The sequence below is a fragment of the Notothenia rossii genome (genome assembly GCF_949606895.1).
Source record: "Notothenia rossii genome assembly, contig: scaffold_115, whole genome shotgun sequence".
Taxonomy (NCBI): Eukaryota; Metazoa; Chordata; class Actinopteri; order Perciformes; family Nototheniidae; genus Notothenia; species Notothenia rossii.
In genome coordinates, this window is record NW_027639938.1 from 1 (window position 1) to 144,179 (window position 144,179).

Sequence of the window (144,179 nt, forward strand, 5' to 3'; positions counted from 1 at the left end):
TTAAAGAGCCTGTGACACGATTTTACCCCATCATCCAAACCCATCAATTTGAGTAAATATTGTCCCCTTGAAAACCGTTACTGAACTGATTTTGGATATTTGTACTTTGATAACCACTAATCTGCCCTTCAATGTTGACCATTTCCTGGATCTTCTCGGGGATTCTTCAAGTCCCGCCAATTATGGGTGACGTCAATGCGGGCACAGCGCTCCAGCTGCACCGTTCAGGATCCCAGCATCTGCATGTAAACGCACGATGGCGCACACAGCAGCAAGTTCAGACAGCGATGACAGTTTAATTTTGAACGTGTCTGAGAGCTCATATGAGGCTGAAGGATCGGTTTATTTTGTATCTGTTAGAAGTTTAGGAATTAGGTGCGTCAATATGGGCGATCATACGGTCATGTAGCCAGTGGTGGACTGGGACTAAAAATCAGCCCGGGACTCTCGACCGGCCCACTTCGGTACAACTAGTAAATTGTCAACGGGGGGAGTGGGGGATGTGCTAGTGACTTATCCGACCGGCCCACTTCGGTACCGGCCCATCGGGATTCGTCCCGATGGCCAGTCCGCCACTGCACCCAGCCCAGCCCACGTAAACTGTCAACGGGGGGAGCCTCGCAGCGGGGAAACGGTGGACCTAATGTCCCGATCGGAGTGGGAATAATAATAATAATAATAATAATAATAATAATCCGTGCATTTTATCCATTAATTTCCCCAACATTGTGGTAAAAAAAAAACACACGTTTAATCCATGTTGGTGTACACCAGTGGTGTAGTGGGGATGTTTTTACTGGGTGGACGGGGTGGTGGGTGACGGGAGACACTATGGACGCGCTCGTGAACTGTCAACGGGGGGGGGGGGGGCTTGGGGACCTCTGTGTCGCCTGTCAGCGCAATTTACATGATGCCGTTTAGACGATATAATAATAAAGGGCGGTGCCAGCTGTCAGCGAACCGATCCGGCCTTTCTGCGCGACTATCACTCAAATGCGGGACATAATCTCAATGTGTGGGACGCGGGACAAATAATAAAAATGCTGTGTGTGCAGTCCCGCACAGTGCGGGACACCTGGTCACCCTACACACACAGTTCTGCCCCTCACACATCCATCCATCCATCTTCTCCCGCTTATCCGTGGTCTGGTCGCGGAGGTAACAGTTCCAGCAGAGAGCCCAAACTTTCTTTTCCCTGGCCACATCAACCAGCTCTGACTGGGGGATCCCAAGGCGCTCCCAGGCCAGCGAACAGATATAATCCCTCCATCTGGTTCTAGGTCTACCCCTTGGTCTCTTCCCAGCTGGACGTGCCTGGAACACCTCCCTAGGGAGGCGCCCAGGTGGCATCCTAACTAGGTGCCCGAACCACCTCAACTGGCTCCTTTCGACGCGAAGGAGGAGCGGTTCAACTCCGAGTCCCTCCCGGATGACCGAACTTCTCACCTTATCCCTAAGGGAGACACCAGCCACCCTGCGGAGAAAACCCATCTCGGCCGCTTGTACCCGCAATGATTTTAGATGTTAGACTATTAAAAAAAGAAATCATGCTTCAAATAAGTGGGGGTACGGCGTACCCCCGCGTCCAACGCCCACTACACCACTGACTGCAACTACAAAAAGCTAAGGTTTGTTTTATCCTCAGGAAATGCAGACCGGCTCAAACAAAATATTTTTAAATCATCATCCTCACGATCATTTAATGTATCATATGTTCGCCGAATTGACATGAAAGCACTAATAAATGTAGTTTCATCCACTTGAGTTTACAAAAATAATCGATTTGTTTTTATATCACATCCGACGGGAGGAAATTCAGCAGCTCTCACTACCGATTTTTAATCCTAATTTAATCATCATCTTCACCACGATCATTTATGTTTATGTTCGCCGAATTGACATGAAAGCACTGACAAATATGAATATACTATAGTCAACTTCATTAAAACGTTATTAACGTGCCTAAACTCAGTAATTCACAATTTCTACGCATGACAACACACTTTGTCCGTGTTTGGCTCTCTCGCCGCACAGTGAAGCGTTCCCGCATTGACGTCACTTCCGGCTTCCCCCAAAACCTTAAAATGAGTCGAAGGAATTTTCCCGCGATGTTCGAAATTATTGATATTTATCGGAACGGTATCGCTTTTTCTTTTTTAAACTGACGGTTCGAGATTACTAGTAGCCCTCTATTTCATTGCACAACAGTTGTTGGGTTCGTTTCACAGGCTCTTTAAGACAAAACCCCACAGGGTTTTTGTGAACCATAACACATAATAACATAACGAACAAAGAACACATCACTACAGTCTGGACAAAGCATCTGCAAACACATTCTCTGAACCCTTTTTGTGTCGGATTTGCAGGTTGTAGTCTTGGACGATCAGAGCCCACCGCATTTGACGCTGGTTGTGATTGTACATGCGGGACAAAAAGACAATGGGGTTATGATCGGTAAACACTGCAACTGGCAAAGAACTGGATCCGACATAAACTTCAAAGTGCTGGAGAGCTAACAACAAAGCAAGGGTCTCCTTTTCAATGGTAGAGTACCGGACCTGATGTTTGTTGAGCTTACGGGAGAAATAGCAGACAGGATGATCAACTCCATCCGCATCCTCCTGCAGTAAAACGGCACTGGCCCCCACTGCAATGGCATCCACCTCAAGTGTAAAGGGCTTAACAAGATCGGGAGCAGCGAGCACAGGAGCGTGACTTAAGAGTGTTTTTACACACTCAAATGCATATTGGCACTCAGGGGTCCAAACGTAGTCCACCTTAGGACTTATCAAATTAGTTAGGGGTTGGGCTACAGTGGAAAAGTTGCGGCAGAAACTACGGCAGTAGCCTGCCATACCGAGGAAACGGCGGAGGTCACTCCTGGTGTCGGGCACAGCACATTCAGCCACCGCAGCAACCTTAGCTTCCACTGGTCGGACTTGGCCTTGCCCAACCTGCTTCCCTAAATAGGTGACAGTAGCTTTCCCAAACTCACATTTGGCCAAATTCAAGGTAAGAGACGCCTGTGCGAGGCGGGTGAATACCTGCCCCAGGATCTTCATATGCATCTCCCAAGTGGGCGTGTACACGATGAGATCATCCAAATAGGCGTTACAATTACTTATGCCTGATAGGACGGTATTCACCAACCTCTGGAAAGTAGCCGGACCATTACACATGCCGAAAGCCATGACTGTGTACTGCAGAAAACAGTCAGGCGTAGCGAAGGCGGAGATTTTTGACGCACGATCCGTTAAAGGTACCTGCCAGTAACCTTTAAGCAGATCCAACTTACTGACGTACTTTGCGGAACCTAAGTTTTATCACCGACTATAGTTGTCAATGCAATCCTCCATTCGTGGCAAAGGATAACAATCGGACTCCGTAACGGCATTCACTTTGGTTCACTTTGCGATAGTCGGTGATAAAACGGGAAGAACCGTCAGATTTAGCCTCTACAAGGCACGGGGAGCACCATGGGCTAGAGCTCTGTGTAGCTAAGCCATTAGATACCAGATAATCAGCCTCCTGTTTCATAAGCGCACACTTGGTCGGATTGGCACGGTACGGGTGTTGCTTAATCGGCCTCACGCCTTTTACATTGATGTCATGCGTTATCACATTAGTTTGTGTCGGGACATCATGAAAAAGGCACGGGAAACGAGCCACTAACTGGGTTATGTCATGCTGCTGCTCCTCCTGCAGATGACTTAACGTAGTGGGCAGCGTCTCTATCATCTCCGAGTTACATAACGTGGCACCCGGCTGATGATGTGAATGCATCACCAAACCATCGTCAGATGGGCCGGAACTATCTGTAACAATCAAGGTGGAACCAGCTACTCTTTGATTAGCCAAGCCGGCCGGCTGGCTATCAGAGGCGGTGCGTGAGTGGTAACGCTTCAACATGTTAATATGACGGACGCGCGTTTTACGTCGTCTCTCGGGAGTACCAATAACATAATCGGTGTCACTAAGACAATCACGGATTTCGTATGGACCGAGGAATTTGGCGGAGAGCGCAGCTCCGGGAATAGGCAATAGTGCGAGGACCTTGTCACCTTTCTCAAAGTGCCTAGGAACAGCGGCTCGGTCATAATTACGCTTCATAACAGCTTGTGAAGCGGAGAGCGACTCTCTAGCGAGAGAATTTGCCTGGTGCAGACGCTCACGAAACTGACTAACGTAATCCAATACGTTCTTATCTGGAGGAGTATCAGCCGAGAGAAACTCATCATGTAAGATTTTAAGGGGACCGCGGGGCGTATGGCCGAAAACAAACTCCGCGGGGCTGAATCCTAACGATTCCTGAACAGCTTCACGGGCTGCAAACAAAACGAAGGGAATTCCCTCATCCCAGTTCTTTTCCGTTTCCATGCAATATTTACGCAGCATGCTTTTTAGGGTCTGATGCCACCGTTCTAACGCACCCTGCGACTCTGGGTGATACGCACTGGAAATAACATGTTTCACCTGCAGTGTTTGGAGGACCTGTTTGAACAACTTGGATTTAAAATGTGTCCCTTGGTCCCTCTGAATTACACGCGGTATTCCAAATGTGGAAAAGAACTTTGTCAATGCCTTAACTAGAGCAGCGGAAGTAATGCTACGCAGCGGAATAGCTTCCGAGAAACGAGTGGACGTACACATAATTGTGAATAAATACTGTTGACCCGTTTTTGTACGTGGTAAAGGGCCAACACAATCTATCAACACCCTGTCAAAGGGCTCACCTATAGCCGGTATGGAATGTAACGGAGCTTGCAGAATTTTCTGATTAGGCTTACCGACAACCTGGCACACATGACAGCAGCGGCAAAAGCTAGAGACATCCTTCTTTAAACCTGGCCAAAAGAAATGTTTGAGAACGATCTGATAAGTTTTAGTCACGACCAAGTGTCCTGACCATTGACTCTCATGCGCTACAGATAGTACATGTTGACGGTATGGCGCCGTTACAACTACCTGATGCACTACACTCCAGTCAGCTTCAGCAGTAGCAGTGAGGGACCATTGGCGCACTAATATCTCCTTATCCAGCACATAAGCTACCTTCTCACCCCTTGCTTTGCTATTACTCACAACCTGCTCGAAACACTTCGCAAGCGTCGGATCCGCCCTCTGCGTAGCGAGTAAACGCTCTCGGGTTACCGGGAGTGTCGAACCGTCAACAGCTGGGCTGGCAGGTTGCGGTGACGCAGCGGCCACGGCAGGGAAAGCGGAAACCACCACGTCTGGCTTTTCCTCCGGCATCTTGTCCTCTAAAGCAATGTCCCAAACATAGTATCATTTAATGACACCTCCGAGTCACTCTTACGCACCTGCGCGCGAGTGACAGCACAAATGGGGAAAATGTTGGCATGTGTTATTTCAGACAATACAGGCTGAGGAGAATCCAATATTTCAAGTGCAGGAGTTACCTTACCTCCTGCAATGTCATTTCCCATTAGGAAAACTATACCCCGTATGGGTAATGCTGGGCACACAGCAACAGGGAAAAATCCTGTGATTAACTTGGATTGTATGTGTACCTTGTGCATGGGCCGGGGCACATAACCCATTTCAATGCCACATAATATTGATCCATACCCACACGCTGATTGGTCGGAGAATGGCAGGGCAGAGGCCACAATCACTGACTGTGAACCTCCAGTGTCTCGTAGGATGCGTATGGGTCTCTGATCATCCGACTCACCTGTTAATGATATCAACCCTCGAACACAAAAGGCTTAAAGCAGGGATCTATTTCTTCATCATAGTCAGAGGAAGAAATATTGGGTGACTCCGCATTAAATAAACCAATGCCTTTCGGCCGGGTCATGCTTGGTGGCTGCTCCTTACGTTTGAAGATCGTGCAGTTAGCAATAACATGTCCAGACTGATGACAATAGTAGCACTCTCTCTCCTCTTTATTTACAGTGAAAGCTTTCGCTGGCTGACCAACAGGTGCACCGGGCATACGGCGAGGTCTCTCGGCAACAACCGGCGAGAACACCGATTTATGCGTTAGCACATATTCATCAGCCAGTACAGCAGCTGCGGAGAGAGACTGTACTTTCTGTTCGTTTATATATCCCACAATGCGGTGAGGCAACCCCCTCTTAAATTCTTCCATGACAATTAATTCTTTTAAAGCAGCATACTCTGCGGCATTACACAAATCAATCCACTTTGTCAACAACATCCCCTTCTCCCTGGCAAACTCAACATGTGTTTGATTAGAACCCTTTCTATGGTTCCTAAACTTCTGCCGGTAAGCTTCAGGAAGTAGCTCGCACACCCTAAGTATGGCATGCTTCACCAGGTCGTAACTTAGGCTGTCCTCCAGCGAAAGAGCAGCAACCACCTCCTGAGCTCTCCCGTGAAGTTTACACTGCACTAACAGAGCCCAGGCTTCAGTCGGCCACTGTAGTGCCGCTGCAATGCGTTCAAACGCACCAAAATATGCATCCACCTCAGTTTCACGGAAAACCGGCACTAATGAAATATTCTTACCTACATTGAAGGCAGGTGGATGAGAATGAAGTGGAGAGCTTTCTCTAGGATTGCCAACAACATCGGATGCGCGCAGTTCGGAGTCTAGCTCCATCTGCTGTATCCGAATCCGGACTTCCTTATCTGCCTCGATTTTCCTTATTTCTAACTGAAACTGCCGGTCTTGCTCCCTGTCTTTAGCTTCCAACTGAAGCCGGACGAGGCGGACTTTAAGTTTATTCCCTTCCCGGGAATCTGTACTGCCAACAGGAGAGGGTGGAAATGTACGAGGTGGCATGAGCAGTGCTTCACACGGCTCGCCCCCCTCGCTGCCATCACTCTTTTCTTGGCTAAATGTAAACTCCGCCACCTGCCTCTGACTTAACGGATCTTCAGTTAAAACGTTAGACACTGGGAGCTCAGCGGGTACAGCCAGTACTAGTAATTCCCTTCTCACCATCTCATCCACTACCAATGCCTTCAACTCTTTTTTTAACATTTGCCGATTTACCACCAAACTGAAGTGCCGCGCTATCTCTGTCAACTCGTCCTTATTACACCGGTCCAGCTGCTCATAGCACGGCCAGACTAAGAACGCCTCTATATCAAAAGCTGCCATCTCTGGGTGAACTGCCCACACGTGTTATAAAAATGTTTATAGGTATAACAAAACCAACTATAACCCCAGGAATTAATTTAAATATCTCGGACGAGCCCCCACGTGTTACGTTCCCTATTGGGCTAGGGCAGGGGTCGGCAACCTTTTTGATATGAAGTGCCATTTAAAAAAAAAAAATGATCAGCGTGCCGACGATCGAGAATTATCAACGGGGGGAAGCAGTGTGTGGACCTGTCAACGAAACTTACACATTTACCACATTTAAATAATTGGTTTAAACGGCATAATAATAAGGACAATCGTCCGTTCTGTGATTTTCCAGAACACACATGTTATGATATTAGGGTCATGCAGAGTGAGATGAGATCGCTGTCCCTTTAAGAGAGAGAGTGTGTGTGTGCATGTGTGTGTGTGGTTGGCAGAGCGACAGTGAGGGAACGTGTGTATGTTTCTGGAAGTGAAACGAGGCAGCAGAAAAACAGAGGTCTGTGATGTATTTTGTGAAACAGAAGAACAGCTAAATAAATGCAACGGCCTCCCAAGAAGAGCTCGCCTCTCTCCAGTCATTTAAGCTAAAGTGGGTTATTGAACCTGAAGCTTGTTGCTTCTGCCCTCCTCGACTACGGTCTAGGAGCTGACAGGAAAGTTCAACACACAGATGGCCAGTCCGCCTCTTTGTAGCATATTATTTCGATGAGCAGATCGCCACTGGGCTTTCAACTAAAGACACAGCCACACAAAAACTGCGGCATTTGTACAGCTCCTTATGGGTACTGCAATTAGTGAAGTGCTTTCCTCTGTGGTGAAACGATCAGCACTGCACCACGGAGGAAAGCGGCAGAAAGTCACCTGGAGTTAAAGAGAGCGGGGCTGCGTTGCGTGCATGGCTTCCTTCTGCACCTAGACGCGCTCTGGCGGCGGTCTCGTTCAGGGTCCGAAAATACAATTTAAATATTATTGCACACTTATTCCACTTATTCCTAGTGTGCCACTGGTTACGGTGCCGCGTGCCAATGCTGGCACGCGTGCCAGGGGTTGCCGACCCCTGGGCTAGGGGAACCAAAGGGAAATAAAACGACCACCAGAGTGGAATTGGTAACAATTATAATTGGCTTTATTATACCAGGTGATACAAAAGGCAGGCAAGCAGCCTGAAACGACAAAAAGGCCAACGGCTGATATAACCAGCAACACAAGGAGAACTTCAAAAGTTATAAAGAAAGAAAACCTCACGTTACACGTGGTACAAAATGGAAATGAGGAAAGCTGCACACACAAAGCTGCAGCTGGTCAACAGGTGCTAATCACCTGGGTCTAAGCTAACACGTTACAAAAAGATCAACAGCTGATCAACAGGTGCTAATCACCTGGATCTAAGCTAACAATCCTAAACACAAGTTACCCAAATATCAACAGCTGATCAACAGTTGCTAATCACCTGGGTCTAAGCCAGCGTTTCTCAAAGTGTGGGGCGCGCCCCACTGGTGGGCCGCAGAGATGTGATATGTGGGTCGTGAAATACAAAATAATGTATGTAATGTAATTTTTTTTTTTTTTTTTTCACACTTGTGGAATATCAAAACAACGGCCCGCCTGGGGTGCAAAACGCATCAATGAAAGCGACCCTCTACCACACAAAACAACACCTATAAATAACCCAATTTGTGTTCTTTGAAATTAAAAAGGATATTGCATTGTGTTTGTTACTTTCGTTGCAGTGTATGTCTTAAGTGTAATTTGGTGTGCTTTTATTTTGAAGGCGAGTTTACGCTGTTGACAGTTGTTGTTGCTATGGAAACAAGAAACGTTTCACAGCGGGCGGAACTTGTCATAAAGTCCGCGATAATAAAGCCCACCCATTTAGAGGGAAGATATGATTGGTCAATTGTACTGTCATTTGACATTACTCTCTCGTTCAGTTACTATGGAGTGGCGAAGTCACGCCCACTTACTTCCGCATCATGGGACCTTATTCCGAAAAAACAATACATTGAAGTCAATGGAGAGAGAGAACTTATCTTTTGATCCCGTTTGAATTGTGCCATGAATTACACATATGTTGTTTGTCAATCTTAAAAAATAATTTCCATGTCAAAAAATTCAAAGTTTGTCTTAAAACTGTTGAAATATAAGACTATGAAAAATACGCAACTAGAAAGACTACAAATCCCAGAGTCGCGTAAGTGCTGTCATAACTGATGTATTCCCTCCAGATAGCTAAAAATACATTTACTTACTGTACTTACTTACTTTAACAAGATGCCTGTGTGCTTTGTACCAGGTTGTTATCATACCAGTAATAGTACCTCTTGCTCGTTCTCGAAGAGCAACTAAAACAAAACACGAGAGTGTACCTTGTTAGCTAATGCTAGCTAGCTGACATTAACATTACACATTACACTCGTGTTACTCACCGAAACCTTGTAAAGCCGGTCCCGCATGCTGGCTCTTACGGAACCGACTAACTCCCCTTTTTCGTATGTACAGCTCTCAACATGCCCAGACTTGTAGTGATTTTCACCTCTTTTAATACTTTTCGCCTCATTCTGAAAGAAAGAGGTGAAATGTACCAACGTAACGGCCATCTTGGTGTTGGTGACGTCTGCAAGACCAGAGTTGTAGTTCACTGAGCGCTTCACACAAAGAAATGTGTAGCTTCACAGTTTTACGACACATTTTAATTTTTTTGACAAAATGATCTTTTAAATTGACAAACATCATATGTGTAATTCGTGGCACAATTCAAACGGGATCGAAAGATAATCTTTCTCTCCCCATTGATTTCAATACATTATTTTTCCGATATAAGGTCCCATGGAGGTCCACCGGAAGGGGAGGGACTTCGCCACTCTATAGCTGGGCCCTCTGTGAATTCATAGCTGGACGTCCAACAGCTCCTGTCTTCATCTCGCAGAGACGAGCTTCTTTCATTTAACCCTTCACATTCAAACAGAAACTGAATAGGCAGATTCAAAGGATTTATTTCTTTGGAAATGTTATTTTAAATACAATTTAATCAAGTTATTTTTGGTCAAACTAATGACAAATATTACTAAAAACATATTTAAAAAATATATATAAAGAAAAATATAATTTGTTTTAATGTTTTTAAATATTATTTTGTAGAATATCTTAGGCCCTCAGAGAGAGGCTCGCCACTGGTAAAAATCTCTCATGCACACATGTGAAACGCTCTCACAGACACACACAACAGCATTGCAGTCAGGAAGAAAAGCAATGTCGAGCGAGAGAGAGAGCGAGAGAGCAAGAGAGAGAGCAAACCTTTATCTATTTAATAAAGTTGTAAAAAATAAAGTAAGAAATCATTCCAATGTGTACTATAGTACAGTAAAAAGTTTAAAAGGGGAGGGATTAGTATGCATAAATAAATAAAAAAGAATGCTAACTAGGTAACATAAGATAAGAATAAACAAGTTTAAATGATTTGTTGTGATCATATTCTAAAGATGTTTGGATTATTAAAAAGTATACAGCTCCCCTTCATCTGAGTATTGAGAGCTGTATCCATAAATTCATGTTGTGCTCAAAGTAGGGCTGCTCGATTATGGCAAAAATCATAATCTCGATTATTTGGGTCAATAATTGATATCACGATTATTAAAAACGATTAACCATTTACTTTGAAAACATAATAAAAAAATAATAATTTGAAAAGTATGTTTTTAACAGTTGATTACCCTGAACTTTAAGTATAATTCAACTGAAAAACGTATTTAAAAAAATAAAATCGTTTTATTTCGATTATGTTGTTTTCATAACCGTTGCAAGCCAAAATCGTAATTGCGATTAAAATACGATTAATTGAGCAGCCCTAGCTCAAAGTGCACCAGATTGATGCATTTAACTTCAACATTTAAAAAAAATCTTCCTGGGGGTGCATGCCCCCGGACCCCCCTAGAGGATGTGACGTCTACCACCAAATAAAGCAGGTTAAAATAATTAAATTGCATACATTTTATTTTAGTAAACACTGAAAACGGTCTCACAGACCCAAACAGCACACAAAGGTTAAAGGTAGCATATAATAATGTTAAAATGTGCTAAATATATACACTGCAAAAAAACAAAAAAGAGGAGTAAAAGTGGCTCAAGACTTGTTTTATTTTTTTAAAGTAGCTCTCATCCTAAAAAAGGTTGGAGAACCCTGTTATAGAACGATACATTTGACAATGTTAAGCTTGGCCTACCTGCCAACAGGTGGGGCTTGAAAAGGCCCACCTGTTCAAAGTGGGGAATGACAGAAAAAGTTTGAGAACCACTGATCTAAGCTAACAATCCTACACACAACACAATACGAGGCACGACACACTACTTAGCACTCTGCTAAGCAGTCTACTAGTTACAGGGGAGCTAATAGCAAAAACACACAAGTAAGGTATCACGAGGCTAGAGGCGTCTGTCTCCCATCACAGAGCCTCCCGAATGATCTCCGTTCCCAGCCTTTGTACTCCTCCCCCGGAAGACCCATACACCCAGACCCTCTGGCAGAGGAGGTGGCACTGGTCTCCTGCTCTCTCCCAAATGGAGCTTTTCCCTCTTCAAGCTACCTAATTTCACTCCTTCCACCTTTGAATTCCATGCCGTCACAGTAACCCATCCTATACAATTAACCATTGTTGTTCTCTACCGTCCACCAGGCGCCTTGGGGGACTTCTTGGAGGAGTTAGATAATCTCCTCTCACACATCCCTGAAACTGGCCCTCCCGCTGTACTTCTCGGAGATTTCAACCTCCAGACAGGGAAGATATCTGAACTAACATCTCTGTTAACCACCTTTGCTTTCTCACTGTCTCCATCCCCACCAACTCATAAAGCTGGCAATGTCCTTGATCTCATATTCTCAAGGAACTGCTCTACTTCTAACCTCTCTGTAAACCCGCTCCACACATCCGATCACTTCTTCATTTCATTCTCTCTACCCCTTTCCAAACATAACAACCTAATCTCTTCTAACTCTGCTCCTGTCCGCCGTAACCTCCGTTCCCTCTCCCCCTCTACCTTTGCCTCATCGGTGCTCTCAGCCCTCCCTTCCTCTGACTCATTCCAACTCCTGCCTCCAAACACTGCTGCAAAAACTCTCCTCTCTACTCTCTCATCCTCTCTGGACTCTCTCTGTCCTCTCACATCGCGGCCGGCTCGTCAGTCCCCTCCTGCTCCCTGGCTAAATGACGCACTGCGTGCTAATAGAACCATCCTTCGGGCAGCAGAGCGGAAATGGTGGAAATCCAAACACCATGACGACCTCCTAACCTATCAGGCTCTCCTCTCCTCTTTCTCTGCTTCCATCTCTCAGGCAAAAAGCACTTTCTTTCAAGATAAGATCCAATCTTCCTATTCCAATCCCAAAAAACTATTTTCTATCTTCTCCACCCTCTTGGACCCTCCCAAAGCACCTCCCCCCTCCTCCCTTCTGTCAAGCGACTTTGTTAACCACTTTGAAAAAAAGGTTGATGATATTCGCTCTTCCTTTTCTGACTCACCTTTACTCACCGCTGGGTCACCAGACCCTCCCTTCACCCACACACTGACCTCCTTCTCCCCTCTCTCTCCAAGTGAGGTTCTTACCCTCGTTACCTCTGCCCGTCCTACCACCTGTTCTCTGGACCCTATCCCCTCAAACCTCCTTCAGACTATCGCTCCTGATATTCTACCATTTCTCACCCATTTCATCAACACTTCTCTAACTTCTGGTCACTTTCCAAACAGTCTCAAGGAGGCAAGAGTAAACCCTCTCCTTAAGAAACCCACTCTCAATCCGTCTGATGTTATTAACTACAGGCCCGTCTCTCTCCTCCCGTTCCTGTCTAAAACACTTGAACGCGCTGTCTTTAAACAACTCTCCTGTTATCTCCATCAGAACAACCTTCTGGATCCGCACCAGTCTGGTTTCAAGGCAGGTCACTCAACAGAAACTGCTCTCCTTGCTGTCTCTGATGAACTGCACACTGCTAAAGCAGCCTCCCTCTCCTCTGTCATCATCCTTCTGGACCTGTCTGCTGCATTCGACACAGTGAACCATCGGATCCTCCTTCGCACTCTCCAAGAACTTGGAGTTTCAGGCACTGCACTTTCCCTCCTCACCTCATACCTCAACGACCGCACCTACAGGGTTACTTGGAGAGGGTCCGAGTCCGACCCTTGTCAATTAACTACAGGGGTCCCTCAGGGCTCGGTTCTTGGTCCCCTCCTCTTCTCCCTGTACACAAACTCGCTCGGGTCTGTCATTAGCCCGCATGGTTTTTCATACCACTGCTACGCTGACGACACCCAACTAATTCTGTCCTTTCCCCGCTCAGAGACCCAGGTCGTCGCACGCATCTCTGCTTGCCTAGCAGACATCTCTCGGTGGATGTCTGCTCATCACCTCAAGCTCAACCTTGACAAGACTGAACTGCTCTTCCTTCCGGGAAAAGATTGTCCCACTCTTGACCTAACAATCAACATCGGCACCTCTGTTGTTTCCCCGACTCAGACTGCAAGGAATCTGGGTGTGGTCCTAGATAACAAATTGTCCTTCACTGCAAACATCGCTGCTACAACCCGCTGCTGCAGATACACGCTTTACAACATCAGGAGGATACGTCCCCAGCTGACCCAGACATCAGCGCAGATTCTGGTCCAGGCTCTCGTCATCTCACGCCTAGACTACTGCAACTCCCTCCTGGCTGGTCTACCTGCATGTGCCATCCGACCTCTGCAGCTCATCCAGAATGCAGCGGCTCGTCTGGTCTTCAACCTTCCCAAATTCTCCCACACCACACCGCTCCTCCGCTCCCTTCACTGGCTTCCAGTAACTGCTAGAATCCACTTCAAGACACTGGTACTTGCGTACCATGCTGTGAATGGATCTGGCCCTTCCTACATCCAGGACATGGTTAAACCGTACACCCCAGCACGTGCACTCCGCTCTGCGTCAGCCAAACAGCTCGCTGCACCCGCACTGCGAGGGGGACCCAAGTTCCCGTCAGCAAAAACACGTGGGTTTGCTATCCTGGCTCCAAAATGGTGGAATGAGCTCCCCATTGAAATCAGGACAGCAGATAGCTTACACATCTTCCGACGCAAACTGAAAACTCATCTCTTTAGACTCCACTTCGAGCGATAGAATTACTAACAAAGCACTTATATACTAATAAAGGGCTGGCTTTCTAAATGCCAGTTGAGTAGCACTTGAAATGTTTGGCTCTATGAAACCTGATGTACTTATATGATTCTGTTTTCTTAAAGGTTGTATCTTCCTGGTCGAATGCACTTATTGTAAGTCGCTTTGGATAAAAGCGTCAGCTAAATGCAATGTAATGTAATGTAAAAGACGTGCCGGAAGAGGGCGGGGATTGGATAACGTCTATCCAATCACCGGTTTGGATGTTGCGAGGGCGGGACGACCAGTGGCATCGGAGGAACTGCGCAGCTCATGTACACACACACACACACACACACACACACGCACACGCACACGCACACGCACACGCACACACACAGAATTAACAGCCCCAGGAAGGCAGCGGCTGTAACAGTCTCAGTGGACTTCACAGTTTGTACAGAATATCAGTATGACAATATGACACCCTCTGTCCTTAGACCCTCACATCGTACAAGGAAAAACTTCCAAAGAAGGAAAAACTCCACAGTTTAAAGGGGAACATGAGAGAAACCTCAGGGAGAGCAACAAAGGAGGGATCCCTCTCTCAGGACGGACAGACGTGCAGTAGATGCCGTTTGTAAGTCGAAAAGATAATACATTTGCAACATAGGTAGACCAAATGTTTGGAAATGTTTGGAAATGCATGTGTCTATCATATGAAGATGAATCCACGAGGATGTCAACAATCCTGTGGGATCCATCAGGGAAGTAGTATGATGAGAGTCAGGCAGGACCACAGTGACAGGTTCAGCCACGACGTAGAGTCTTTGGGCCGAGTACAATAACTTCAGTTTTGGCCGTGTTTAACATAAAAAGACTTAAGTTCATCCACGTTTTTAAGTCCTTGAGGCATTCTTGAATTTTATTTTAATGATTGGTTTCATCAGGCTTGATGGTTAAATATAGTTGAGTATCACCCGCATAACAATGAAAATGTACAGAGTGATTCCTTATAGTATTGCCTAACGCAGGGGTCGGCTATGGATAAATCAAAGAAAACTACCGGAGGAACACAGGATGCTGGCCGGCGCCAGAACAAATCTAAAGGGAGGGCATATGATTTTCATGGGAGGGCACACAAAACCGTCATGTGCTGCGGGCCTGCGGCCCTCTGAGAGGGAGTTGGTTGACAGCTAAAAAAGCTGTTCTTTGAGCGGTTGCTGGCCCAATAGTACTTGTTGATGTGCTGCAAGGCAGCGTCTGTAGTGGAGGCACCGGCGAGGAGGAGGAGGAGGATGAGGATGAGGAGGAGGATGCTGGCGGGGGTGGTACAGGGTGTGGCAACGCAGGTGGTGATGGTAGGGGCACAATGAGCTGTGCCTCGGAGGACAGCGTTGGTGGCGGCTGCCTTGATGAGTCAAGGATTGGGCTCGCTAACTCAGCCCCGGGGTTTGCCGAGGTCAAGCTTGTGACATTAAGGCGTGCTGCTGCAACGGCAGGTGCAGGGCCGCAGCAGCACCATCGGCTGCAGTTCTTTCATCGCTATTTCGTTTTAATAAATCCTCAGACCTTTTAAGCCAATTTCTGATGTCCATTTTGTAATTCAAACAGAAATGGGAGTCTACAGAATGCACAATAAACAAATCCAGAATAGAGAGACGAAGTCACACCCATCTACTTCCGGTCCATGGGACCTTATTTCGGAAAAATAATGTATTGAAGTCAATGGAGAGAAAAAACTTATCTTTCGTCCCGTTCAAAAATAATTTCCATGTCAAAAAAGTCACAGTTTGTCGTAAAACTGTTGAAATATAAGACTATGAACTATACGCAACTAGAAAGACTACAAATCCCAGAGTCGCGTAAGTGATATCACAATTGTTTTCCTCCACTAAGAGATAGCTAAAATCAGCGCCATATAGATATAATCTAATAATTTATGGCGCTGGCTAAGATAAAATAACATGCCTGTGTGCTTAGTACCAGGTTGTTATCATACCAGCAATGGGTCTTGCTCGTTCTTTCGCTTCCCGTCTGATGAAAGGACCAGGAGTGGCTAGATCAAGTTAGCTACCTAGCCAGTAGCTAGCACGTTAGTTAGCATTACAGCCTTGTCATTTTTATTAGCCTTAATATGAAGTAACATTAAGTAACCCAAAATGTTAAACAGTAAGAGTAGTAGTCATATTTCGTGAACCCTTTGAAGAGTACTGTCACCGGTGTGATCATTCTATAATACACAATTTAAGCCCGGGGGAGAAATTCTAACGCTAGCATCGGCGATCGCCGATCTTTTCTACTTCATGCCATCTGCACAAATGGTTGACATTAAACATTAAAAAGACCAGGCAGTTCAGAGAGAATCAAAGGAAGGCAGGCAGCTTTGCATGACATTCTTCTGGACGTGTTTCATTGTGGTGATAGTGAGGGTAGTCAATCGTTTTGTTGACAAGACTGTAGTGACGGCCATCTTGGTGACGTGTGTTGTTCTGCGAGACCAGAGATGTAGTTCATTGGGCGTTTCACACAAACAAATGTGTTACTTCAAAGTTTTACGACACATTTCTTTTTTTGTTGACTTGCAAAATGATCTTTTAAATTGACCAACATCAGATGTGTAATTTGTGGCACAATTCAAACGGGATCGAAAGATAATCTTTCTCTCTCCATTGACTTCAATACATAATTTGTTCGAAATAAGGTCCCATGGAGCTCCCCCGGAAGGGGAGGGACTTTGCCACTCTTTAGGCGGAGTGTGACGCTGTGATTGGTCTAAATGTGGACGAATCACAACAGACACATGAATTTATTTGACGTAGCCTGCGATTTTTTATTTGAGTTACTATCTGACATCACATACATCGTAGCATAAAAGTTCACACTTTATTTATAATAAAAAAATATATATTTTTTTCTAATTTTTATAAATAATAAAAATCGTGTTTATTGGGGGAGGGCAGGAATGTCAAATGGGAGGGCCAGAGTAGTCGGCGGGACCTCCAACGGGACAGGACACAGGGTGGGCAGGACCCCCGGCAGGAGAGTAGTCGGCGGGACCCCCAACGGGACAGGACATGGAGCTGGCAGGACCCCCAGCGGAACCTCCATCGGCACAGGACACAGGGTTGGCAGGACCCCCGGCAGAGGAATCGTCGGCGGGGCCTCCAACGGCACGGGACATAGGGTTGGCAGGACCCCCGGCAGATGAGTAGACGGCGTTGCCTCCAACGGCACAGGACACAAGGTAGGGACTTGAGAGGGAACTCGAGAGGAGCCTCGAGAGGGAACTCGAGAGGGAACTCGAGAGGAGACTCGAGAGATGACTTGAGAGGTGACTCGAGAGGGTCCTCGAGAGGTGACTCGAGAGGTGACTCGAGAGATGACTCGAGAGGGGACTGGAGAAGAGACTTGAGAGGGGACTCGAGAGGGAACTCGCGAGGTGACTTGAGAGGGAACTCGAGAGGGTACTTGAGAAGTGTCTTGAAAGGGGACTCGAGAGGTAACTCGAGAGGAGACTTGAGAGATGACTTGAAAGGGGACTCGAGAGGAGACTTGAGAGGGAACTGGAGAGGAGACTTGAGAGGTGACTTGAGAGGTGACTCGAGAGGTGACTCCAGAGGTGTCTTGAAAGGGGACTCGAGAGGGGACTCGAGAGGTAACTCAAGAGGAGACTTGAGAGATGACTTGAAAGGGGACTCGAGAGGGGACTTGAGAGGTGTCTTGAAAGGGGACTCGAGAAGAGACTCGAGAGGGGACTCGAGAGGTGACTCGAGAGGAGACTCGAGAGGTGACTCGAGAGGTGACTTGAGAGATGACTCGAGAGGGGACTCGAGAAGAGACTTGAGAGGGGACCTCGAGAGGGAACTCGTGAGGTGACTTGAGAAGGAACTCGAGAGGGGACTTGAGAGGAGACTTGAGAGATGACTTGAAAGGGGACTCGAGAGGGGACTCGAGAGGGGACTTGAGAGGGAACTGGAGAGGAGACTTGAGAGGTGACTTGAGAGGTGACTTGAGAGGTGACTCCAGAGGTGTCTTGAAAGGGGACTCGAGAGGGGACTCGAGAGGTAACTCAAGAGGAGACTTGAGAGATGACTTGAAAGGGGACTCGAGAGGGGACTTGAGAGGTGTCTTGAAAGGGGACTCGAGAGGAGACTTGAGAGATGACTCGAGAGGGGACTCGAGAGGTGACTTGAAAGGAGACTCGAGAGGGAGCTGGAGATGTGGCTTGAGAGGGGACTTTAGAAAGAACTTGAGAGGAGACTTGAGACGGTCGGTTCGCCAACAGTACACGGGGGGCTGGAGTCGGCCGGAATGTCGACAGGACACGTGGAGCTGGCGTCAGCCGATACGTCGGCCGGTACATCGGCCTGTACGCCGACAGGACACGGGGAGCTGGCGTCGGCCGGAGACGAGGGGCTGGAGTCTAAACCATGGCTACTGGTGCCAGGACTGAGGTTGGAACCATGGCTGCTGGGGCCAGAACTGGGGCTGGAACCATGGCTGCTGGGGCCAGAACTGGGGCCGGAACCATGGCTCCTGGGGCCAGAACTGGGGCTGGAACCATGGCTGCTGGGGCCTGTACTGGAGCCGGAACCATGGCTGCTGGGGCCAGAACTGGAGCTGGAACCATGGCTGCTGGGGCCTGTACTGGAGCCCAAAGCATGGCTTCTGGGGCTAGGGCTGCTAGCTTGGACCTGCGACTCCTTATCTTAGGAGCCTTTTGGAGGCTCTGTGGACCTCCAAAAGCCAGACGAGTTCCAGAGAATGGCTCCTGGACAGGAGCAGGAACTGGGGAAGAAGCAGAGGCCGACCCCAGACGGAACACACCGAGGCGTACGGCAGGGAGCTAGCATGTCTGGGGCTAGCAGGTCGGGAATCACACACCGAGAGGAAGTCCAAAATCCAGCCAGGTAAGAATTTCACTAAACCTGGTTTCTCCATAGCCATCTGGTGCGCCTCAGCCACAGCAGCATCTCGCTGTTGAACTCCAGACGCTCCCCTCCACTTATCAGAGCAGCCAGCCAAAGAAAAGGAAAAACTGAGTAATTTTCCAACTCAAAAGGATCTGCTGGGCCCATCCTTGGTGAGTTCCTTCTGTCAGGGTTGAGTGAGGCAAGCAGGACCCAAATGCAGATAAACAGAAAACACCTTTATTTCAAGACTACAGATACAGAGCTGAACACTCTTCCCCGTGAACACAGTCAAACTACAACAAGGAACTCACAAAGACTAACAGAAAACACAGAACCTAAATGCACACAGGACTAATCAAAATCAACAAGAGACAGGTGAGGAGGGAGGAGAAAACACAGGGGCACCAGGTGAACACAATCGGGTAATCAGGGAGGGAAAACAGACAGAAAGCAACAGGCAACACAGGGGGTGAACACTTTTCAAAATACAACAGGAAACCAAAGGCAGAAAAAGACAAGACAAAACACAACACAGACAGATCGTGACAGGTTTAGAGCAGGTGTGTCAAACTCAAGGCCTGGGGCCAAATCAGGCCCGCAACTTCATATTATGTGGCCCCACAAGAACTTGCAAAGAATATAATATGTTTATTATAGTTTCATGCTACTTTACAGAAGCACGTTGCCCATGAACGACATGTCCCACAATGCATCTCAAATTTGACTTTTTCTCAGAATTTGACTTTTTTTGTCCAAATATGCTTTTTTTCTTAGAATTAGCCTTTTTCTCATAAATAGATTTTTTTTTCAAAATGTCACTTCTCTTTTTCAAAATGTCACAATCAATGTTTTTCCAGAATATGGCTTTTCTTTTAAAATCATATTGTGACATTCTTACTGAAAAAACTTCTGCTTTGTGACGTATTTAATTATGAAGTTATTACCCTATCCAATAATAATCCAATGCAGAGGCAATAATTACTTACTGTGGGGTTTTCTCTGGAAGTTTTTCCTTGTACGATGTGAGGGTCTAAGGACAGAGGGTGTCGTATTGTCATACTGATATTCTGTACAAACTGTGAAGTCCACTGAGACAAATGTAACATTTGTGATATTGGGCTATATAAATAAACATTGATTGATTGATTGATTGATTGATAATGTAATATAATACATTATTTTATATATATTCAATATTTATGTCTTTTTATATAGTCTTAAAGTTACAACCGGCCCTTTGAGTGCAACCATAATATTGATGTGGCCCGTGAAGAAATTGAGTTTGACAACCCTGGTTTACTTCAGAGGAAAGAATCATTGAATTCAATTGTTCAAGGTTTATGGTTGAAAAGCATTCTAATTTACTATCTAGTGTAATATTAGAACTTACATTTCCGGGAGCTGTTGATAACAGCCTGATGCCTGGTCAAAGGCAAGAGGTCACTAATTTTGTTTCTAAGAGTAACAATTGTATCATTAAAAAAGCACATAAAATCATTACTACTGAGTGCTATGGGAATAGAAGGCTCAATAGAGCTGTGGCTCTCTGTCAGCCTGGAAGTGCTGAAAATGTGCTTCAGTGCTGAAAATAAATCTTGCATTATTCGTATTCTCATCTATTAATGAAGAGTAGTAGGCTGCTCTCGCTTTACGCACTGCTTTCTTATATTCATTGAGAGTAATATGCCAAATTAAACGCGATTCTTGAAGTTTAGTGGAATGCCATTTTGTCTCGACTTTTGCTTTATTTTGCGGGTTTCGGCATTATGCCATCGAGCTAGTCTATGTTGTTTTATTTTCTTCTTTTTCAAAGGAGCAATAGAGTCTAAATTTGTTCGCAGTGCATTCTGTAACACTATCAACAACAAGATCAATTTGGGGTGGTGTACATTTTGTATAAGTTTCCTCCCTTACATTCAGATATGCTATCGAGTTATCGTATTTTTTCTTCCTTAAATTTGGCTCTAGCACTAACAGGTTTCTGCTGCAGGAACTTTTGACAAATGGTTTGTAAACTATTAACAGTACTTCAAAAGTTACAAAAAAATGGTCGGATAAAGCAGGATTATGCGGTTCGACTAATAGTTGCCCAATTTCAATACCTTATGTCAGAACAAGGTCTAGAGTGTGATTATAACAGTGTGTTGGTTTACACTCTGACGGAAACCAATATAATCTAATATAGAGTTAAATGCAACAGTAAGGCTATTTTTATCGTCATCAACATGAATATTAAAGTCACCTACGATAATTACTTTATCTTAAGTACCAAAGTTGATTAAAATTCAGAGCATTCTGATAAGAATTCTGAATAAGGACCTGGTGCACGGTACACTGTAACAAATAACATTGGCTGCAATGTTTTCCAGGTCGGATGCGTAAGACTAAAAACAAGGCTTTCAAAGGAGGTATAATTTTATTTTGGTTTAGCATTGATAAGCAGTGGTATAGTGGGCGTTGGACGCGGGGGTACGCCGTACCCCCACTTATTTGGAGCATGATCTTTTTTTTAGTAGTCTAATAAATATAAAATCATTGCTAGTGTTATCAGTTGCAAGTGTGTATTGTAATAATGACAAAAACATAATACATTTCACGTGTGTGTGTGTGTGTGTGTGTGTGTGTGTGTGTGTGTGTGTGTGTGTGTGTGTGTGTGTGTGTGTGTGTGTGTGTGTGTGTGTGTGTGTGTGTGTGTGTGTGTGTGTGTGTGTGTGTGTGTGTGTGTGTGTGTGTGTGTGTGTGTGTGTGTGTGTGTGTGTGTGTGTGTGTGTGTGTGTAAAGGCCCTGTATGGTGGCCCTGATGTGCAAGACACCACAGCATTTCACAAAACGCCACAGTATTTCAGAAAACACAACAGCATTTCAGAAAACACAACAGCATTTCAGAAAACGCCACAGCATTTCAGAAAACGCAACAGCATTTCAGGAAACACCACAGCATTTCACATTGGACGGAAAGGGTATTCCTTTAGGGAGAACACTTCTTGTTTGTGATTGGACAGAGCCAGCCAGAGAAGCACTGCTGTGATTGGTTGTTTTTGCTGCCAGTCAAGAAATGACGCTTCGTGATTGGTCAACGCCCGACAGCGCAATATGTCCCAACCGTGGTCCCAACACATTAGCCGTTAGCACAAAGTCAGAGCTCACAGCTCCTCATATCTGTTCAGAAACTGGACAAAAGTTAAACATGTACAAACAAACCACAGACTGTATATGTCATGGTGAATACAGTCGCTGCTTTATTTATGTCTGTATGACGTTCTTGTGAGTGTGTACGGAGCAGCTACAGGTTAGTTTAGCCTAATGGATCCGATTCCATTCAGAAAACACGCATTTGAAAAGCTTTTCGCCTGCCGTCTTGTCTGCAGACTTGTCAAAGCGTTAATTCATGGTTTTTACTAACCGTTATCAGTATGTAGTTACTTCGGCATCACTTTGAAACGTGTATTACAATTACATCACGGTCAAATATGTTCATTTGGTTGTAGTTGGTATCTCCCATAGGATTTACATGGAGATACGCCCCGCCCCCTCTCCAGCGCGTCTTGTTTGAATGACAGGAGCAAACACAGCTGACAGCCGCGGTGTAACTCGAGCGATTAGAGCGATGCGAATATTGGGTAGTCTACCATAGTATTTAAATCGAGATAAGCCCCTTAAAAACCATGAATTAATAAAGCATTAATTCTGTGTTTACTCCTGTCATTCAAACAAGACGCTGGAGAGGGGGCGTGGCGTATCTCCTGTATCGGAATCGGATCCATCACGCTAAACTAACCTGTAGCTGCTCCGTCCACACTCACAACAACGTCATACAGACATAAATGAGGCAGCGACTGTATTCGCCATGACATAGACAGTCTGTGTTTTGTATATGTTTAAGTTTTGTCCAGTTTCTGAACAGATATGAGGAGCTGTGAGCTCTGAGTGTGTGCTCACAGCTAACAGCTGATGTGTTGGGCCAAGCGTCATTTCTTGACTGGCAGCAAAAACAACCAATCACAGCAGTGCTTTTCTGGCTGGCTCTGTCCAATCACAAACAAGAAGTGTTCTCCCTAAGGAATACCCTTTTCCGTCCAATGTGAAATGCTGCGGCGTTTTGTGAAATGCTGCGGCGTTTTGTGAAATGCTGTGGCGTTTTCTGAAATGCTGCGGCGTTTTCTGAAACGCTGTAGCTTTTTCTGAAATGCTGTGGCTTTTTGTGAAATGCTGTTGTGTTTACTGAAATGCTGTTGTGTTTTGTGAAATGCTGTGGTTTCTTGCACTTCAGGGCCACTGTAGCCCTGACACACCAGGCCGAAATCGGCCGTTTTCGTTAGTCGGACGACGAAGTGTTCCCTGTCGCCCAAACTCAATTTGGTGTGTCCCGCACCGCTGGCCGTGACACGCCTTATTTGGCCTTTCATGGCCGTGCGTCGGCCAGAGGCAGTCGGACGAAGAAATCACTCTGATTGCCTGTTCAGCAAGCGAATCAGTGCATGAGAAGCGAAACGGAAGTGAGGGACGTAAACAAACGCTTTAAGAAGGCACGAAGAATGTCTTCCGCAAGCAACACTCCAATGGCTGATAGGTCCAGTAACGCACGAGACATGTTTTCGATGGACGAGAGTGAAAATGGAACGTACACGCTATTTGTTGTTTGTTTATATGAGTCTGTTCTTCTTCTCTGTCTTCCGGTTGTTGCCCTCTTTTGAATGACGAATACACACTACCGCCTCCTGCTGGTAAGGAGAGTTATTGCCACTCACGCATGCGCAGTTCGTACGTGCTACTTGGCAGTTGGCTAAAGTCTTTGTGGTGTTTTCCAGTGCGACTGTTGGCCAAGAAGCAGGAGACGTGAGGCGACACAACAGTCGTGTTCCGTCGGGACGTGTTCTTTGGTGTCAGTTTGGTGTGTCAGGGCCTTAAGAGACCACATTTAATCTTCCTGTTTTGTTGCAATGTACTGTAGTAGTTGTTACATTTACGTTTATTAGATTATTACGTATGACACCTCTATTAGGTTTTACTTTAAATTGTCCTTGGGCAGACACACACACCGTTAATATTGGGTATTTTATTGCGTTCGGGATTCCTATATATGACTGCCAAGGAGACAGACGCGCAGAGAAGCGTGTAAAACTGCGACTCCGCCTCCTGGTCTCAACTCCAGTTTGTCATGGATTACAGTTTTTCTCGATTGCTAACACACATTTTTCGTTTAATTACTCAGTTTCTCAGAACACTAAACACAATTCACAAAACCACACAGCCAAAGTGCAAAACACCTAATTTCTCCTGTTAAATGAAGAACTGCACTCAAAACTACATAAACACTTACCAAATGCAAACTTTTGCACCAAATATAACACACTTAATTCATAATACTAGATTGTTTGACCACCCAACTACACACTTCTGAGCATAATCTAAAGTACTTTCATCTTTTATGGGCTATGCTCTGTGCATAGAGGTTTCTGCAGAGAAAGATTGCTTGAGTATACAGAAATACAGTAAATGAAGAAATACAAATGAGTTGTTGAAAGAAATCACATTTTATTCAAAAATAACATTGTGCAACATGCATCTCAGCACATAGTTACTATGCTTCGGATATCTCTAAGTGTGATGGCATTGTTTGCCAAAACCCAGTTTGTAACTGCTGCTTCCTGTGCCTCATTAAAAATCCTTAGCCTCCCACCTGCACCTCTTTTGTGGTTGGTCAGTGTCTGTTTTGCATAAAAGTAAATTTACCACAGTAAATTGTGCAGGATTTGTGTACAGTTATAGTATGCAACATGCAACATGCCTACAATTCAATTACAGTAATGAAGTAAATACGTTTCACACAACAGATATAAGCAGTGATATATCATGAATTATGCAGGGCTAAAAACTGGTAACTAACCTGTTTTCAAGTCTAATCGTCCAGGTTACAGAGGCAACAGTAAATCGGCTTAGATTAGGCTGAACCCTCTGTCCAGCCTCTCTCATCGTCAAACCATGGTTGGTAACATTTCATTTCATTAGAGACTCTTCCTCCTCATCTCACTCTCAGCCCAGCTCTTCCTCTTCCTCTTGCTTCCATGTTGGCTTCCATTGTTGCTGTAAGAAAGTACTCACCTGTGGTCTTTTTATAGTGCTAACATCCTGATTGATGAGCCAACAATTATGCATTCAGGTGTTTGGTCAGGTGGAACGTGTTTCTTGATCATTGGTCCATGTGTGAGGCATTTTGAATATCAGTGTTTTAAACCTGCTAACACGTGACTTTATGTCAGATTCCTGTGTCTTACGTGGAGAAACGTGTGCAGTGGTTTGCAAAAAGTGCCATGTTGATTTGCAAATTGTGTGAAAAACTGAAAACGTGTTTAGAGTTTTGGAGATTTGAGCCAATGTTTTGCTCTTTGAGTGTCAGTTAAAATAATTGTGCTTTATGTATAATTTTAGTGTGTTAGCAATCGAGAAAAAATGTAAGTCCACAAAGCCCTGAAATGTTTGCTCAAATTAGATTTGCATCTTCCAAAGTAGGATGAATGCCGTCTCTCTTAATCAGACCAGGTTTTCCCCAGAAGGCTGTCCAATTATTTACGAAGCCCACATCGTTTGCTGCGCACCACCTAGACAACCAGCGCTGAAATTATGACATGCGGATATACATGTCGTCATTGATCAGATTGGGGAGGGGACCAGAGAAAATGACGGTGTCTGACATTGTTTTTGCATATCTGCACACCAACGCCACATTAACTTTGGTGCATTCTGATTGGCGTAAACGAACATCATTACCACCGATGTGAATAACAAAAATGTATTTACGTTTATCCTTAGCCAGCAGATTGAGATGCGCCTCAACGTCGCCCGCTCTGGCCCCCGGAATGCATGTGACTGTGGAGGCTTTGGTCTCTAAATTCACGCATCTCATAATGGAGCTACCAATAACCAGAGTTGGCTTTTCAGCGGGTGCCTCGTTGAGTGGGGAATATCTGTTAGACGGGTTGGTGGGGACCTGTGGGTTTCGCGTTATGTCCCTTCTGAACAGTCACCCAGTCTCCCGGCTGCTCGGGAGTTGTCGGGGGATGGCTAATAGGAGCTACTTCTTGCCGGTCCGCACCGACTAACATGGGCTTTACTGTAGCTAAGTTACTTTCTAAAATGCGGAGCCGGGCTTCTATGCCTATGATTCCGGCCTTCAACCTAGCAACTATACTACATTTAATACATGTATCGGTACCAGTAAAGGAGGTAGGGAAGTAACCAAACATGAGACAGGTAGAGCAGGAAATAGCACCCGAGGGTGGGGAAAGAGCCATGGCTAGCTATCAAGCTAAAGTAGCTACCGTTTAGCAAACCCGAAAGGATTGTAAGCTACTGTGGAGTTACATTCGGTAAGAGAATGAGAGTTGTGAGTGCTTAAGCTGTAGTAACGTGTGATTACAACGTCAGGTAGCTACCGTGATCAAGAATTTTAAAACGATCGATTTAAGATAATATAAGCTATCAGCAGCAGAACAGGCACACAGGATACCCGGAGATGACAACAACAACCGGAAGTGACAACGCCTAACTTCAGGGAAAACTCGGGGTTTCCGGTCCTACGAAGCTGGTTCTCTTTTTAGCAGGCTAGATCTCCATGGTAACTTATGCTGTGCAGCTAACCAGGGGGGTATACTACGAATCTAGTTCAACCTATCCTGGATATGTTTTGAGTTATCCGGTTGACTTAATCCAAAACAAAGCTGCTCTCGCTAAACTGTCCTACAACGCTGGCTATCAACTCGTTTGCTCAAGCCAGCCGTGTCCTATCTAGTTAGGTGTACGTTCACATAAAAGGGGTGGTATCTGGAGCATTCGACCAATCACAAACATGGAGAAGAGTACTGACAGCGCAGCGTCATACTTCCTGAATGAAAAGTATAATATTAGTCAAATATGAAGAAGTTAAACTTTAAACATCCATGACTTAAACACTTTATCCAGGATAAAAGCCACATAGCTGCACCTGCAAGGTGAATACAGCTGGTAAAAGAAAAAGTGTTTGAATGCGTACATTAACAGGTTTATGATATCACTGCCCCGTCTAAGACACGAGTGGATCTGACTTTAATTACATTTGACTCAAGTGTTTCGTCAACTTAATGTGTTGCTTAAAATAATACTTATGCATACAGTAGGCCTATGTGACACTGTGAGTGTTGCACAGCCAGATACGGCTCAGCTGATTCATATAAGGAAATAAATGATACATTATGATGTGATATGAATGATAATGGGACACATCGACGTCTGCACTCACAGTGCCGCTGACTGTAGGCAACGTAATGTTACTTTGATCCGGTTACTTATGTTGAGGCAGATATTTAATTAAGCTTTCTTAACATAATAGTATAATAGTTATAATAGTCGGATTGCTCTGAAGATGGGAGGTGATGTTCTATTCATTTTCACGTTCACACAGTCGGTGATTTTGGCCGGCCGTCTTTCCTGCAACGGCAGTTTAAACTGTATTTCCTCTGCACACTGAGCTCTGATGTGTCAGCAGGCGTGGTGCTTTCGCTGAGTTGATCTCTTATCCTGGAACATATCCTGCATCGGAGCACAGACTAGGTTCCAGGATAAGTCACCATGGAGATCTAGCCCGCTAAAAAGTGAACCAGCTTCGTAGTACCGGAAATCCCAGAAGTTATCTTGCTAAACGAAAATCCTGCTTCGTAGTATACCCCCCTGGTCGGGACCAGAGGCCTGTACTACGAAGCTGGTTCAACCTAACCTGGATATGTTTGAGTTAGCCGGTTGGCCTAATCCAAAACATACGCGCTCTCGCTAAACGGTACTACGACGCGGGTTATCAAGTGGATCGCTCAAACCAGCCGTACCCTATCTAGTTAGGTGGCTCTGGGTGCGCGTTCACATGAAAGGGGTGGTATTTGGAGCTTTCGACCAATCACAAACATGGACAAGCGTACTGACAGCGCAGCGTCATACTTCCTGAATGAAAAGTCAACTATAATATTAGACATATGAAGAAGTTAAACTTTAAACATCCATGACTTAAACACTGTATCCGGGATAAAAGCCACATAGCTGCACCTGCAAGGTGAATACAGCTGGTAAAAGAAAAAGTGTTTGAATGCGTACATTAACAGGTTTATGATATCACTGCCCCGTCTAAGACACGAGTGGATCCGACTTTAATTACATTTGTCTCCAGTGTTTCAACTTAATGTGTTGCTTAAAATAATACTTGTGACACTGTACATTAAGTGTTGCACGGCCAGATACGGCTCAGCTGACTCAGATAAGGAAATATATGATACATTATGATGTGATATGCCGCGGACTGTACTTGATGTTACTTTGATCCGGTTACTTATGTTTTTGACGGATATTTAAGTAAGCTTTCTTAACGCTAATGTTATAATAGTCAAATTACTCTGAAGATGGGAGGTGATATTCTATTAATGTTCACGTTCACATAGTCGGTGATTTTTGCTGGCCATCTTTCCTGCAACGGCAGCTTTTCTGTATTTCCTTTCTCCTGTAATGTGACTTGATCGCTTTAAACTCCACACACTGAGCTCTGATTGGTCAGCAGGCAGTGCTTTCACTGAGTTGAGCTCTTGGCCTGCAACCTAACCTGCTCCGGGGCAGGTTAGCCGCACAGCATAAGTTACCATGGAGATCTAGCCTGCTAAAAAGAGAACCAGCTTCGTAGGACCGGAAACCCCGAGTTTTCCCTGAAGTTAGCCGGCTAAGCGAAAATCCTGCTTCGTAGTATACCCCCCTGGCCATGCAACACTCACAGTGTCACATACTGTATGCAGAAGTAAGTTAACGAAAACTCGAGACAAATCCACTCGTGTCTTAGACGGGGCAGTGATATCATAAACCTGTTAATGTACGCATTCAAACACTTTTTCTTTTACCAGCTGTATTCACCTTGCAGGTGTAGCTATGTGGTTTTTATCCTGGATAAAGTGTTTAAGTCATGGATGTTTAAAGTTTAACGTCTTCATATTTGTCTAATAATTATTATATAGTTGACTTTTCATTCAGGAAGTATGACGCTGCGCTGTCAGTACGCTTGTCCATGTTTGTGATTGGTCGAAAGCTCCAAATACCACCCCTTTCATGTGAACGCGCACCTAACTATATAGGACACGGCTGGCTTGAGCAATCCACTTGATAACCCGCGTAGTTGTACCGTTTAGCGAGAGCGCGTATGTTTTGGATTAGGACAACCGGCTAACTCAAACATATCCAGGTTAGCTTGAACCAGCTTCGTAGTACAGGCCTCTGCTCTCATTGAACACACTCTCAGTAAACTCTACACCTACAAGCAGGGGCGCCGCCAGGGATTTTGGGCCCCATGAAATATATCACATTGGGCCCCACCACCAGGCACAGGCCACTTTGTTTATAAATTACCTCGAGGGCCGTACCAAATGGTCTAGCGGTCCGTATACGGCCCGGGGGCCGGAGGTTCCCCACCCTGCTTTAATATAACAACATTACTATTAATATCATAACCAAAATGTCGGTGATTAACAATTTGTTTACCTAATACAGACTCTCTCAACGCTTCAAACTGTCCATCATCCAAATAGACTAAAAGCAGTTTTTTGTTTTATATAGATCATTGGCTATGTGGGAAAATACTGTGTTTGAAATGTATAATTAAAATTAGATGTTAGCTTTTTGTTATATATATATATATATATATTTTGTATTACAGTCTCCCTTCAAATATGTTAAGTGGCATGTCATTCAACACAATGCTGCTCACCTCCTTCACTTGGGAGAAAAGCTGGTTCTGCCATTATGGGGGGACAAGGCTGCTGAGCTTAGAGATGGATCTGTTGGTCCTGGCACCAGGGGGAGGGACAACTGATTTAGTATGAAAAGGCGCTAAAACTGTGCCTGCATTTATTAAAGGTAGGGAGGTAAGAATGGAGAAACCAACTCGAGTGTGCTAGAATCTGAAAGTACACAACTGAAAAAAAATCTGCCCCTTCCTTCAGACTTCCTCACAGAGCCCCTCCTCCAACACACACAAACGCGCACATGACCAATGAGGGCATGAGATAAATTTGTGCACAGATGGAAGGCTGACAGGCAGGTAGGCCATCCAGTTATTTTAGCCGGGCCGGCTCAGATGATTGGTCGTGCTTTTTACAGCGCCACGGCTTCCACAGATGAAATGTTAGTATGTATTTATTGTCAAAGCAAAGGAAAGTGTTTCTGAAGTGAATTACCTACCCTACCTTTAAATGTCAGCTAAAAGAGCAGTGAAATGAAAAACCTCTGCATTTTCTGTAAAGATATTAACAGTACTTAATGTCAGCTTAGTAAAAACAAAACATTAGCTAACAGAATAATTTCCACCACTCATGGACCACACCTTTTCTTGTGAAAAACTGGGTGACATACTGTCGCCCTTTAGTCTCTTTCTCTTGTCTTTCTCTCCTTTCTCTTCTTTTCTTAGAGCCTGACTTTTTGAGTCGTTGAGACATGGTACAACACACGTACGTAGGCTAAGTACTCGCATCCCTCCTCACATGCTTTCACTCTCTGCAAGTGCCGGTGTCGGTAACAGATGTGTTCGGGGTACCATATGTGTTCGGGGTCCGTCTCTTACCAGTGACGTCACGACGTACGACATCACGACGTAATGACGTCAATGACGTCACGCATTGTGATTGGCTGTACGGTAATTTACCCTCGCTGTCTAGACGTATAGAGGGGTTTTTTGATCATTACATTACATTGCATTTAGCTGACGCTTAAGTGCATTCGACCAACAAGATAAAAACTTGAAGAAATACAATACAAACTTGAAGAAAAACAAAGACGAATGAGGAGAAGAATAAGAGAAATCGAAGGTAAGAAGTATATAACGTAATATGGTAGGTAATATGTCATATGTTCAGTGCCGTTGGTACGTTAGTTCAAACAGTAACAACGGACTATTTTTCTTAGCGAATGCATGTCAATTTAAATCAACACATACAACTATTTCACATGTACAATATTTTCTTAGCCCTAATACTTAATACTACTTATTTCGTTTTGATTGTTATATTTGATTATATTATATATTATCAAGAAATGATATATTATATATCAATATGATATACTTTTCTATATAATAGATTATCAAAACAAGTATTTATTAAGTAAGGGATAATGTGCAGCAATCACAATCAAGTCCACAATCGAATCCATAAAGACAAAGTAAATCTGTTTACAGTTGTTTCATATGGATGCTGAGAGGTATCCATATACCTCTTCATTTTGCTCTCAAAGTGCACCAGATTGATGCATTTGACTTCAATATTTTAAAAAAAATCACTCCAAAGGGAGTGCCTGTTCTTCCTTCTCTCTGTCTGTATCTGTGTATTCTCATGTTCCGATTAACCCAGCCAAATGTTTCTTCTTTTGTGTCTATATCGACGCCGGGATCTTGAGTCGAGGCTGATCCTCTTGCTGTGGTCCCGCATCCTGGATCCTCTATCCTGAGTTCTGGATTAAGTCGTGGACTTCGGGTCGTGGCTGAATCTGTCTCTGCGGTCCTGCCTGGGTCTCGTCGTGCTGCCTTCCTGAAGGCTCCCACAGGATGGTTGACATCTTCGTGGATTCATCCTATTATTATAGACGCATGCATTTCCTAACATTCGGTCTACCTACGTTGTAAAATGTATTATCTCTTCGATTTACACACGGCATCTATTGCACGTCTGTCCGTCCTGGGAGAGGGATCCCTCCTCTGTTTCTCTCTCTGAGGTTTCTCCCATTTTTCCCTTTAAACTGTGGGTTTTCTCTGGAAGTTTTTCCTTGTACGATGTGAGGTTCTAAGGACAGAGGGTGTCGATTTCTTCTCATACTGATATTCTGAACAAACTGCTGTTGTATTAGCTGTAAAATTTCTTTACTGTAGGGTATTTTTATTATTTGTACAGCACTTTGGCTCGACCAAAAATCGTTTATAAATGTGCTATATAAATAAAACTTGATTTGATTGATTTGATTTGAAAGGGTGTGCGCCAAGGTTCCATGTTAGGACCAATAATTTCACCATATATGTAAATAATCTCTAATAATTTTTCAAATGCTGCTTTCCATTTTTATGCAGATGATACTGTTATTTATTGTTCATCTTCTTCTATAGAGCAAATTCTTGATTTCCTCCAGTCTGCCTTTGATGTTATTCCATCCCATTTATCTCAACTCAAGTTATTAAATGCAGACTCCAAACTCATGATATTCTCAAATGGCAAAAAGTTAACTTATTTTCTCCCCGACATTTGTACTGTTCAAGGGACTGACATTGACATTGAAAGGGTCACTACATACACATATCTAGGTTTTATTATTGATCAGAACTTATCTTTCAAGTCACAGACTGAAAATGTTGTTTTAAAATTAGGTTTCTCCTTTCAGACAAGGAAACATTTGATCTCTGCAAAGTTTTTACCAGTATTGGATTCTGGTGATCTGCTTTTCATGAATGCTTCTGACCAGTGCCTAAAGAGTTTGGATACTGTGTACCATTGTGCATTATGTTTTATTATATATATATATATTGTGAGTTTGGAATAAATATGCACTTTATGAAATGTATTAGTTGGTTACTGTTAGTAAAAAACAGTAAGGTTAATACTGGATGTTTGTTACACTTGGATATGTTTTCTGTAACACTTGTAACATAATTATTCTCCAGTTTATGCATTTGAGTGACTTGCAGTTCATGCTCGACATTCAATTCAAAACCTTTATTTATCCAGGTAAAATCCCATTGAGATCAATGATCTATTTTTCAAGGGAGACCTGCAGCAGTAGGTTCCACATGAAGACATAAAAACATAAACAACTGAACAACAAAAGGACATCATACAGCAAAAATGACAGGGATTACAATTTACATATCTATCTACATGTACAGGTACCAACAGCATCTGATTGTGGAGCATCAAACCAAGCTTTAAAAACATGTAGTGGTACCAGCTTGGTAATTTTACATTCTTTTTGCAGACTGTTCCATGTTAGTGCAGCTGCACATCTAAAATCTTTCTTCCCTAAGACAGTCCTAGCACTTGGCACATTTAATAAAACCACAGCATGAGATCTCAGGCAATAAGTACTTTCAATTTGCCGAGAGATCAGGGAGCAGATATAAGATGGTACTTTATCCAACATGGCTTTGTAAATGAAAATGTACCAGTGACTGAGCCTCAGTACAGTAAGTGATGGCAAAACCGCCTTGGTTTACAGTGTACAGTGATGCGTAAGTGCTTTACAGTTCGTCACAAATCTCAGTGCACTGTGATAGTAAAACCTTATTGTGGTGTAATTATATATCCAAAGCAGTCAGAAGTCAGAAAATCATTAGTGATGTTTAACCACTCAGAAGACAGCCCATCAAAATGAACACATTGGGACCTTTCAGAGAGGTAGTTCATATTCTACATATAATAACGGACAAAGTAAAGAATGAAGTGTAGGCTATGTTTAAATGTTCGGAATTTGACCGTGTATGATGGTCCTCTTGAGTTGCCGTACAGCCAATGGCGTACAGCCATTGCTCCGTTTTCATGTTTTTTTAACATGTTTTTCACAAACATTTTCACACGCTAGGAGCATAGGAATACTTCAATTCGGTTCGTCATGATCTGTAGATTTGCCCCCAAGCACCCCTGGATAAATTACCGTACAGCCAATCACAATGCATACAATGGGTGACGTCATTGGTAAGAGACGGCCCCCGAACACATATGGTACCCCAAACACATCTGGTACAGACACCGGTGCCGCACCGCGTTTGGAGGCAGGACCAAACTATTACATGTAAATAGAAGGGGGTGTACAGAGGCTTTGGATAATTAACTTTTGGAAGAAAATAACTTAAATGAATTATAAGTTTAGTGAGTACTTTATCAATATAACGTTCCATTAATGTTAATTATTGAGGATTGATGAAAGGTTACTTACATTTTTTTTCTTAATGTTCTAAACATTTTGGGGCCCCCCGTCAGTCACGGGCCCTTAGAATCATCCTAACTTTTCACCCCCTTATGGCGCCCCTGCCTACAAGGTAATAACATGTAGTGTATATCTGTGATGGTGATCATGTTGATTCACTGTGATTGTCCTGTGCAACTGTGTTTCAGTGAGACAGATGACAGCAGCAGTATACCGATGGCTGACAGGGCAGAGGTCAGCTCTGGACCAAGGAAACACTCCATCCACCTCGCCCTGCCAGACTTCCAGGACGCCTCCTCTGGTGTGCTCTCTCTCTGATTAAAGTCATGTCACTTGAAATTGCAGCATGTTGAATTGATTATTTTAAATGAAAAACATCGTCCTTTTCTTCTGGTGTAAATACCAGTTAGAAAGGTGAATTGTAGGTCAGTCCGAATCCCCTGGCATTTGACCTATTCTGGATTGACACTATGTTTGTCGGACACATTAAATATCAATGATCTGACTCACCTCCCCACCAGTGCTAATACCAGGGCCAGGGGTTAGTTGTATTGCCATTTAGTGAGAGGAAATCTATTAAAATGATATAAACAGAGAATGTTTGATTTTCAACCGTTGGCATATTTTAATCCCTACACCTTGCCATACAGGTTCGCTGAGTCCTACATCAGTAGCAGTGTCCCGTCTGGAAGCAGCGCTGTCTGAGGTGTCGGACATCAGCTCCACCCGTCGCCAAGGACCCACCTACATCTGGACCATCCTGGAACGAATTTGGCTTCAAGCTGGTATGGCATCAAAGACAACTCTTTTTCTTAACACGGAATTGGAATCACCATGAAAATTGTATTTTGTGATTCTGTACTTCACTCAAACTCAAAGGGATCGACCAAGTAATTAAATTTATCGTAAGAAGGATTTCAGTGTCTCAACCAAATTTCATGGAAATAAGAATCAGAATCAGAATACCTTTATTAGTCCCACAGAGGGGAAATGTACGTTGTTACAGCAGAAAGAGCCAGAGACAGCCTAATGTTACATATGTTACATGCATTAAAAAGTACTAAGTTAAAAAAAAGTTACACAATTTACAAAATACACATCCTGTAACAGTTCTTAGGATTTAGCAGCCAGGTATATATTGCAAAGTTATTAACGGCATATATATATTGTACATATAGCACATATTGCACATAGTAGGTTGGTATTTAACAGCAAGGGGTCAATAGATCAATAGTTATCAAAACAGTTCTCCCAAAACAACAAATGTCAACCTCATGAAGGTTCTAGAGGAAAAGTCAGAGGGTCATGATAGTGAGTCAGATATTGCTATCCCTCAATGCTTAAATCAATACTTTTTGAGTCCATCTCAACCAACTTACATTACATTACATTGCATTTAGCTGACGCTTTTATCCAAAGCGACTTACAATAAGTGCGTTCGACCAACAAAGTACAAACTTGAAGAAAACAGAATCATATAAGTATATCAGGTTTCATAGAGCTAAAACATTTCAAGTGCTACTCAACTGGCTTTAGATAAACCAGTCCTTTATTAGTATACAAGTGCTTTGTTAATAGTTATATCGCTCGAAGTGGAGTCGAAAGAGATTTCGGACTCTGAAGCTTTCTGCTGTCCTGATGTCAATGGGGAGCTCATTCCACCATTTTGAAGCCAGGATAGCAAACCCACGTGTTTTTGCTGATGGGAACTTGGGTCCCCCTCGCAGTGCGGGCGCAGCGAGCTGTTTGGCTGATGCAGAGCGGAGTGCACGTGCTGGGGTGTACGGTTTAACCATGTCCTGGATCTAGGAAGGGCCAGATCCATTCGCAGTATGGTACGCAAGTACCATTGTCTTGAAGTGGATTCTAGCAGTTACCGGAAGCCAGTGAAGGGAGCGGAGGAGCGGCGTGGTGTGGGAGAATTTAGGAAGGTTGAAGACCAGACGAGCCGCTGCATTCTGGATGAGCTGCAGAGGTCGGATGGCACATGCAGGTAGGCCAGCCAGGAGGGAGTTGCAGTAGTCTAGGCGTGAGATGACGAAAGCCTGGACCAGAACCTGCGACGCTTTCTGGGTCAGCTGGGGACGTATCCTCCTGATGTTGTGAAGCGTGTATCTGCAGCAGCGGGTTGTAGCAGCAATGTTTGCAGTGAAGGACAGTTTGTTATCTAGGGTCACACCCAAATTCCTTGCAGTCTGAGTCGGGGAAACAATAGAGGTGCCGATGTTGATTGATAGGTCAAGAGTGGGACAATCTTTTCCCGGAAGGAAAAGCAGTTCAGTCTTGTCAAAGTTGAGCTTGAGGTGGTGAGCAGACATCCACTGAGAGATGTCAGCTAGACAAGCAGAGATGCGTGCGACGACCTTGGTCTCTGAGCGAGGAAAGGACAGAATTAATTGGGTGTCATCAGCGTAGCAGTGGTATGAAAAACCATGCGGGCTAATGACTGATCCGAGCGAGTTTGTGTACAAGGAGAAGAGGAGGGGACCAAGAACAGAGCCCTGAGGGACCCCTGTAGTTAATTGACAAGGGTCGGACTCCGACCCTCTCCAAGTAACCCTGTAGGTGCGGTCTTTGAGGTATGAGGTGAGGAGGGAAAGTGCAGAGCCTGAAACTCCAAGTTATTGGAGAGTGCGAAGGAGGATCTGATGGTTCACCGTGTCGAATGCAGCAGACAGGTCCAAAAGGATGATGACAGAGGAGAGGGAGGCTGCTTTAGCCATGTGCAGTTCCTCATTGACAGCAAGGAGGGCAGTTTCTGTTGAGTGACCTGCCTTGAAACCAGACTGGTGCGGATCCAGAAGGTTGTTCTGATGGAGATAACAGGAGAGTTGTTTAAAGACAGCGCGTTCAAGTGTTTTAGACAGGAACGGGAGGAGAGAGACAGGCCTGTAGGTTATAACATCAGAGGGGTTGAGAGTGGGTTTCTTTAGGAGAGGGTTTACTCTTGCCTCCTTGAGACTGTTTGGAAAGTGTCCAGAAGTTAGAGAAGTGTTGATGAAATGGGTGAGAAACGGTAGAATATCAGGAGCGATAGTTTGAAGGAGGTTTGAAGGGATAGGGTCCAGAGGACAGTTGGTAGGACGGGCAGAAGTAATGAGGGTAAGAACCTCACTTGGAGAGAGAGGGGAGAAGGAGGTCAGTGTGTGGGTGGAAAGTGGGTCTTGTGACTCAGCAGTGAGTAAAGGTGAGTCAGAAAAAGAAGAGCGAATATCATCAACCTTTTTTTCAAAGTGGTTAACAAAGTCGCTTGACAGAAGAGAGCAGGGGGGAGGGGCTTTGGGGGGGTCCAAGAGGGTGGAGAAGATGGAAAATAGTTTTTTGGGATTGGAATAGGAAGACCGGATCTTATCTTGAAAGAAAGTGCTTTTTGCCTGAAAGATCGAAGCAGAGAAAGAGGAGAGGAGAGCCTGATAGGTTAGGAGGTCGTCATGGTGTTTGGATTTCCACCATTTCCGCTCTGCTGCCCGAAGGATGGTTCTATTAGCACGCAGTGCGTCATTTAGCCAAGGGAGCAGGAGGGGACTGACGAGCCTCCCGAGATGTGAGAGGACAGAGAGAGTCCAGAGAGGATGAGAGAGTAGAGAGGAGGGTTTCTGCAGCAGAGTTTGGAGGCAGGAGTTGGAACGAGTCAGAGGAAGGGAGGGCTGAGAGCACCGATGAGGCAAAGGTAGAGGGGGAGAGGGAACAGAGGTTACGGCGGACAGGTGCAGAATTAGAAGAGATTAGTTCGTTATGTTTGGAAAGGGGTAGAGAGAATGAAATGAAGAAGTGATCGGATGTGTGGAGCGGGTTTACAGAGAGGTTAGAAGTAGAGCAGTTCCTTGAGAATATGAGATCTAGGACATTGCCAGCGTTATGAGTTGGTGGGGATGGAGACAGTGAGAAAGCAAAGGCGGTTAAAAGAGATGTTAGTTCAGCTATCTTCCCTGTCTGGAGGTTGAAGTCTCCGAGAAGTACAGCGGGAGGGCCGGTTTCGGGGATGTGTGAGAGGAGATTATCTAATTCCTCCAAGAAGTCCCCCAAGGAGCCTGGTGGACGGTAGAGAACAACAATGGTTAATTGTATAGGATGGGTTACTGTGACGGCATGGAATTCAAAGGTGGAAGGAGTGAAGTTAGGTAGCTTGAAGAGGGAAAAGCTCCATTTGGGAGAGAGCAGGAGACCAGTGCCACCTCCTCTGCTAGAGGGTCTGGGTGTGTGGGTGAAGGAATATGCTGTGGAGAGAGCTGCTGGGGTGGATGTGTTGGATGGAGTAATCCAGGTCTCAGTGAGAGCAAGGAAATCCAGAGACTGCAGGGAAGCGTAGCCAGAAATGAAGTCAGCCTTAGGAACAACTGACTGGCAGTTCCACAGGCCCCCTGAAACTAGATGTTGGATCTCAGTGGAGCATGTGGGATAGACGAGAGCTGGGCGGTTATATCGATTAGGAGATACACGGGGCCAGTGATAATTGCGGGAAGACACATAAACGGGAATGGAGAAAATACACATGATTATAGCATGAGGGGCTAAAAAATAAAATAAAATACGTGAGATACTTAGCTCAATCAAAGTAGGATTTGCCTCCTCTTTGCCTCCCTCGTGACTCCAACAGTACTCTAATGTCTTTGTCAGTCTTACTCCAACAGGAAATCTAAACTGGCTCCCTCCTGAGTTGTTATTGTATTTTCAGTGTCACAATGGTTTTCCAATTACATTAAACCCTAAATTATAAAGTTATGAGTTTAACCCTTAATACAGTTACACCTACTCAATAAAACTCTTAGTATTCTACAAATGTTTAAATCAAAGTTAACCCTAGCAGTCAGTTCGTTCAATTAGCATCTAATCATTTCCATCCTACTTGACAAACAGGAAAGCTTTGACTTCTCTTTGTCAACTGGAGATAGGCAATGTGGTGTACCTCATGGATCAATTATTGGACCCCTTATGGTTAAGCTTAATGTATTGAGATGGAAACCTGGACCCTCCCTCAACTCTGTCATGGCTAATTGTGCATCCACATGCTCCCATTTCCCGAGTTGGGAATTTGATGTGTTTATGAATTTGAAGTTGTAGTACTGTAGATGCTATCAAGAAGTTGAGGTTGACTTTATTGCTTAGAGCGTTTAAACAACGCTTTTATTTCTCTTTTCGAGTTGTTGTCCCCATTTCCCATATTTAAACTACAATTTCTGATTATTATGACATCCCAATCTCGCAACCTAAACAAAAATGAAAAATTATTTGTGTATCCTCTTCGTAATTTGGATCCTCTTGTTTTAATGGGTTATTCCAAGGACCAAAACATACACTCACCCAAAACGTACACAGCCTTTTTTTTATTAGGTTTTCTCGGAATCCGTCTTTTGATTCAGACAACAAAAACAGGAAAACGGCTTTGGTTTTCCGTTTTTTTCGTTTTAAATCAAAAACAAAAAAGGCTTTTTTCGTTTTTTGGCTTTTGTTTAATCGAAAAATCAAACTGACAAAGATTACACGGACCCTGAAATCAAAGAATGACTATCTGATTGCAATCTATTGGAAATCTTCTCCACACACACAGTATGCTGTGAGTGTGCTATGCAGATGCTGCTGAGAAAGCTGTGCAGCCTGACTGTCTTATGCAGCTTACTGACATGCTTACAAACCCTGTCTCTCTGGGGAGTGAGATAGTGTTTATTCACTTGGTATTCACTTTTTGAATATGCTTTACTTCACGTTTCAGTAATGCTATCACATAATTATCACTGGGTCACCAATATGCGAAAGGCTGGAAAACCCTGTGTGATAACATCATAGATGTACTGTAGATATACAGAGAACATAATTTCTGTTTGGGATGATATATTTGTAATCTTGTTATTGTGTGAAACGACATCATGTAATGTGATTACTGCAGCCATTTTCTGCCTTCACAAACAACAAGGGCGTCTCAGTGGGTAGAACCATGCATACCTTATGTAGGAGTGCGCTGTACCTGCATACATGTGGCCACTGTTCTATTAAGGGCAGAATGGCAGTGATGGATATTGCTATTACTTCCAGCCCTTCAGCCTCAGTCTGCCTGTGTAAGTTTAGAGAAGAGTGGAGCATTAGCAGGAAATGAAGAGAGGAGTACAGAGACGCTGCGCACAAACAACACTCCTCCCATCCACCCGGGCCGGAGTGTATGAGGCATGAGAACCAAAATGGAAACCCATACAGCAGGCTATTGAAGCCAGTGATGCAACCAGCATACCAGAGTGTGTTACAGTACGGGATAAGATGGGTTGAGGGGTCATTGGGTCACATCCCCTGTGGCCGACTGTAATTCAAAGGTTATTTTCAATGTCCAACCTTTGACCTCTGCTTTTCCTTTCTGGAGTCCAGACAGAATAAAAACTGCTCGCTGCTGATTCAAAATAAATAGTGTGTGTATGTGTGAGAGCAGGGGTGTGTCTTTAAGCTCAAGGCTGAGTCAGTGGTACCCCCAGACCCCCCTCCCTCTGTGCGCACATTCCTCTTCTCATCGGTCATTTCCTCTCTCAATCTCACATCCTCATCGGCCACTTAGGAAAAAACACACACAGAATGTTTTTGAGAATGGATATACTTAGCTCCATATAACCTTCCAAACACACCTACAAATGAACATTATACATTCATGCAGTGATCTGATTGTTTTCCCTGGGAGCTCAGGTGAGGAGAAGAAAAATTGCCTTTCATAACCACAGAGCATTCACTGAATCATTTTCCCCCTGAAGTGAAGCTATGAAAAGTAAACCGGAGGCTGGGAAATGGCTGTTTTTTATCTCACAGAGGTAGCAAGCATGCACTAAGTATCTCCCATCTGTGCATTCATGAGACACAGGTAAACAAACAAAACATCCGCTACCAAACACACACATGGGCTCACTCAGCGCTCGGGAGCAGACGGCGTATACAATATATTTGCACAAGGCAGTTCGCTTGCTCTCTAAGAGAAGGTAATGCGCACGCGCACACACACACACACACACACACACACACACACACACACACACACACACACACACACACACACACACACACACACACACACACACACACACACAAACACAGTTGTGTTTCCATCACATTACCTTGGCTAACATTAATTTCCTGGAGACTGACCCTAACCGTAACTACTAATTGCCTAATCCTACTTCTAACCTTAACCTTAAAGATATCATTTGTAACTTTTCCATATGAAATCAGTTATGATTTTGAATAATCCCAATTAGTTTCAATAAATCACAAACCTAGAGAATTTTTTTTTCTCCATCAGGTTAACAGTACATTTTATGGGGTTGCCTGTTGACTTTTTATCCGCTTCAAGCAACACTTTTACAATACTAGAATGTTAAAAAAAAAAGCTTTCGCAGCAAAGAGTCAGATTCAACCCTGGGTGGCTACAAAAATGACTCAACCTTTGCACACAGGCAACCCATTCTACCAGGTGACTTACTGGGTTGCGCTTTAACAGTATATTTTAATCAGACAACTGATTTCTTCATCGAACGTCTAGATCTTAAGTCAGCAAAAAAACAAGCTAATGCTAGCACAACTAAACAGTACCTACAACGTTGTTGTTTTTTTAAAGATACTGCTTTAATAAGTGATTTATCGGTTATACTTACCAGGTCCATTTGTTTTGGGGAGGAGGAGACCTCTGAGGACAACGGTTTCTGGTGCAAATTGTCTGAGCAATAAACAAAGAAAGAATCTTTATTCTGGGAAGGTGACCAAAGAAGACAACAATTGCCATGATCCCACGCTACGTCACAAGTTCCAAAACAATATCCCCCTATTGGAAGAAAATGACATAATGTACGATTATTCTGAACCTAACTTTAAACTCTTCACCATAAAATGCATGTAAAGAGGTTACAAGGACTTGCTTTTTGTCCATGAATAAATGCAAGTCGCTGCCATGGGAGGGACTAAATTGTCCCCACAACATACATACACGTGCACACAGTGTTTAGAGCTGACAATTTTACTTCTCAGAGTTTCTCTGGGTGTTGACCCAGCGTCCACTCCATGATTGACATCTCCCTAGCTGCGTCAGCATGCCGTCCAGATATTGGTCCTCTTATTGGACATTGATATGCTTGCAGGCGTCAGTGTGTGTGTGTGTGTGTGTGTGTGTGTGTGTGTGTGTGTGTTGTGTGTGTGTGTGTGTGTGTGTGTGTGTGTGTGTGTGTGTGTGTGTGTGTGTGTGTGTGTGTGTGTGTGTGTGTGTGTGTGTGTGTGTGTGTGTGTGTGTGTGTGTGTGTGTGTGTGTGTGTGTGTGTGTGTATATGTGTGTGTGTGTCGGGGTTTTGTCCTCATCTTCCCAGCAGCAAAGAAAGGAGGCAGGCAGCTTTAGTCTGCGATGGCCATATTTAGGCAGGACTTTCATGACTTCCCAGGCACTTGGTTGCTCCCACTCTCTGTTGTGTGTGTGTGTGTGTGTGTGTGTGTGTGTGTGTGTGTGTGTGTGTGTGTGTGTGTGTGTGTGTGTGTGTCTGTGTGTGTGTGTGTGTGTGTGTGTGTGTGTGTGTGTGTGTGTGTGTGTGTGTGTGTGTGTGTGTGTGTGTGTGTGTGTGTGGGGGGGGGGGGGGGGGGGGGGGGTGTGTGTGTGTGTGTGTGTGTGTGTGTGTGTGTGCGTGTGCGTGTGTTACCTTCTCTTAGAGAGCAAGCAAGCTGCCTTGTGCAAATATATTGTATACGCTGTCTGCTCCCGAGCGCTGAGTGAACCCATGTGTGTTTGGTTTTGTTTGTGATTAAACGCTGCCCAGTTTACATTTTAACATAATTCAGCTGAACTCACAGTTAAGTCATTTGTCACTCACACATGCTACTGATGGGATTAACCGGTTCTCTTATTTTCTCCCTCCCTTATCATCCTTTCTTCATATTTTTCTTGAAATCCCTTTTCCTCTCCTCATCGCTTCATCCCTCTCACTCGTTGTCCTCCTCCCTCCTCCTCCTCCTCCTTCTCCATCTCCTCCTCCAGGGGAGTTGTTCATGGCGGATGGTCGGCTAAAAGAGGCCCAGTTCTGCATAGCTGAGGCCAGCGCGCTATTCCCAAGCTCGTACTCGGTGATGCTGCAGCGGGGTCGCCTAGCCGAGCTCCGGGGCCAACTGGAAGAAGCCAAAGGCTGGTATGACGAGGCCCTGGCCCTCCATCCCACAGGAGAACGCATACTTGTGCACATGGTGAGAAACGGTGAAAGCTTCAGAGCTCATGTAAACACACAAACTACATGCATGGATCCATTTATATTTATCTACATGAGTCTATTGAATTACAGTTGATGTAAGATGCAGGCCGAACCTTCAATCTTTAACTTGAGTACATTGAATTAGATTACACTGTAAAAACGTCAAAGCCAAGTGAGGTTCACACTTAGTTCTGTGACGCAAACTAGTATAAATGTTCTTTAATCCGCAAAATTAAACAGTACACACACAAATGCAGTCAATTGTTAAGAATATGTAGATATCAACTAGTTAATAACCGGCATTTCAATTGTAGACATTGTAAAGTTTTTGCATTCAAATATCTAATTCTGTTCAAACTAGAAGAAATCGGTAATTTTATTCAGTGAAATGACCTGTTTCATTTGGTTGCCCGTAATAGCAAAGTAAACCCTTTGTGTATGCGTCATCATTGTAGATCTCTGACAGAAGCTATACCAAAAGTACTTTTTGTCCAGTTTTGAATCTACATTTTACGCTTCTCAGATCTTGGTAATTTGAAAAGGATTAGGCTATTAGAAAAAAGGCGTAGCAAACATTAGCGGACAGCTAGCAGCTCCTCCATAGTATGTTTACCAAATTCCGTACTAAATAAGTCTGACATTTAACTTGTTTGTTTCAATGAAAACAATTGACCAAGGTTTTCCAAAGGACAAAATGCTGTCTGTCTTTCAGTCAAGATTTTCACTACGAAGTCATGTTAATACACTTTTGCCCATAAAGTTGGTATAAATGATTTTACCTCTTCTCAGATAAATTGTATATCTTCTCAAAAATATATTGATCAATCACTTCCAAACAGTGAAAATGATATAGGAATAAATAGAGGAATGTGTCTAACGGTGTATAAAAGTGACAAGAATGTCAACGTTTTTCTTCTATTAACTAGATATACTATTAGTCGTAGATAAAATAAGTACATACAGTATTGTATAGCATTTAGCTGACGCTTTAATCCAAAGTGATTTACAATTAGTGCTATAAACCATCAAGATCCAAACTAAGTACAACACAAGATAATATACTGTAGGAAGCCATTACAAGAAGCATCCTGTTGAAAGTAAATTGTTTTACTTTACACTTTACATGCATACATTGGTGCCTTACAAAAGTCATGGCCAGAATGGATCAAACGGCATCATCTGCAATCAAATGCAGAATCTCTTCATGGAGATAATAAAAGGCTTTAAAGTATGTCACCCTCAACCTGACTGTATAATACTAATCTACCCTATTATAAGTTTTTATTGGCAGAAACTTAAGGTTAGCTGATCAAATGTGTGTCTTTGTTTTTATGATTAAAAATATTAGGCTTGCTTGTTATTAGCCGCTTATATGAGCTCTTAAGGCGACAGTAATGATTGCAGATGCTCAGAATCGTTGCTCTGTTCCTCCCGTGCAGGGCCGAGCTGTGTCAGGATTGTGTTCATTCTTGTCTTAATTATCATATTATGGGCTTCTCTCAGATTGGTGGTTGGCCATTTTTTAGGAAATAGAAACAAACAAACATTTGGTCCATAACCGGCACATGGCAGACTGCTTAATGACTCTCTTTCTCTCTCCCGATCACTTCCCCCTCATTCCTTTCATCTGAGCAGATCCTCTCTATTATTTCCGCACTAGAAGATCCTCTCTCACCCACTCCCACCCACTCCCTCGTTCAGTCTGTCTTGCCGATGATCGTCTGGATGAACCTCAGCTGATCTGACCTTTGAACTCTCTCTGTTGTCATGGTGAACCGATCGGAGAGGGTTATTCCCCTAAATCCGAGACTCACACCGCCCGACACACAATATCTGTTGTTGCCATAGTGACCATAGATGTGCCGGTTGATATATATTTTCGACTTAGGTGCTAGCCACCTTGTGACCACATAAGGCTAATGCTTTTGCTCCCACAGCACTGTGCACTTTAGTGTGTGTGTATTTGCAGTCCCATTGGGGTAGATAGAGGTACGCTCCTCTTCCATATTTGGCCTGTGGGAGGAGAACCAATCCCTGGGGGTGTAAAGTTGAAACAAAGCCAGCTGGCAGTGTCCTACTCTGGGTCTCTTACAGGGCAGATGTGTTCTCTGAAAAGTGTGAGTGTGTGTTTGCGCGCATGTGTTTGTGTCTTCCTCCATGGATTTGGCGCACATGTGGACTGTTTTGGACTTTTTTTTGTATGTATGTTCTTGGATTAAGGCACGTTGTAGTACGCAGAAATAAAAACGCTGCTATCTAGATATATTGTGGATTATGTATTACACACTTATCGGCCAGTGTGCTAAATACATACATTTTTGCTTTGTGTTGGACCCTAAGTGGGGCAGTGTGTGGGACATTTTATGTGTAGCACTACCCATCGTTCTGGCTTGCATCAGAATAAAGCCTTCACATGCTGCTACATACTCTGCAGCTCTGGATTCATGCATTTATTTTTACACTGTATCTGCTGTGGACACTTTGTGTGCCGATGGCCCATTTATCCTGCTGTGCCTTGAGGGGAAATCTGATGATGTTCTTAGTTGATATTCTTACACTTGAGCTATTATTCTGCAAAAGTACATACTGTTCTTTCCTTGAATGTCCTCGAGGTATGTTTTTGAGTTATTAGGGCTACACATAAAAGAAGATGTACTGCTACTGTGGCTCCACAATAGGATGCTTCTGATTTCTTTGTGGGATTTTTTAAATTGAGATAAAGGGCCTTTGCAGGAAGTGATACAAAAACAAACATTTTTATTTTTGTAAGTAGCCATAGATTTCTCTGATTCACCAATACATTTATTTTGTTGTTCTTCTTTTGCAAAGAGAACATTTCAGTCATGACCAATCCTACCAAGAAAATAAAAAAACATCTAATTTCACAGTCCACAAATTGTGTTTTCCAAAAACATGAAAGCATAACTTTAAAAGAGAGGAACATTAAAACTGATGGAATGTCATGAATTAAATTTGAGATCATTATATGTTTTACCTATAAATATTGGATCCTTAAATGTATGATCCTTTGTACAAAACTCTTGGATGATGATGCATGTTTTCAACTTTTTAGTTTTCCTTCAACACCTGCACTGACACACTGGAAAATCACGTTTACTCTATTTAAGTTTATTTAACCTCCCTTTCACTAATGCTGAAGTTCTTTCTTGTGGCATCCCTCCAACCACTGGGCATCTTTGCACAACGCAAACACATCCACTTATAAAGTGTTAAGGTGTTGTTACCTATTATTGTAATAAAACACACCTCTAGTTTAAACTATTATCTTATTTTAGCCTAGCATAAAGACTGGAACATGTGGAAATGTGGAAAACAGCTCACACCTGGTTGTTTTATAGTTACATAATGTTAGCAGTTCTTGGGAAACATCAACAAGGAACAGTGACTTCTCCTTTGATTGGTACTTGGCAGCAACCAATGCTAAAGCAAACTGAACAGAAGCTCTTGTTAGATGAGCATGTTGGCAAAAAATAGAAACAGATCTCCGAAGAAAACCACACATTTTGTTCCAAAGACGTTTCTACATCTGTAAACTTATTAAATAAACAAGATTAAATGTCAATTTCAGATATTTTCCGGTGCTTCCATTCCTAATGCCAGGCTAATCTGCTAGCTTTAGCTGCTATATTTCATTATGGCAGAAACATTTCTGGCCCTTCCTTAACCACATTTCTCGTAGTTTTAAGATAACTTTCAATGACATTGACAATACTTTTATTATAATTAAAGCAAAGCAGGCAATAAAGCAAAAGATTTTTCTTATAAGTTCAAGACAGCGTTGCGTGGCTTCAACTCAACAAACCAGAGTGGAGTGAAATTGTAATTTTATCCACAGCAGAGGAGGAGAGGGAAATGTGAGTAAGGGAAACCCATAACTGTAAGCCTTACTGAAGCCCAGCAGCCCCTGCGCTGTGGTTCATAATAACCAACAAGTCCTCCAACTCATACGACCAAATAGGTCGATTGTTCAAGCCCTTACAGTATTACGACCAAATAGGTTGATTGTTCAAGCCCTTATTACGACCTATAATCACGTTTTAAAGTTTTCGACCTGTAGTGCTCCCGTTGAATGCAAACGGAGGGTTGTATATTCGCAAATAACAGTAACGACTGAATGAACACAAGTGGAGGACTCAATAGCACGACTCAGAGATAGAGGCTTAGGATGCAAAAAAGGTCTTTATAGCGAAGGTTCGGTACACTGGAGATCAGTCAATAAGGCTAACAAAACAGACGAGGAGTAGACAGGGACCGGGTCAGGACACGAAGCTGGGTCAGGTACACGTGGAATCAGATACTAGGAAAAATACTGCTGGAACGCTAGGAATAACTAAGACGAACTGGCACTGAAGGGAATGTGGATGCAGACTAAGTAGGCAGAGGGAGAGAAGATAATGGGTCACAGGTGAGGCTAATTAGGGATGAGAAGCAGGTGGAGTTCAATCAAGGGCAGGAAAGCTGAGACTGAAATGAGAGACACCACAATGAAAACAGGAACAAAAACATCAACATGCTGGCTAGGCCCTTGCAGTACCCCCCCCCCCCCCCCCCCCCCCCCCCCTCTAAGGACGGCACCTGACGTCCCAGGTAGTTCAGGATGTTGGCGTTGAAAGTGTTGGATGAGGTCCTTACTGACATTACTGGTGGAGACCCATGACCTCTCCTCAGGACCATAGCCCTCCCAGTCAACCAGGTACTGACGTCCCCGGCCTCTAGGTCGAACTGCCAAGAGGCGTTTCACAGTATATACAGGTCCACCATCAATAAACCGGGGGGGTGGAGGGGGTCTGGAGGTGGGAACCAGTGGACTCACTTTAACCGGTTTGATGCGTGACACATGAAATGTAGGATAGGCCCTCAAGGATCGAGGTAGTCGAAGCCTCACTGCCACAGGATTGATGACCTTGGATACCGGGAAGGGACCCACAAAACGAGGAGCCAGTTTGCGAGACTCCACTCGAAGGGGCAGGTCTTGAGTAGAGAGCCACACACTTTGTCCAGGTTGGTAGGCAGGAGCAGAGATACGTTGGCGATCGGCCATCCTTTTATAAAGGGCTGAACTCCGTAGTAACACCTGGCGGGCCCAACTCCAGGTGCGATGACATCGGCGAATGAGGGCATGGGCAGATGGAACATTGACCTTCTTCTCCAGGTCGGGGAACAACGGCGGTTGGTATCCATAGGCACACTGAAAAGGTGAGAAACCAGTAGCAGAACTAGGCAAAGTGTTGTGTGCGTACTCCACCCAAATAAGATGCGTGCTCCACGTGGCAGGGTTCTGAGACACCAGGCAGCGTAGACAAGTCTCAAGCTCCTGATTCAGCCGCTCCGTCTGGCCGTTAGACTGTGGATGATGTCCAGAAGAGAGGCTGACTGTGGCACCGAAGAGTGAGCAGAAAGCCTTCCAAAACTGTGAGGTAAACTGTGGGCCCCGGTCTGACACAACATCCCTAGGGAAACCATGGAGACGGAACACATGGAAAAACACTGCCTCTGCTGTCTCTCTGGCAGATGGCAACTTAGGCAGCGGGACAAAGTGGACCATCTTCGAAAATCTATCCACAATTGTCAAAATAGTGGTGTTACCTTGAGACAGCGGCAACCCTGTTACGAAGTCCAACGAGATGTCAGACCAGGGGCGATGTGGCACTGGAAGCGGGCGCAGAAGACCAGAAGCGGGCTGACGGGAAGTCTTGTTCCGGCACAGACTGAACAGGCTTCCACGTACTCCTTGACCGACCTCTCCATGGAGGGCCACCAGAACTGCTGCTTAATGAAGAACATGGTGCGGCGAACGCCAGGATGGCAGGAGAGGAGGGAAGTATGTGCCCAGTGGATGACCTGTGAGAGAAGAGGGTCAGGAACAAACAACCGGTTCTGTGGGCAACCGTCGGGGAACCAAAACATTAGCACTCGCCTGCCTGACCCTCTCCTCAATGTCCCATGTGACTGCCCCCACTACACAAGAGGGAGGAATGATTAGCGAGGGAGTGCGAGGAGCTGGATCGGAATCAAACAGGCGGGATAGAGCATCAGCTTTAGCATTCTTAGAATCGGGACGGTATGACAGAGTGAAGTTGAATCGGGTAAAGAATAGGGCCCACCTGGCTTGTCTGGAGTTGAGGCGTTTTGCAGATCTGATGTACTGAGGGTTCTTATGATCGGTCCAGACTGGGAAAGGGTGCTCGGCTACCTCCAGCCAGTGGCGCCACTCCTCCAAAGCCACCTTAATTGCCAACAGCTCCCTGTTACCCACATCATAGTTTCTCATAGTTTGGTTGAGCATGTCACGGAGAACATCATTAACCAGAGCCTGGAAAACAGCTGGAGCATTGGTTAACCCAAATGGCATTACGAGGTATTCGTAATGGCCACTAGGGGTGTTGAAAGCAGTCTTCCATTCATCCCCCTCCCTTATCCTTACCAAATGATAAGCATTTTGAAGATCAAGTTTAGTAAAGATCTTTGCATCCTGTAATAGTTCAAATGCTGAAGAGATAAGAGGAAGAGGGTACCTGTTCTTTATGGTGATGTCATTTAGCCCTCTGTAGTCGACACATGGACGAAGAGTCTTATCCTTCTTGTCGATGAAGAAGAAGCCTGCTCCAGCCAGAGAGGAGGAAGGCCGAATTATCCCGGCAGCAAGGGAGGAGTCAATGTATCTCTTCATTGTTTCCCTTTCGGGGTCAGACAGGGAGTAGAGATGTCCCTTAGAGGGAGAGGTCCCAGGGAACAAGTCAATGGAGCAGTCATAGGGTCGATGGGGAGGCAGGGTGGAAGCACAAGTCTTATTGAAAACCTCTTTCAGGTCCCGGTAACAGGCGGAAACCCTGCTAAGATCCGGAAAATCAGAGTCTGCCGCAGCTTGGAGAGGGGTAGAGACAGCAGTAGTCAGGGCAACATTCACGTGGGTGGAGGGCAGAGGTCTCTCTGGAGCCGGGGCAGAAGGGAAACATGTGGCCAAACAATCCTTATGCCAACCCAAAACTCTCCCGGTGGACCAGTCCATGTGGGGATTGTGTTTTACCAGCCATGGGTAGCCCAAAATAAGAGGGTGTGAAGTGAAGTTAAAAAGATGAAAACTCAGGGATTCAATGTGGCCGTTAGCGATGATTAGTTGAAGGGGCCGAGTACGGTGGGTGACTCGGCACAATAAACGTCCATCGAGAGCCTTTGCTACAAGAGGCCTCAACAGGGGCACAAAATTAAGTCCAAGTCTCTTGGCTAATCTCCAATCAATGAAACTCTCATCTGCTCCGGAGTCAATTAGAGCAGCATGAGACAAAGTCTGAGTAGGAGTAATTTGCTGAGCAGAGGTGAGAGTACGAGAGGGACAAAAAGAAACAGTTCGGCTCACCAGGACCCTCCTACTTACTGATGAGCCTGGTCTTTTACTGGGTATCTGGCTACAAAGTGACCAATCTGTGAGCAGTAAATGCACCTCCCCTCCCGTAGGCGGTGCTGGCGCTCCCTCAGGAGTCAGCCTTGCTCTTCCCAACTGCATGGGTTCCTCCTGGGCAGTAGGCGGCGCTGGAGAGTCGGTCGTCTGGAAACGCTGCTTGGGGAAAAAAGGACTGGCCTGAGACTGCCCTCTCTGGCCGGGCGGAGAAAACACAGCTCTCGACTTCTCCCTTTCTCTCTCTACGAGGCGAGTGTCAATTCTTATTGCCATAGCAATGAAACTATCCAGGTCAGAGGGAAGCTCTAGAGGAGCCAAATGTTCCTTGATGGGGCCAGAAAGCCCATGGCGAAAAGCGTCGAAGAGGGATGAATCATTCCAGCCGCTGTCTGCAGCCAAAGTACGGAACTCCACGGCGTGGTCACAGACACGCCTCCCTCTCTGGTGTAAATCCATTAGAACTCTCGCTGCTTCCCTGCCTGGAGTTGTGTGATCAAATACTTTGCTTAAAGTCTCTGTAAAACCTCTCAGGGAATTACAGACTGGGGAATCTCGAGCCCACTCCGCCGTAGCCCACGCCTCCGCTCTGCCGGTGAGGTGGGAAATTATGTAGGCTACCTTAGCCCGTTCAGACTGGAAGGAAGATGCTTGCAGCTCGAAGTGCAACCCACACTGGACCAGGAACGCACAACAGTTATCCGAATCTCCGGAAAAACGCTCTGGTCTGGAGAGGTGAGGCACTGAAGGCAGCGATGTCGGCACGGTGGCAGGAACAAACCTGGCTACCGATGGCGGACTGGAAACCCTCATGACGCTCTGACAATTCCCTTACTCCCTGGCAGACAGCGGTAAGTTGTTCATCTTGCAGGTTAAGACGAGCCCCCTGGGATCGAATAGCGGTCCGCAAAATCTCAGAGTCCGCTGAGTCCATGGTTCTGGCCAGTTCGTACTGTAACGACTGAATTAACACAAGTGGAGGACTCAATAGCACGACTCAGAGACAGAGGCTTAGGATGCAAAAAAGGTCTTTATAGCCAAGGTTCGGTACACGGGAGATCAGTCAATAAGGCTAACAAAACAGACGAGGAGTAGACAGGGACCGGGTCAGGACACAAAGCTGGGTCAGCTACGTGGAATCAGATACTAGGAAAAATACTGCTGGAACGCTCGGAATAACTAAGACGAACTGGCACTGAAGGGAATGTGGATGCAGACTAAGTATAGGCAGAGGGAGAGAAGATAATGGGTCACAGGTGAGGCTAATTAGGGATGGGAAGCAGGTGGAGTTCAATCAAGGGCAGGAAAGCTGAGACTGAAATGAGATAAACCACAATGAAAACAAGAACAAAAACATGCTGGCTAGGCCCTTACAATAACCCTCTCTAGAAAATCCTAAATTGTAGGATAGTTTGGCCATTAAAATGCTTTTTAATTAGATTTCTAGCGAGAAATGTATATTTTACTTTTAGAATCCACGTCCAGTGGATGTGTAGGATCTATAGTTTGATGGATATTACGAAGATGATTTGAGGTCTCGCCAGGAGAAAGTGTAACGGCAGCGTCCATTTTATCCTTGTTAATTACACAACATTAATTGGTTTCAATTTTGTACACAATACTTTTGTGTTTTTCCCATAGGTTTTGCCCTTTCGATTCTGAGAGACACATTTCTTTTTTCAGAGGTTTTAAAACATCGAACTTGAAGCTCGGTGATTTGGATGTTTTAGCCGCAATGCACGTTGGGATATGGTGTTTATGCAATATGAAATCCGAAAACATTTAAAATATATATATATATATACTTTTTTCCGAGTGTGCTTGCTTTTCTCTTTGGAAGTCATCACATAATGGCATTTTAATACACGGTTCGACTGCATTAAATATTACACATCTGCCGGAGTTCTTTATTTATAGAGCCCTGATTAGAAGACTTCTGGACAAACTGGAAGAAATGCCTCCGAAACTGAATACGTGACGTGGATCATAAATATATCAGCAATTAAACAACGTCTTCCATTTTTTTTCACACAATATGTCTCCTTGCAGTATCAATAGTAATTCGGCTGACTTTTATATTTGATCCAATTAGTAGATAGGTTATGTTTACACCATAACGGTGCACAGCTGATATACAGTAAAGGGACTTGTAGTTTTTAAAGATATGACAGATTTTCTTTGAATATAAGAATGTAAATACTGAGTTGAGAGAATAGTCAGGGGTTTTGGGTGATGGGATACACATCTATGGAATCAGAATTTCAATAGCTTACCATTAAATGACGAATATCCTTTCTATCTGTGATGTATTACATATATCATATATAATAAATATATATATATATATATATATACATCATCAGCAATAATATTTCCTTAGAAATAGATAGAACTACAATATGTGAAATATTATAGCAATATCCTGTACAATTATGTGAAAACATGAATAAAACTACACATTTTCAGGTGTTATACATACATAAGTGTCCTACACTAATAATACAAAGTTATTATGGCATTGTATGATGTGTGTTATTTGTAACATCTTCAGAAACTACCTTTCTAACTCCTCATGCAGTTGACTGTACAGGTCTATACAGGTTCATGGTACAATGCACAAGCTTCAAATCGAGACACTGAAACTGTATTTTTCTTTACCGCTCTGTTTTAATTTCACAATAAAGTTAATAGTAAGATTATGTTTGATATTATTATGTTTTATTAACTAGACCACTGGTTTTTTACCCCGCACCGCCTAGTGGTTAAAGCACGTTATTGAATTTTGTTGTTGAATATGTTATATTTGATGAACACATTTAAATATTAAGAGTAGCCTACATAAAAAATAGGGGGGAAGTAGAAGGTCAATGATAGAAATAATATAGAATAGAAAATATCAAGGAAATATTGTAGTGATCTCTACAATAAAACAGCTAGTGGAGGACGTCCAAAGATATTAATAGGAGGATGTGCAAAACAGAAAAACAAAAACTTTGTGGGTATCTACGGATAAATATGAAATCTGACAAAGTTCTTAACGTCTAATATATTGCATAGTTTATCTTGGCACTTGACAAACACCTTCCCTGAATTTTACTCAGGTGTAACTAAAGCCTGATTTAAGGGTTGTTTATATTTCACATCAATAATCAGAATCTGCAAAGTAACTAAAATAAATTTAGTGGAGTAAAAATACCAGGTTAACCTCTGAGTTGTAGCGGAGTAGAACAAAGTAGTACTGTACATGCTGCTGTAACAAAAAAATGTCCCAACTTGGGATCAATAAAGTATATCTTATCTTATCTTAAGATGATCGATGGCTACTGCCATATTTGACCCGTTCGAGTCCAGTTTTGGATAGTCTGCCGTGGTTCCATTCCATTTCAAAGAGCTGTTTGACGCCCATCGTAACCTTGGCGCACTGCCACTCCAACATCCAATGCAATCACAGAGCTTGAGGACTAATCACGGGGTTTGTAAAGCAAAGCGGATGTTGTAGTCTCAAACGATAGCTGAGGATTCTGGGTAGTGTAGTGTCTTCGGGAACTCTGTAGTGTCTAAACTCCAAAAAAACTATTTGTTTCTCCGAATCGAAGGTTAAAAACACAAAAGCATTGTACACAATTTAAACCAATCAATATTGTGTAATTAACAAAGATAAACTGATGTTTTTTAGTGGATGAGTAATGCAGATATCACTGTGTAATAATTTGACAGTGAGGGGAATACTTCCGGTTTTATTATGAAAACTTCGAGACCGGAAAAACAGTTTTCACCCCGTGAGGGTTGACGCCAACTTTACATGGACGCTGCGTAAAGACGTAGTAACGTTATCCTGCGAGACCTCAAATCATCTTCGTAATATCTATCAAACTATAGATCCTACACATCCACTGGACGTAGATTCTAAAAGTACAATATCCACTTCTCGCTAGAAATCTAATCAAAAAGCATTTTAATGGCCACTATTCCACAATTTAGGATTTTCCAAAGAGGGTTATTCGTGAATAAACGACCCTCCGGAGCGTTTGTAATCAACGGCAGCATGTTGTTTCTTACACGACCACTAGAGGTGCTAAACTTTAAAACGTGACTATGGGTCGTAATAAGCTGCTGAACAATCGAGCTATTTGGTCGTTTTTCGTAGGAGGACAGGCTGATAATAACACACCACCACCATGTTCCCTTATTCACTTCACAACTCTACATAGCATCTACTGTGTTTGTGCATGTGTGTGTGTGCATGTGTGTGTGTGATCAGACAGTGACTCACCGCTCTGGTCAGCTGCTGGTTTTAGAGTATTTTTGGATGGATGAGGGTGTGGGACTTTGGCATGCTGTGTATGTGTAAGTGTAGATATGTGTGCTAATGGTTAGCTACATATTTATAGTTTAATGCCTCTCTCATTATAGCGTCTATTCTCTTCATCTATCAAGGTATCAGCGATGTCAGCTTTTACACATGTGTCTGTCTGTGCTGCTAACCTCATTATGCTAAGTGTTTGGTTGACACGTGTGTGTGTGTGTGTGTGTGTGTGTGTGTGTGTGTGTGTGTGTGTGTGTGTGTGTGTGTGTGTGTGTGTGTGTGTGTGTGTGTGTGTGTGTGTGTGTGTGTGTGTGTGTGTGTGTGTGTGTGTGTGTGTGTGTGTGTGTGTGTGTGTGTGTGTGTGTGTGGCATGTGGTTGTGTGTGCGTTCTGATGGGTAGCTCGTCCTGAAACACGGCCCAGCCTTGCCCCCGGCGATGGCATGAAATGAATCTGACCCACTCCCAACATCCTCCACATCTCATCCCTCCTGCTCTGAGTCACACACGCACACGCACACACACTTTTAACACACACTCTTTTACTTATTTGTTCCTCTCCAACAGAAGCATATTCATACACAGCTTCACATATGCATGTATAATCTACGAGGACTTGTGCTCATTGAATTAATCGCGTTCCAATTATCAAATGCCCCCCATCTCTCCGTCTCTTTCTCCCTCTGCTCTCCTCTCTGTCTGGATGGGGTAGGTAGTCAGCTGATTAGATAATGCAAATACATTATTTATAACACTTTGCTCGTTCTCGCCGCTTTATGGGATTGCCTAGCAACCAGGGAAATATATTCTATTGAGCAAAACCTCTGATAACCACTGAGAAGAGAAAGAGGAGTGTGTGTGTGTGTGTGTGTGTGTGTGTGTGTGTGTGTGTGTGTGTGTGTGTGTGTGTGCGTGCGTGCGTGCGTGCGTGCGTGCGTGCGTGCGTGCGTGCGTGCGTGCGAGAAATCAAGTGGGGGGGACAACGGAGAGATGATTGGGAGTTGGCTAGTGCCTCCGTTGCTATGTATGGCTCATCTGAGCTCACTTATTTTTTCCTGTTTCTTTGACACCTCTCTCTTTTTTTCCCTCTATCTCTATTCACCCTTCCCTGTTTAGCTCTTCCCCGCTCGGTCACACTCCCTTCCTTGCTTTCTTCCTTTTCCTCCCCTCTGTCTCACATATCCCACCTTCCTTTCATTCCTTCTTCCTTTTTTCCCTTCCTGTTGCTCTATTCCCATGTGTGTGCGAACATGAAAGTATGTCATGTTGACTTTTTTGATCTGCATCAGTCTGTTAAGAGATAAGAATTGATGCTGTAATGAAGGAATGTATTCTAGATGCATTGCTATTTCTATTATAACACCACATGAATAGGTAGGTAAGTTGATGAACTCACAATATCCGAAGAATCAGGTCTGCACATTGTCCGGAGTTTCCCTTTCACCCATGTAGCAGAAAAGAGGAGATTGTCCATGTCAGACATGCCCTTTCTTAACGGGGCCTTATTATGCTAATCCTTAGCTTCATATTCAGAATTTTGTGTCTCTGCTTTGACATGATTCAATGCTTTAATGTTTAAAAAGGTCTTTTCCCATACTGCCTGTGCTGCAGCACCTCTTTTCACCCTTTGTCTTAGTTAACTGGCCGACTGTTGTGATTGGTCAAGCACTTAGAGTTGTCCCACCCCATAGCCTATCGCGCACAATGTGTTGGAGAGCTAGCCAATAGGGGAGCGGGTGTAACACAATGATGTCATTATGTTACAGAAGAAAACATATGAGTCCAATCGAGGCGTTTCAGGCAGGGGGGGAGTGTGTGGGAAATAAATTCCCTCTGGAGGGAACTTTGGGACTATAGCCTTTGCAGACCATTTACATGCACACAAATAAATAACACACCACAGGAAAGGGGAAACCCCAACAAGCATAACAAACTATTTACAATTTGGTTTAGACTAAGGGTGTTGCCTGGGTAGAGCAGAGTCCTGCATGGGTCTGATTTTCAAGACCCGCTCCGGCCCCGCACCCGCGACGTGCAATACCGAACCCGCCCCGCTACCCGCACATATTGCCAATTAGTTCCGCAAACCGACCCGACCTGTCGGCACAAGATCCGCAACCCGAACCGAACCCGCATATATATGAGCAGTGAAAACATGCAATTATTAACACACGCAGTTGCATATTTGTCTCAAAAAGCGTGGGTTGTTGGTTATTCTCTCCATCTAGGATGACACCAAAAGCCTCCCAGACGTTGGATTTCGCTCTTGAGGAAGTGTTATTGAAAATGCTATATTCTCCGCTAGAGAACTTCACCTCAGCCATTCAGAATGTGGCGCGCTCAGCAGCAGATTGATGCGCTGCAGAGGTTATGATTATGCGCGGTCCTGCGGGGGAGAGGTCTGAGGATTTAAACATTAAACTAAATTATTATTATTTTAATATATTTATTATGCAACACCCGCAACCCGACCCGCATCATCTTTGTTTTACCCGGAACCGAACCTGGAAAAAAGCGTTTGAAAAAATACCACCAGCGAATCACTTTTTTTGCGGGTCACCCGATGGGTAACCGGCCCGATGCAGGACTCTGGGCTAGAGCATACAGTAGCAGGAGATGATGTGCAGTACAACGCAGTCATATTTCTGGCTTGTATTTTCTAACTAAGGGCTAAAACAAGTATGGAAAGTTCAAGCCAATATGATCATTGTTAGAAGCCTTAGCTCAAAACACCCTGCCAACTCAGACATTGGTGGGATTAAAGGTTCAGGTAAAGACTTTCTTCCTGGTTCAATGGCAGGGCATTAAGCCACTGGGTTACACTGTGTGAATGGGTGTAGTAGATGTTAGCCTCCAGGGAGTCAACAGACGGCTCCCGGATTACATAAACATGCCCTCTGGTTGCCATATGACATGACTATGGATCTAATGGACATGATCCGTGCCATGCACACACTAAAAATAAAACTACATAACCATTTCTAACCTTGTATCTAAACCAAAACTATTTTTAAACTTGATTTGTATTCTTCTGTTCACTAACAGCTCTTCTTTCTGGTCACTAACAGCTCTTCAGCTCTGCAGTCAACATGGCTGTTAACAGCAGATTGCTACTCTAAATTTAGAGTTCAGCGGTCTCTACACTGTCTTCAAGACATTCATTTCTCGGATCTTATCGATGTGACCATTTTGTAACTAATTCCATTTGTGTTTATCTCATGTATGATCTATACATGTATGTATCATGGATGTATCTAGCTAACCAGCAGTCAGGTCAATATCTGGTTTGATCAGTTTCGAGCCAAATCTAATCATGAATTTATGGTTTTAATCAGTGTGTGGCTTTATACATTAGCTGGTTTGCATCCTGTATTTATATGCAAACCATCGTGTATTGAAAAAAATAATTTCTTGCTTGAGGCATTAAAACCTTTTGGTAATAAAGAAGTTATCCAATAAATATTTGACCCATGACTATCTCTGTGGTGGCTACTTTGCTGTAGTTAGTACGTTACGATATTACAAATCGCCTATACCCTTTTTCATCTTTCACAGTATGAAATATGGAAAATATCAAATGACACTGAAGAACAAAAACTAATTTTCCCCAATGCTAATCCATTTCATAATCTAATCTCTGTTGAGTGTGTTTGTGAGGTTCAGGAAGCCTTCCTCGTTCTCATCTATCTAAATTAATTACATTGTGTGTATTGTTGAGGCGTTTCAAAAGTTTACTTCCCTTTAGCTTGAAAGAAGGATAAAACTCCACTTCCCACTCGTTGGGTTTGGCTCTGCTCAGTTCAGTTGTGCGTTAATAGCTCGACAAAAAACGAACCTGCACTGCCAAGCACCATGGGATCAGCTGAGGTAGAGCTGGAGACAGATGGCTTGGAATAATTAAAGCAAAACCAATAGATACCAGTTTTATCAGTGTAACGCCAGAACACACTCAAAAGCAAACTAAATGTTCTTAGGCACACATTTGTTCCCTTACCTCCTTTCCTATCTGCTCATATTAAGGTGATTAAGGTGCGTTAGCTTTAACACACCTTAATCAAAATGTCTTAATTTATATCTCTGTTCATGTAAAGATCACAAGAGACCATTGCAACAAGGGCCAGGCTGTTACGACCTGCTAAACTAGGTTAACCAAATGATGTAACCACCTTTTTGTTGTTTTGTTTTGGCAAATGTGTCTCTATTGTGGTATTTTGGTTTTCCTGTCAGCTTGTCTTGTTTGGTCTGTTAATATCATACCACAGTATATACAGTAGTGTTTATTTGATTGAGCTGCTCGCCTAGAAGGATCAGCTTTTCCATGGTAACCAGCGTAACTGACATGTGGCACAGAGATCTGTGTGTGTGTGTGTGTGTGTGTGTGTGTGTGTGTGTGTGTGTGTGTGTGTGTGTGTGTGTGTGTGTGTGTGTGTGTGTGTGTGTGTGTGTGCGTGCGTGTGTGCGTGCGTGCGTGCGTGCGTGCGTGCGTGCGTGCGTGCGTGCGTGCGTGCGTGCGTGCGTGCGTGTGTGTGTACTACTGTTATCACATAAGCTAACTTGTTAATGCTAGAAACGTTGGAACAATATAACCCCTGTGAGTCTGGAGACAAGAGCTGTATGGCAAGCCATTTGAGTATTTATTTAATATCCTTGATATCAGACGGCAGCTGCCTACACTAGTTGGCTCTTTGATTGCACTTGTTAGATTTATGGTCAAACTAGTTTGCCACTCTGCTTTACTAGTTAAATACAACATTATACTAGTCACTATTTTTCAGCAACTAGTGCCATTTTTGTCCGACTAGTTAGCACATAAGCCTTACTAGTGACGCCAGGAGCAGCACCAGTAGCACCAAAGTCCCAACTTGTAAGCTTTTTTATGAACTAGTGACCCTCTGACCGTATTAGTGACACTAAAAGTCTTACAAGTTAACTAGAGCGCTGCAAAAGCTCTGACATGTTAACTAGTTACAAAAAAGAAGCAGAACTAGTTAACTAGTGGCATTCATTTGTCTGCACTAGTTAACTAGTAGCACCCAGAATCACTCACTACTAGGCAAAAGGTTCACTAGTTAACTAGTTGACACCTCTTTTGATCTTACTAGTTAACTAGTGGGGCTCAAAATGTCTACACGATAACTAGTGAATCCTTTGCCCTTAACTAGTTAACTAGTGAGATACATTTAAATTCAACTAGTGAACTAGTGAGGCTTAAAATGTTCACTAGTAGTACTAGTGGGTCCCAAATGTGCACTAGTCTCACTAGTTGCACAGAATGCTAATGAGGAGGAGGGGAAATAATGCATCAAGGTCTCCTATTGGCCTTAAGCTATAGAGCGCCACCCAGCCTAAATAGTTTCTTTAAGAGCTTAAATACACTGTGTTTTAAAATACAGTCATATGAACATATTTACAAAAATATAAAACAAAACTATTTTTGTAGTTATGATCATATGACTGTTTATCAAATTAAGTAAGAACATTGAAGACTTGGTTAAAATGTGAAAGTTGCCTTAGGACTACAGACATTTTATTAACCTGCAATTTGACATCACTAATGTCCCTCTGTTATCAATCAATCAATGAATGTTTATTTATATAGCCCAATATCACAAATGTTACATTTGTCTCAGTGGACTTCACAGTTTGTACAGAATATCAGTATGACAATACGACACCCTCTGTCCTTAGACCCTCAAATCGTACAAGGAAAAACTTCCGGAGAAACCCACAGTTTAAAGGGGAACATGGGAGAAACCTCAGGGAGAGCAACAGAGGAGGGATCCCTTTCCCAGGACGAACAGACGTGCAATAGATGCCGTGTGTAAATCGAAGAGTTAATACATTTGATGTCAACAATCCTGTGGGAGCCATCAGGGAAGTAGTAATCACAATATCACAGTGCTATTCTAATCCAAGCACCATCAAATCGCAGCTTAATAAAAATGTTTTAAAAAGGATCTATATTCCTGGCTGCAATCCTAAGGCAATTTTCCAATTTTAACAAAGTCTTCAATGTTCTTACCTAATTTGATATACAGTCATATGATCATAATTAAAGAAATACTTTTGTTTTATATTTGAGTAAATATGGTCATATGACTGTATTTTAAAACACAGTGTATTTAAGCTCTTAAATAAACTATTTGGGCTGGGTGGCGCTCTATAGCTTAGGTCCAATAGGAGACCTTGATGCATTATTTCCCCTCCTCCTCATTAGAATTCTAAATTAGTGTGACTAGTGCACATTTGGGACCCACTAGTACTACTAGTGAACATTTTAAGCCTCACTAGTTCACTAGTGGAATTTAAATGTATCTCACTAGTTAACTAGTAAAGGGCAAAGGATTCACTAGTTAACATGTAGACATTTTGAGCCCCACTAGTTAACTAGTAAGGTCAAAAGAGGCGTCAACGAGTTAACAAGTGAAACTTTGCCTTTACTAGTTAACTAGTGAGTGATTCTGGGTGTTACTAGTTAACTAGTGCAGACAAATGTATGCCACTAGTTAACTAGTTGTGCTTCTTTTGTGTAACATGTCAGAGCTTTTGCAGTGCACTAGTTAACTTGTAAGACTTTTAGGGTCACTAGTACGGTCAGAGGGTCACTAGTTCATCAAAAAGCTTACAAGTTGGGACTTTGGCGTTACTAGTGCTGCTCCTGGCGTCTCTAGTAAGGCTTATACTAGTCGGATAAAAGTGCCACTAGTTGCTGAAAAAGAGTGACTAGTATAATGTTGTATTTAACTAGTAAAGCAGAGTGCCAAACTAGTGTGACCATATATCTAACAAGTGGAATCAAAGAGCCAACTAGTGTAGGCAGCTGCCGTCTGATATCAAGGATATGGAATAAATACTCAAATGGCTTGCCATAGAGCTGAGACAGTAAGATGTGGAAGCTAGTGGCCAAACCAGCGGCGAAAAATAGATCATGCACCTTCGAGCCTACACCCACACGCTCTTGTGCACGCATACACACACTCATATAGAGGCACACACACACTTTCATAACATCCTGTGACAGGTTTCCTCCATACCCAAGAGTTTCGATCTTCCTCTGTGTTTTCCTCTCAGCAGCAGTGAGGAAAAGGAGAACAGAGGAAAGGAGAAAAAAAGTGTGTGTGCTTTTATTGAAAGTTGCATCAGAGCCCCTAGACAGCTATGTGAAATTCAGCCCAATTAATCTGGAGTTGTGAGCAGAGACTGCATAACAAGACTCGTCTGCCTGACCTCAGGCCAGCAAAGTGTGTATGCGTGTGCATGTGTGCGTGTGTGTGCGTGCGTGTGTGTGTGTGTGCGTGCGTGCAAAGTAAGTGAGGGGATGATATTGTGCAAGAGAGTCTGCCTGTTGTCACCTTGAGTGTACATGTGACACTATCACTTGCACCGAACCCCCGACTGAGCAGAGCTCCAGACACAGAGCACACTTGCACATTCACACAAAGTTCTGCATGACCTTTAACATAGTGACAACAAATATCATCCATGATATCGTTCTCTGTCACACATATACTTCTTTTAGACACGCCAAGACAGTGGACACTTATTTGTCCTATACATCGGGTTTATTATTCAACTCAAATATCCAGGAAATGCCAGTTATATGCTTCTCGTTTCTTCCTACTTCAGCTTTTTCTCCGCACACATACATATATGTATATACGATCATACAGTATAAACCAGTGAGTGTGGAGATTTATGCATGCAAACCCAGCACTCTTCCTGGCATAGCCCTGGGCAGTGTATGCCCAACACGCCAGTGCAAATGAAGACTTTGGAATCACATGTTCTGAAAAGGAACATACCAATGTCTTGGAATGTTTTATGCAATTTAGCACAAACTCTGTATAGTCATTTAAACCCAACAACAATTCGTACATCATTGTATGTGTTTGCTTTCCAATAGAACTAATGATTTCAGTTTATTTAAAAATGTGACATTTTAAAATAAATGTATCCAATTTTAAAATACATTAAAATGAACATTAAAGCATGTTAACTTGTCAGATTACAGACACAAAATCTAAATATGAACCTAAAAATGAGCGTAATAGGGCCACTATTTTTAGGTTAACTTAATGATACAATAGTTCATAACTTACATCAGGGCAGATATTTGTGTTCTATAACAGGCTTTAGGCAATTGTTATGTTATATTAATATGCAGACGTAAATGTGTAATATTGATGGGGGTGTTCCTCACCATTCTGAGGAAGACATGTTATACCAACCTAAGAAAGAGAGGGTTTATTTTGGCAAATCATCAGTGATGTAAAGTTCACTTTATTGTACCTAAATGGTCTTTTTGACCATCAGTCTCTCTTTTAACCCGAGCAGGTTAAACACAGCATCAGATTTCATTACTGTGGGGGTATCTGTGTGTACAACTCCCAAAATACTACATCATCTTTAAGCAGAGGACTGCACCTAATCTCCCGATTTATGGATTTTCTCCCTTCAATTGTACAATCCTAGTTGAATGTGTTTGTAGTAAAGTGTAGTACAGCTTGTTGTTGTTGTTTTTTGTCCTAATACTGTAAGCTAGTGCACTGCATATCAGACATTATAATCTAACATTTAGATGTTTTGTAAAGAGCCACCATTTGCTTACTTGATCTTATCCCATAAAAAATTAAATATTGGGGAAAATTGTAAGGTCACCATTATGGGTTGCGAAAATTTAAAACCTTTAGTGGGGTTATATTCATATAAAAACAGTTAATATACGCATTTAGACCACTGGCAAAAATCTCCCTTTCCCATGAATACTTTGGATTTAATGTATGAGCCTTACTATACTAAACTATATATATATATATATCCCTTCTCTTTTATCTGCCTGTCCATCCAGGGCCGTCTGCTGGTGAGAACCGGGCGTGTCCACCTCGGAGAGAAGGTCCTGCGTGACGCGGTCCAGGCCCACAGCACCTCCCACGAGGCGTGGAGCGGCCTGGGCGAGGCCCTGCAGTCCTGGGGCTCCAGCCAGGCCCCCGACTGTTTCCTGACAGCCCTGGAGCTGGAGGCGTCCTGCCCCATCCGGCCCTTCACCATCATCCCCAGGGAGCTTTGAGCAGCCTGGGCGAGGGTTAGGGTTAAGGCATTTTGCTGTTGCTATAATTATATATAGCTGTGCTGGGTGGAAAGATGTTTGACATTTTGGGAAAAAGGCCAGTATTCCCTTTTTAAGCAAGAAAGTATATTTTCTGAATCAAATCATGTAATATTACTTTTTCGCTTTCTGCGACAATGTTCATGCTCTGAATGACTGTCATTGTCATCCATTTTAATATGGTGTCCTTTCATCCACATAATAGTTTAAATAAGCATTCCTAGCATCAATTCTTGATAAGTTATCAGATAAAAAAAGTGCATCAAATATTTTTTTAAAACACATTTACATGAATACAGAAACATTAATATTGTAAATCAATGCTGTTTGTGCAGAAAGCACTGTGTATAGAGAATAATGTTAAAGTGTAAGTACTGTAACATGTACATCTCCTATGGAGTTATAAGAACAGAAGTGATAGCTCTCAATTAGTTACAGATTACTAATATGTATAAGAATAATTGGTTATCGAATTGATGGGTCATAAATCGCAGAGATGTGCTGGTTACATCTCGAGATAGATTATATTGTGTGTGTTAGATGTGGAAAGGCAGATATAGATAATGTATTAGAGGCTGTCAGTAACATCAGCAGCTCCACTTCATCTTTATTTTAACCTTTGATGCATTTTTGATGATCATGTTGATTGACGCAGCTTTCATGTACACACCCTCGCCTCTTCCAATGAGAGCTCATGTGTTTCCTAGCAGGGGCAATCACATCACTCCATATGTCATTATTATGTATGTGTGTGCTTGCCTGTGTGCTTGCCTGTGTGCATGCATGTGTGCTGTCTTTATACTACCATGTTTTATTCTACCATGCGTGTGTTTGTTTTACCATCCCCCAGGGGTGTTATCAGTCCCTGTTTGTTCTGTCTGTACGGTACAGTAGGCGACTCATCCGCTCCTAATGTGTGTGTGTTGTTTTTATGTTATTTTGACTCATCTGTTCGTAATGCTCTCCATTAAAAACAACAATGGCTTTTAAAAAAATCACTGCTGGATGTCGCGTCTTCACCTGCCTTGTCTCTTGTGACTAATGGACATCACTTCCGAGTGCCTAACCACATTAATGTAAGCACTGGGACTGGGCTGCCGGCTTATGTAATACTGCCAGCACAGTTTTCTGCCTCCTCCTCCTATCTCCCTCTCCTTTTTCTATCTCCCTATGTCTCTCGCTCTCTCCAGGCTTGCATGATGTGATGTGGCTTGGTTGCCTAGCAGCCATCCCCTTGTTTGAGTAACTGGGGAAGCAGAGAGATATCTGGTCTGCTGAACTAAACATAGAAGACACACACACACACACACACACACACACACACACACACACACACACACGGCGAGGCAGATTTGACCGTCAATGTCTCAGGATGGTGTTAATTGATTTGTGTTATCAAAAGAGTTTTTGATCCCCCATGTCTTAACCCTCTCCCTCCATGAAAAGCTACAAGCGCTAATTATTTGTCTTTTCTTTAAACCCCTGAAAATACCCACGTTCCGGGGATAAAAATCCCCCATTCATCAATAGTCTGACTCCACAACAGGAATTATCGATAACTGTTGCCTCTCCTCTGCCGTCCAAAAAAGAAAATCTATTTATACTTTTCTCCCTCCACGCTCGTCGGCTCTCCCTTGTTCCATCCTCTCATTAGCGCCGTGTGTGACACCTACACAGGGGCTACGGGAGATGAATGGTCTAATCCCTGTGGGTGAGGAGTGAAATATTACATGGTGTGCTCACACATACACACACTGACAATGAGAGGCACATTGGGTGGTACAGTGCACATGCTTAAATGTGCACTCATACACATGCCATGCATGGTCTTGACAGCTTTGGAAAAAGGAGACAGATGCATGAAGGAAGCGGCCTGCTGTAAAGCCTCTCAGAATGAGCAGAGGACGCTCTATCCACTGGACCGAGTGTCACCACCACACACACATACATATATACAGTAAACACACCTGGGATTAATGAGCAGGTCTTTTTATGCGTCATTGTGATGTCGGATCGCCCGGGCGTGGCGCTCTGGTTACGCCGAGCATCAAAAATTTGACTGTGCGTGATACGAGGGAGAGAGTGGAGCAACTGGTTTCCAGTGTTCTGGTACTGTACAGGTAGGGTTGCCTAAGACACACACACACAACCTCTATTATCTGCAGCCATATTTGATACTATAGAGATCATGGGGCTGTCTCGATAACTACCTTTGTCGTGAGATAAATATGCCCCAAAAATAATGCTTTAGCTGTAGAACTGCCTTTGGGTCCCAAGAGTGAAGAAGGTTATCAGTTCTGAAATTGTGTAAAGCAGAGACAATCATCAGAATTAGATAGCATATTAGCTTGAATAAGCCGCATAACGTCCACCAATAATACAAAGGTAAACCATACAACCTCCATATTTCAATACAATTGTAACTTTCAGTGTGGATTTAAAGCTGCATATCACTACTTTTCTTATGAGTTTGCTTACGAGAGATAGCCTACAATGATTACTAAGTATTTTTCTACCTGTCGTTTCAATTCAGTTTGCTAAAGACATTAGCAGGGCTAGCTAACGTTGGCAAACTTATAATAAGGTAAGTTGTAATTGGAATGCGTTTTATATGGCTACCAGTGCCTTTGTTTTAGAGATAGATTGGAAGGGGGGAGACAGAGGGGATATAACCCTATAACATGCGGCAAATGGTTCCATGTTGGATTTGAACCCGGGTCTGGTAGCCGCATTGAGCTATATTGCGGCCCGGAATTGGAATGTTGCAATTTTTTAAAATATCCTAGATAAATTAAACATTCGTGACATTTAACCACACCTTAAAAATAATAAATACAATGAATGGTCTCTATGGCGTTCTTTAGCCTTAACAATTAGCTACAATTGAGCCAGTCACAAGAACAACAACACTCGCTTATTGGGCTTGACCCTAAAATATCCCCACACAGGAGCTTTAGACCATAAGTTAATATCGTAAACATGATCAAGGTCATACTGTATCTAACAATACATGTATTAACTAATGATCCTAACAGTTCTAATAGTGAACATATAACTGACAGTTAAAAGTGGTAACCCCGTAGTGTAAGGTGTTTGTGTTTTAGCCTGGTATTTAGGTCACGCTGTTGTATGTGGATGCCAATCCTGTCTGGGCATATGGAGGGCACGGGCTGGGTGGTGTCAGGGCGCCAAGAAGGAAACCATAAACCTTCATTGTGATGTCCAAACAAGGCCGTGGAGTCATGGATGGGTGAGGGGTGTGATGGAGGTTATGAGGATCAGATGTTGTATCTCATTTATAAATAATATGACTAGTACAGTAGACATGAACATAGTTCATCCCATGTGGTTCAGTAGAGTTCAAATCCCCTCTAAAGGATGTATTAAAAATGCTGTAAAATTGCCCTAAGGTGAGGAATAAACTTTCCATATTCTCAGAAACCCTTGGTGGAAAAAGCATGTGGTTGCCAAAGATTTGTCAGTATGAAGTTACGGTGGTGAGAATCAAGTCAAGTCGAGTCCCTGGCAAGTGACATGTTAAGTTGTATGACATTCTGATGATCCACCCACATTTAAACTTTCTCAAAGTAGGTGCTGACTTTACCTACATTGAAAACTGAATCAAAACATATTTGGACAAGCCTAACCAACTATGCTTTGTCGTTTTTTTTGGGATATTCTTGTATACTATTTTTTTTCTCCCAATTCTTTGACATAGGCCTACTGTACTATGTCCTTTTTTCTTTTCTTTTTAGAAATACTATGTTGTTTTTTCTCCCATTTTTGACATAAGGCCTACTACAGTATACTATGACGTTTTTCCTAAATATTCAACAACATACTTTATTGTTTTTTCTGATATTTTTGACATAATACTATGTTTTTTTCTAAAATGTAGAAATAACATAATATATCTATTATTTTTAGATTATTATTATCATTAGATTTTTAGTATATCAACATACTATTCTTTGTCTTTTTTGTAGGTATTTTCAACATACTATACTAGGCTATGTCGTTTTTCGGTTATTTTAGACATATAAGACAGAGTAGAAGAAAAAAGGATAATTGAATGATAATACTCAAGTAAATTACAAGCATTAAATGTGCCAGGCTAGCTGTAATGCAGGCAAAAGGTCACATGTTTCATACACACAATGCAGTTGTTGCGGTTCAAGCCACATGCGGTTCCGATAACATTTTGAATTATGCCATCAGCCTCATTTTTGGACCTACTCTGATGCTCATTTATGAGGTTGGCTGTGCTAACATGCCTAATAACATGGCAGTAAACAGCAGCTTGGCCGGCAGTGTGTTCTCTTCCATCAATCACCCCTGCTCACCTGATCAGCCTCCAGCGCTATTGTTCCACTTCCACACACGCCACAACAGTGCCAGCACCATTACCCGCTTAAACAATGACCCCTTGTTCGCTAACAGTCGCCCATTGGAGCTGATTAAACTTTTAAATGTCATTTAATAGAAGCGTAATGTTGCTCCGATGCGTCTGTCAGCAGCTTCAGGGGGGTAAAAGGATACCTGTTCACCCTCCCGGTGTGTCACACAGCACGCTTCATTCCTCAGCTTGATAGTCATCACCCTTAGTGTGGGATTTGGTGATGAGAGTGAATGTGACCTGGACTTAAAAGGGACACGAGGGAGCAGCACCTCTGAACCTCTACCTCTTTGTTTGACCCTCTCAAGGAGCTCATGTTATACAGCGAGGGAGAAAGGGAGACATTTTCGTTCTATACAATGTCAATGACAAACAAAGGCTTCTCTGTTCAGTGCTTTGTTTGTTTGGCAACCGTTAGCTGGGACTGATAAAGGCATTTGTCCCACACTAGTATTGGATTATGGGTATTTGTATGCAACTTCACATTCTTGGGAAATTCCAGTGGTCTGCCTTCGTCATCATTCCGTAGCAGGGTCACATTTTCTCAGCATGTTCCCCCGAGTTAGCTGTTAATTTGACTGTGTCCCAGCTGTAGCACTGAGTAGCATGCTCAGACCCTTTTTTAAGCTGCCAGAAACACAGATTTACTCCAGACCCCTCTGATGTTCTGCACTACTTCCTGAACATTGACCGGATCTCATTAAGCTGTTCCCAAAAATGTAAGTTGATGTTTGGGCTGCTGGTGTGACCTGCCCTGACACCAGATGTTCTCATGACCTTTAAGTGATGTGATTCCACTGTGCGATCGCAGCTCACATCTTAAATAGCACTTTGACTGCCTCCTTGATGGAAAACACAAATGAGATATATTTAGTTCGGTAGGCTTTGTGCTGTTGCATTTATTACAATTAAAATATAAAAAAGGAAGCATCAGTTTTCTTGTAGTAGCCGTTAGGACCTTTAATAAGTGACCATATCCGTTTGCAAGTGCGTTTTTTAAAAAGCAAAGGATCACACGGGCATGCGTGCGTGCGCATTCATTACATTGTGCGGCTGCATGCGAGTTCTTTGAAGCAATGTGTCGACGACATGGGGGGGAGCTTGATTGACAGCGAAAAAGCGGGTGCCGAGCCGTGCCTGTGGTCAGGGCAGGCTGTGGGAGATGGAGGGTGTTAAGTCGTCAGTATGAGGCATATGTCAGAGATCAGTGCTGGACCGTGGAGATCACTGAGATGAGAACGGTGAAAGAGCGCCGGGGGTCGAGAGAGACAGAGATTACCGGGGGCTTGATGCCTTTACCACAGGCAGAATAACTGCTCATGACACACAAACACACACACATTCACATCTGCGTCTTCCTCGCAATGAGTGGATACACATGCCGAGCCCTCTAGAGGCTGCATGCAAAGCCCCGTGTTAATAAGATTGTCTTCCTCTCCGGGTGGAAGTGTGCGGCTCCTTTGTCTCCAGAATAATGACAGGGGGAATAAGAGCCTGGCTCTTAAACCTCCTTGAGCTTATAAGTGTCTGCAACTGAAGGAAAACAGAGTGGAAGGGATTAAAGTCAGACAAGTAGATGTGCTGTGATAATGTCTGTACGGCTCTCCTGAATGCCGTCCCAAACAAAACACTTCAGTGATACGTGTGGCAGCTAGCTCAAAAGATAAGAACAACTCTGCAAATGCTAGAAAACAGAATGAACCTGTTACCTGGCTTTCCTTATAACCTCTGGGTAAAAGGGTAAAAACTAATGTTTTCTAGGTTGAAACCAGCATCTTAGGTAGGTGTTCTTAACATCACTACAAACACAACCCTAGCTATCTCTTTTTCACGCTATGAGCTGTACGCAGTGGGCAGCAAACTGTTGACTTTTTGACATATCTTCATATCATGAAGTCAATGTCTTGAGCATGTTAGCAGACAGTTGCTTATTAATGCATCCAGCAGACCGTAGTTTAGCCTGAAATACTGGATTTTCTTTTGTCGGAACATTGGATTAATTCTTTGCTGTCAGGATTTCAAGAGATGTTCAACAAATACAAAAATACAAACATTGCACACCCTAGATTTAAATGCAAATACTCTGATCGAATGTTATTGCATTATTGGAATCATCCATCAGTTCTTGGTAACTAAATACCACCAAAGGCTTTTTTCCCGCTTGCATTCACACTGCTTATACGAATGCTTTAGTGACGTAATCTAGCTTCAATTGATGAGTCAAATTGTTGATGTATTTACGCCATTAAAGGTTTTGACTTCATTGGTGGTTTATTTGTTCATGTTTTCTTCCATTTTCTACATGTGTTGTGTGTTGTTCACTTGGAAAACGTGGTTTAAAAAATGAGTGGTTCCTGGGGCTCCAGTGGGCGACCAATCAACATACAATTGCTCTACTCAGGGTTCCTGTTATGTCGGGAGAATAGCTTCTCTGAAATAGGAGATACTAAGTTCCCTTGAAATGACTTTCTAAGAACCACCAACCTTCCTAGTACATGCAGTGTGGACACAATAAGAAAGGGGGTTCTTAGAAGTGGGTACTTAGAATCAATCAACAGTTCATCCAGTTTGTAATTGGCAAAAGTCATCGAACCGATTTGTTATCACTAATACATCCATATTGTTATTTACTAATGGCATTATGACAAATCCATGTTATACTGTGTGCTGCTTTAGGATATTAGTCATGCGCTAAAATCAATACAAGACGGAAATAAAGAAAGAAAGAAAGTGGGCTTTAATGATCATTGTACATATTTTCGTCCTTGGATCTGATAACGGTATCTGCATGGCCAGAATGGATTAATACAAGTCTCCACTCCCTCAACAACTGTCAAATTGGCTCTGTCACAAAACTCTGCCGCTCTTAGGCATGAGTGTCTAACTCTATGAATATGAATCAGTGCTGACAAACCATGCATGCTCAGCTAAACCCTTCTCTGAGTAAATAAATTATGAAAGAAACATTGTCCAGGATCACACCAATAACAAATCTGCAATGTTTTTGCACCTATCCCTGTTCTCTGTAATCTACACCGCTATTATGTTGAGCTGATTCCTATCGTTGCTGTTCTCTGTATCCTAACATCATTGCCTGTGTTTGATTATTTTGTCCAAAGAAATACTATGAGGAGTAGGTAGCGATAAGAATAGCTGTTTTATTGTGTACCACTGCCTTGGCCCCTAATACTGAATGTGTTATCTGAGGGTGCAGCATGCCACACTAAGCCATGTGATGCATGGCTGAGCAGCATTCCTCCTCCTGAGTGTATCGCAGGGCAGAGATAGTAGGAAGGCAAAGCAGCCTGACTGCTGACAGAGAGTGAAAGAGGAGCGAGAGCAGGAGAGAGGAGAGATGAGAGCAATACCGGGAACATGCAGTTAAGTGGAATGAAGTACCCTTTGTTGCAGATAAGATCATTCTGCTTCCCTGACCGGCGTCACTAAAGCAATTTGAGCACAACGAATGTAGCTTATTTTATCGCTGGCAGACCACAAAACCCTTCACTGATATGCAGAGAGACATTGGTCCAAGTAACAAGAGACTGAGATTTCTTTTTGTACATTCATGATTTTACTTTTGTTTTTTAAATAGGGTCAGGTCATGTTTGTTCTGCCATCAAGTAAAAAAAGGATAAGAAGTTGGTAGTGGGATCAAGGAATTGTTGGAATTCAAGTCTAAATGACGGGTCTATGGGATCTGCGGTCAGACGGTCGCCCAATTTCCAGCAAGATTCGTAGGCCCCTGGTCCTGGGGTCTCCTGTGGAATAGACACGCACACACACAGAAACACATTCAATATATCATCACTTTTCATCCAAGAGCTATAATTGGGTCCAAAAGAACAGGTTGAATCCTACATGAACTTGTCTTCTTCTTGTTTTATCCCATATGATTATGGAAACATAGGGCCGAGGGAACTTAGACACGCTCACATCTGTTTGAGGTTAGATTTATTTTAAGGATTATGTTATGTTAGATTGTGATGTTCTATTTTGCTAACATATAGGTCAAATCTTCCTACATTTCCATCAAAATTACAACTACATTATTATTTTATCCATTAGTACATTTTATATTTACTCGCTTGTCAAAATTTAACTGCAATAATGCATCTGAGATTAAATAAACTGTTAACATGTTTTACATTTGTAGTTTTCATTACAAAGACGACTGAATGAGTCAAATTATAGCCTACAATAAATGACATACAGAACATTACATTTAGCTAAATGTGAAGAACCAGACTCACGGAGTGCACACTGTGGAGCTGCGGCAATGTGGATTTGAAGCTTGAAGTGATGCATTTTCCTGGTCTGGTCTGTGGATTATATTGGCATGGAGCAGGTCCCTCCTTCTACGTTTGTCAGAGATAAGACATGTTATTGGAACTAGCTGGACAGTTGAACATCTAGTTCAATACATACAACTTATGTTCAGCAATTAAGTTAAGGACCAAGAGTTAAAGCGTTAAATGTGAGCAGACGTCATGATTCAATTTAACTAACATAATTCTGTTATTGAGACTAGTAAACACAAGCACTTCTAAATCCGAACATGGACCTGGAGTTCAAAGGACAATGTTTTTAAGCATTCGATCAAAACTAGCTGACAGAGTACGGAGTCCAATCATACCAAATGTGATAGAGTAAGCGTGCACTATATTAATCTACTGTACATCGTGACCTCTAACATTCACAGAGCTAAATGAGATATACATTCTTTCACCTATGGACGTATAAGCTCATGTAAACCTATTGTTATACTAATACCAAAGTCATCTGAAGGATGCACAAACAATATAAAGCGGATCTATTTTCGGGTCCCATATGTTTATGACCTATGACATATCACTTGACTCCTGTCTTTATGGCCTCTGCTGGTCTCTGGTTGTGTTATGTTCTTGCCTTTAACTTGTCCTCTTGTCTTGCCTACTAACACACTTACTGGTCATCACCAGCGGCGTGCCATGCAGAAATAGCATCCCCCCCATCTAACACCCTCCTCCTCAGACATTAAACTGTGTCCTTTCTCTGAACAGAGGGCCAGTTTTACATTTTTAGCTGCTCTCTGAGTCTGAAAGAGGGACACAGCAAGGTGTCGTTTACTTTACTCTGCTCCTTGGAGGGATGACTGCGACCATTACACGCCATTTGATCCCAGTCACCAGTTTACATGATACTCTGCAAATGGCCTGCTGGGCCTCCACATTTGCCGGATGCTCCCCAGGGCGCTAATGCAGGTGTATTTCACGGGAGCCATTGCAATGTAGTGAATCTCTCCTTTACACATAAGTGTGTGTGTGAGTGAGTGTGTTTGAGCCAGAGCACCTGACCTACTTTCCTACTATGGCACAGCACGTTAGAAACGTAACATGTTCCTGTGTGGCAGAGGTAACTGTCACATGGTGTAAAACTTTGACCTATTTTTGCCACATCCAAGAATTTGCAAACCCTTCAATAAACTGGATCATTTATATATTTTCAATAAAATAGGGTAAAATGACTATATGTCCTACTTTGGGGGGGGGGGGCATTGTTTGTATTATTGAGTTAAAAGGACATCATGCGGCTAACCCTACATTATTAATAATAGGATTCGTGGAAAAGGTAGGACCCAAATGCAGACTACAAAAAAGGTAAAAAGGTCTAGAAACAAAAGCGAGCTTTATTTAAAAGCAGATGAACAAAAACATGGCATGAATCGAAACGGTAGCACAAGGACAAAACAACACAAGAACTGACCGTGATCAACATGGAGGGAGACAGGAAAGACAATGAACTGACAAGGCACACAGGGGAAGACAAGACTAAATACAAAGAGGGGTAACAGCACAAGACACAGCTGGGTAAGGGAGGCAGAAACACAAGGGCAACAGGTGAACACAATCAGACACAGGAGAGCAAACACAGGAAAGAAGACAAGAGACAGGGATAACAGAACAGCAAAATAAAACCCACCACAAGACAGACAAAACCGACATTGTGACACAACACCAGGATCATGACAAACGTAAAATGCTGACCGCAATCACTGTTTTCGTTTAGCTCGTTAGCGTGCTAATATTTGCAAATGTGGGGGAAGGTACTTATTCATCAGCCTTGTGGTAAAATAGGAAAGGTCCAGGGATACCAAAGGACTTAGTATTCATCCCCTGACGATCATTGATTTGTGTTTGAAGGTTCACGGCAATAAATCCAATAGTTGTTGAGGTACCAAGATGATGGTCCGACTAACAGCCAACACTGCAATGTTTATAGCAATGAAGCTAGTTTGGAAAATCTATACGGTCAAACAGCAAATTTTTAGATCAGCAGTAATTGAATCACTTCAATGAAAAGGACATTAACTCACATGAAAATGTTTGGAAATACAACTTTAATTCAATCATCTCAAGGATGGGTTTGTTCCTTCCGAGCAGAACATTCAGTGCAAAAAGCACAGCACATAAATCTGGGACACACAGTGGCCCTAGGATGGAAACAATTATTCGAATCTGAAAAAAGATAATAATTTTTTGTTGCGCTGCTACAAATCTTGACCTTTTAGAGGTTATTTTTGGTTGTATGGACATATATATTGTTTCATTATGTGCTAAGAGGCAAGGCTCAAATAAATCTAAAATGCTTGTTCCTGTGTACATGTGGACCGGCAGCTCCCAGTGTAAACCATTAAGATTCTTCCATTTTGATCGGCTAATGTCTGCCTGCCTACACCAGGTCAGCTGTTTGCAAGATCTTAACTTTCATTTAACTTTGCCACGGGATTTGTGTAGGTGCTTAACCTTTGACAAGAAACTTGTCTTAGAGCTGTGACACCACTAACAGCAGAAAACTGCTCCCAACTCTGCAGTAATAACACCCTCGGGATTTCTTAGCGCCTTTCCTTCTCTGTCAACACTCAGCAGCTGCCAGCATGGCTCAAATATCCATCAGCTACCAGCATGGACACACTGCTAAGGCTGCAGCACTGCAATATGAACCAAAGCTGACTGGTCAGCTAGTACAGTGCCATAACAGGCCCTCAAATGCAGTAAAATGATACAATCAGTTTGGATCGGTTTTCCTTGACCCTTGTGGTTGTCATAACTATCTCGTGTTCAGCACCAGATACTCATTAGGTCATACCTCGTAACAAAAACCTATTGAAAGTGATGAAGCCTTTTTGAAGGCAATGGAAAGACCGTATGGTCCTAATAACTAGTTTTGGTGATTAGATACTTACAGGAGGAAAGCTGATCCGCTGCACGGTGGACCGAAACATCACATGCCTGAAAGAAAAGAGAGAGGGGGGGGGGAAGAAGAGTGAGAGAAGAAAAGAATAAGGCCATGCATGATCAGAGGCAGAGAAAATGAGAGAGCAGGTTGGCGATTGCTCCTCCATCTTGGTGCTGTGATGAGATGAGAGAGGGAAGGAGAAGTTGTGTGAGGGGGAAGGATTCAACCATCAAGGGATGATTCATGGGTTGTCTCCTCCGCTGTGATCTGAGAGTTAAAGAGAAGCGTTTTGTCGAGTGCTTACTTGCAGGGAATCTTCTCCACTGGTTTCGCTGTCACATTGTAGTCACACGGTGAAGTGTTTATATGCTGGCACAAGGAATAAAGATAAAGAAGTGTTTAAACATCTGTGACAATATCAGCAGGAGTTCTTTTTTTTCATCTGTTGTGTTGCATCGCCAACAGCTGGCTTGAATTTCAAACACATCTTCTGTTTTCAGATATTCTGCTGAAGGGGCACATTTCTAAGAGCACCTTCTATACTGTGATGATGTGTTAATAAGTAAACTGCACTCATAACGGCCCAGTGTGTAGGAGTTAAGGGGATCTATTGGCAGAAATTGAATATATAATTCATAACAATATTCTCATTGGTTCACAATGACCTGAAACGGAGAATTGTTTGTTGTTTTACTTATCCTATAATGAGGTCTTCCTATCTACATAGGAAGTGGATGCCATATTGCAGCTGTATAAAGAGATCTGGATACAACATTGGAGGAGGGTCGCATTCATTTCTATGTAAGTTGCTCAGTGGCGCATGACGCCGAAATGGCTCGACTTTTGAGTATATAATTACCCGGATCTTCTGCATCTTTGGACCTATAGAGCAACATAACTCACTTTTCTTTTAATCCCACTTCCAGACTGGTTACAAGAAACTACAGTTCATTATGCCTGAGGAAGTTACTCTGGATTTGGCTATTAATGGGTTTCACAACTTTGAGGACACTACGATTTCATTCAAGTGTACATACTTGAAATTGTATTTACCTTAAGAGATATACAGTATATTCACTAAATAAGAGATGCCTCATTCATGATGTAAGTCCACGGGAAAAAGTATTTTAAGGCAAAAGGGCACAAACACTAGCTCTAGAAAGATGTGGGGTATTCCGTTGGATGCAACCTTTACTTTTACCACTAAATCCTGCACACTGAAACTTTAAACTAGGAAATGCATACTTGAATTAAGCTGTTGTAGAGGGCTGGTCACTACACTTGCAGATGACACAAAATGTTCTAGGTCCAAGAGGTGATCAGCTTAGCTTAGCATTAAAGAATGAATGCAGCATTAAATCACTAACTTGACGCTAAAGTTGAAAACCACAAGATAAAAATACCTATTAACAATAACAGACATTTTATTCTCATAAAGAAAGTAAATACCAAAATGGGTAACTACTCCTCAAATATGTGGTCAGTTACATAAGCCAACAGACTAGTAAAGTCAAAATCTTCAGATGGAATACAATTTACTTTCAACGCAAGAGACTGATAAATTGCTTTTAAGATCGCGTCGGTTTCAGTATGAACATGGGGAGAAGGCTGAGAAGGCTCGTCTCCTAGCGCACCAAATTAAGAGCCAGTCGGCTTCCCAACAAATTAAAGAAATACGGACCCCTACTCGTGAACTCACAACAATCCCATCCGTTATCAATGACACCTTTAAAACCTTTTACTCTGGGCTATATGCCTCACAAGCCCCTGTCGATAATGCGGACAGAACTAAATTATTGGATGATCTGGAATTTCCGTCCATAACACCTGCTCAGGAGGGTGAGTTGGATCAACCTCTAAAGCCCAGTGAAATAGCTGACTCGATCAGGCTGATCCAGACTGGCAAGGCCCCGGGCCCAGACGGCTATCCAATTGAGTTTTATTGTATTGTATTGTATTGTATTGATAAATTGACCCCCCTTCTTTTGATAATGTTCGAGGACTCTCTGGACCGGGGAACGTTGCCATAAACTCTGACTGAGGCGGTAGTAATCGTATTCTTAAAACCAGGTAAGGATAATTCTGAATGTAGCTCCTATCGCCCCCTCTCCCTTCTGAATGCGGACTATAAGATCTTAGCTAAAATACTAGCCATACGCCTTGAATCAGTCACGCCAAACATCATATCATTAGAACAAACTGGGTTTATGAAAGGCCGATACTCCTTCTCCAACATCCGTCGCCTTCTCAACATCCTCCTCTCTCCTGCATCCAAGGAGACACCAGAGGTGGTGGTCTCATTGGATGCAGAGAAAGCGTTCGACAGGGTGGAGTGGGGCTTTCTATTTGAGGTCCTTAAGAGGTTCAGCCTCGGATCCAAATTTGTGTCCTGGATAGCATTGTTATACTCTTCACCCAAGGCTTCAGTGAGTACTAACGTGATGAATTCTCAATATTTTACACTAGGTAGAGGTATTCGCCAGGGTTGCCCTCTAAGCCCGTTACTATTCGCCATGGCGATCGAACCCCTATCAATTGCGCTTAAATCTGCCTGCTTTACACAAGGAATTACCAGATACGGTTCAGAACATATACTCTTGTTATACGCTGCCGATTGACTATTGTTCATTTCTAACCCTATATCTACCATTCCTCAGATAATAGATTTGTTAACTCGATTCAGAACCTTTTCAGGGTACAAGCTAAACTTTTCCAAGAGCGAGTGCTTCCCTGTAAATGACCTGGCCCTTCAGATCCCCGATAGACTCATCACCTTCAAGATGTCTAGGAGTAATTTTAAGTACTTAGGTGTGAATATAAGTGGAAAACTCTCAGACCTGTACAAAAATAATGTCCCACCACTAATTGAAAAGCTCAAATTTGATTTGGAAAGGTGGAATAATTTACATTTAACTATCGCTGGGAGGGTAAACTGTATCAAAATGAACGTGCTTCCTGTACCTCTTTCAATGTTTGCCGGTCTTCCAACCAAAATTCACTTTTTCGTAAAATAGACACACTAATCTCCTCTTTTTTATGGCAGGGGGAAGACTCCTAGAATTAGGAAAGAGCTTTTACAAAGGCTAAGATCTACAGTAGGATTGGCGCTTCCAAACATAAGACACTACTATTGGGCAGCCAATATCCACAAAATAATTGTATGGATAATTGAAGGAACCAACATTGAGTTGGTGTGAGCTTGAAGCCAAATCCTGTCTTAATACCTCACTTTTGGCTTTGCTTACAGTACATCTACATTACCCAGCCGGCCAACTCAATATTCGAATAACCCGATTGTTGTTTCCACCCTAAGAATATGGTCCCAATTTAGAAATGCTCATGGACTTTATGGATCCTCTATTCATAGTCCCATTTGCAACAACCATCTCTTTCTCCCCCCTTACACTGATGGGGCCTTCTCTAGGTGGCAGATATTAGGTCTTATCAGAGTAAGGGACCTTTACATCAACAATGTTTTCGGTAGCTTTAGCCAACTCTCTGAAAAATGTTGCCTCCCAGGTACTCATTTATTTCGCTACTTCCAGGTCAGTAGCTGGGTTAAACTAAACAACCCTTCCTTCCCCAATATCCCTCCGGATTCAATAATTGACTCAATTCTGGACACTCTAACAACCGAAAAAGGTTTGATTTCAAGAATATACAATTCCATCTCCCGTCTCACAGAAACATCTCTTGGTAAAATGAAACAAGATTGGGAAGAGGAACTAGTCCAAGCAATAGATGATGAGGTCTGGGATGGCGCATTAGCGAGAGTGAACAATAGTACGTCCTGTGCCAGGCTCAATCTTATACAACTGAAAGTTGTCCACCGTATCTATTATACCAACTCTAAACTCTCCAAAATATACCCAAATGTCACGGATACCTGTAAAAGATGTCACACGGCACCAGCAAACATGACTCATATGTTTTGGTCTTGTCCTCGCATGCAAGGAGGCTGGACAAGCATTTTCAAACACCTTAGTCGCGTTCACACCGGAGTACTTTTCCCACAATAGTTCACCAGAACTACGACATATTTGCGTTCACACCAAAAAGCCCCAGGAACTAAATTAGTTGATGAGAACCTTTTTACCCCCTTTTCCGTCCCTGCTAGAGAGCAGGTACTTTCGTGGGAGAAAAAAGTTCCTATGTCTGATTGGCTGGGCGGATTGCAAACCACGCCCCGTAAAACTGCCAAAAAGTTTTGTGAAGCCGCCATTTTATTATCCTCGCATTGCATTATTAGCATTAGTATTAGCATTAGCCCAGCACGAGATGAGGAGGTGTCGGCGTTCTGGCGATTTACTCGGAAGGCTTCAGTAGAAGCTGCTTGGAGTCCCAGCAGCTTCTACTGAAGCCAGTCCCCAACTCCGGGGACTTCCGGCCGGGGATTTTGGGCGGCAGTATACGCCGTGAAGTTGTTTGCGGCCCGCCAGTAAACCCAAAGCAGAAGAAGAAGAAGTGACGTCAGCGGCTCCATTTGCCTAATCCACCCCCAGGGACTTATTCCGGTGTGAACGCGATTTGTACTTAGTTCTCATGAGAACTAAAGAGTTTTGATGAACTAAAAGTGGGAAAAGTACTGCGGTGTGAACGCGCCTATTGCTGAGGCCTTGGACGTGGTATTGACACCATGTGCAGAAACTGCCATTTTTGGAGTACTACCTGGCCACCGAATGATGAGGAGGAAAACTAAAGACAGTATAGCCTTTGCATCTATTTTAGCACGCAAAAGACTAGAATACTCCTAGAATGAAAATCTTCGATACCACCTAAAGCATCTCCATGGCTTAAAGATCTAATGATGTACCTGAACTTGGAGAAGATTAAATATAACCTGAGGGGCTCTTCAAAAATATTTGAATCAGTCTGGGGCTCTATGACAGCCTATATAGATGAACTGAATGGTGCGTTCTAGGGATGTGCATCTCCATCACTGAGGCCGATGCGATGCGCATCTTGATACGTTGCCAACGATACGATACATTAACGATACATTTGAAACACCAGGCAATGCGATAAGATACGATTCACCCCTGTTGCGATACAGTTCGATACGATTTGATTCAACATTATGCGATAAGGGGCGATACGATGCGATTCAATATTCCTTATATGCAGCAAATCATAAATTAACAAAAAAGTGCTTTACATACAGTATTTGGTTCTCTCTGCTAGTGCATCCCATCATGCTGTTTCTTTTTTACCTTAAAAAACTCTCCAGAGTACAGTACAATTGTATAACACCTCACAGTTAAACAATTTAAGGATGCATTGCCCATGATTAACAATGTGCAAATAACAACTACCATAGTGCAATGCCCATACAGCTGCCAGACTGATGTGCTTAACATTCATCCATAGGCTAACTCACCAGTGAGCAGAAAGCAGTGGTTTCTATATGAACAATAAAGAATACAAATAACCTTTCACAAACAGGTATTTCATAACTGCTTACAGTAAGGAAGACATTTAAACTATTATTGGCAGTCACAGGCTGCTGTAAGCTAAACACCACTCTCTCTGACAGAACACCTCACTGAGTGATTGAACTCATATGTCTGACTTTCAGGTTTTTCTTTTCAGCCGCAGACCCCATGTTGCCTCTTTATGTGCGTCGCTAAGTTCCTCGTACTACTTGTGCACTTTAAAGCGACACGGCATCGTTTACAATTTGCGAGCGATTTTTGAAGTTGACCGTCTTTCTTGAAAAATCTGAAGTGTTGCCAAACGTTTGATTTGTAGGTATTTTTTGTTGCGCCGTGTTTCTCTTTCTCCTCGACTTCCATGTGTGTTGATAACTGAGACTCTCTGCCTCCGTAGTGGCGAAGCAAAGATCAATGATCGTCTCTGCTGAGCGTTGACAAGATGAGGGGATTTTATATGAATGAATCGTTTTTTTACCTATGCAAATACGCTACAATCGATGCATCGTGAGTTCAACCCAAACTGTAGCCGATGTGCACTCTTTCAACCCTTCATCCCTAGTGCGTTCACATCAGACGCGATGTTTGGGGTCGGCGCGATTACATGTAAAGTCAATGCAGGGATGCGGACAGACGCAAATTCGCTCCGACAGCGAGCATGAAGCGGTGGACGCGGTGCGAATCACGCGATTGAACTGTCAAACGCGAGAGTTCAATTTCTTCAACTCGAGCGTCAAATTCACGTGACCTGTTCTCGCGGAAGCCAATCCGCGATGAGGATCTCAGCCTGCCGTCACTGATGTTCAACCAGAAAACATCAGCCGTTAGCTGTTAGCAGTTAGCACACAGAGATCACAGCTCCTCATATCTGTTCAGAAACTGGACAAAAGTTAAACAAGTACAAACCACAGACTGTCTGTGTCATGGCGAATACAGTCGCTGGTTTATTTATGTCTGTAGGCCGTTGTTATGAGTGTGGAGTGAGCATATACAACGTTAGCTTAGCCTGGTCGACCCGATCTCCATTCAGAAAACAAGCATTTTAAAAAGGTGTTTCGCCTGCCGTGTTGTCTGCAGACTTGTCAAGCATTAATTCATGATTTTTACTAACCGGTATCAGTATATTGTTACGTTGGCATCCTTTAGAAACGTGTATTACAATTTAATCACGGTAAAATATGTTAATTTTGTTATAGTTGTAGCTCCCGAGCCAGAGCGTCTTGTTTGAATGATGCAAGTAATCCATAGACTGTATAAAGGAGTAAACACAGCTGGCAGCCGCGGTGAAACTCGAGCAATTAGAGCGAAGCAAATATTCGCATCGCGTCCGGTGTGAACGCACCATAAGACACTAAATTAAGAAGAAAGGGGGGAACTATGAATGTATGTGTTTTGTTTTTTGTTTTGTTTTTCTGTCTTTATATACATGTATGTATGTTAGTATGTGTATGTGTGTACATATATATATATGTGCATGTGTGGGTATACATACAGTATGTGAGTATATGGGTACATGTATTATTGTTATTATTCTTTATTCCCTTATCAATTAATTTTAATTTTCTTTTAATATTATCTTTTCCATTACTTTATTTTTACCTATATATGTATCTATTTATTTATTTACTTTACTAGCTAGGACCGGGAGGGGAGGGGGGGAAAGGGAAAAATATTGACTGTGTAAATGTAAACTCATTGTGCCTGACCCAATAAAAACAAAATAAAAAAAGACTAGTAAAGTAATGTCTAAACCTTGTCCCTGACGCCCAGGGTGACGATGTCGGGCCGCGGACAGTTCTTGAAAGAGTAGGAAGCCTCGTTCTTCAGGACCTCCTGGATGGAGTCTATGTAGTCATACGCCCCGGGGAGAAGCAAATCCCCCTTAAGTACGCCCAGAGTGGGGGCTTCCCTGCCCCAACCTTTGAACCTGTAGGTCTTTCTCACGGGGTTCAGTTCAACTTCTTCAAGGAAATCACGGATGTGGTAGAGACCTGGGATAGGTGTGTCCTGGAAGAAGGAGTGAGGAGGAAGGGGCCTGGTGCCTGGGTTAGGTGCCCGGATAGACACTTTACTGTATTCATAGCAAAAGCCAAATTCCAGATTTAGCAACTGGAACATTTAGCCTGACATCACCAGACCAAAATGACCGAACACCACAAATTAGTCTGGAATTTCTTGGTTGTATTCCAATTTGCAAAGGGCATTATCAACGGGATATGAACATGTGATGTACCATTGAGCAACCAGTGACCAGGCCCGCCAGGTGTAGATGGCCAATCAGCAAAGCACATTAGAGCTCTGCTTAAGGGCCAAGTATGGAGTGTGACTGGTAATTTGATCGCCACTCTTCATGGTGTGGTATATACTGTGTAATAGCTGCCCACTCTAGACTAGGATGGGTTGAATACTGAGTATAAATGTCACTGTGTTCACAAGTCAAAAGTGTATTTATTCTCATCCTCCATTTCTGTTGATTCAATTTGTTGCAAGGCGGTTGGATAAAAAACAACACCAGAGCATCAGATAAAATGAAAACAGACTACAGCATTCAGAGATTAGCTGGTATACTATTTGTTTAAACACTGTAAGAGGTGTTGCTTGTTCTTCTTTACAGCAAAATGTTAATTCCAGTTTGCTCAATACTGACACAATAGGTGCAGCCATCTTTGTTTTTGTTTTTGGAAAATGCCTCAACAGTGCTCCTTTGTGTGCTCCTCGTCTCAAACAGGCCTCATATTATAACATATTAAGTTGTGATTTGCCCGGTATGTCTGCTGGTTCCCAGCCAATGGAGACCTGGCACAAGTAGTGTTTATGAGGTTATGTTTAATTTCGAATTTCACATTACAACACAATTGTTATTTCCAATCATCGTTTTAAAATGCATATTCATTTTGCAATGATCTTGGTAAGCTCACATTATGATAAACTGATAATTAATTAAAGTGTTTTTACCACCAATGCACTGTAAGGCACTTGGATTCACTGTAGTGTAAGTGTTCATAAATGTATGTCTGGTAGACAGCCTTTATTGGACACTCACAATGCATTAAAGTCATTAACACAACATTTACTGTATGAGCTAATGATCCAGTTGTTTTTGCCTGTACAGTGTGGACAGTATTTGAACACACTGCAGCATGACACCTACTTTCAGTGCTCCCAGCCACCAGCTCCCCCGGCCACACGGGTCCAGCTTGTCCTCGGCCTGCAGATAAAAACAGGACACAAGCCAAAACACAGGAGATTGTTTCTGCTTTCATGACATTGCTATGCCAACAATGTGTTGATGCATCTCCACCGGTGTCATCTAGTGTCTTCACAGTTTAGCTTGTTCTCATTAACCACACAGAGTCATGAGGGCTTTAAAAAAACCTTACCTTATCTGGTCTATTACCACTCCTGGACATGTCACTGAGTTTAGAGACAGCTTTGTTTTTCCATGAGTCCTGCACTGTACTCATTGTCGCTCACTATCTGCTCCACAGGAGATCTAGTGACACATGACCACCATTAAAACTGTGACTCGCTGTTACTATAGCAGCGACTCCACTATCGATCAATTTTTCAACAAGCTGGCTTGCTGGAGGCTAAATTTAGACTCACCGACGTCCAGTTAGACAGAGTAAGACACAATGGTAAGCCAGGACCAAGGCTTGTACCCGACATGCACGTTGTTACTTTGTCCTCATTATCATTGTCCACCATCATGTGATATTTAGATGGATAATGTCATAGTCATTAGAATATACAGAACAAAAGTTGCCATAACAGTGCAAATTACAATCCAGTACAAGGCAAAACATGACTACATGGCAATTCTATACCATGTTGGTAACACTTTACAATAAGGTACACAAATGTGCTTAGTTACTGAGTAGTAGTGGAATAACACCCATTGACTAGAGTGGCTGCAATCGTTGTGAACACCGCGGCGCACCCGTAACGCAGCGCAGACGGATCCGGTGGAATACAGGGGTGAAGCAATAGAGTGCCACAGTGACGCGTCCTAAAACCCGGAAGTAAACTCCTTCCGGTTCCTTCGACAAAAGCCAATGCAATTTCTCCATAGGATTTTGGAAAATAGCTCGAAATAAGGTCTATGGTTGACACAAATTGAAGAGAGAGATCACGTTTTATAAATCTAATCGATAGATTTATGATCGATAGATTTATGATTAAAAAATTATAAAAGTAGAGTAGACAAAACGTGATCTGTCTCTTCAATTTGTGTCAACCAAAGATCTTATTTCGAGCTATTTTCCAAAATCCTATGGAGAAATTGCATTGTTTTTTGTCGAAGGAACCGGAAGTGGTCAAATGCTAACTTACTTCCAGGTTTTAGGACGCGTCACTGTGGCACTCTATGGTCCGCTGCAGCAGGGCACTTTTAAACCTGCCATCTTCGGCTGTCTTGGGTCCCACACTGGATCGACTGGTGGAGGGGGATCCGACTCACGTGTTACTGCTTAAGTCATCATTACTTACCTCACCATTTGGCAGTTTGGGCATCAAAAAGAGTAGTTACCCATTACCTAATGATTACCTTACCGTTACTTAAGCAGTTTGTGTCCCCTCAAGTACAGAAATGCATCAAAAACAGTAGTTACCCATTAACTAATAATTGTTTCACAATTATCTTATCATGAGTTGAGCAGTTTAAAAAAAAATTCATAACAAATACAATTTCCCGATTTTGGATCAACAAAGTACATCTTATTATCTTATACTAACAGAAACTACGCCTATATTGCGTACAGTGGCCATAAACTATGGCGCACCCCACCCCCCCCCCCAGCCAAAATCCAGTTGAACTGCCCCAGCCCCAATAAAAACCAGAGGTTTATGTGAAATAGTTCTTTTTTTTAAATAATGGTTTTAGTGTGCAATTATAGGTTTTAATTTTGTATTTCTGTTAATTTAAGATAAATCAAACAACCAAAAAACATATACAGCTTCTGTGTGTGTCAGGGGGGGGGGGAGAACTTTAGAGAGCTCTCTCCTGAAAGACTGAGCGGGCGGCCCTGCATCTGGCATTTATTCTGAGGACAAAAAAAACACAATGTCCTTTAATAACCACGTTGCACCACATCACTGCTCACGTCACTGTCATACTGTCATACATATTACAGAATTGCAGAATAACTATGAAATTGCCAAGATAACATTACCGTATTTTCCGGACTACAAGTCGCACCTGATTATAAGTCGCTCTTGTCAAAAAACGTGTCGTTAAGAGAAAAAAAACATATATAAGTAGCTTCAGTGTATAAATCGCATTTATCCACTGAAGTCTTCATCCTATGTCGCTGTGAAGGTCTCACTATCACCGAGCTAGCTATCCATCCAGTTAAACACGTTCAAAGAAACTCCGGCACAGATGTCAGGCAGCTTTACTGAAGTTTTTGAATTGGTGAAACTGTAAACACAATACGGACTTGGCACACTGTTATTAACTGCCCGACTGACGAGCTGAATAAACTAAATAATCCACACAATGAGCTCGGAATTCTCACTGTATTTATACAGCTGCTGTTAAACACTTCCGCCAACTCTGGTGTGGATGAAGCAGCATGTACTGCTCCGGGCTGTCCTCAGACTCTCCATCGGAATCAGCTCTGATTAGACCTTTCTGAATCCCGACAGGATGGTGTCGGTCGTCACTGAAGCCCATGCTGTGTCCATCCATCCCACAACATCCTGGAAAGTTACGTGACGCATCCTCCCCATGGATGTATAATAAGAACAAGATCCTTAATAAGAAGTTAATAAGATCTATTAGAAGAAGTATAATAAGAACAAAATCCTCCCAGTTGCCGTGACTGTTTTCTTCCTCGGTGGTACAGCAGTTTTCAGTTGTCACGATTGTATACAGTGCCATATTGGCCGGAAATGTAACGCAGTCAGACAAAATTCTATAAATAAATCGCTTCGGAGTATAAGTCGCAGGATACAGCCAGACAGCAGGGGTGGCAGGTACTGTAGGCTAGGGAACATAGATATATATAAACACTAGATGGCTCATGGGAGATTTTCCAGCGTAGCTGACCGGCCACCATCTTGCCACAGTCAACAGTTACTTTGATTCGCGTTATGGTAGCTGTTGTAAGGTGAGTGATCTGCACAAACATACTCTTAACTCGCTGAAATCTTGACTGATTTACAAACGGTTTGGTTTATTATAAACATTATTAGCATGGCTATGATACAGGATGCTTGGACATGTTGAAATTGCAGCTTTTCTTTGTGTATGTAGTTGTATTTATTAGCTGGCTAATAACAAGAGGCTGTGAGTGAGACCTAGTATTACAAAGTTGACACAGCAACTTTACACCAGTGGGACAGACAGAACTGCTCTTCAACATAACTTAAGTTACACATCATTTACAAGTTACAAGTTACAAGTGGTTTGGCTTGCTAAAAACATCTTGCATTAGGATACAGGAATTTGCTGGCTTTGTATTTACAGAAGTACCTGACTATGCCGGACTTTTGTGCAGCCTACGGATGCTCCAATCGCCGCTGTCTGCCACCTACTATGTATTTATTAAATCTTTATGTTCAATGAGACGCAGCACTATGTTCCCCACATATGTTTATGTTTGCTCAGTCTAATAAACCCATAACATGGTTGTGAAAGAATACCAAAGCTGAGGCTGGACGATGATTGATTGTTGGTGTGCCATGTGTCACCGTGTGTCTTATTGGTTTTGTGTTATACTGTATTTTATTGTGTGCAGCTGGTCCTTATCTCCAAGACACATTTAAAACAAATAACCTTGAACCTTGAAGCCCCATCTCTCCCCACCTGCTCCTGCTTCCTACATCCCCTCCACACCACACCAAGTTGTTCTTCTTAATAATAATAATAATAATACATTTATTTTGGGGGGCCGCCTTTCATAACACCGAAGGACACCTTACAGGGGCATAGGGGCAATATAGGGAACAATTTAAACAGTGGATTTTGTGATATATCAGCCGGGGTGAGACAAGACAAACCACAAATGGACTACAGAAGGACACAAAAGGACACATGGTACAGTTTATATTATTCTTGGTCTTTTTTCAATAACATATTTCAAAGGTTCTGGATTTGTTTACAAATCTAGAAACTAAATACAAAACTAGGATGATATGAAGATCTCATGTCAAAAATAATTGTGATAAATGAGACAGAACTGGCCTGTCTGTGAGCACATTTTATGTTGGTTTGGTTCTTCTGATAAAGGTGTGAATATCTAAATAATATACCAACATATGCTATTGTCATTAGTTGTGTCCCTGTTCTTCAAGCTAAGGCATTGCTAAATTAACAACTCTTGGCTTACAGAGTGGTAACATGAGACCGATTTTTATATATAAAATATAAATGTATTTAAATTTTATAATTTATTTATAATTTATTTAAAATGTTAACAATATAATAAAATAAATGGAAATATATACACCGGCAAATATTTAATATAAATACCTTGTGTGTGTGTGTGTATAGCTATTGCTTTATCTGATTAATGTTATTTTCATATGAAAGTCCATGATTATAAGTATGCAGTATCATAACTACATCTTTGATGTTTATAAAAAACCAAACCGTTTGAAAATTGGTTGAAAATTGAGCAAGCTATGGTTATTTAAATAGTAAACCATAATGTTATGAATGAGAGAACTGCCTGTGGTAAGATGGCGGCCAAGTGGCAACGTCGGTCTCCATTGGCCAGATGCGCGGGTGAGTCATCTAGTGTTTATATATATCTATGCTAGGGAAGGCTAAGCCTTCCCAAATATTTGTGTCACTGCATCCTGGTAAAATGAAAATATAATGTATAATGTTTGCATCTTTGACATTAGCGCTGCTATGCAGCCACCTGTGCCCTGTACTACGAAGCCAGCTCAACATACCCTGAATAGGTTTGAGTTATCTAAACGAACCCTAACAAACGAGATCTCGCTAAGCGGTCCTACGACGCTGGTTATCAAGTTAGTAAATCAAGCCAGGGTTTCTCTCTCCAGTTGAGAGCGCGTTCACGTGAAAGGGTTAGCAACATTTGACCAATCACAAATAGGGACAGCGCAGCATCATACTTCATTAATGAAAAGTAAACTAATATTAGACAAATATGAACTTTAAACATCCATGACTTAAACATATAATCCAGGATACAAGCCACATAGTTGCACCTGCAAGGTGAATATAGAACAACTGGTTAAAAAATAACTACCGAGTGTTTGAAAGCGTACAACAGTTTTATGATATCACTGCCCCATCTAAGACACGAGTGGATCTGACTTTAATTACATTTGAGTTGAGTGTTTAGTCAACTGAATGTGTTGCTTAAAATAATACTTCTGCATACAGTAGCCTATGTGACAATGTAGGTGATGCATGGCCAGATACGGCTCGAGAAGCTGACTCAGATAAGGAAATGTGATATATTATGATATTATATGAATGATAAAGTGCGATATGTCGGCGTCTTCTCTGCATCGTCAGTTTAAACTGTATTTCCTTTATCCTGTGATATGCCTTGATAGATTTAAACTCACACTGAGCTCTGATTGGTCAGCAGGCGGTTTCACTGAGTTGATCTCTTTTCTATAGACGCGCAGGAGGCGGGCAGCGTCAGGTAAAACAAGTTATTTAGCCTTCCCAAACATGAGCCTCACACGCCGCCTATGCCAGACAGGTAAAAGAAATGTGACTAATAGTCTGGAAAATATTGTATCTTTGAGTCAAATATAATACAAACATACCTGAGGACAATAAACACACAAGGTCCTTTAACCTGTTGAACCCCATCCCCCCGCCCTCGGGTGGAAAAACGCATCATCTGCAAGCAACAGTGTCTGAGGGCTTCTTAATATTTAATAAACTATGAATGTCTTATATCCATGTAACGGGAAGAAACTCAGCTAACTGATCAATTTTTTGTTGTTGTGCAAAACACAAAGCCAACGCTGAGCCTCTGAATTAGCCACGAGCGAAAAAATGCTAACGGCGCTTGCACAGAAAACGCGGTTTAACACCCTTATTACTGTAACTTCACATCCAACATATCGACTAGCATCGTGAGAAGACACAGAATCGATCGGTACCTACATCATCACTCCATGATAAGAACTCACAACTTTATAAACAAAAACAGACATCACAACACATGGCAAAAACGGCCATATCTCTTACCTTTGTTGTTGTCTGATCAAAAGTTGTCTTCAATGGCATTAAAACGATAAAAACGCTGCTGAAGGTTAATCCATAGGTTAATCCAATGTGTCTGTGTCCCTTTGAAATGATTTCTGATAATCCATAAGCAATAAACCTACTTTTCCGTTTCCAGATGTCAGAGCGTGAGATAGGTTCGCTCTGGGCAGAACTACATGCGGGAAGCCCCCACTTTTTTTGTTAACGTTGGTGCGTATGTGGAAATTCCCCTTCGATTCTATTGGCTCTAACGGTTAAAAAGATATGTCAATCACCAAAATCGACCAATGGGTTCCAGAGAAACGGCAAAAACGCCCATCTCCACCCAAATCACCCCAGAGGTGGAGTTTTTTTTGCTAAACCTCTCTAAAAAGGTCAAATGTCACTTGTTTTGCATCAATCTTGATACAGGGTACTTATTATATGTTGTACTTTGGATTCCTAAAGCTTTTAGTCTACCTTACCATCATCCAAGGGTAGTTTTCACTAAGTAAAAGATATTTTTTGGACGGACACTATAATTTAAAGTTTTTTACTATGTTCAATTGGAATTTTCTTTAAAATAAAAAACATATATTGATTCTGACTTTTCTACATCCAATTCACAGGTTTATCATTACTTTGAGAAAAAAGATTAGTAATTTTCCCTTTTTAGAAGTGTAGTTATGGTCATTTGTTCTGGAAATGTCATTTTCGAGCCTGAGACATGAAAAACAAGGATGGGTTCAACAGGTTAACATCCACGTTGCACGTCACATCACTACAAAAACCGAAGACAGGAAACTCAGTACCCCAAGTCTGTTAACCAGTAACTAACCATCAGTTCTTCAATCAAAGTAACTCATAACTAACCATTAATTAATCCTTCATTAATACAGTACCCCCCAGTCTGTTTACCAGCAACTAACCATCAGCCCTTCAATCGCAGTCACTCAGGAACTCCTCATTAACTAACAATTAACTACTTGTTCCTTATTCACTACTCAGTAACTAAGCACATTTATGTACCTTATTGTAAAGTGTTACCACTATTATAATTGTGCAACTTTTCCATACTTTGATGTTAAACAAGGTAATGATAACTATTATTTTGAACATCAGCTTCTTTTGAGGAATGTTTTCCCATACAGTGCAGACATGTGGCATGGGTGCTTGGATATATTAACTAAACGGCCCAATAGAAGCCACAGGGACCAACAATTTCAGTGGCACAAAATATCTCATAGACACGTGGCAACCAGAAAGACACTCAAAATGACCCACACAAAAAGACTACAAACAGACGCCAAAAAAACTAAGAAGAAATGCATAACAGCTGCAAAGAACTCAAAGACTCTCACAAATACTATTAAAAGGGGAAAACCCACCACAGACATAAATGATTACAAAAAGACACAAAGCAACTACAAAGATATTCGAAATGACACAAAATAACTACAAAGACACAGACATTCAAAGGGGCAAAACAACCACAGCAAATATAACTACAAAAGGACCAAAGAAATTATGAAGTGATACAAAATAAATGTCCATCAAGAGACACAGAGGCCCTTTCTCATTTCATCAAATCCCCCTCCTCGACTCCTCGACTCCTCGGTCCTCCGGTAGTGACCCGGAAATGAATTTCAGCGTGCCATGTTGAAGGACATCTAATTTCTCTAACTGTTTTGCACTTCGAGGACCGAGGATCGAGCGTCGAGGAGGCTCTCTGGAGGAGCTATAACTGAGGATACACTGATGGGTCCTCCACGGTCCTCCACGGCTCCTTCGTGGACGCATTTCCGGGAACAGAGATGTTTCAAAGAGTCGTTATCTCAGCCAATGACAGCTCTGCATGCATCCCCTGGATATTATTTTATTAACTGCTTTCATCGCGACGCGATGTTTACAGTGAGAACAGCTGTGAAGTCCGTGCGGAAAGCAGAGCAGTGTGTATCATATATCACTCATTATAAAACGGACAAGTCAAATCAAGCAATCTGATTGGTTCTTAGCCGTGATATACTGAGCGTATACCACGGGTAGAATTGTAAGTTACTTTTCACAACAAGTCAGTATCCCTCCGCGTCTGAGAAAAACAGTATACCGTTGGGCTGAAAAGCAAACTGCCTGCAGTTTGCTTTTCATACTGGAACAAGAAAGCAGCGGAGAAGTAACGGGGCAGAAGCCCTCCTTTTTGACGCAGCGGTCCAGACATAGACATCAAACGGCAAAACATATTCAGTGTGCAGTTCCTTTGGCATTAGGGCAGGGATATCTAGATACTTTTGAAGGTTTAACATAATGAATTGTGCTACTTTTAAAGCAAGCAACGATGTTTTCAAATCTGTAATCAAAGAGGTCCGCAAAAACGCTATCGACCAATCAGATTGCTTGATTTGACTTGTCAGTTTTTATAAATATATTTAAATTTCTTCCGTTACGAAACAAACTTACAAAGCATAAAATGGAAACATTTAAGATGAACTTCGACCTCCGGGGGGGTCTTACTATAGTATGGAGGAGTGGATTGAGCAGTGCCTATCTCCAGAAAAAAAAGCACCTAAACTACGACATGCAGAGCTACGTGAAGAGCAGGTAGACCAACTGGAAAAGTACCACCATTCAAAAGCTTTCTGATGCGGGTCTTGAAACAAAGCAGAGAAATTATGACCGTTAGTGGCCACAGGTGCGAAAGCTCTCTTCAGAGCTACTGGAAGCCCAATCTCGGGGACCGGAGAAAGTGGAGCAATATTCTCGCCACGCCAAGCAACAGCCTCGAACAAACCTCAACCTATACAAGTGACCACGTAAGCCATGCTACTGATGCTGGACAGTTTTTCAGTGGATGCACAATAAACAGCAACATACACATTAATGTAAATAAACAGCCAAATAATGGATCAACGCTCTCTGTCTAAAGGCCCAGATACACCGGCCCGAAATCGGCAGTAAATGGGAGTCGGGCCGAACATGAGCGTGGGCACGCCCTATTCGGAGTGGTGTGCGCCGCACCGTCGGGGCTTTTCTGCCGACCTGGCGCCTTTTCTTGCCATGTTGAATCGGCGTCGGGAACACCACCGGAAGTCGGACAAAGGGATAACACTGATTGGCTGTTCAGCTAGCGAATCAGTGTATGAGAAGCGTTAACGGAAGTGAGGGAGGTAAACAAATGATTTAAAATGGAAGATGGAACACACACGGACGGCTATTTCACCTCATCGGTTTAAAGAGCTCCTGTTCGTTCATGTTTTCAATGGACGAGAGTGAAAATGGAAAGAAAAACGCTATTTGTTGTTTGTTTATATCACGGAGTCTGTTCTTTTTCTCTGTCTTCCGGTTGTTGCCTCTTTTGAATGATGAATACACACTACCGCCGCCTGCTGGTAAGGAGAGTTATTGCCACTCACGCATGCGCAGTTCATACGTGCTCGGCTCGGATTTGCGGTGTGTTCCAGTGCCCGAAGTCGGCAAATACGCAGGAGAGTCCGGCGACGCAACAGTCGGTGTCGGCGACTTCTCAGGTGACTGGCCGGTGTATCTGGGCCTTAATATGTTCGCTTGCTGTTAGTGTTGTTGCATAGCATCCACCTTGCACTATGTTTTGTGCAGAAGGCAACGGAGGGACTATTTTATTTTGAACATCATTATTTACTAATAAAAACTATTTAAATTAGAGTGTGTATTTTTCTTTCATATTGCCACACTTGGTAACCGTCGCGTCGGGCCGAACCACGCCCCTTAGCTGTGATATAATGAGTATATACCAAGGCCTGTCGTGAGCTATTGCTTAAAGAGCATCTTGCAGGTTTTTATTTTTTCTACATTTATGCTTAAACTTGCTTGAAAATTACAATTAAAAAAGTGAATGCAGGATTTGATATTTTTTACGTACATAAGGGCAGGAATTCAGAGGGAAAGGAGCAATTTTGAGCTCTGCTCTTAAAAACGGCTTTTTTTTAAGGTCATACGTCAAACGCGTCATATTACATCACACAGGGGACACATCTCCGCTTTCTGACCGCGGGTATAGTAGAGTTGCGTTGAGTAGAGCGGTTGTGTTTTAAGGAGCTGGTATTTTTCGGTAGTTTTACATTGTATTTCACCATTTGTAATCATGGTGCAGTATTGTGTTTGTTCAGGTTGCACAAATACCAGCCTGTCAGGACATCGAGTCCACAGTAAAAAGGACCGGAGCTAGCGTTCGTTCCTGGGTGCGTTGTGCATCCACCTCCCTGCAGCACATACTCTCCACAGCTTTATCAGGAAACCGTATTACTTCTCTCTCCCCCCCCCCCCCCCCCCCCTCTTCGCTGCTCTCTCTCTCTCCCCTCCGGTACACGGCACCGTAAGACAAAGTGTGGGGTTTCATTAGGTAACGCTGTGGTGGCTGTACTGCTCCAGCCGTCTCCTTTGTGTTTCCCCCTGTCTGTGTTGTTTGTGTGTGCGTGGTGGCTGTCACTCCTGGCTCCCGGCTCAACCTCCACTCACCTGCTGCAATCAGCTGTGCACCCTCCACGACTAAACACCTGCTTTACATCAAGCCATTTACAACGACATATCAACGGAGGCTCCACAACCTTTCTCCGCCAGATCGTCAAGTATCAGCCGTATCTCGCGTCTCTCCTCCGGTACACAGCACCGTAGTGTGGAGTTGCATTAGGTAACGCGAGATACGGCTGATACTTGCGCATTAGTTTCTGTTATGGATCAGTATCAACAGTCCTGCCAGTAACGTTACTCTATTATCAATGCTACTTTAGTTATAGCCTGATATATGATAGCTAACTTTACAATGTTGTGATGTGACGTTAGCTAATATTCTGTAGCTAACGCCGGTCACTCACCAAGATAGCTGCCCAGTTCTCCACTGGTTCTCCTCACACCACAGCTCAATTTCTCTCCGATGGCCGTTATTTCTTCTAATCCTTGGCTGCTCCTGGTCTCTTGGACGCCTAGCAGGCTCATAATTATAAGGTTGTGGTCCGTCATATGCATTCGAATATTCATGTTCAACTTCTTCTGTGTCTCCTGTGTCGAAACTAGCATTGGGATCCATGTTTATTAATACGTTACACCGGCCGCTCTCCCCCTTGTGTCCCCCGTGTTACGTCACACGCGGGAGGTCACGTGCCGAGGATTTTTTATGCGGAAGTGAACATTTCTTACAAAAACGACGCCAGATGTCACTGTAGTGTATATTTCTGTATATCTTTTTGAAAATCTAGTGTATTCATCATTTTCCTACACATGTATTCACAGGTGTCTTTAACCTGGAAGTTGCTCTTTAAGTATAACAGGCCTACTCTCTTTATTTGCTTTAGTTAAGATATCTACAAATAAAGAGTCGATATGTTTCTAAAACCATTTAGTTTTTCACATAATAAAATACACAACGGCTGTAGCCTGTTTTAGGAGCTGTGCGTGTGTGTGATGTAGACAGGGGTTAAATTGGGCCGGGGCTGTCCGGGGCTAAGCCCCGGCACATAGGAACATGCTCTGACGTCATGCCCCTCGCATATTTTTAACAATGTATGCAGCATGCCTATATGATATGTTTACACAAAAAATATATACATGTTTAAACTTTTCTTTTTATATGTTTAAGGTTCTTAATAATTCGAAAAATCAATAAAACACTCTTTCTAGCTGTAGGGAACATAAATAAGAAGACGCGAAGATGACTTGCACTTTAACAAAATTTCGCGCGGTTCCCCTTTCTTTATTTTCTTCAAATCTACTTTGCTGATCGGCGACCACAGTCTCTTCCGTCAGTCACACAGACAGCCAGCAGAGTGACAGGTTAATCCGGGAAAAAGTGTGGAGAGAAATAGGTAATACGCTGACAGGTTTCTTAACATCAATTCGTCTGATATTCTGGTTTTACGTTCGACTACCATTAAGTATAACGTTTTTTAGTTTGACTAACTTTTGATCAAATCAAGCGTTTCTTAAACTAAGAGAAAGACACCAGCCAATGGTCGATATTGTTGACTTTATTTTAGAATAGCAGATCTCTGCGACCAGCTATAGTTTGTCGGCTTAGTGTCAGTGAACGTGTGTCTCTCTGCTCCGATCGTGAGCTTTACACCGCAGCACCTCCCGCGGGACTCTGCTGTGGTTCCTCCGTGCAGAGCGCACGTTTCCTAAACCATGCTATGCATGGGGCGGTTCTAGGGGGGGGGGGGGCAAACAGGGGCCAGTGCCCCCGTAACACTGGCCAGGTACCCCTCTATGGCTCCCCTCCAAAAAAAGGTTATAATATTACGATTTATTGGAATTAAATCAAATCAGAGACCCGGATTTACAGTGGAGATTAAACTGTTCATTACCTTATAAAAGCAAATACTGTTTTTTAATTAAATTGTCACTTAAATTTACCAAAACAAATAACAATTATTGTATTATATGTTTATTTTACAAAATTACTTTATACTGTCTTTGTCAATTTAACCTGCTTTTATTGTGCCCCTCTCATGAAATAACTGGCCCCAGCCTGATGCTATGTATGTGTGTGCATAAAGCTGAGATATGCATATATTTATTTCCTTTCTCTTTGAAAGTTTCAGAGTTTAAAATGAGGCATGATGCAGAAATGAGTGAAGCAAAAAGGAGGAAACTTACAGACTTCTTTAAAAGGTATGAAAGACATCACTCTACTTAGCGTGTCAAAGCCATTTGTATCTTTTATTTATTCACCATAAGTTCTTTTGTTAATTATCCTACATTTAAATGCAGAGTTGAGCAGAACAAGGCAGGTGATGGGCGAGCAGGGCAGCTTGGAAAAGAGAGAGGATCAGAGCAGCGTAAAGAAGGGAAGGGAGTAGAGGTATTTGAGGAGAGGAGAGGAGTAGAGCAGGCTGAGGAGGAAAGAGGAGCAGGGCAGCCTGAGGAGGACAGAGGAGCAGGGCAGCCTGAGGAGAGCAGAGCAGAGCAGCCTGAGGAGGACAGAGGAGCAGAGCAGGGAAGCAGTGTGGGAAAGGCTGACAACTTGCCTGACTGCTGGAATCAAAGTCAAATTGAATATTTTACACAGAAATGTCCATTTCTAATAGTTGGAAATAAAAAATAGGATGCAAATCATGCAGGGAAGCGGGATCCCTTGGGGCAATGAGAACAGGGATACAGAGGTACTAATTCTCTACTGAATGGCAGAACTGTAGGGTAGGCCCATAACAGCAATGAGAAGCAAATGAAATCTTTGAGAAATAAAATAAATGAACATAGTGTCTCACAGAGTCACAAATTAGCACAAGACATAGTAGAAAGACAAAATGAAGAAGCTTTAAAATCAAGCTTTCTAAAAGATCAAAAAGACATTTTAGCTTCCACCCATAATGTCTTTAGAACGGCATACTACATTGCAAAAAATAACCGGCCATACGCTGATCATTCTGAACTAATAAAACTACAAATGATAAATGGTGTAAATGTTGGCCGCGTACTCCACTCAAATGTTACATGTACAGACATTGTACATTTTATCTCAAAAGAAATGAGGGAAGCCCTATTGGCAAGTATCAAAGTGACCCGACCAAAGCTAACTGTTTTTGTGGATGAGAGCACATCATTAAGCAAGAAGTCTTGTCTTATTTTGTACCTAAGAACATCAGTTGATAGCTCACAGCCAGTGACCTTCTTCCTAGATCTTCTCGAGCTAGAGAGTACAACTGCAGATGGAATCATTAGTCAACTACTGAACTGTCTACAGAAATATGGTCTTGATGATGCTTTTCAGAAAGAATGTCTGGTGGGATTCTGCTCAGATGGAGCCTCCGTATAGGCAGAAAGAATGGTGTCTACACAAAACTGAAAAGTAAGTATCCAGGCCTCATAGGCTGGCATTGTCTAAACCAGGGGTTCCCAAAGTGGGGGTCGGTTTCAAAAAAAAAAAAAGGTATAAAAATAAATTGATTCATTTGTTTTAGAATTTATTTATTTTTTATTATTATTAATAATAACGTTTGCATAGACATTCTCAAGGGCGGACTGGCCATCTGTATAATTTGCCCGCAACGAGGCTCTGTTTCTCAAACTTTTACAGGGGGTCGCCAGTCTCTGGCACTGTTATTTTGGGGGTCGTGGGCTGAAAAGTTTAAAAGTCTAAACCATAGGTTGGAGTTGTCTGTGTCAGATGCAGTCAAGCACCGAAACCAACCACTTCACAGCTTTTCTTGACAAGCTATACTGTCACTATCATCAGTCACCAAAGACCTTGATTCTGAGGGCTTGATTCTGCAGTCTCTGAAGTAGGTGTATGCTTGAGGAAGATTGGTCGCGTCCTCTGGATAAGGTGGGTGGCTTCATCTTTTAGGACAGTAAATGCTGTTTGGACCATGTATGCTGCACTCTATCATCACCTCACATCTGCAAGTGTAGATGTGAACCGTTCCTCAAATGATAGATGCATGTATGAGGGGCTAGCAGCAAAGCTGACGTCAGTTGCTTTTGTTAAAAACCTGGGACTGATGATGGATGCACTTGAGGAGCTGAAAGACCTGTCTGAGGCTCTACAGTCGAGAGACATTAGACTGTCTCAATCAGTAAATCTGATAAAAAGACAGCTAGATGTTTTTAAAACCATGAGTAGGAACCCAGACAGTGGTCTGTTCTACAAAACCGCATGTGAGGCAGAGCATCAAGGTGTTTTTAATGGCATAACACTATGCAATGACCCAAGGCAGAAGATAATAGATCCCACAAAGTTTTATGCAGCACTATGCAAAAGCATGGAAACAAGGATGGTCACAAGTGAAGAGGAATCCCTCTTTCAAAAGGTCAATGTTCTTGATACAAAGACATGGCCAAGCCCTCTACCATTAATGTATGGTGAGTGTGAAATAAGAGAGCTATGCATTCTTTTGAAAATCGGATCCTCTGGTGTTAAGCAAAGTTATAGGGACTTTAAGGAGAATGCCAATGTGCCGATGCACATGTCCCTTCTAAAGCTTAAGAATGCAGTGGAAACCATTGCTGTGAGCAGTGCAGAGTGGGAGAGGGGTTTCTCAGAAATGAATGCAGTTGTAACATCAATGCGCTCACAACTGAAAACTCAAAATGTCTTTGCTCTAATGTTCATTCAAATGGTTGGACCTCCTCTTACCTCTTGGGACCCCACAAAATATGTGAGGAAGTGGGTAGCTACCACAAGGCCTGTAGACAAAGATGCACGACTACACAGGCTTCCCCCTATCAGCCCATCTGGGATTTGATGAAGTAGCTGGTCGTACATACAGTAATGTTGTACTTAAAATGGCAATTTGAAGGTCTATAATTTGTGAAAAATGTTTGTGCATATATTAATAATTTCAAATGTAAATTCATTCCAGTTAAATAATACTAATACAAAGATGGTCTATTTGACATACTTTCTATGTTTACTTTCTCGATTGGTGGCATGAAATACTGCATCTGATACAGGAGCAGTTGCTTTAGGATTGGGCCTCATATATTTATATTTATATAAATATATACATATATATATATATATATATATACAGATATGTGTGTGTGTGTGTGTGTGTGTGTGTGTGTGTGTGTGTGTGTGTGTGTGTGTGGGTGTGGGTGTGGGTGTGGGTGTGTGTGTGTGTGGGTGTGGGTGTAGGTGTGTCCGCATCTGTAGCCTGTTATTGCTCATTATACCGCACTGTGAATGAATTAAAAATAAATATATAAGTCGTCATGAACACATCTGTCCATCAGAGAGCTGCTGTGCCTCCTGTCATTATTAATGGACGTCTCTTTAAAATGACCGCTCAGAGGAGAGGAGTTCTCATTTCTCTAACCGCCTGCTGCTTCCCCTCCTCTCTCCTCGGTTCCCTTCCTCGGCTCGTCGGCTCGCATCTCCTGTGGGCGGGACTAAGTCTCGAGGATAGGAGTCGAGGAGGGGAGTCGAGTAGGGGAGTTAGAGAAATGAGAAAGGGCCAGAATGACTACAAGGGGACTCAAAACAACAACAAAAACAGGCTAGACAACTTTGACGTCTGTGCCTTGCTCTTACATTGTACAGGTGGCGGGGCCTTTTGTGTGTTTGTGCCCAGGGGCCCATTGTGTTATAATCCGCCCCTGGATGCTATTTATGAAGAGTGGCTCCTTGAATTGAGACAATTAAGGTACACTGCAGCTTTTTTAAAGTATAATAGAAATGTATTGATGAAACTTATTTTTGTAAGAATTTTAAAGTATCTAACCTCTTGGCTGAAGTGCACACACACACACACCCTTTATATATCAGTAGGCTACATCAGAAGTAAAGAGCATCACCTGAAGTAAAAATCTCGCTCTGGGAGCAAAAGCTCAACGTAAAGCCTTGTTGCTAGGCTACATAGTACACATGGTTAAAATTAAACAAGAATGTATGTTTACACTGCTTGTCAAGGAGTGTATGTGAAGGGACAATAAAACACATAGGCTGCTGTCTGATCCAGGAAACATCACCTTTGTATACAGTATACCTGATGCACATTCACACCCAATTAGGAAAAGCAGTGAGAGCCAGGACTCACGTTGCATGTGCCATGTAATTAACAGCTCTTTATAAGTAGACTGTGATGACACTTCAGCAGGGAGTTTTTTTTAAGCCGTGCGATATTTCATTTTGACAAGATGAGAACAACTTGTGTCATCATTTCACACCTGAAATTGTTTGGATCGTGGTGTTCATTTTTCTTTTTGGAAATCAAGCTGTTGCTACGCAGATAGAGATATTGTAATAGCTACACAAAGAAGATTGAACAAAATCTTCTCAGGGGTACTATAAATTACTTCTTTACATCGTAGTGTTTTTTTGCTGTATGAGCTATTGCTAAAGTAGCATTTGTAATGCCCTAAATGTTTGAATGAGCCTCCACAGGGACCACTGCACATGCATGACTGACCAAGCCAAAAACAACTGGAGTACTTACTACTCCCAATAGACAGAAAAAACATCACAAAACTCTAATACCTTATACCTAGTTCAGTATTACTTACCACTGTATAGGATCAAGGGCACAAACTAAAATCAGCTAGCATGTCATTCACACACACAAGGCAGAGCTGAGGTCCACAATAGAGCTTTATTTTGTCATTCATCAAAATAACAAACTTAGTATCTCTGCAAGCTACTGTAACAAACTCAATAATCAGAAATTAAACAAAAAAAACAGGTACACCTCTATTTACAGCATGATCTCTGATGTACGCTCAGTCACCTGCACCTCGGGAGTGGGGTCAAATGCCAAGTAAGACATGAGGCAGTCAGCTTCTACATGGTGCTGTGCCAACAGTAGCAGACAACACATGGCCTATGTAGCCCCTATGTGGGACTCGGACAGTACAAGGCTAATCCAATGTCGAGCACCATTGTGTGCACTTCAAAATAGAAGCCTTTGAGCCCACTCAGTGCTTTTATTTTAATGACAATACAGCTTTGAGCTGAGCTTATCTGAACATTAAGAGGCATTGGCTGATGCTCCTCAGTGCTTTTGGAAATTAACAGGGGACACTTAATTTAAAAATGGTAAACATTTAATATATATTCTAAGCAACAAGAAAAAAATATCCTATCAAAACAGAGCATCCTGTCCTCAATACAAAAATGGGAATTATTACAGGGTATACAAACTCAATGATCCATTATAACTGAGAAAACAAGACAATTTTCAAAACCGTGTAGATTGTAATTTTTATTGGAAAACAAAAATATACAACTTGGAATGGATTATTTGAGGCATGACCAGAGGTCACAAAAATAAACAAAAAAGTAAAAGTACTGAGTAAAACATTAAAAAGCATGGTAAGATTAGTTGCTTTCTGGTTATAGAACAGTAGATACAAAAAGAGTTTGTACGAGTACCTAGGAGATACACCCGTGTCATTTTTTTTGCAATAGTGCAATGCTGAGCGATTTCCATATATACTTTGTCCGTAGTCCATGCAGAGTTTTAAACTCCTCTACATTGTTTCCATGCCAACAGTGTTGCCAAGTGACAACCAGCTGACAGGTTTCCAATGTCGCCATGCGTGGAGGGGCCCCGAGCACACAATACGGGAAGATTTGAAGTTCTCCGGCTCCCAGGGGCCTCCACAGGCTTCTGGTTGTATGACCATTCCGTCGCTCCAAAACACCATGACAGCAAAAGAAAGGGACATGGGGACAAGAGCCTATGCAGTTTACATGCAGTTCCTTTGGACAGCAGAAGGGGCAGGGACGAAGGGGGGCTATTAAGATTTTACAGATAAATTACACAAAGAAAAAAGGCAAATTATTTATATACGAAATCTGTACAAGGCCATCACTTCGCCGTCATCATTTGTACGAACTCTGCGGGGAAGAAAAAAAATAAAATGTTGCGACTCAGTATCCCATGAGTGACCCAAACGTACAAAAAATAAAAAATACAACATCTACCAACCTTCATAGTTGACCTGACCATCTCCGTCAATGTCTGCTTCTCTGATCATCTCGTCCACTTCCTCGTCAGTCAGCTTCTCCCCCAGGTTTGTCATCACATGGCGCAGCTCAGCAGCACTGATGTATCCATTGCCATCCTGAACATGACATTAATCAGTGAGCACATTTGAAAAGACTGCTGCACATATGCGTGTGTGGGAGTGCAGACGGTATTTACCTTGTCAAAGACACGGAATGCTTCTCTGATCTCCTCCTCGCTGTCTGTGTCCTTCATCTTCCTGGCCATCATGGTGAGGAACTCTGGGAAGTCTATCGTTCCATTTCCTGAAGGAAAAAAACAAAAAACATAAATAAATGAATGACAGGGAAATCCTACAAGAACATAAACAGTGTGTGTTGTTAGGATGATTTTATGCCAGATTGAGTTCTCACCATCAGCATCCACTTCATTGATCATGTCCTGCAGCTCTGCTTCTGTGGGGTTCTGGCCCAGAGAGCGCATCACTGTGCCCAGCTCTTTGGTGGTGATGGTGCCATCGCCATCCTTGTCAAAGAGCGAAAATGCCTCCTTGAACTCTGAAGAAAAAGAAAAAAAAAAGTAGATGGTATTTAGTTAGGCAGAGATGTCATACCTATATCTAGATATATACACAGCAAAACATTGGCTGTAATATTTTTGTATTTAAAATGTGTAACTAAAAATATATAGTTTTAAAAAGTCATGCCAATGCAGTTAAACCACTTTGAATACAAATGAAAAAAAAACCTATCCTAACAGTTAGCTCTAGACTCAAAAGGGCATTACATCACCCATGTTTCATTTATAAACTAACTACAGCATAATGATGAGCCCTTCTGTTTTGAGTTCCAACTGCAGTTGTGTCTGGCTAAACAAGGCCATGAGACCAAGCAGCAGGCTGGTGAGCTACATCTGCAGCAAAGGACAGTCGTGTGTTTAGGTGGAGCCTTGAGGGCTGATGACACTCATCAAGTGGGAGGGGAAATGTGTAATGATGCAGCAATTCATCAGCATCAGTAAAACTACAACCGGTCTGACCATTTGTAGGGTCAAACACACAGGGCAACACCCTTTTTGTTGTTATGGAGAAAGGTCTGCTGTCCACTGCAGATAATGTAGCAGGGAGTGTCTAATTCCTTTGGAACAGACCATTGAAACTGTCACTGTAATTTAAAGGAATGTTAATTGACCCAGGCAACATGCTGGTGCACTGTCACGATATTTGTACAAATCTAAAAACTGGCCCATCAGCATAACAACTAAAAGCTGATACTATGTATACAAGTGTATAGTACAACATTGTGAAACCTGAGCCCTATGCTGATTTAGTTCAACAGAAGCTGAAAGATGTTATCAGGAAAGGACAGCAATTGTGCCACATTTCATACATTCAGTGTATACAGTAGAGCAAGTGTCACAGTATGGCCCAGACTGGCTTTTAACACACCTCTCCTGCAAGATTTAGATTATAATATCTAGATTTTTTACAATTGTTCTTGTATCATTCAATCTATTGAGAACACACCCAGGGCAAAGGACACATCATGCAGAGCGTGTAAAAAGGTGACTGCCAACACCGCACAAGAATACACAGGCCTTTCAGATTACATCATATTACATGGCAACCATGAAAATGCAAAAGTTTTCCACGAGGGAGTCCTTTTGCACTCCAGAGGCAGCAAGCAACAGCAGTTTCATTCATTCCTGTTTTATGACCAGAAGGCTGCCCTGTGGAACGCCTTAAAAGGCAAAAGTATAAATCCACTGAAGGGGATGCAAGGGTCCATAACGCAGGCCATTTCGCAGGATGTGAGGAAGGAAGGGGACCAATGCAGCGAAGTCTTACCAGCAATCTGCTCTTCTGTAAGCTGATCAGCCTGTAAAACACAAGATGGAACAAAAATATACATAATTAGTTGTATAATCTAAGACCAACCTGGATGGCCGCAAAGCCGCCCATTGATTGTATATGTTGCAAACACATCCTTCTGGTAATTATTCGGGAAGTTAAAATAGCGGTGTCAGCATTTCAAACGTTACAACGGTTTGCAATAAGGCGTTTTCCTGTCGCTTAGTTAACAATCTTCGGAGACTGCAAACATATCGGAAAAACGTAGACTTGCACAAACGTCAGATCTATCTACATTCGAATGTTCGATGACGCCAACTTCACCATAGACAATAGACGACTTAGAATTTGGCGGTAAATGTTAGCTAGGACGCGCTAGTTAGCTAGCTACCGATACCGGCTCACAGTTAACGTTACACACCTTTGAGAAACCCACCGTTGCACACTTAGACAGTAGCACAATCATACAGCAGAAGTCACAAGCAAAGCATCAGTTTGCGCATAACGCTAAGTAACAACCCTAACGTTACATCTAAATTTGCGCCTGTAACTAAGTGGGACAAGTATGGTTATTTGACAAATATACGGCAAAGCCAAGCCAGCGTCAACGATACAAAGACTTATGATGGACGTGTATAAAGGCATTAGAAGTGAACGTATCCAACGTTAACTATGGTGGACTATTTTCCAAGTGTTACTGCGCAAACGTCTGCTGATATCTTAATACATTTATTCAGGCAAACGCAGCTTTAGCCAACGCTAGCTCTGTCTAATAGGATTGTCTACCTAGCAACTAGCAAGCTGTCATTTATTCGGCCAGCACTGCGGTAGTTCAAATGGATTCAGCTCAGTCACTGGTGACGTTACGTTTTATTTACATAATTTCACATATAAATAATGACAGCAGTTACGGGACTGTCAAGCTATTTAAGACAGAGTAAGAACATCATCTTGTTTTCCTTACCATTTCGATGTAGGTGCAGCGGCTGGTTCAAGACAAAATCCGTAACAAGCCAAAGCCAACACAAAGCCTAAACAGACTGACAATCTCTATGAACACACTGAAGAAGAGGCAACAGGACTCGCCTTTAACGGCTATCCTAAACTCCTCCTCTTTTCAATATCCCTCCGCCATCTTCCCTTTTCCTCGGATATTAAATTATTTGAAAACACTTTTAAAGAAATGATAAAATACCTTTAAAATTGGAAAATAATCATCATTTGCCTCGTATGGCTGTTGTGAAGGTTTCGCCGTCGATATTATACATTTATATCGTGTATTCTTGGTGGTCTAAATGACGGCGTATGAATACTTTCTGCTAGTCTGTGATGCGGCACAAGACGTAGCTGAAAGAAATCGCGCTCTCTGATTGGTGTGTTTGTACCTGCAATGCGTCACTCCCATGGTCTGCGCTGCCGCTGCATCTTGTCCATCCATAGACATCCCAGCCAGTGCCACAGGCATAGCAGACAAGCTTGTTGCACAGTGTACATACATACATATGGGCATCATCTTTAGGGGGACCCACAAGATCGTTTTGATAAGTAATTAGCTACCAGGAGCATATGTTATTATTGTGATATTACTGATCCAGTGTGTGCTTACATGCATTTCCTGTTGCTGCTGTTTTCTCATTTTCTGAGAACATTGTTTTATGTTTTTATAAGTATATTAACACCCATGCTTTATTTATTTTGTATTGCTGTTGCAAGGTTATCACATACTCGGAAAGTTCATCAATTCTCTTGTCTGCTGTGCAAATCTCCATCACTTCAAATGTTATACATAATGAGATGCAGTGTCATGCCTGAAGTGTTTGAGTGTAATAGTTGGTAATAAGTCAGTGCATGTGGGTGTGTTGGGTTAGTGCGCGCACGTTTAGATGTGTGATATGCGACTGGGTCTGTTGCTGGTGTTGCTGTCATGGGTGACTGTGGATTCTCAGTTCTAATTGAGCTGCTGGTGTGGATGGGAGTATCTGATAGCCTGATTGCTTATGCCTGACTGATCTCCCACACTGACCACCTGTCTCTGGCCTGCTCCCATGGGAGATGCTGAGGAGGAGGAGGGTGAACAGGGATGTGCAAGAAGGATTTGAAGCACCACGCAGAGAATGTTCTAGAATCTCCATGTCCCACAAAAAGCAGCCCCCACTTCTTTCCAATTCCACTGCCTCTCTTATTATTAGACATGGATGTCACACTATAAGAAGAGAGAGGGGATTGTGAAAAGCTCAATATCTCACACGTAGCTGTAAGAAAATGTGGATCCAAAGTGGTTCCCACTTCCATCCGCGCTGCTTGCAGAGGTGATGCTGCCTGGGCCATGTGATCTGCTGAGCAGCTTTAGCATCAGCCATGCTCTCCCCCCCAGCCTACCTAATCTGGAGCACATTGGATTCCTTTCATTTAAATCTGTTTTCTGCTACAGGGTTTTTATCAGCGTGCAGATTATGTAATGTCAAAGGTGACGACACAAAGGCCTGTCACAAGAACCTGATAAGCTGAAGAATGTGTATATGTATAGATTTTCACCTCTGGAAACACTTTTCAAACACTGTAAGAAGCTCATATGGCCTCTGAACACTTAAATGCATTTCTTCTGGCAATCACAGGCCAAGGCTTTATTTAGAAGAACCTACAGTGGTTTGCTATTGCATCATAAATACTCCTTCACATTTCTACTTTTGTCCTCCTGCCTAATTTCTATAGCTGCCCTCCACCCAATTTGCAGAATCAGCTGTTTGGTTGAGTGATGACATGCCCTTCAATGATCCCAAGGTCCCGAGGACCTGATCCAGGTCAAAGGTGATTTTAGGTTGGAGGTTAATAAGGATAGGGAATATTGGAACCCAGGAGCTGTGACTTAACGGTCTATAAAGCCTGAAACCAATCTCCGTGATATAAGACTTCCTCACAATAGGAAGCAGAGCACAGTTTGTGTTACAGTCTGTTTCTCTATGGTAACTTATTCTTTTTTTATGTAGATTAATCCGTGTGTGTGCATGCACTTACGCACTGTGATAACTATTCTCCTTCTCTTATCAGTTTTGTGAATATGTAACTGCCTCGCATAATTACCCTTATCGGCTGCAGCCCTTTCCAGAACATTTCTAAAACAGCAGCTTTTATTTCCATGCCACAGGGATCGAAAGGTCCCTCAGTTCGGCAGAGGCAAGGCTGAATGCACCCCTCCATCTTCATTAATGTCACCCTCCCCCAACGGCCCGTAGCATCACTCCCGCTGATAGCAGTTAGCTTTGTTACCTTTGTAGGAAAAGTTCAATATTTGGCTACGGGTTATCACACGGCACGTCAGGTATGGAATGTGGTATAGCCCTGTGAGCGGTGTGGTGTCAAGCACAATCATGTTGTAAAATAAAGCAGCTTTTGAGCAAAAAGCTTAAAGATAAAGCCAATTTGAGAACATAAGTGGCTTGCGAAAACTTTGAGGGATTTCAGTGACAAATATGAGATGTTTACCTGTGTAACTGAAAGACACGGCCGGCATTATTAATGAATGAGGTGGTTTTTGTAATGCACCTGCTGTTCCTTGCCAAGGGAGTGGATCACCTTTCATGGGCAACAATGGCAGTTGTTTGTGCGTCATGGATGTCAAAGCTACTATGAGTGAAAAGACTTTTACATTGTGTGCGTGTCATCTGTTTGTCGAGTGTGTTTGAACATCTGCGCGTGCAGAGCATGTGTGAGATTAGCCTATATGCCACTATGCAAATCTTCTGTATTCTCTGCACTGATGGTAAATACGAGGGGGAAGGAGCTGTTCATTTATTTTGTATGATCTAAGGCAATTTTGACCACATCTGACCAGCCTCCAAGAAGAATCCTTGATTACCTGTAATGCTTCCCAGCAAACAGGGGCCAAAGGTCTGACCGAGTCTATCGGACAAAGTTGATGAAAGCAAACCACTCCTTGTAAGCGTGAATGGTTTTACAGCCATGCAATAATGGCACACAACAGTCTGAATGAGCCAATCCCATTCTGTCGTACCCGTTATTGAGAAATGACATGTTTCCCAAAATTACATCATGAGGCAGAAATGATTAATGGCCTCAAATCGGAAAAGAGGATTTGGTCGGGGGCCTGCTATCCTCTGCCTATTTCAATCTTGTTGTGATGAAATGGATACAGTGTTAGGCATGCACTTAGCTTGCTATCCCCCCTCCTAACGTGTTTCTGTTTGTGGCCGTGGTACTAGATCATCTAACATCTCTAAACCAGTCGCTTTATTTGAGGGGATCGGAGGGACAAAACCATTTACTGGCTGTCAAATAGAATCTCCCGCTGTTGATCGCCGCTCTGCCTCACTTTTCATTACCCTCCTGTCTCTCCTTCTAACTCTGTCCCTCTCCCATTCTCCCTCTATCCTTCCCTTACTGGCTCGCCTCCAGGTTGTCTGCTGCAGTCAGTGTGAGGCTGGAGTTCAAACACTGCAGCCTTCGGCGCATGAAACGGTGCTACTTGGAACCTTCCAGAAGTGTGGCACTACAACAGCTAAGGTGATTTCATCCTCAGTGGCTGTTTTTCACCGTTAGCTGTGCTTTTGTCGAAAACAGGTGTCAGGAGCTATACTAGCTATGGATTTGTATTATTTCCCAGAAGTTCCCTCTACAAATAATGTGTCTCAGTTCACTTTGTCGATCAGTCATGTAGAAAGTAAAACCAGTGCAATGGAGAAGCACTGCAGAGGGTGATGCAGGGGTACTTTAGTGCGTAACCACATTAGGGAACTGACAGGCGCAGGTTTTTTTAGCAGCACCCTGTCCTTGACCCTGTCTGCAGTGTAGGCCAGGTCTGTCTCTGCAGTGGCAGGGACCTGCAGGGCTGCTGTCTCGCTCCGCGCCTCTCTCTCAGATGATCTCATCCTGCAGGGGGGGCAGATCCACCGTATGTTGAGGCCACTTCCAGATGGATCCAGGCTGCAGAGCGGGCGTCTCGTCGGCTGTGCCTGTGCGTGTGACTGTGGGTGCGTTAGGGGCTGTGCGTGTGCTGCGTTTCTGCTCAAACTATACTCATAAGTAAATGTGATTGATCTGACTTGTGTGGAAGACTCAGCTGTGACACCTGGTGGCTGGAGAAGAGATTGCAGAGAGATGTGAAAACAGTACAACTAAATGGTAATTGTTGTTAATGCTTTGGGGGGGTTCTCAAAGTGGTTCTCAAACTTTTTCTGTCAGGCCCCCCCCTTTTGAGAAAGGGGGGGCCCAACACAAGTTAGGCTCAGTGGCGGCGCCAGAGATTTTCTTTTGGGGGTCTTTGGGGTAGCTTGACGTTTCATAGAGGGTGCTAGAACATTTAGGGTTTCCCATTAATGTACCGGGCGCTATAGTGGAATTTTCTACTGCAACAATCCCCACGCTTATACACAATGTACCCGCGACTGTTACAATGAAGGCTCGATAATCAGCTCACGGCATATAGGTGTGAGCAGGGGTAAAGTGCTATTTTTATAAGTGGTGTGTGGACCTCACATAGAGGGGGTCCAGGGGCAAGCTCCCCCGGGAAGTTTTTTAAATATTGAAGTTAAAAGCATCAATCTGGTGCACTTTGAGAGCAAAATGAAGAGATCTATGGATACCTCTCTCAACACCCATTTTAAACAGAACTGTAAGCAGATGTTCTTTTTCTTTATGGATATTTGACAAATCAGCCTTTTAAACTTTATTCTTTTTTTACTGTCATATAGTATTTCATACCTGTCTTTCATTTATTCTCTTATTTTTTTATAACGATAATGATCATATAAACGTGTGCCTCGGAAATATTTGTTTACATTAATGGTGACCACAACGTTTGAGAGCCACTGAGATAACACTGAGAGAGTCCTTTTGCTCACTGAGGCTCTCAGTCTGACAGGAGAGGACTCTCCTCCACTTTGTTGTTGAAAAAACTCCTTATATCCGTTAGCGTAGCTCGCTAGCATCGGAAGCTAACCACAACGATCTCCGGTACCGGCGCGCTCTCTCTCGCTCACGCACACAAAATGGCTCGTTCCACACACACAAAGAGCCGAGTTTGAATGAAACACAGAGACCCAGACGTAATAAGTACTGTATCATATTATTTTCGAATCAATAATCTTTCAATTTATGATCTTTTTTTTTTTTTTTAATAACCATTTTTCCTCCTGGTCTCTCCCTGTCATGCCTCCCCCACTTTGGGAACCACTGCATTAAGTGAAGTACTTTTATTCAAGTACAACTCTGAAATAGTTTTACTTGGCTTTAATATTTCCTACTATATACACAGCCATCGTTACTAGGAACTTGAAGGTTCAAAAGGATCCAAAACATAGGATCATGCTCTTATTGAAGTTTATTCGACTGTATAGATTGATAAATGTTCTCCTGATTGTCAATAAAAACAAAAGAACAAATCTCTTTTATGCTGCAGTGTTTGAAAAGCGTCACTTCTTTTCATCATTTTAATTGTTTATGTTTCAGCTCTGGACTGAACATGACAACATCCATACAAACCAGCTCAAACGATACAAAGCTTTAAACATATACAACGAAAACAGAAGTCAGGGGCCGTTCAGACATGTGTACAATCTCAGTTTATCGATAACAGTTCAGTAACTCGTAGGCATTTTCTGAATTAGTATGTCAGCTTTTCCATTGAAGAGATATCCCAGAAAATCTCAACAATGATCTTTTCCCTGGAGGCTCAATCTTAGAACAGTTTCTTGTTCGAGCTTTTTTCTGCTGACTACAGGCAGTCAGATATCTGTTGCTTCTTGGCACAGCCTCTTCTATGCATATTAAAGGACGACTAACCCCGGAATAAAAAAATTATGTTTTTTTTCTTATCTGTTTATCAATCTAGATTGTTCTGGTGTGAGTTGCCAAGTGTTGGAAATAAAAGCTGTAGAGATGTCTACCTTATTTTAAATATAATATAACTACAGCATGAGAGAATTAGCCTGCTACATCCACACCAGGTCTCACATCTCACGTCTTTTTCATTTCTATTTTCTCCTTTTACACTGCTTTTTTTCTTTCTTATTAATGTATTACATCAAGTTATCATAATTTATTATCAGCATTATCCAGCACAATAATCAATAGATTTATTTTTCTACTTCATGTTCCAAAAAGCATATTGTTTTCCTCGTGAAGAAAACATGTAATTCTTGATTCTGTTCAAAATGTATAGATATATAGATATTGTGATTGTATATACTGTAGCTTTGGCAATGTTGTATGTCGTTATGGTCATGCCAATAAAGCTATTTGAATTTGATAGCACTGTGCTTCCAGGGATAAAAGTGCCAACAAACTATTTTCTTTTCCCGTTTTCACTAAGGACAGCAGAGTAGATGCACTCTTCCCTCTGTGCGGTGATTAAGACAATAATTCCTCAAGAAACTGATCATAAAAAGGGTTTTTCAAATATATTTTTTCAGCACCACAAACAGAGTGCAATGTACAGTAGTTCTTTCATTTTAAGTGAAGGCATCAATTACTACAGCCAAACACTTGGCAACTCAAACCAAACCAATCTAGATTAATGAATAGCTCCCCAGTTAATAGGGAAAATATTTGTGTTTAATTTTTTGGTATCACTTCAAATTGGCACTTAATGGTTGACAAATTCACACTTTTTTTTTTAACTTGCAGTGATAATCCAGCTTTACAAAAGACAGCTGCACTGAATTACTCTGCTTTGTATAATTAACTGGGACACAATCCAGCGGTGAACAATATTTAGAGTGTTATCCCGAAGTGGGACGAAGGCTTTTATAAAAAAAACGTGTCACCTTCTCTCTAAATATGAAATCAAAATTGAATCAACTATGTTCAGGTGATTATGAGTGATGCAAATAAAGAAGGCTTACTGTATTTTTTGGGACTGGAACCATAATGTACTCAACTTAATTATGAACAGAGGGCAGGAGGAGCCTGATGCTAGGCTTTCTGGCGGAAGCTAATGTTGCTATAATCAGCTGCACTGCAGTGGTTTACTTTTTCATCACTGTCTCCAGCCAAGAGATTGTTGCTGGGTCAGACTCGGATCGTAAACTGTTGTCCTGGCAGAAAGAAAAACGTCCTGCTCCAACTTGGCAGGTCCATTGCTCAGCAGAGAGGATGGAAATAATGGACTTTAAAAGTCACTCAGGCTTAATTATTTGTTTGTTACCATATAAATAAGAGTCATTCAGCTTGTCTTTATAAAACATTGGCTCTCAAAGTGCTTTGTTTGTAAGTTTGTGATTTGCAGCTATGTCTGTGTGTGTGTGGTTTAGGTGTGTGTTATCTGTAGCGTTGCCTGGGTGTGTAGTTGTCCAGGATCCGGGGGCTGCAGTGGGTTATGTAGTGCAGGGCGGGGTCCGAGTAGTTGAAGGGCGGGGGGTTGTACTGCTCCTGGATGTGGTTTGGCACCATGTGAGGGAGCCTGGAGGAAAACACATAAGCCAATCAGAATGCAGTAATAAACAAGAACTCACCTCAGTCAATCTTTCATGCTGTAAAGTAGTATATAATTTAGAACAGTGTCCATATAATTTCCTGCACAGACAAGACACTTCAAGCACATTATAAATATGCATAGATGTGATAGGGAGGTAAAATAGCCCAAATTCTTACTATGACCAAATGACGAAACTTTAACTGTTGATGTATCTCCATTAAAGCCAGGAGTTACAAATGGGAACATTTTGTACCCTTTTCAATGAATTTCTGGCTTTGATTAGTGCTGTCTATATTTCTCTATTCTGTAGTGTAGACGATCATTTCTGGCAATTTATGGAAATGTTTGAATGGGCAGCAGTTGTTGTACTCAGTGACTCATGAATATTCAGCTAGGCTCTAGCCAAGATATTGTGAGTGTTGAAAGACGCTGAAATCTGGGTTTAAAGCTGATTCAAAAATATGAAACATGCATATCCCAAATGCTTCTCCAGACTTGCAGATTTGCAGTTCAGATGTTTTGGATTGTATATTATTATGGTTGTTCCCTGTGCAACTATATCTATCCTCTCTGATAATGAGGTACAGACTGTGCAACCTGGTGTGCCGTGGCTCATTCTATGAAAAAAAGGGGGGGGGAATACACAAATCTTGCCAATAAAATATTAAAGATTCTTTGTTTGGACATTAATCACAGTTCATTTTGTGAAATATTTAGACTCACTGACGCTTAGACCAAATATTAGTCAAGGTCCAGCTAGGTCAATTGAGCGTCATTTAGGCTGGGGACGCTGGGACATACTTTTCAAAAGTATAATTTGCAAAAAATGTTCTGACCTTGGGAATTGGATAGTGGCAGTGTTAAAGAAGGACATAAGAGGCAGTAGCTCAAGTATGGATGAAAATAAAACTAAAGGCTAAAAGGACATGCTACTTCGGAAAAAAATAAATGGTAACTTATCTTGAGAAAACCCCAACAACTTGAACCTAAGTATGAAATATATTAATGGGATGACTCAACAATTGAATGTTAGTGGGGCGCACAACTGATAGTGAAATATTTGTATTATCGCATAAGGTAGGCTTATTAGTTCTTGCCACCAAGTCGTTTATTAACAGTAATCCATTGTATCATTGCGTCTATGCCAGGATGTGTGATATGGTGAAAGCCCTATTTGATTAAAAATACAGGTAAATATATTAATATTTTGCGGGGTACGCGCAATAGTAATGTAGGCTGTGTATTTTTTATCTGAAAAAAGTGCCCCACAGTTTTTAAAAACAAAATAGTTAGATGGTTAGAGATCCTCCATCCCCCCTCCCCCTCATCACTCTTTTAGGAGATCTCTTCGATTGAACCCTCCCACAACTTCTCCAAACCTTCATCCTTATTGCAATAACTTTGGCAAAGAAAACTATTTGAATCCATTGGAAAGACAGAACAAAATGATCAATAAATCATTGGCGCAATCTTTTAACAGATCATGCAAACCTGGAACAACTTTCTTTAACCTCAAAAGACAATACAATCTGTTTTATTAAAACCTGGTCTCCTTTTTTGCAGTTTATCGTGCTGATTCCTCTTCATATCAGCTTGGCTAGAGACTCCCCTCTACAATGGAACAAATTAACATGATCAAATAGTACAATAAACTTCATTCTCTCCTCTCCTTGTCTCCTTTTTTTCTTTACCCTTTTTTGTATTTTTCTTTTTCTCTTTGTTTTCCTTATTTTCTTTGCATGTGACCATATTACATATCTTTTTTGTAAATACTTTTTTTTTGTCAATACATTTTGCATCCACTGTAAAAAAACGATAATGAAAAAAAAACAACAAAAAACTAAATAGTTATCTATAATGCTGATTTTTATAATAATCTATAGATACAATTCTGGAAACCCATTTAAAGACCTACATTTGATGGTGGGAATTAAAAAAGGAACATTGAAAACCCACCACTTTACATCTGGGACCGTTTTTATATCATACAACATAATCCAAGTATTGCTATCATTCCTTTTTATTGAAGGACAACAGCATTACCTCCTCCCTGTCTTTTGCCTATTCACTCTAATCTAACAACATAATCCCACAATGTTGCTGCCGACCAGGGCCGTTATATCCATAGGGTCTACTTTGCTAATAGCAGAGAAAGCAGGCCAGTCACCAGGGGGATTATGTGTCTCTATGGCCCACTAACACCTGGTCCAGATGCCATACATCTATGCTGTGGCCAAGGACTCATGAACATTATAATGCACTGCTATGCACATTCACACGCACACATGCATCTGGATATGAGTTGTTCTTTAGCAGTTACAGCATATTTTCATTCCAAATGGTACAATCCATTGTGTTTACTATGCTACAGTGATATGATATTAGATATATGCACCAGAGTGTTATGGAAGCCCTGAGAGGCAAGTGAGAATCAATCTAGTGTTTTTTTTCTTCTAGTTCTGATCTAAATGGTTTTCTTTCCTTGTATGACTTAAAAGGCGATATATAAGATGTTGCTTAAAAAAAAACGTTTTAAAGTTGTTGTTTTTTCTTCTGCAGAAATTGTTGTTTTTTGCGACTTCGTTGCTGTAATACTATTTTTCAGCCACAAGAGGCACCACTACCCCATGTTCGAAATAGAGTGGCGTAGAAGTGACTTGTTTTTGTAGACTAAGCCCAAAGTTAGCACCAAAAGGGGCCAATTTTTTTTTTTTCATTTTATTTACTGCCATATTTTATGTCGATTAACTAAACATGAACATTTCCTAAGCCTGTATTACGCTATTTCAGGGATCTAGCCAAAAATATGTTCGAAAAACCATTGACTTTGAGACGAGGGAACTGGATGTGCTAAAATGCTAACTCATTTCTGGTTTTAGAAATCATTCCTATAGCACTGTATAGGACTAAATGCATGTTATCTTTCAGATAACTGTCTGATTAGAATTATTTAAAGGAATAGTTTGACATTTCTTTCAAGGAGTGGGATAAGAAGATTGATACAATTATCATATACTAGAGCAGAGGTGCCCAGTACGTCGACCGCGGTCGACCGGTCGACCGCGGGGGCAATGCTGGTAGATCGCAAGTCATTCATAAAAAAAAAAAATCCAGCTCCGTTAAAATAGACAAAACAGCTTTTGATTCCTCCTCCCTTGGCCTCCCTGCCACTTAATTCAGGAGTTTACTTGATTGACAGAAAAAGCGACCTATTGCTTTCCAGTCTGTTAACCCAGAATGCAAAGCGATACAAAATCAGTCAAGTGCCGGGAGAGACAAACAACAAAATGAGTGCGGGAACGAGCAAAAAGCTAAAGACATACCACTTCCACACAGAATGGGAGGGAGAATCTTTTTTTGTGATGTCACATTCAAAGGTTATTTGCCTTATTTGTAAAGCAAGCGTCGCTCTGCCAAAGAAAGGTAACGTGGAGAGGCATTATCGGAGTGTTCACAAGGCATATGACAGCGACTTCCCTCCGAGTAGCGAGTTGAGAAAGAGAAAGGTCATGTATTATTGCTACACAAACATTATCTCTTAGTCTTAGTGTCGCCAACTCGTTTCTAACATGCAAAAAGACAAACAAATGCGTCTATGGTCGGTGTATTTTCTATCTTTCCAATCCAGAAGAGATCTCTCTCTCCCCCGTCTGTTTGCAAGGGGGCGGGGCAGTTTACACACACGCAGCTCCTACATGCAGCAACACACGGAGGAGATGGTGGAGAGAAGCGCTCCAAGGTGTGGTTACATGTTACCCGTCTTGAGGTGGACAATGCTCGTCACCAAAAGTGTTTAGCATGTAAGGGCGGTAACACGAGCAATTTGTCTAAACATTTAGCAAAAGTGCACCACATTCAGACGGAGGAATGCACCGGGTTCGACTGTCTTTCTCGTAGCTCTGTAGCCCCATCCACGAGTAACGTTTCCACGTCAGGTGTTATGTATGCTAGCAGCAACACACGGAGTTAACTACATTATACAAACATGGGTTAATGATTAGACTTAGTAACTGAGTTATTTATTTTGTTAAAGTTTCAGCTATTCTGTTTACAGTTCTGTCATCACATTATTTAATACGATTTGTTAAAACATTGTTGTTTCTTTTGATGTGAAATATTATTTATTTAATTCAAATAAAAAGCAATGTTAATTTTGTTCACAATTTGTTCAGTTAATTTAATAATATATGTATTTTTGAATCAAGTATTCATCTTTATTGTCTTCATTGTTAGTTTCCACATGCCTAAAACAACCTCAAACTAAATCTAAAAGTTGATGGCTAAATAAGAGCGTTTGAGAAATTGTGCAAGGCACACAGCAGTAGTCCGAATAGTCGATTAATCGTTTCATTAATCTATAGATTAATCGATAATCAAATTAGTCGTTTGTTGCAGCCCTATTGTAGTTATCCCATGTAAAAATAAAACGTGTTATTCAGCAACCCTTGCAATTTGGGATTTTATTTTTGGTTGGTAGACCTCGGTTAGCTGGTCATTTCAAAAGTAGCTCACCAGCCAAAAAAGTGTGGGCACCCCTGTACTAGAGTAATAATATATTCAAGTGGCGTATAGTTTAGCTAGCTGGAAAAAGCCAAGAAACAATATGAACCTCTTAAGCTCATAAAGGGGGCGAAGCCTGCGAACTAGTTCAGGCAGTCAACTTGAGCACCAATGGTACATTCACATGTGACGCGCCTCGTCCCTTACAACCAACCAAACACAATCTCCTTAACTTGCCACTCTATTTAAGCTGCCAGATCTGCCTGCCTCTGCCTCACTAATGCTGCTGCTGCCATTGCTGTGTTCACTTGCTATTGCTGCAAGTCATGTTCATGTTCCTGCTGTTGTGTTTCATGCTGCTGCTGCTTGCCTTCCCCACCACCACCTCAGCTTCCATCCCAGCATCCACCTGTAGGCTCGGGGGATAGTTATTTAATCATCAATCAATGTTCATACATCTGTGGAGTGATGAGGCCCGAGCCTAGTAGACACCAAACTCAAACTATATGCTGCTTCTAATGAACATATTAAGAAACACGTGAGTTGTCTGACTGAAATGTGCTTACTCACATAGCATCTCCTAGCTTTTCATTTTTTGTAAGGACTAATCAAACAAGACATTCATATATTTTAAGGGTACTTGAAGGCAGATTTTGTAACCTTTGGAGATAGCCACGCTAGCTGCTTCCCATACAAGTCTTTATGCTAAGCTAAGCTAATGATGCATGCAGCTGCTACTGTAGTTTCATTATTTAAATACAGACATATGATATCAATCATCTGATCCGACACTCATCAACATATAAGTAAAAAAATTTTTTAAATCCATTCCTTTAAGATATATAATTGGATGAGTATAGCTGTTTTTACCGTTTTTGTGTGTGACCAAACAGTAGCTCTAATCTGTAGTGTATGTGTTCCCCTCGTCGTTACTTATACTGGTTAGATTCAGATTTGTTTTCAGTGTTACCAAAAGGCAGTTTCATAACTCGGACCAAAGCTGTTAGTAGGAAGTGTTTTTTGTTTAATATAGTAAGAGAGTGGGCAGTCCGTCCTCCATCTGAGAAGTTAATACGAGAAGGCAGTGCTGCAGCAGCAGTGCAGAGGACAAGATGTAAAGCCTTCAAGCTGCTATAAAGGATTGTCTCTGGGCAGACCTACTTGACTACTGTACCTTAAAACACTGGCTGTCAAACTGTGTGTGTGCGCAGTCTTCCTCACCAGCACTAAATGTTGTGCTTACCTGAAATGAACCCTAGAATAGAAGCTTCTGACCTATCTATCCCGTTTTTTTTACTCATGAGAGTTTAGATGCACCACAATGGCCATTGATTTAAAAAGCTTGACTATGGAGATATTCTTAGCATGGCTGTAGTGAGGCAGTAATGCTCATTACATACCAGAATACATGTATGAGTTATGCACACCGGAAGATGATTGTTGTATGGATGAAATATGAAGAGAGAACCTTGCTATTCTTAGAACTCTAGTGAGGCAAAAAACATTTAGTATGGCAGAAGGGTGGTGCCAAAAAAAAAAGGACGAAGGGTCTCTGGCTGATAGTCTTAGCTTCTTCACACATGCACTGCAACCATGAAAGGATCTATAATAACCAGGAGAAGCTGTATGCAACATAAAAAATATTCAGAAAATTAATCTAAAGTGAAATTGTTGTTGACGTTTCTATCGCAACCGGTACTAAAGATTTGTTAGACTTAATTCTCAAGACAATATTCATATTGTTCATATTAGGAAATGGATTATGTGGCCAGTCATGGAGAAGTGGATGATGAGGAATGGCCGGTGTATAAAATACAGTAAAGCATATGTACTGCACATTTTAAAAGATAAACACATATCTTGGCAAAATTATGATCATAAGAATAAAGGTTATGGTTTCAATGAGTAGAAAATGATTATTTTTAGAATTTTCTATGGATCTTCTTTTTTTTCTGCAAAATTGGTCTACCACTTGAAACCATTGTGAATCTAAACTGACCAATCTACAAACATTTAAGAAACACCTTTCAAGCCTTCAGGAATGTTTGTCACTTAAAATATACATATTCTTTGGTTGATATATAATCATCGTCAGCACAGAAAAGTGAAAGAATCCATCAAAAACCCTGATGTGTATAATTGAATTAGTCATGCATTCTGTGTGCTAAGTAAAATGGTGTGTAGAATCTACTGAATGGTGCTCTGGTGTTACTCACTCCCCGGTCGCAGTCTTCTTGCTGCCGCAGAAGCAGGCCAGAGCAGCCAGGAGCAGCAGCAGCAGCAGCAGAGGGATGCCGATCCCCAGCACCAGGCCCAGAACAAGGTCAGTTTCCACCTGTTTCACCGGTTCTCTGTCTGAAAAGGGTCAAGTCATTACCAAACATGTTCCTAAAATGCTAAAAAGTAATTTGGAAGTTAGTGAACACAATAATTTCCTACAAAATATTGAATTTAACTATGGCTACACTTCTATATTAAGACATTACAGGGTTAAGGTAAGGTCTTTCATCTAGTAAATGTTTTATGGATGGGGCACACACAGTTTATTTACACTGGAGCCATTACTGTACCTGCAGGATGGATAATAATAATAATAATGGGTTTCATTTATAACGCACTTCATATTTCAGTTCAAATCCCGAAGTGCTACAAGCAGTGAGCATGGAACAAAATAAAAACAGTACACAACACGGTAGAATGAATAAAAAGCAGTAAAAACAAACAATACAAATAGATAAAAGGGTAGTAATAAATAAAAGGTCTAGGAAAAGGCTCTATTGAACAGATGGGTTTTGAGGTCTTTTTTAAAAGCATCCACGGTCTGTGGTGCTCTCATGTGGTCGGGGAGAGCATTCCACAGACTGGGAGCATCCGAGCAGAAGGCCCGGTCTCCCATAGTACGGAGCTTGGTCCTGGGGGGTTTGAGGAGGTTGGATTTGCAGGAGCGGGTGGTCCACAAGGAAGTATGAGGGGTGAGGAGTTCCTTGAGGTAGGGAGGGGCAGTTCAATGGATACACTGGTGAGTGAGGAGGGAGACCTTGTATTCAATCCTCAGTTCCACGGGGAGCCAGTGTAGTGATTTAAGGATGGGGGCGATATGATCACATTTGCACACCCTCATCAGGATCCTAGCAGCGCTGTTCTAGATGTACTGGAGCTTCTGGATGCTTTTTTTAGGGATCCCGATGAGAAGTGCATTGCAGTAGTCCAGTCTGGAGGAGACAAAGGCGTGGACAAGCTTTCTCGGTGTCAGACAGAGTGAGTGTGGGGCGGAGTTTGGCGTTATTCCTGAGGTGATAAAAGGAGTTGTTGCACAGCTGTTTAATGTGAGCCTCAAAGTTCAGATGGGCGTCTATTTTCACACCCAGGTTGGTGACTGTTGAGGAGAGGGTAATGTCCTGGCCGGAGAAGGTGATGGTGGTGAGAGTGGATGAGCAAACATGGTGTGGGGTGCCAACTATAATGCCTTCGGTTTTGGAGCTGTTAAGTTTCAGGAAGTTTTGCTTCATCCACGCCTGTATCTCCACCAGGCAGGCAGTAAGTGTGGGTGAAGGCAGGGCTGCAGAGAAGGTAGGGTTGATCCTGAGGTACAGTTGGGTGTCATCAGCGTAACAATGGAATGATACTCCATATCAGCTGATGATAGAGCCAAGGGGGAGCATGTAGAGTGTGAAAAGGGTGGGGCCGAGAACTGATCCTTGAGGGACACCACAGGTGACATCGTGGGTACCCGACTCTGCCTCACCCAAGGAGACTTACTCTGTTCTCCCAGTGAGGTATAATCTGAACCAGTCAAGGGGAGAGTCAGGGAGTCCGATGGTGGAGTGGAGACGTGGAGGAGGATGCCGTGATCGACGGTGTCGAAAGCTGCAGTGAGATCGAGGAGGATGAGGAGAGAGGGAAAGCCAGCATCAGCAGGTCGTTGGTGACCCTGACCATGGCTGTTTCTGTGCTGTGGCCTGTGCGGAAACCAGACTGGAACTTCTCGAATAAGTTGTTGGAGTTTAGATGGTCCTAGAGCTGTGATGCAACTAGTCTTTCCAGCACCTTTGATAGAAATGGGAGGTTGGAAATGGGTCTGTAGTTGGCCAGGACTCCCGGGTAAAGGGAGGGTTTTTTGAGACGAGGTTTAATGACAGTGGTTTTTAGAGCAGAGGGGACATGGCCAGCCTGGAGAGAGAGGTTTACGATCTTAGTGATCATGGGGCTCATGGTACAGATGTAGGATTTCACCAGAACTGACGGAAGGGGGTCCAGGACACAGGTGGAGGACTTCATCCTCCTAACGATGCCCTCAACCTCTCGCTGAGAGATGTCCGAGAAACAGCGGAGAGGCTGGGTTGTCCCAGGCTGTGGGTCGGCATTTGGAACTGGAGGTGCAGAGGGGCGAGAGGAGGGAGCGGATGGTGTCAACTTTGTTTTTGAAGAAGGTGGCAAAGTTGCTACACTGCTTCTCAGTGGAGTCGGAGTGTAGTGGACTTTGGGGTTTGAGGAGGTGGTTTATGGTGGAGAAAAGTTGTTTGGAGTTTCCAGTACTGTTGTTGATGATGGAGGAGTAGTACTGGGGCCGTGCATCTCGGAGGGACTGTGCGTAGGCCTTCTGGTGTTCATGATAAGCTAACCGGTGAACAGTGAGTCCTGAGGCCTTGAGCCGCCGCTCAAGGACACGCCCAGCTGTCTTCATTCTCCGCAGCTCGCCAGTGTACCGTGGGGCTGAGCACGAGAAAGTGACCATCCTGGTTTTGAAGGGGGCGTGCAGATCAAGGAGACTGTTAAGGGACTGGTTGTAATATTCCACTGACTCATTTACTGATGAGAAGTTGGCGGAAGAGAGATGCTGGAGGTCCAAGGTCATGGTGTCCGGGTTGATGTTCCTCAGGTTCCTGAAGCGGATTTGGCGCTTGGGCTTGCTGAGTGGGGACTGGAAAGACAGCTCCATTCAGATGGTCTTGTGGTCAGACACCCCCAGGTCATACACTAGCACATTGCTGATGGGGGCGGAGTTTGTGATGACCAAGTCGAGCGTGTGGCCCTTGGCCTGTGTGGGGCTGTGTGGGGACATCAACATGTTGTGTGAGATTGAGGCAGTCCAGATGTCGTAGAAACTCAGTGGTAGATTGGCAGGAGGGGGAGTTGACGTGAATATTAATATCTCCAAGTATGATAATATTGGCAGAGGTTGCATAGTGTAGTGAGAAGGTCTTGTATCTCTGGGATGAAAGCTGAATTGGGCTTGGGTGGCTGGTAGATAAGAAGTATTGTCAGGGGGAAGGGGGGTTTACATTTAAATGCAAGGCATTCAAAAGAGGACAATACAGGCAGAGGCAGGAGTGAGAGTTCCAATTCCTTTCGGTAGATAACAGCTAGGCCTCCACCACGACCAGTGCTGCGGGCTTTTTCCAAGTAGCTGTTGCCAGGAGGAAAAGCTTTATTGAGGGTGGAGTAAACCTCTGGCTGATGCCAGGTTTCCGTGAGGCACATATAGTCAATTTTCTTATCAATGATGTGGTCTTGAATAAAGGATGCTTTATTACTGAGGGATTGTGTATTCAGAAGTTCTATTTTGGCTTTGGAAGATGTGGTGAGTCTCTGTAGGGGCCGGAGGAGGGTGAAATCCACTCCACGTTTTCCGGACTTCTTCGTGTGTGGCGATCTCACGATGCTCTCCGTGTTTTCATGCAGCGGTCTTGCGATGTTTCTGGCGCGCTTTGACCCCGTCGTGACCGGGCTCTGATGACGCGTGGATGAGCAGACGGAGTAGATGGATGGAATTTCTGCATCTCCGTGCTGGGAATATACAGTTTTCCTTCTTCTTTGGCTTCGGTGGATATAGCGATGCAGACGAAGAAGTCCAAGGTGTTTAATGACTGAGGTGCAGGTTGGAGCCGGTGAAACTCAGAAGTTGGGGAATGGAAAACCTCAACATGTCAACAGGTCAACAGGTCGGGCGCCAAAGAAGTTTGGTAGCGGTCCTTAGCAGTGAGGGCTAACAGCAACGAGACAGCTGGAAGGCTGTCCCGTTAGTATACCTCACGTCCAGCAATGAAACAGAGGCTTGGGAGTCCGCCTGCTATCCCACTAGTAGCGGGACAGAGGCAAGCAGTCAGCCGAAGATAGTCAGCGAATTAGGGCGATGCAGCAGGTGAGTCCCGACAGCCGTTAGGTCCAAAGCCGTCAATGATCGCGAGGTTTAAGATATAAAAACACTTTTAAAACAGACTAAAAGTTTAGCCATGTAACTATAGCTATAGCTCTCGGGCTAAACAGGTTAAAAGCAGATAAAATAGCTTAAAAACAGATAAAAACTCTGAGGCGTAAGAGAAGCGGCGAACAAACAAGCACCAGCGTCCTCTCCCTCTATAGGACTTTGGATGCAAAGTATGCTCAAGACCCTCACCTAATACACAGGACTGGCTCTTCTCAACGTCCGTCGTGCCATTGCATACACACCTATAGCCTCCGTACGTGTTGGCGCAGAGGGCAGGATAGACACACACCACCTCCTTGGCCTTACACTCATCCAGATCTGTAGGTGTGGACAGTCCAACAGCAAGTGGAAAAATAAGTTTAGTTTATATTTTATAACAAAGTGCTGCAGTATTTTGGATTGCTTAAAGTGATAGCTTGGATGGGGTCGTATGAGTTAGCTGTCCAAAGTCACTGTAATACCAGGAGATGGTGGTCAGCATGTCCCCAGTTTTGAGAAACAGATAGTAGCACCAGAAGCAAAGCATGTTTAGCCCCCTAAAAGAAAGACTATACCTAAACAAACCCATATCAGTTTAGGTGTACGCTATATTTAGAATATTTTAACCGCTTTACATAGAGTGGTGCAGTGATGATGTAATTTTGTAGGCCAACCAATTGAGAGTTTCCATTGGATCTTGGAATATTGTAGAGAACAAGATACTTTGCAAAAACACGTTTACGATTTTTTTTCAGCAGGATAATCTCCACATATAATTACTTTTTAATGATTTTTAGAGCGCGAATGCAACGGCAGAAGTATTTTGTCGTCTCATTTAGTCACTTCCTAGAAACCATCATTTGTATGTCACATGGGAGCCTCAGACGTTCACAATTTTGGAATTTACAGGCATATTTTATGTTGTAGAACAAAACATTAAAATCTCTTAACCTTGTGTGAACACAGATCCTATTAAGATAAAATAAGATATACTTGATTAATCCCAAATTGGGAAAAAAAGGTTAAGAAAAGGTCAGACAGTTACTGTGTTATTGTGAAGGTGAAACATCACAAGGCACATTAGTTGATTGCTAGTGATTAAGCACAGACAAAGAGTCCGCTACAATATATAATCTTAATTAATAATTTTTGCTGAAGTTAAACAAAGATGAAAATCACGTATGGTGTTCGGGTCTGTGGGACCCGTTTTCATTATTTAGCTAAAGAAAAATGATGTGATACATTTCTTTTTCAAACTCACACTCAATGGCCTTGGCTCATTTTCTGTTAAGAACATTATCAGAACATATTTTCAATGACCACCCACTGTACCCCCCCTACACATTTATATGACATACAGGATGTTTGGGTCCACTGGACAAAAGTGTGGAAATTGTAGGTCCTGTGCACCTGCGGCCTTCTGTGTGTGTGTGTGTGTGTGTGTGTGTGTGTGTGTGAGACTTTTGTGTTTCTGCCCCCGCCATTCCTGCACCAGATTGCAACATTGTTGATAAATTCAAGCACGGACACCTGTCTGCTCTCTCATTCCCGCATTATGTTTTGCGGGAACCAATCTTAATTTTTTTCACATTCTATCCCAGCTGCAAATTTGGGGCGAGAGCTATGGGCGAGACACAATAAATAAAGCTTCGCCAGTTTGGGTCCTTATCACAACTGATCAAGATGGCCAAACGATTCTCTGCTCAGAGGGCCTTGCAAATAATTTTGGAAGAGAGAGAACCATTTGATGATGATGTAGAGGAAGAGAAAGAGGTTTCAGAATGTTAGGATCACATTTCTGAGAATTCTGAGCCTGACAGTGACTTTGAAGTAGAGGATGAGATTGAGCATTAGCTAGTTACAAAAAAAAGACGAGCCACGGGACCAGCCGGTCAGCGGGAAAAACAAGCAGCACTTTAATTCATTAATGTGATCCAACAAATGTAAATGGAGAAATATTAACCATATAAGCTGTTTATATTGCTTGTAATTGGGATGAAGTAAACATCTGTTGAGTATTTTAACATAAAATAGTTTGATTGTGTTGGCTTGAAGCCCAAAAAGGCAGCGGGTCAGTCCACCAGACCCACGAACACTGGCTGAGTAACAAAAATATGAACACCACACAAGGGTTAAAGGATTGGTAGTTTACCATCAACCTCTATGCCTCTCATGTTATAGTGGCTGCTGACTCTGGCCATGTAGTCTCTGATGTACCAGTGTGGCGTGTCACTGGACATGTTGATACGATACTCTGCCACACCTGGCGGGGAGCCCTGCACTGGATCCTTCTTGCTGGCGTTGTAGAATTTGTTCTGGAAACCCATGGACAGAATGTCCACCAGCTGGGAAAGACGCAGAAACAGATTAGCATTAAGCAGTGTAGGAATTTGTTTTTATATATTTAATTATTTCGTTCAAATCTATGTATTAACACACACACACACACACACACACACACACACACACACACACACACACACACACACACACACACACACACACACACACACACACACACACACACACACACACACACACACACACACACACACACACACACACACACACACACACACACACACACACACACACACACACACACACACACACACACACACACACACACACACACACACACACACACACACACACACCTGTTTGAGTCCATCAGATCTGTTCGGCACCCAGCCCACAGAGACGTTGAACACATTTCCCCCTGCAGAAACAGAACAGTATCCACAGCTTTATACAAGCTCAATACAATATATGGGCATGTTTACCATGGTAACAGCAAAGGAAGAGCAGAGCTACAATAATGTTAAAGAAGACAAAGAGGGAGGCTTTACCTGGAGGATTTGCAAGGTCACCTGCACAGAAACAAACACATCATTCAGAAGTGCGTTCCTTACACAGATGACACACTGCTATCTGTTGTAGAGCATCATTGTTTTCAGAAATGTGCAAACTGGCACTGCAGTAAGAGATTATTTCCTGATTAACTTGCTTTGCCCTGGGGTCACTTTTGCTAAACGACAGGAAGCACCTTAGTTACTGACTATACAAAAACAAATTATTTCTATTTTCAATCAATTCAATTTAATTGTTAATTAGAATATGGTTGGCGTGCCGGATTTGGCCTACCGGCCATACATTGAGTATCACTTATAATATAGGCTTATCTATTTGTGAAGTTCCTGATACATCAATAGCTGTATCAGTGCTTTGCAAATCACATTGGCAATTTCCGTTATTCTGGTTGATTATGTATTATTATCATTTCTGCTGATATTTCTATATATTTCATAATGTGGTAACAATTTATATGGATATATATCTATAGAGTTTTATTAACATTTCAACATCTTATGTACATGGGACAATTTGTGAACAAACCTCCATATTCTCAAAATAATTTAGTTGAAATATTCAAAAAAGTGTTAAAACCCTCCTGTTACCCTTGGGGTCAATTTGATCTCATTCAATGTTTAACCGTTAACGTATCTAAAAAAATGGTTCACATTATTTTTTTTGCTTAGTATTTTACTTTTCCTAATTTAGTGAGGACTAATGGGTAAACATACCATGAACATGAAGATCTTTTTTAAATGTCCTGTACACACTTTGTACGCATCAGTGTTCCTTGGGTCAATTTGACCCCAGGCTGTTTTAGTAGTATAAAACATATACATATACTTGCCTCTATCCTGGTTCTGTTAGATCTGGGTGCTGCCTTTGACACTATTGACCATAAAATACTACTACAAAGATTAGAACTTTTAGGTATAAGGGGAACAGCATTAAACTGGTTCAGGTAATATCAAAACGGTCTCAGTTTGTATCTGTCAACGATGAATCCTCAGTACAAACTACAGTCAGTCATGGAGTAACGCAAGGGTCTGTAGTTGGACCCATCCTGTTCATCTTATATATGCTACCATTGGGCAATATCATAAGGAATAACTCCATCAATTTTCATTGTGATGCTGATGATACACAATTGTATCTATCAATTAAACCAGGTGAACAATTTCCATTAGTTAAACTGCAAGAATGCCTCACAGACATAAAGACAAAACAGAAGTCATTATATTTGGCCCCCAGCACCTTCGTAACAAACTGTCCAACAACACAATTTATTCGGATGGTATTACCTTAACTTCCAGCACCACTGTAAAAAATCTTGGTGTTATCTTTGATGAGCATTTGTCTTCTAAATCACGTATAAAGCAAATTTCAAGGACTGCCTACTTCCATCTACGGAATATTGCAAAAATCCGGCACATCCTAAATCACAACAATGCAGAAACACTAATCCACGCTTTTATCACCTCCAGGCTGGGTTATTGCAATTCCCTTTTATCAGGCTGTCCAAACTCATCATTAAAGACCCTTCAATTCATACAAAATGCTGCAGCACAGGTTTTAACAGGAACGAAAAAGATGGACCACATCACTCCTGTTTTAGCAGCTTTGCACTGGCTACCAGTTAAGTCCAGGATTAATTTTAAAATACTTTTACCCACATACAAATCGCTCAATGGTCAGGGACCATCCTACCTACAGGATCTTTTAATCTCCTATTGCCCCTCCAGGGCATTAAGATCCCAGAGTGCAGGTCTGTTGGTGGTTCCCACAGTCCACAAAATAAGATCAGGTGCTAGAGCTTTCGGCTACCAAGCTCCGTTCCTCTGGAACCAACTTCCAGTGACGATTAGGGAGGCATACAGTGAGTAGGTTGAAGACTTTCTTCTTTGGTACAGCATACAGTTAAGACTGTTTTTAAACCCCCTTTTATACATCCTCATGGACCCTTCGTTTGATGGAATTTTAATTATTGTACTCTAACTGTATTTGTGTCATTGTGTTATGTTCCTCTATAAATTGGTATTTTCATATTGATCTTGTAAGATACGTTTGTTGTTTTTACATTGTTTTACATTGCGTTTACATTGTCAATTGTGTTTGTTGATTTGTGAAGCCCTCAGACAAATATGATTTGTGATATTGGGCTATATAAATAAACTTGAATTGAATTGAATATACAAATGACAATATTTTACACATATTTGTGTTGATTGTGTAGGATGATATTGAGGTGACTATTACATGCAAATGTATCATTGTAAAAAAACAACTACCCTCTGCTTTAGTTATTGGTCCTTTAACAACATCAAAAAGATCTTACTTTAATATTTTATTTCAGTCAGTGAGTTTTTATGGTGATTTATATATTTGTCGATAGTCCCATAATAGGAATTCTGGATGTATAAAGGGGTCTGTAGGGGGGAAGGTTGGGGTAATGTTTTATTTAAATGGTTATTTAGGTAGTCAACTAAGATACCTAAAGCACCAGAGACATACATGTTGATTAACATTCGGAATATGATCATTGTCTTGAGTTTTAAACTACTGGGGTCAAATTGACCCCAGAGGATAACGGGCGTAAAGTAAATCTGAGGATAACAGGAGGGTTAAGACATGATTCCTAAAATATGATGCAGTAATTAAGGTATTCTCTCAGTGAATACATTATATTTTACTTGTGTGTGTTGCTGGTAATACACTTAAACACAGAAAGGCAAACATGTACATACCACATCCATCAGTGTCCCTGGTCTTCTTGTATCGACAGAAGCACTCAACAGAACCCGGCGTGTTCTTACACTCAAACTTAGCATTGGGGCAGGTGGCCAGCTCTGCACACTCATCTACATCTACAACACAGACAGAGACAGGTCAAACATGTAAAATACATGTGCTGGTATTCATACTCAAATGTTGGCTGAATAGCAGGGGTGGCTACAAGTCATTGATTTCAAGTCACAACTCAGTCTTTGCACTCCATACACTAGTCAAGTCCAAGTCAAAACGTACAAGTCCCAATTCAATACTGATAAGTCCCAAGTCAAATCCCAACTTAATACTAACAACTCCTCAGTTCAATTCCAAAGTCAACATTGACAAGTCCTGATTCAATGCTAAATTCAAAATGTATGAGTCTCACGTTAAATCCCAAATCAAGACTAACAAGTGCCAAGTTAAATCCAACTTCAACACTGACAAGTCCTCAGTCTAGTTCTAAGTCAAAATGTAGAAGTCCCAAGTCAAACCCAAAGTCAATACTAACCACTCCCAATTCCCAAGTCAAGACTGATAAGTCCTGCGTGAAGTTGTAAGCTTCCAAATTCTCCCACACCACGCCGCTCCTCCGCTCCCTTCACTGGCTTCCAGTAACTGCTAGAATCCACTTCAAGACACTGGTACTTGCGTACCATGCTGTGAATGGATCTGGCCCTTCCTACATCCAGGACATGGTTAAACCGTACACCCCAGCACGTGCACTCCGCTCTGCATCAGCCAAACAGCTCGCTGCACCCGCACTGCGAGGGGGACCCAAGTTCCCGTCAGCAAAAACACGTGGGTTTGCTATCCTGGCTCCAAAATGGTGGAATGAGCTCCCCATTGAAATCAGGACAGCAGATAGCTTACACATCTTCCGACGCAAACTGAAAACTCATCTCTTTAGACTCCACTTCGAGCGATAGAATTACTAACAAAGCACTTATATACTAATAAAGGGCTGGCTTTCTAAATGCCAGTTGAGTAGCACTTGAAATGTTTGGCTCTATGAAACCTGATGTACTTATATGATTCTGTTTTCTTAAAGGTTGTATCTTCCTGGTCGAATGCACTTATTGTAAGTCGCTTTGGATAAAAGCGTCAGCTAAATGCAATGTAATGTAATGTAATAAGCCAAGACAAACAAGTCTAAAGTCGATTCCCAAATCAAATTGACAAGCCTCAAGTCAAGATTTACAAGTACCAAATCAAATCCCAATTCAAGAGTAACCACTCCCAAGTCTCAAGTGAATACTGGTGTAAGTCAAGACAAACAAGTCACAAGTCAGAGGTCAAGATTTACAAGTTGTTACGACCCGCCCCTTACTCGATCGTAGTGGCTCGAGGGAAGACCCGCAACATAAAATAAAACACAAAATTCACGTACAATAACGTTCAAAATAAACAAAAAGAGGGAGGGAGCCCGAGCCAGCCGCACCACGGGCCGTAGGACCCAGAGCTGTCCTCCCCTAACCAGAAGTCAAATAATAACCCTACGGGAAACAAAACAAAGCCGCGTAAAACTTGACTCAAAACGCCCTCCAGACTAAACATAAAACAAAGGCACATCAAAAGGACTAGCGCTTCACAACAGTAACGGCCCCTACACACGGCGGCGTGCGTTGTCGCTTGTCGGCGGGGGGGGGGCTGAAACTCGACCAACAACCAATCACATGAATCTCCCGCCCCAGACACACAAGCACGCGGTTTGATTGGCTAGAGCTTGGACTGGCATATGATTCGATTGGCTGACGCCTCCATCGAGGCGTCAAAAGTAGAACATTGCTCTACTTTTGCAACGAGCACCGCGAGAGAAGCTACGCTTTGCTCCCACAATGCAGTTTGGCGAATCGTGACGTCACCCCATTCAAAGTTAATGGGCAGAAGCGTTGAAGCGGCATCGCACGCCGACGTGTGTAGGGGCCGTAAGCGACCACACAAAGGAGAGGGTTTCCTGGCATTGGCATCAGCAAAAGGGGAGACACATCCCACTCCTCCAGCTTCTCCTTATATCCTGCCAGCGATTAGGAACACCTGGTAGAGGTGGAGCCAGGGGCAGACCAGGTGTGTCTGCGCAACAGGGAGACAGAGAGACAAACAGGAGGGGAGCACGTAACACAAGTCAAGTCAAATCCCAAGTTAAGACTAACATCTCCCAAGTTAAATCCCAAATTAAAAACAACTTGTCTCAATAAACAACAAAGTCAAGACTGACACGTCCCAAGTAAAGTCCCAAACCAAGATTTACCAGTCCCAAATCAACACTGAAAAGTCCCGAGTCAAGTCATAACTCAAGACAAACAAGTCCCAAATAAATTCCCAAATCAAGTCCCAAGTCAAGTCCCAAGTCAAGACAATGCTCTTTCATAGCATGACGTAGCCTTTGCTGTGCAGTACCTGTGCAGTTGCGTCCATCTCCCGTAAAGCCAGGCTTACATGTGCAGGTGAAGTTTTGTTTGGTGCTGAGGCAGTCGGCATCTTTGTGGCAGGGGAAGGGGAAAGGAGGGCTGCACATGTCTGAAAGGAATACAGAGAAGCAAGAGTGAGATCAATATTAATATACGGGATGGGACACATCTGATAATATGACTGCACAAAACACTACAGACCATGCTCAAAGCACTTGTATCCCTGTTTTCCTCCAGAGACAGCATTTTTGGGACACTCTCCACAGGTAAACTGTCCGGGCTCTGTTTCTGACTGACATTGAACGCCTCGGAAACAGGGTTTGCCTTTACATACGTCTGCAGTTTTCTCACAGAACTTCCCACTGAACCCCTTTGGGCACAGGCACCCCACCACCTGGGAGGAAAGAGATATGAACAGAAAGGAAGAGGGATAGACAAAATAACATATTGCATAAATAGAAAATAATACTTGTCCCACACTTTTTCATATAACTCCAATTAGGCTAGCAGCATGAGCTGGGTTAAACCTGGGTACCGGAAGCAACAGACAGTTTGCAGATCTGGCGGGGAGTTGGGCCAGCACCCCAGGGATCAGACCCCCGGCACTGGGGATTGCTAAATTTGGGATTAAAATTCACTGGATATATGGGTCAAATTAAATTATTTGAAATGTGAATTGTCCATTGGTGGAGCAAGGAGTTGTGGGACGGCAATATGCTCATGAATTCCTAAAAAGGACAGTTTCTTTGAAGCATTTTTCGTTTGAATTTAAAGGGTTCAATGATTTATTATAATGCTAGCCACTTGAATAATTGGGGTAGATAGATATGGTCATTCAAAGAGGCCCTATTATGCTCTTTGGGTTTTCCCTTTCTTGTAGTGTGTTTTATAGTTTTTTGTTTACTTGTAAAGAGTGCTTGAATTGGGCCGGTACTCACCGGTACGCAGTACCGGGACTTCTGATTTTTACCCATCTGGTACCGTTACTTCTTATTGAGCACCGGCACGGTGCCGGTACAGCGGTACTCAGTAGATGCGTCATGAGGTGCCATCTTTGCCCGCCTCGCCCCGGAGCAGCCGTCTTCGTCGCCCCAAACACCGCCACCCCTCGGCGGCCCGCGAGTGCCAGAGGACCTCGGCAAAACAGAGCCTGCCCAGGTATATTTAAATAAGTTCCCAACTCGCCTGTACAGTGGGGTAAGGCGCTCATTTAGCAGCTCATGGTTTAAAAAAAGAGATTGGCTGGAATGTCCTGTAAAAAAGATGCCATCTTCTGCTATGCCTGAAGACATTTTGGTTCAAATACATCTAACTCAGATGCCTTCACCACAACTGTACCATAGTACCAAACGCTGTTTCCTGGTACTCATCTGAGTAACTCACTCAAAAGGAAATACTATACGACAGTAAAACAAGAATAGAGCTTAAAAAGGGAGTGATTTGTAAAATATCCATAAAGAAAAAGTAAATCAGTTTACAGTTCTGTTTTATATGGATGTTGAGAAGTATCCATAGATCTCTTAATGTTGCTCTCAAAGCGCACCAGATTGATGCATTTAACTTCAATATTTAAAAAATATCACCTCTAATCTCAGATGCACCCTGAGCATTATAGGATATACTATATGACTTTGAGCCAAATTCTTGTTTTTTGGCTGTATAAATAAAATTGACTTGAAACAGTTGCTGATTTAGATTAATGGCACCTTTTTTATTCCAATTCAAGCACTGCTTGTAAATGTTCTGCAAAGCCTAAATTCCCAAAGATCCCTGCAGAGGGTGTTTCTGTTGAGGGAAATCAACCTTAACATGTCATGAGAAAAACTTTTGCATATCAAAGATGTACCTGAAAAGTCCCCTGCTGGAGGTTTTCAGTGACACTCTCATACTGGCAGGTCCCTCCGTTGAGGCAGTTGCAAACGTGCAGGATGGGGGTGAACAGGGAGCTGGAGAGCCCGTCACTGACTCTGATGGTCAGCTGGACTGGCTGTGTGGTGAGGGGCATCCAGGTCAGGAAGCCGTCCCCTGGAGCAACAAGCACAAAGGTATAGCATAGAGTAGTATACAGAGTATACAGTATGTATATGAATGGTCATTTGCATAATAATGGCAGGGAAACAGTGTTGAAAACTTTAGACAATAAAAAAAAAAAAACTATTTACACTTACAACATTTCTTTTTGTTATTATTGTATTTTATTTTATACAGGCAAAAACTACACAAACGCAAATATGATGACAAAAATATAACCTCATAATAATAAAAAAATCAACACAAAAATATAACTAAAATAAATATAATAACATACCAAATAAAATGAAAATAAAAGTCAAATATCTTGCGTCGCTAGAGCAAGATCAATCCTGTTGAGTTGGTGCTATTTTCAAAAGGTTTTTTTGCAATTATATTTTCCAACAATTGGATTGCAATGTATTTTTTTGGGGGAAAGTTAGATTCAGATTACTTTTCCCCTGACCTCAAAATACAAACATTTTAACATATTAACATATTGACAGTAGAAAAACTGATAAAACATTTTTATTTTAGAGCCTATGCTGAGTGTTTAATATTAGACATGGAAATATATTTTTTTAGTTGCATTAATGTTCTTGGTTATCCTCAAAAAAATATCTGGAAGGATCATTTGTTATTTTTGTAAATTGTCATGAGCAATTGTTAAAATATTGGAATTAATCTTCCCAGAAGGAACAGTCAAAAGGACAGAAAGCAGTAAGGTATGTTAAATTACATTTTAAAATTATTTTTGCCTTTATATTTCTGACACTTTTTTTTGTAAAAATAATCATAGATTTGTCATAAAAAACACCATTTCATACATGACTGTTACTTTTTGAGCCTTCTGGTTCCCTGTGCGTGTCTGTCAGTGTGACCCATCCACTGACTCAGCTCTGAAATGTCCCATCTGGCGAAAATAAGGCTCACAAACCCAATAAAAAATCTTAAGAGGAACGTCATGTGTAACCCTGATGGAGGAGGGGGCGGGGGGCTGTTTTTGGAAAAACATTTTAAGGGGAAAGGTGTGTGTGTGTGTGTGTGTGTGTGTGTGTGTGTGTGTGTGTGTGTGTGTGTGTGTGTGTGTGTGTGTGTGTGTGTGTGTGTGTGTGTGTGTGTGTGTGTGTGTGTGTGTGTGTGTGTGTGTGTGTGTGTGTGTGTGTGTGTGTGTGTGTGTGTGTGTGTGTGTGTGTGTGTGTGTGTGTGTGTGTGTGTGTGTGTGTGTGTGTGTGTGTGTCTTACTGCTGCCAATGGAGGTCCGGGGAGGCCTGGGGTGGAGCAGTGAGTAGGTGATGGGGTCTCCATTCGGGTCCTGAGCAACAAACTGAACGTTGACAGTGGAGTTGACCTTACAGCCAATCACTGTGGGCTCCGTCACTATGGGAGGCATGTTACCTAGCAGACCACATTAAATTAGAACAGGTCAATGGGGGAAACACAAAACATTTCAAATTAAAAGTCCTTACCGTATACGAGAGCCAGATTTTGATATTGGTTCTTGGCAGCCAGAGTGCGCTGACCCAGGTCAGAGCTGCCGGTTGCTATGGTGTCGTGGACGCACTGCATGCTGCCTTTACAGGTTCTCCTCAGCTCCCCCACCTCCGTAGGACTGAGGCTCTCCAGGAGCTGCTGAGAGGAGGCAGGCTGCAGTGGAGCAAGTGGAGGTGGAGAGAACAGCAGGCTCTCTGGGACGGGAACTGTCCCTGGAAACACACAGGCAGACAGTTGGAGCTGAGCACAACACACCAAATAACTGGAAACCAAACTTGGGGAGTTATAATCTCAGAGAAGCATGACTCACCCATTATTTCCTTTACAAAATACAAGGTTAGGGCAGGTTGTCCCAATATTTTTACATTTCATGTATCGAGGGCCCACTATTCATGTTTACATGCACACTTATATTCCACTTTTGCTTCAAATGTGGCATTATTGCAATTTCTTTTACTAGAAACAAATTCATCATATTCAATTTGGGTTTTTCTGATAAAAAAGTCAGACATTCGAACATTATTCTGGTTTTAAGAGCTTTCTTATGATGTAAGTGCATTCGGAATAAGCGTCACAATTGAGTTTTTTTGTTTTCTTACAGCAAATTGCATGTGGGCTTTCTTTGACAACTAACAGAGGTGTACAAAAGTGGCAAGAGGCTGTGAGTTGTTAATGAAAAGCCCACATTTGTATTCAAAAGGAGAAAAAAAGTACCATTAAACCTAATAAAAGACTAAGATATTGAAAGGTTTTTCAAACGTTCTTTAAAAAGCTTACCAGTAGGCTTTACGTAAAATAACTGTGCACATAGCTGGAAAGGATTTTTTTTTTAAATGTTTAAAGAGCCAAAACAAGAACATGTTGTTCATGTTTACAATGTCACTTTGAATGTATTGAAGTTGAGGGATATTAAACCAAGACAATTAGGTGAAAGATGCTAAAAGACTTAAGCCTAAGTGGGGTAGAGGACCACCTGAAGTAGTCCCCTTCTTAGCCTTGCTTACTATTCACAAACAATAACATTATGAATCTATGGTCCACTTACAGGACAAGCCGAAGTCATGTAGCTTGGCCTCTGAAGGGGGGTTGAGGTCCAGTGAGGGGACAAGCCTGCCGTCGGACATGAGGAAATCGTCGGAGCGGTTGGAGCTCCACTGACCCATGAGGCCCACAGTGCGGTTGTAGAAAGTCTGAGGAACCTCCACCATGGCCGCCAGCTGATTGTGGGCTTCCCTCCACACCACCACATGGAGACCACCGGCATACACCGCCGCACAACGACTCACTGACACACAGCGCACAGCAAAGTCCCTCTCACCCATGTGCACCACACCTGAATGGACAGTGGTGATTTGACATTGAAAACATTGGATACAAGGCAGGTTGGGTATAATATTAGTCTTGATGTTAACTGTAAAACCGTATTATTTAATGTAATGTGTAATGTGACCATTACCAACTGTGACTGGGACCTTGGCATCATCTACAAAAAGCTGCAGTCCATCTCCTTTCTCTGCACATCTCCATTCAATCTGAACAAAATTATGTGAATATTAGAGGTCAATGAAGGACTTACCATTATTTTTTAAATATTCATTCCAGTCTGCTTTACAATTGGATGAGTGGATTTTGCAGAGGGAATACTTGGGTACTGATTGTGTGACAGTTATAATATATGTACCGGTACCCATTTGCTCACTTTTTCAGACAAGATTGAAATCAATGTATTAGAACGAAGCTTGAGCCAATTAGCTTAGCATAATTTCTCCCTACAATTTTGAGTAGGCCTACTGTATTTACTTTTGGATATCTGTTTGTGTAAGGATTAATCCAACAATTGTTGATGGGTCTTTATTTAAACGTTGGACAAAAGTAGGCTAGCTGCTCCCCTCCTGCGTCGTTATACTAAGCTAGGCTAATCATCTCCCAGCCAACTATACTTGATGCACAAAAATGGGAATACCATCACCATCTGTCTCATTACCTTCCTCTCAGAAAGAACATTATTAGACTTAATTTTCCAAAATGTAACCATTTCTTCAAGAGGCACAGACTATCTGTGTGGGGAATAGTCACCGTAACTTTGTCTTGTCTTCTCCACACACACACACACACACACACACACACACACACACACACACACACACACACACACACACACACACACACACACACACACACACACACACACACACACACACACACACACACACACACACACACACACACACACACACACACACACACACACACACACACACACACACACACACACACCCTGACCTTGCCAATGCCCTGGTGGAAGGCAGCCATGCGCACCACCACTGGAACCTCAATGATCCCCTTTGCGTCTGTGTGTAGCTTGTCAGTCTGTCCTTGCAGGGTGAAGATATTAGAGCCGCTGGAGGAGGAGAGACGCAATATCACAAACTCTCCGAGGGCCTTGAAGGAGAACTCCGTCCCATCGAAGGTGATGAAATGGAGGCTGCCGTACACCATCGCTGCAAGGGAACATCGACAAGGGGGGTTTTTCTGGCATATTATTGACATTCATCATACTTAAGAGGGGGGTGTATTAGAAACTAAAAAAAGACTATATGCGGGCTTTTTTCAGAACAAAACCTTATAGTTTTACATTTCAGTGGTACATTTACAAAAAAGAAAACTCATATTGAGAAAAAAAAGTTAATTATTCTCTATGAATTTAAAGTCGTTCATTTTCTAGAAACAGCTCAAATTGTGGGAATACATTCAGAATGTAATGAGAAAAAAGTAAGTTTTTTTTAATTATTATTATCTAACGATCCATACTAAAAAGTTATTTTTTTCTTGTGAATTTGTGATTTTAATGTATTAATTTTAAGTTTTGATATAGCTCCTCCCCTGGTATCGTATTTGTTTTCTTCTTACAACATAGTATTTTTTAATTGATGGTACAGCATCTTCTCTGCTGCCTATTGCTGACCATAAGGACTAGTTGCATACTGTACATCAAAATAACATTTGATTAATCACTGTACAGTCTGTGATCCCTCACCTACACCCGGTGTCACCTTCCTGGTTAGACTGAATCGGTGAAGGCTTGCCCAGCTGTAACCTTGGCAGCGGTCCAGCGGTCTCTTGTTGAGGTAAAGGTGGCACAGAGGAGACTCGATACAACACCACTGGAACGGCAGGAGATCCTCGTCTGGAGAGAGAAAGTTGATTAAATATTAAATACACTGCCAAGGACAGGTGTCTTACTTTCTCCTTGAGCATGGCATTATAATAAATTGAAACAAAGTGATAAATAAGAACTTTGTGTGTAAAAAAATGCTTGTATCCTGAAGGGTACAGTACAAAGCTTCTTTAGATATATTTCTGTATATACTTTTAAAGTCCATGTTTTGTCCTTTTTTTAAATGAAATCCAAATGCATACAATTGACTTGGTCTTGAATACAGCTTCATTTGCACTGTCTCAAGCAGTTTTTGACTTTGACATAATTATTATTGTATTGAAAAACTGGATAAAAACATTAACTGATGACGATTGAGACTTGAACTCCTTATTTAATGTTGGAAAATTATTTAAATCATAATACCAATATGTTTTTGCACGCTGTTTCCGTAGAAGTATCGTTCGTTGTACCCAGCCAGCAGCGGGCCATCAGGGTCATACACACACCTCTTCCCTGAACCGTGCCTGTTGGACAAGACGGACTGGAAGACATGCCCCCCTGCGCCCCCCCACCGCAGACCCCTCAGCCTCTTCACCATGGAACCCGGATCAGTGGTGTCCTGCATGAAGGACAAGTCCTCCCGAGCCTGGATGCGTGTGCAGGGACATGGAGGTAGCCCCGTTGTCCACTGTGCGGGGTCCGGCTGCTCCATCGCCCACGCCTGGCACCTTAGCCGGGAATCTAGGTCTGACCCCCTTGGTGCTGTAAAATCATACACCAGTTGACCCAGCTTCCCCATGACCCCCTTCACCTGCTGGGGCCTGTATCTGCCCCCAGGCCCGAAAAAGTTGTCTGGGGGTACAGTGGGCTCCCTGTAGGAGGATTTTCCATCCGTGTAGCCGATGATAGCGTCATGGTATTGCCTCTGGCCGGGACCCCAGAGCATGTCCCCGTACCGCAGGAGGGCGAAGGAGCGCACTCCATCAGTGGTCAGGATACACTGGAAAGTGTTAGTCTGAAAATGAAAAGTAAGTTCTGTTATGGATGTTTTTACATTTACACTTATTACTTACTTGGTTTTTCTGGCCCGTTTTCATGAATTACAACAACATATTTAAAAAGGTATTTTAAGTGTCATTCCCTTGAGATATGTTTCTGTGTTTAATCTGCCCATGGATGAAAATTAAATAGCTAAATAAAAAATGGTCTTCTCTTTTTTAAATGAATTCTTTTTTAAAGCATGGTCCTTTACATCTTTTTTATTTAATTAATAATAAGAATACATACAAAATATATATATAATAAAGATAATAAACATTCAACAAAAAAAACAAGCTGATTACTAAAGAAATTGCATTGATCCTAAAATAAGAAGATGAGGCCTTTTATCAAGGGGGTCGGTGGGAGGCTTTGGCTCAGTGCGCTGATCTTCGAATCGGAAGATGGCAAGTTTGAGTCCCACTGCAGTCAGCATGTCGTTGTTGTTAGGGAATAATTTGCTTAGGTATTCAAAGTTCGACACAGTTCATAATTTTCTCCTCTCACTGTCTCCTTTCCCATGGAATAGGTCTACGCTACATGTGTCAAACTCAAGGCCCGGGGGCCAAATCAGGCCCTTGGTGGATTTAATTTCGGCCCGCAGGATCATTTCTAATCGCTATTAGATCTGGCCCGCCGGTATATTCCTCAGCTCAGAGCCTGAGCCCAAACATTGATGAACTTGCACCCAAGATGAGATGCCAAGTATCTGGCTTGAACTAGCATCACAGAGCAGCACACTGAGTTTAAATGTATGTTTCCTTCTGCACTTTCTTTCTTGCGACAACAGGGAATGTTTGTTTTTTTCTTTGAGGGGAATAGTTTTTTTGAAGCTGTTGTTGGCTGTGGAAAAATGTAATCATAAGAAATGACTCTGGAAAAGCTGCAGATAGAGCCATAAGAAATGAATGCAACTGATTATTTAATGTTGTTTTTATAGGCAATAATTTAAGCTTTGTTAGTTCCAGATTTAATATGTGAAATAAGTTCATTTCAATACATTTTGCAATAAACATCAAACCAGTATCGATTTATTTTGGCCCTATGTGTATTTGAGTTTGACACCCCTGGTCTAAGGCCTTGGGCATTGCTGCTATCTCTCTTAAGGAGGAGCAGCTTGGGCGCATTGTTGTTGCCAGTCTATGACAGAGCACAAGCCGCCATGAGGTAGTTTACTGTTCAGGGACGTAGGTTCCCTGGCGCACATTCTTTTCTATGGACGAGAGCTCTAGTTAGATTCAGGGTCCATAATGTTTAGTCTCACTGATAAAGAATGTTGATTATTACACTCTGAACTAGTTAAAACCTCGAGCTACAGAAGGAGTTCTTCAGAATTGGTTTGGCAACCGCTGTGTCAACTCGTGACACACCACCTGTCTTGTCAACTCTCCGGCCGAAACTCCAAATGAACCATCAGTCTTTGCCATCAAAGCTCCAGCTCTCCTCGTGTCTCTCTGAGTCCTGTTTCCAATTGCTTCAGAAGTTTCCCCCACAGTTGTGTCCCTGGGCAAGACACTTCACCCCAAATTGCTCCTGTGAGGATTGCCCACAGTATTGAGTATTTTCGCTTTGGATAAAAGCGTCTAACAAGTTAAATGTAATGTAATGTAACAAGTAAAAAGAGGATATCAACTAAACATTTAAACATAGATTATTGTAATATTATAGATATAGAGGTATACATTCCATAAAATATTCTTCAGCCAATGTTGCAGTCTACCTTGCATGATATAGTTTTATACATTTAGCAAATAACAACACTAACACTTTAACAGTGTGTTAAACTATAGAAATATTAAAAATATGTTTTTCTTTTATGCAGCCTGAAAAAAAAACATGACTGTAATCCCAAATTGATTGTCATAATGTATCCCTGATTGTAAAACATCCGTGTGTCACTACACTACTCTAAATTTTGATACATTCCCATCGTAAAAGAGCAGCAAGAATGCACTTACTATGCCAAAATGCCATTGTAAGAAGTAATTACATAGACAGGTGGCAGCTCTGCTTTTACACCCTGTAGCTGAAAAAGTCCCAAGGTGGCACCAAAGTTAAACAAAACAGCCCAAGTGTTATGAGCTTTCATTGAGGAGATGGTTAAAGGTTTCATATTGCACAAAACAATAGCAAATAAAGTTGGACAAGCACTCCCTGCTAAATATTATTTCAATAGAATGTTATTATAGAACAGAATTATTTAGTTTTTATCACTAACAATTGCATTTAAGGGCATTTTTATCTTGAAGTTCGTCATGTTGAGGCAATTATAAATACTTAAAGAAATAACATAAGAAAATACAGTTCTGCTGCATATCATACAAGCATATAGTCAGTCTTATTTGAAAGGTTGCTAAACTATTAATGTTACATTTGTACGATAATGTTAAAAGCTCAATGTATAGTAATAGAAAATTAAAGTACAAGTATGCCAAAATAGTACTTCAGTTTAACACTTGTACTTAGTTACATACAACCACTCTTAAATACCAACTGATGTTCAGAGATAAAAGAAAGGAAGAACGAAAGAAAATAAATCTGTTTAGTTTTACATCTCTTTACCTCTGAGAAGTTGATTTTCTGATAGACGACGGGCATCACATGGTCCCAGGTGATCTTGAGGATCCATGCAGGGGTGAAGGCAGGCTTGTTCCTCCGCTGCTCAAACTTCGTCACATCATCTGCCGTACGGTTAAACACTATCTGGGAGTAGACATCTGACACATCCAGGCCATGGTATTCCTGAAAGATTAGAAAAAGAAAATAAGGAGATATATAATGCACAAGTTACAAAAAATGCCAGACCCTAACCAATTTGATAAGAAAAAAAATAAATGATACAAAAATAACGATAATAATAACAACAATAACAAACAAAATAATGAATACAATAATAAAATAATTTAAAATGTGAGAAAAAGTTCTTTACGTGATAAAAAGACAGACAACAAAAATGTCAAATAACTGGAAATAGAAAACCTTAAGTAACAGAAAACAATCACATTAACACATCTAACCTGATAGAGCAGCCTTCCGTCACCATGGGTGAGGTCAGCATCATCCCAAAATGCCGCCAGCAGGCCCACTGTCATGTTGTCGGGGAAACCATACGCCAATGGAGCCGGGAGCAGGTACTGCTCGTTCTCAGTGACAGATTGAAACTGGACAAGGCCATTGTCTGAAAACTGAGAAAGGAAGGAGAGATACAGATATCATATCAGACTGAGTTTAAAATAAAAATCCTAACAGTATTGCTAATATTTAAGTAGTAATTGCAACATGTAACTACATTTTTAATTTTAATTTTTCACAGTAAAACCTTCAGTAAAACATGTTAACCCCATACATATTATGTAATTTATGCTGCCATTTAAACATTGTAGATTGTAGTAAGTCATGACTAATGTATGTGTATTGCTATCACATATCACACTAATGAAACGTATTTATATTCTTATGATAATTACTGTTATCTCTGCGATGAGGCTTTGCTTTAATATTTAGCTTGCTAATTAAATGTGCTGGTAAGATTTAATTACATTTGCTGTTAAGGAGAGAATCCTTTTTTGGTGTGGATACATGGATGTATGAATAATATGAGACATGACCTGGATTAAGATGCAAACATTTCTAAATATTTCCATAATAAAAAAATCTGTTATAGAAGATTACAACTTTTGCAGAGTGTTGTAGACAATGGCAGTTCTAATTAGGGGCAATAATGACCAATGCCCCCACACAACTCAAAACCTCTGTGGATCCCCCTTACTCTGGGGAATAATATTATGTTCTCTGCCCAAAGGGGAAATTGTGATTATTCACAGGAAGTGATGAAGAAAAAGTTAGTATTGTTAGTTTTTCCAAGAACCAACCTTATGGGGGTGGTGTAGCAGTTTTGCGAAATACATATTGTACCTTAAAGCCTAACAAGACCCAGGTTTCTGTTCAGAACTCAGGCACTTAAGAGGTAGGACCCAATTGCATGACCCGGGAGACAGAGGTAAAGTATTTGTAAGATACTTTATTTTTTCAAGAACGGCAAAAATGAACAACAAAAAATGGTCTCTACAAAAATGGAGAACAAAATGAAAATCGCTCACGTGGTGAGGAACAAAACTTTTCCCAAGTACAAAAAAGAGCATAGACCTGACCATAGCAAGAGACAATACGAACACAGACCTGAACATGACAAGAGACGAAAACGAACTGACACTGAACACTGGGAGACAGGGGAATTTAAACACAGGGTAACAAGACACAGGTGGGAATAATCAGGGGCGGGACTGACGCTGATTAGCACAGGAGACACAGAAGGGGTGACAGGTGAAAACAATCAGGAAATTAGACACACCAGGGAAAACTAACGACAGACAGGAAAACACAGGGAAAAAAGACCAGACAATATACAGGGAGGAAAACAGAAAAACACCCACTACCAGACACACAAACTTAAAACCGTTATACTTTCTCAATCCTCCCATTCCCAGCCATTAAATGGTCTAGACTAGAGCCATCACTGGTTGTATATAAATGCTTGAAACTCACATAAACCCTGTTGTACAATTTTCCCATGAAGGGGAAACCAATAGTTGGGGTGATGTATGGTGAATTTCCATCTGCTGAGTCCATATTTACGCCTTTATCACCAACCTCATCTCCAAAGGGGTACAGGCTGCTCTCTATTTGTTAAAAGAAGACATGTAATCAGTGGCAAAACTCAACACAAATACATTATACTTCCATTAATCAAACAAAA

General features: G+C 42.4%; 4 protein-coding genes and 1 long non-coding RNA gene across 8 annotated transcripts; 2 read left to right on the top strand and 3 right to left on the bottom strand.

Annotated features, from left to right (window-relative positions):
* Window positions 1–15,533: 15,533 nt before the first annotated feature.
* Window positions 15,534–67,529, top strand: LOC307027222 (tetratricopeptide repeat protein 7A-like). 2 transcript variants are annotated; one of them, XM_079695428.1, is made up of 6 exons: window positions 15,534–17,442; window positions 18,484–19,108; window positions 34,258–34,370; window positions 34,720–34,854; window positions 43,053–43,255; window positions 63,830–67,529. In XM_079695428.1, exons 2-6 carry the CDS (start codon window positions 18,963–18,965, stop codon window positions 64,046–64,048), a joined length of 816 nt encoding a protein of 271 aa, XP_079551554.1. In that variant the 5' UTR covers window positions 15,534–17,442; window positions 18,484–18,962; the 3' UTR covers window positions 64,049–67,529. The 2 variants fall into 2 exon arrangements, with proteins under 2 accessions (XP_079551554.1, XP_079551555.1); XM_079695429.1 differs by lacking the exons at window positions 15,534–17,442; window positions 63,830–67,529 and adding an exon at window positions 44,896–46,447 and having other exon boundaries at window positions 17,477–19,108.
* A 4,211-nt stretch (window positions 67,530–71,740) lies between these two features.
* On the bottom strand, window positions 71,741–85,159 carry stpg4 (sperm-tail PG-rich repeat containing 4). Of its 2 annotated transcripts, XM_079695426.1 has the most exons (6): window positions 84,511–85,159; window positions 84,282–84,338; window positions 76,006–76,070; window positions 75,709–75,754; window positions 72,737–72,841; window positions 71,741–72,244 (listed from the first exon to the last, which is right to left on the bottom strand). In XM_079695426.1, the coding sequence occupies exons 1-6, from the start codon at window positions 84,592–84,594 to the stop codon at window positions 72,086–72,088; spliced, it is 516 nt and encodes a 171-aa protein (XP_079551552.1). In that variant the 5' UTR covers window positions 84,595–85,159; the 3' UTR covers window positions 71,741–72,085. The 2 variants fall into 2 exon arrangements, with proteins under 2 accessions (XP_079551552.1, XP_079551551.1); XM_079695425.1 differs by lacking the exons at window positions 84,282–84,338; window positions 84,511–85,159 and adding an exon at window positions 82,883–84,251.
* A 16,805-nt stretch (window positions 85,160–101,964) lies between these two features.
* Window positions 101,965–105,666, bottom strand: calm2a (calmodulin 2a (phosphorylase kinase, delta)). 2 transcript variants are annotated; one of them, XM_079695431.1, is made up of 6 exons: window positions 105,538–105,666; window positions 104,571–104,601; window positions 103,138–103,281; window positions 102,923–103,029; window positions 102,707–102,842; window positions 101,965–102,615 (listed from the first exon to the last, which is right to left on the bottom strand). In XM_079695431.1, exons 1-6 carry the CDS (start codon window positions 105,538–105,540, stop codon window positions 102,587–102,589), a joined length of 450 nt encoding a protein of 149 aa, XP_079551557.1. In that variant the 5' UTR covers window positions 105,541–105,666; the 3' UTR covers window positions 101,965–102,586. The 2 variants fall into 2 exon arrangements, with proteins under 2 accessions (XP_079551557.1, XP_079551556.1); XM_079695430.1 differs by having other exon boundaries at window positions 102,923–103,281.
* Window positions 105,667–109,124: 3,458 nt separating this feature from the next.
* On the top strand, window positions 109,125–138,973 carry LOC307027221. Its single transcript, XR_013804571.1, has 5 exons — window positions 109,125–109,712; window positions 119,734–119,827; window positions 137,587–137,695; window positions 138,248–138,353; window positions 138,838–138,973. It is a non-coding gene; the product is annotated as an uncharacterized lncRNA (long non-coding RNA).
* On the bottom strand, window positions 110,783–144,102 carry LOC307027220 (mucin-like protein). The gene is made up of 20 exons (XM_079695427.1): window positions 143,296–144,102; window positions 142,441–142,608; window positions 141,986–142,165; window positions 138,809–139,400; window positions 138,263–138,412; window positions 137,509–137,726; window positions 136,682–136,757; window positions 136,271–136,558; window positions 135,201–135,437; window positions 134,977–135,129; window positions 133,568–133,746; window positions 131,923–132,115; window positions 131,711–131,830; window positions 129,289–129,408; window positions 126,541–126,561; window positions 126,349–126,410; window positions 125,844–126,036; window positions 123,902–124,030; window positions 119,721–119,859; window positions 110,783–112,989 (listed from the first exon to the last, which is right to left on the bottom strand). Exons 1-20 carry the CDS (start codon window positions 143,329–143,331, stop codon window positions 112,848–112,850), a joined length of 3,396 nt encoding a protein of 1,131 aa, XP_079551553.1. The 5' UTR covers window positions 143,332–144,102; the 3' UTR covers window positions 110,783–112,847.
* Between the last annotated feature and the right edge of the window lie 77 nt (window positions 144,103–144,179).

Excerpts from the sequence above, each read along its gene's own strand:
- LOC307027222 (XM_079695428.1), top strand. The coding sequence starts at position 18,963 with ATGGCTCCTGGACAGGAGCAGGAACTGGGGAAGAAGCAGAGGCCGACC. Across the intron at positions 19,109-34,257 it reads GAAGTCCAAAATCCAGCCAG|TGAGACAGATGACAGCAGCA; the intron begins GTAAGAATTTCA and ends ACTGTGTTTCAG. Across the intron at positions 34,855-43,052 it reads ACGAATTTGGCTTCAAGCTG|GGGAGTTGTTCATGGCGGAT; the intron begins GTATGGCATCAA and ends CTCCTCCTCCAG.
- LOC307027220 (XM_079695427.1), bottom strand. The coding sequence starts at position 143,331 with ATGTATTTCGCAAAACTGCTACACCACCCCCATAAG. Across the intron at positions 139,401-141,985 it reads AGAAAATCAACTTCTCAGAG|ACTAACACTTTCCAGTGTAT; the intron begins GTAAAGAGATGT and ends TTTCATTTTCAG. Across the intron at positions 136,758-137,508 it reads TCCACCAGGGCATTGGCAAG|ATTGAATGGAGATGTGCAGA; the intron begins GTCAGGGTGTGT and ends AATTTTGTTCAG.
- stpg4 (XM_079695425.1), bottom strand. The coding sequence starts at position 83,248 with ATGTTCCAGTTGCTAAATCTGGAATTTGGCTTTTGCTATGAATACAGT. Across the intron at positions 76,071-82,882 it reads CCCTGGGCGTCAGGGACAAG|CATATAAACACTTCACCGTG; the intron begins GTTTAGACATTA and ends TCCTTGTGCCAG. Across the intron at positions 72,842-75,708 it reads AGCGGATCAGCTTTCCTCCT|AAGGAGGGACCTGCTCCATG; the intron begins GTAAGTATCTAA and ends TGACAAACGTAG.
- calm2a (XM_079695430.1), bottom strand. Across the intron at positions 102,843-102,922 it reads CATTCCGTGTCTTTGACAAG|GATGGCAATGGATACATCAG; the intron begins GTAAATACCGTC and ends TGTCATGTTCAG. Across the intron at positions 102,616-102,706 it reads TGGTCAGGTCAACTATGAAG|AGTTCGTACAAATGATGACG; the intron begins GTTGGTAGATGT and ends TCTTCCCCGCAG.